The sequence below is a fragment of the Lissotriton vulgaris genome, chromosome 8 (assembly GCF_964263255.1).
Source record: "Lissotriton vulgaris chromosome 8, aLisVul1.2, whole genome shotgun sequence".
Lineage (NCBI taxonomy): Eukaryota > Metazoa > Chordata > Amphibia > Caudata > Salamandridae > Lissotriton > Lissotriton vulgaris.
This window is the reverse complement of record NC_141696.1, coordinates 1,518,939,453-1,519,083,631: the sequence shown is the minus strand read 5'-3', so window position 1 is coordinate 1,519,083,631 and position 144,179 is coordinate 1,518,939,453. Positions and strand designations below refer to the sequence as shown.

The 144,179-nt window shown below is 44.6% G+C and overlaps 1 long non-coding RNA gene across 1 annotated transcript; it reads left to right on the top strand.

Moving 5' to 3' along the window:
* Positions 1-48,220: 48,220 nt before the first annotated feature.
* LOC147699075 (uncharacterized) lies at positions 48,221-107,990 on the top strand. Its single transcript, XR_015299247.1, has 3 exons — positions 48,221-48,538; positions 102,558-102,642; positions 107,487-107,990. It is a non-coding gene; the product is annotated as an uncharacterized LOC147699075 (long non-coding RNA).
* The last annotated feature ends 36,189 nt before the right edge of the window (positions 107,991-144,179 follow it).

Here is a 144,179-nt window from a genome sequence, read left to right as displayed (position 1 = left end):
TCATACTGGTTTGAAAATTAGACATGGAATCAGGGGATGAGGATAGAGTGAATATGAGCTGGAGGTCATCCGCATAATTAAATACGGACACCTCCATTTGTTGAAGGGCAAAGATGAGAGGGGCAATGTACAGATTGAAGAGTAGTGGGGAAAGGGAGGAACCCTGGGGGACCCACCAAGGAACCTTACAGGGCTCAGCCGAGAAGTAGCCCAGCCGCACTGCTTAGGTGCGGTCCCTTAGGAAGGAGGACAGCCAGACCAGGGCTACCCCGCCGACCCCGGCCGCTCCGACACAGGAAAGTAAGATGGAGTGGTCCACCGTGTCGAATGCAGCAGAGAGGTCGAGGAGGACCAGGCCCTGGGGAAGGTTGGTGTCCATACCTTCTCTAAGGTTGTCAAGGACGGATAGCGCCACAGACTCGGTGGAATGAGCAGTGGTAAGGGCTCTGGTCACATGTCGTTCCAGTACTTTCCCTAAAAAGGGTAGTAAGGAGATGGGTCGGAAGTTGACAGGAGCAGAGGGGTTAGCACCAGGTTTTTTGAGGATGGGAAGGATTATGGCTGTTTTTAGAGTTGGAGGAACAACGCCCTGAGATAGGGAACAGTTGAGAAAATAGAGTGGGGGTAACACACAGGTCGCGAAAATGAGCCTGAGGATGTGAGCAGGATTTTGCAAACACAACAGGTGATGGACCGAATGTGGATCAATGTCACACACTCATCCCAGTCCAAAGATCTGGGGCCAAATCCATCGTTATTTTGCACTCCACACCACCCCGGGTTAGACAATGGCGATATGCAAATCAGCTCTGACCCTGTGCCACATGGGAACAGTCCAGTCCGAACTACAAAAGCCATGTCCTTCTCAGAACGGAATCAAGCATCCGAGGACCGGACCGGTTTCGAGGTAACACCTCTCATCAGCCCGGCTAGCTTGACTCCAGTGGTGTGGAGTGCCTGGGACCCACGTCTGGGCATCCCCAGCGCACTTAGGGCGGAATTTGCAAACACAACAGGTGATGGACCGAATGTGGATCAATGTCACGCACTCATCCCAGTCCAAAGATCTGGGGCCAAATCCATCGTTATTATGCACTCCACACCACCCCGGGTTAGACAATGGCGATATGCAAATCAGCTCTGACCCTGTGCCCCATGGGAACAGTCCAGTCCGAACTACATAAGCCATGTCCTTCCCAGAACGGAATCAAGCATCCGAGGACCGGACCGGTTTCGAGGTAACACCTCTCATCAGCCCGGCTAGCTTGACTCCAGTGGTGTGGAGTGCCTGGGACCCACGTCTGGGCATCCCCAGCGAACTTAGGGCGGAATTTGCAAACACAACAGGTGATGGACCGAATGTGGATCAATGTCACACACTCATCCCAGTCCAAAGATCTGGGGCCAAATCCATCGTTATTTTGCACTCCACACCACCCCGGGTTAGACAATGGCGATATGCAAATCAGCTCTGACCCTGTGCCCCATGGGAACAGTCCAGTCCGAACTACAAAAGCCATGTCCTTCCCAGAACGGAATCAAGCATCCGAGGACCGGACCGGTTTCGAGGTAACACCTCTCATCAGCCCGGCTAGCTTGACTCCAGTGGTGTGGAGTGCCTGGGACCCACGTCTGGGCATCCCCAGCGCACTTAGGGCGGAATTTGCAAACACAACAGGTAATGGACCGAATGTGGATCAATGTCACACACTCCTCCCAGTCCAAAGATCTGGGGCCAAATCCATCGTTATTTTGCACTCCACACCACCCCGGGTTAGACAATGGCGATATGCAAATCAGCTCTGACCCTGTGCCCCATGGGAACAGTCCATATGTTTGCATATTCCGCCCTAAGTGCGCTGGGGATGCCCAGACGTGGGTCCCAGGCACTCCACACCACTGGAGTCAAGCTAGCCGGGCTGATGAGGTGTTACCTCGAAACCGGTCCGGTCCTCGGATGCTTGATTCCGTTCTGGGAAGGACATGGCTTTTGTAGTTCGGACTGGACTGTTCCCATGGGGCACAGGGTCAGAGCTGATTTGCATATCGCCATTGTCTAACCCAGGGTGGTGTGGAGTGCAAAAAAACGATGGATTTGGGCCCAGATCTTTGGACTGGGGTGAGTGTGTGACATTGATCCACATTCGGTCCATCACCTGTTGTGTTTGAGGATGTGAGCAGGGCACGGGTCTAGAGGGGAACCTGATTTAACCAAGGATAGAAGGGAAAGGAAGGATTCTTCCGTTAAGGGGGGGAATGAGTCAAAGCGAGCCTTTGCAGGAGGGCTAGGGGGATTGAAGAAGGAGGAAGAGGGGGGAGAGATGTTGGCTTTGATTTTTTTCAATCTTGTCCAGGAAATAAGTGTTCAGAGAGTCACATAGAGACTGACGGAGGAGGTTTGAGGGTGGTTCTGTCGGAATAGGCAAGATTGTGGACTATAGAGAAGATTTCTTTAGGCTGGTTCTCGGCGGCTAAGACTTTGAAAGAGAAATATTCAGTTTTGGTAGTTAAGATGGTTTTCTTGTATTGCGACAGGAGGGAGGTGTACTGGGCTTTAAGGCTGGGGCAGTAATGACGTCTCCAGTCTCGTTCGGCGTGGCGAACTGAGAGTTTTAAAGCCTTAAGTTCCTCATTGAACCAGCAGTTGGAGTCGTTAGGCCGTTTAGAGGAAACTCGCCTGAGAGGGGCGATCGAGTCGCAGCCTGACTGGAGCCACGAGTTGATCGTCAGCTTGAGTTGTAAGCGGTAATCCAAGTAGATCAGGGCAGGAGGGAAGGAGTGTGGAGGCCACTAGGAATGCATCAATCCGGCCCCAAGAACGTGCCCAGATATTTTTGGAAAGTGGGAGCTTGGTGGTTAAGTCAAGAGGTGAAGAAAAGGAAATCAAAAAGTGATCAGACCAGGGACAGGGAGAGGTGGAGAGGGACATTATCGGGCAGTTGAGAGACCAGATCTGGTCGAGGGTGTGACCCAGAGTATGAGGGGGGGAGTGAACATAGGAATTGAAGTTGAGGGAACGAAGGGTGTCTGAAAATTCTTTGGAAGTAGGGCATTCTGCTGGGTCAGAGGGCCAAAAGTTAAAGTCACCTAGCACCATGATAGAGGAGTTGTTGACTGCTAGGGTGGCTACCAGCTCTTGAAACCGAGGGAGAAAGGCTTGAGAAGGTTGGGGGGGGACGATACAAGAGTAGGCAGGTAAGAGGGACTTTGAGGGAAAGAGAACGAACGACTAGGAAGTCAGAGGTGCCAATAGGGGGGAAAGTGAGAGGCTGAAAAGGAAGTTATTTTCGAGCGATCAAAGCGACACCCACGCACGCTTTATCAGCGGGTCGGTCGGCACGAAGCGCGTAATAAGTGGCAGGGAGAGCTGCTAATAAGGAAGGGAGGGAGCTATCACGAAACCAGGTCTCTGTGAGGAATAAGAGATCAGATTTGTGTAGGTCTAGTAAAACAGAGAGTTCATGATAGTGCTTAACAGCAGAGCTCGTGTTAAGACAGTAGATGGAAAGAAAAGTGGGTTTGGGTGCAGCGGGGGGCTCAGGGCAGGAGGAAGAAAGGGGGAGTGAGATGGGGGAGGGGAAAGAAGAAGGGGATATGGAGGCTGTGGGTCCCAAACTGTCGATGTAGGAGGTCACAGAGTCACTGATCAGCCAGGGGCCTTGAAGACCGTAAAGTTGGGCAGACTAGTATTGTCTCGTTGGGGTAAGGGGGGGTGGCCCTTGGTCCGGTCGGTCGCGGACGGGCGCAGACGGGCATGCCTTCGGCGCGCAAACGTCGCGCCCGCTGCGCTCGTTTGCTGCGCTTCCGGTAGGGACACATTTTATACAAGTGAAAAAGAGAGTTGGAAGGGGGCGTGGCCAGCGCAAGTGGGCGTGTCTTGCTGGTCGCGGAAATGGCGGCAAGAAGGTCAAAACACCTCACCCGCTACAGCGATAAATCCGCTGTGCGAGGTGTCTGTGCCTGAAGCGATTTGAATGCCCAGGGATAAATGGGTAAGTAGTTTTAAAAACACACTGATAATTGTCCCAATCTGCTAGAGCAGCCTCATCATCCTGGTCTGTATTGTTATGAGGGTCATCTTCATCATTATCAGGGTACTGTGGAACCGGAGACCGGGCCGATGCAACCTGAACGGGCGCCTGTATGGGAGGAGGCGGTGGAGAGGCCTGCGAAGAAAGTGGGAAATGATGATTGTAATCACCCAGCATCTATTGAAGATTTGAGATGAAAGACATTGGTAACTGAGCCATAGGAACATCATGGCCATCATCACGTGTGTCATCCGGAACTCAGATGTGTGATTCCCGCTCATCATCGTCATCCTAGTCTTGGCATTTGATATGTAGCTCTGACAGGCTACTTGCAGCACGAAATGTGTCATCTGAATCATTCTCATCTGCAGACGCAAATAGTTGAGCAGGTGGACCTGACCGATGTTGTAAAGGGCTCAAAACCAGTGGAGCTTGACGCTTAACAGTAGTAGCTGTCACCACTGTGAAGCTAGTTGCAGTCGCCAGTGAATACTGTGCAGTCGACGGTCCCGTCGACAAGCTCGGTAAAGTCGTCATCGAGGGCTTCGTCGATGATGTTGCTGGCGTCAACGAAGTTGTGATTGCCGTCGACGAAGTCGAGGTCTTAGTCGACGATTGCACTGGCGTCGACGAAGATGATGCTGTCGTCTATGAAGTTTTCAGCGTCAACGGAGTTATCGTCGACTAGGTACTGGTCATCGACGAGACCACCATCGATGGAAGAGGCTGCGTTGACAAGACGTGACGTGTCGACGAAGCCTTCATAGACGAATGACGCTTTGGAAGGTTTGTCAACGAGACTGATTTCTTCGCAGCCGATGAGATCTTTACAATGGACGAGATAGGCCGGATCTCCTGGGCCATCTTCGACGATGTAGACAGAGTGCTGGTCGTCGGCGAAGTAGGTAAAACGTCGATGGATCTGGTCGTCGTTAATGGGCGCGTCGACTGGCTCGTCGACGAGCTGGCACTAGTTTGAGGACGAGGGCACAGTGTGGGTCTGCGATGCCAGAGAACTAGGTCCCGCAGGCGTAGAGGCCAGCAGATCCTGTGGGGAGACAGACTTTGAAGCGTCCACAAGCTTCTTCTTCTTTAGAAAAGGAGAAGGAATCTCAGTCTCAATCTCAGACCCACACTTCAGAGAGGTCTTGGAATGGCGAGAAGACACAATCTCTATATCAGACACAGGGTTGTCTGAGGTCTTCAACCTTGGTAGCCACAGAAGGAGACGGGCCGCTCTATCTTTTAAGGTCTTTGAAGAAAAAGTTCAGCAAAATTTGCAACTCCTCATCAGGTTCCAGGTACAAGCAGTTGATGTATTTTTTATGAAGGTCGTCAGGGAAAAGACGAAGTTTTCCACTGGCAGAACAGGGCCTGGATAAAGACTTTTTAGTAGAAGACATGGTCTTGAAGTTCTGAAGGTTTGAAGATGAAGAAAACTGAGCAGAGCTCTGGGAGACTCCCTTTAGACGACGTGTGGTAGAAAATCTGAGGGCTTGAGCTTCTGAGGAGAAGGTTCCAGAGGGTGCTACAGCCTGATTGGCTGGAATGTGGACTATTATAATGACATGGATATATTACTAAAGTGAACTCTCTCTCTATGCTTTCTATGGGCCAATGTTGTTCTATGGTACTTTTAAGTTTTTACGTTTTATTATTTATATATATATATATAAATATATATGTATTCATAATTTGACGAGTGGATGGCAGCATAAGTGGATAAACATGCTATGTTCTTTTTGCCCACAAGTGGATAGGAAATGTTTTCTTTTACTATGTGCTGCATTCCTTGTAGTTGTCAGCCTATGGTCACATGATTATGTGTATGGACTAAAAGTCATTTGCAGATTGGTGTCTGCGTTGTGACCAATAAAGTGCTCTAGTTGCTGGCTGGCTGGTTTGCTCTACTGTTGTATGCCTGCCCTCGGGAAAAACCTATTGGTTTAGAATACAGTTCTCGATCTCCATACTGGCTGTCTTAGGAATGTCAGTGAGTTGAGTGCCACTCGTGGAAGCAGATTTTGAGCTTTGGGGGCAAATGTGTTTTTGGCAGAAGCTGGGGGAATATATTACGCAGACTCGAGCAGGAGAAATGCGCCAGTGGCCCAGGAGAGGACTCCAGGGACCAGGAGCCTCCAGGACCAGCACACCTGTGCTTGAGATGACGGCCCCGCCTCCACCTTTTTCATAACTTCTCGCAGCCCCGCTTCGCGGGAGCCGCTCGTGGAAGCAGATTTTGACCTTTGGGGGCAAGTGTGTTTTTAGCAGCAGCTGGGGGAATACATTACGCAGACTCGAGCAGGAGAAACGCGCCAGTGGCCCAGGAGAGGACTCCAGGGACGAGGAGCCTCCAGGACCAGCAAACCTGTGCTTGCGACGACTTCCCGCCCCCCTCTCCACACTTAAACAGTCACATTCCCCGCTACGCGGGACCCTGTGAAGCCCGGGCAAAGGGCGGGCCGTCTGTGGCCATCCGGGGCAGGAGGAGGCAGGGCAGGGCCATCCCCCTTGGCTGGATGCAAGGACATTGACCGCTGAAACCTCTGAACTTGCGGTAAAAATTACTAAGCTTTGGGTGTACTGTCAAAGTGACTCCTTGCCTGGAAATTTGGATCACAGTGTATAGTGATACTTTGTTTGTGGTATTAATCGTATTTTATTTAACTATTGTGGGGACTGTCAAGTCAAATGGAATAGCTTGTCAAATTAGATTGTGATTGCCCTCTGTATTGAGGAAGATGGGTAAAAATATCCCTACGCAGTCCCGTCCCAGCACTAGGCAAAAACTAGCTACAACTACTCCTCTTCAGAGTTTGACCGCTATAGACAAAATGTTGCAAAATACTATAGGGGTAGTTGCTTCAGCCATAGAAAATACAGAGAGGCGTCTCTCTCTCCCTACTGGTATGCTCCCCCCTTACAATCTGTAAATACATCTTCGGGTTTAGTAAACTCTTTTGACTAAATGCTTATGACATCGTATGTTGGACTGCCAGGTGCTCAGAATCATGAGATTCCATCTATACAGCATTATTTGCCCCCTGTTCCATCCCCCTTGCCTAGTAGACGTTCTTTAACACCATCAATGCTGCCGCTGAATGTAAGTGCTGAGCCCCCTCTTTTAATTAATCATTCTGTAGGGCAGGAGGAGAGTGATGTCCGTTTCACCCCTGGTCCTGTACTAACGGACAGGTCAAATATTGAAAGTTCACCTGTAAGAACCAGAGGGCAAAAAGCTAAAAGCAAACAAAGTCACATTATTAAAGATTTGCAATAAATATAAGGGGAAGGGTAGCCGTACCCAAAGAAAAGTAGCACCAAACTTGAACGGACGAAAGGGGAAAAAGGGTGAGGGTCAGATAGTTGATGTTGATGCCCAAATTAGCGTGGGTAGGATTGAGGTTGGTGACGAAAGTTTCTGGGGAAGAAAGGAGACTTTGTTATCTACGCTCCTGGAGACTATCTGTCTCAAAATTACCAACATTGAAACTAGGTAGGCATTATAGAGGAACAGATGACTAAAATCATCCATCTGATTGAGGCAACTTAAGCTAAGACACTAGCGCCCTCATCTGTATCCATCTTAAGTGGGGGTGTGAACAACATAAAACTAGGGGGGTTAAGGATAAACCAGTATCCACACGTTTAGGGGGTAACGCTGCAAACAGCGAAGTAGACCAAACAGCCTTAAATAATTGAATTAACGGTAATGGTAACACTAACCGTCACATAGGAAGTGATCAGGATGGCCAAAGAGCCAACTTAGCCAATTCATTACCTACCCTAAATCGGCCACCAGAAGCTACACCATACACGGTTGTGTTAGCCAAATTTCCCAGCTTTACCTCTCAATGTGTTTGAACACTGGTCGACCCTGAGGAACAAATTCCTTCATTTTCTAACTTCAAGAACAGGACTTAAAAATGCCTTGTGTTACATTGAAGATAATCACTCCAAAATTAGGTTTAAGATATTTATTCCATGGACGAGCAGGTACACAGCCTGACAGGTAGCTAGTCAGCATCAACTGAATGATACAGAATGCATATACAAAAACACAGTACTCCATGTTCCATAGAATGCTGAATACATAAATGTAAAGATATATTACATAACATAACACATCCCCTTCGGAGCACAATTAAAAAGAAAACACAAATACTTGCAAATGGCATCATCCCCTCCCTTATAACAAGAAAAACAACAAACTAAAAAAAAAAACATGAATGAATTAAAGCAACTAAATTGTTTCTACAATGGAAAACTTTCTGAAATATATTCAGCCAACCAAACAGGAGGCCTTTTTTCACGTCTAGAATTCCTGATAACATTTGACTCTTCTTGACTGGCAAGTCCTGAAACACTAGGAACAGCCATACACGACGACTCATCTTGATTAACAAGGCCAAAGACACTGGGAACAGCAATTCTGGAACCATCCAAAACTAAGTCTTGATTAATGACACTCCTATTAGGTGACTGAGGAACTGGAGCACAACAAATCAAACAAATCAGAAGATTTGCTAGAGGATTCTGGAGGTGCTGAACACTTAGCAATCCTTTTAAGGTTCCACACACGTCCATCAGTGAGGCGTACTGAATTATTCATAGTTTCCACTACTTGCATAGGCTCATAAAAATGACTATCCTCCTTCGGAGATTTACCAGGTTTTTTAACTCTTACCCATTGTCCAACTTCAATCTCCACATTCTTCACCCTATGCTTAGAATCATACTAAACCTTGCTCTTGTGATGAGAAGCCTGACTTTTTTCCTTAACTGAACTTTCAGGCCAGTTAACCACATTAGATTTAAACAACCATCCAGGTGTAAATTTGGTACGTGGATTTCTACCACGCATGAGAACAAACGGAGGATAACCTGTGGCTTCACATATAGAGGTTCTGTAAGACTAAACCATTTTCAATACCTGAGTTTCCCAATCCTTGTTACTGACAGACATTTGAATGGTGTTTTTGATAACCCGGTTGAAGCGCTCAACCATGCCGTTGCTGTTTGGGTTATACAAAGCAGTGGTTTTATTTTTAATACCCAATCTTTTAAAGTACTCTTTGGCTTTACCAGACATAAACTGGGCACCATTATCACTCCATAAAATGGAATGTCCTTTAAAGTGAATGACTTATCTAAAAATCGCAAAACTGTATCTGTATCTGCTCTATTTACAATTTTAACAAAAGGCCATCTAGAAAACAAATCCATTAACACCAAAATATATTTCTGATCATTTCCAATTGGACCCATAATGTCAATCGCTGGGTGCTCCCAAGGTGAATTAGGTCCCTCCATGGTACCCATAGGAGGTTTAAACGTCACTAAAGATTTATCAGCAGCTTGACAAGATTTACAATTTCTCACAAACATATCTATTTCAATATCCATGCCATGCCACCAAAACGAAGTTTTAACCGTGCGTTTGGAGCGGACAATGCCAAAATGTCCTTCATGGCATAAAGCAATAATGGACGAACGCAATGTTGTGGGAGGTATAACCCTTTCACCAATCCAGATATTTCCGTCCCTAACACTCAAATCAAACCTGACTTCCCAAAAAGACTTCAATGGATGTTTACTATCCACCTTTCTCGGCCAGGACTTGGAGAGATGTGATTTCTTTAAGATAATGATCATCCCACTTCTCCTTTATAATACCTGTACCCTCCAAATCCTGAACATAAGCACCCTGAAAAGAATTCCACAAATCATCCTCCCACTTTTCTAGCTGTTTGGGTATTCTAGAAAGGAAATCAGCTGTACAATTCTTTTTTCCAGGTAAATATTCCATTTTGTAACAAAAATCTTGCAACTTGATAGCGAGTCTGGCTACTCTGGCAGAAGTGTTTATAGCTCCTTCAGTAGTCAATACCCTGAGTAACGGCTTGTGATCACAGTGTAAAATAAACTTTGTACCCCAAACAAAAGCCCTGAAATGATTCAGCGCCCACACACATGCTAAAGTTTCTTTTTCAATGGTTGAGTACTTTTCCTCAGTGTGCGATAATGACGTTGAAGCATATGCTACAATTTGTTCTTTACCTTTTACACCAACCTGGGATAAAACTGAACCTAAACATTTAATGCTGGCATCAGTAGTGATAATGGTTTGCGCCTCAGGGTTAAAACTCTTTAAAGATGCAATTTTTGTGATGCAGCTTTTTATGTCCTCAAAATCTTGTTCACATTCCACTGACCAAAAAAATGTAGTTTTGTTTTTTAAAAGTTGCTTAATATTATACGTTCTGGTTGCGAAATTGGGAATATATTTTGAACAAAATTCTGCTAGACCAATGAATGACCTAACATCATCCTTCACTTTAGGAGGAGGAGCGCACTTAATTGCATCAATGAGATTAGGCTTAGGTCTGATCCCATCACAATTATTGACATGACCTAAGTAGGTAACATGATCACTGGCAAATGTACATTTTGAAAATTCTATTGTCAAACCTTTTGCCTCTAAAATACTCAACACCTTTTCCTGAGTTTTATCATGCTCAGCCTTGTGTTTCCCAAAAATGAGAATATCATCCTGAAAAAAATTGCTTTTAACAGTGGAGAACAACCTGTGCATCAAACGCTGAAAAACAGCAGCGGCAGATTCCAGGCCGAAAGGCATTCTTTTAAATTGAGAACAACCCTGCGGTGTTATAAAAGCAGTGTACTGCTTGCAGGTCTTTAAACAGTGGAATCTGGTGGCACGCGGCTGATAAGTCAATCGTGGTGAACCACCTAGCTCCATCAAGCAAAGCCAGCATCTCGTTTATTTTTGGCAAAGGAAATTGATCCACCACTATATTATCATTCAAATGGCGCAAATTCACACATAATCTCAATTTCCCGTTTGTACGTTTTACCACAACCAAGGGAGAAACCCAAGCTGATGCCTCAATTAGTTCAATTAAGTCAGAGGAGACCAATCTATCAAGCTCAGATGCAATATCTTTTCTTAAAGCATTGGGCACACTTCTGACCTTATGAATTTTGGGCACGACATTATCCTTTTAGATTATCCTATGCTCAAAATCCTTTAATTTGCCAATTTTCTTCTGGAACACAGAAGGAAACTTCTTCAAAAGTTCCTCACCAGTCTTGGTTCCTTCGTCCATCACCAGAACCTTTTCCACCGAATTAGGATCGAGAATTATATGCAATTCTCCTTGATCTTTCCATCCTAATACCGATCGTCCTTTCTTAGAGATGTATAGCTTGCCAAAAGATTTGCGATTCTTAAACTCAAGTTTTAACCAGCGAAAACCAATAATATCAATCTTTTCACCTCCATAACCCTCAGGGTCAATGTCACAAGGAGATAATTTCGAGCCAACTCGGTCAACGAAGGTCTTAAGCCAAACATCCTCATTGACAATAGTATAGGGGAAACCTGAGTCCACATATACCCTCACACGCACAGCACCTATGTGAATCCAACATTCAGGGTTATTGTCAACCAATAAACATCCATCACGAATTTTGATAAGGAGTTTCTTTTTCAAAGCCATCGTACATTCGGAAACTTGATCCCCACTACTGGTGTTGTCATCTGAATCTGTGTCCTCTTGAATACATTTGACTGTCTTAGTCTTCCTTCTACATGCTTTGGTATAATGACCGTAAAACCACATGCACCACATTTACTTTTCTTTGCTGGACAAAACTTAGCAAAAGCCAAATGCTCAGAACTCCCACACCTATAACATTTGGGAGGCTCACTGCTCATTTTAGGTTTACCCCAGTAACACACCAAAAGCACAATCATTCCCCATTTTTTTCAATTCACCCACATAGTCATCAACTGTTTCATTTTTAGACTGCTTCCTGTGAAAGAATTTGTATCGCGTGATGCCGATACAGACCTTGGGGGCAAAATACTTATCCAAATTAGACAAAGCAATAGTGAAAACATTACGGTCCCCACCACCAACTATGGGTTTGTTCATCTGATTGTAACACTTAAGACCTTGCGGACCCAAAGAATGTAAAAGAATGAGTTTCCTCTGTTCGGGTAACATTTTACCATCAGAGTCCACAGTCTTGATGTAATTTTAAAAATAGTCTTTCCTCTCCAACCATTTCAAATCCGGTTCAGAAACCTTAGACCAAAAATCTTGAGGGTTACTCAAAGAAAAGGTTTGTTGACTCATGTTGATATGAAGGTGAAATTGTTCAGAGAGAAAGTAAATTGTTAAAAAAAAATAATTACTGTCCTTTCAACACTGCCCTTTCTTCACCACCAGCTGAGTTTAAATCCAGAAAATGCCAATGAGTAGTTCCAATAGCAAGTGTTAAAACAAATTAAAATTCATGGAAAAGTACCTTAAATCACTCTTATAATGTTGAAATTGGGTTAAAATCACTCGTGTGGTTTCCCGAAATCCGACTAGGCCTGCCCAATCCAAAATGGCTGCCGCGTATCACATGACGCGCCATGTTCACGTAGAACGTTTGATGTAAGAAGAATGTGAAGAATAAACACGGACTGGCGAGCGTGCTTTCAAGAGCGGGTCTTGAGCAACACAGCGATGAGTCTCGCGTCCAGCGTCAGATTGACATCTACAAAAACGGTGAGAGCTCCTATGCCTCGAGCGTCACAACGTTTGCCAATTGTATATCTACAGCCAGACAAAAAGTATCCACGCTTAGTATTCACACATAGATTGTGCTCACCCTTGAACAAACTTGTCGTCTTTATCGATTGTCCCAAATGTGTATTCCAACACCTCCTTACGTCCTCTCTGCTCGTTAATACACATCAAACCACCTTATAAAAAAAAACCTGTGGTCTGGAGAGTGTGAAGATCCCGATCGTCGCCACTTGTTACATTACAGATAATCACTCCAACATTAGGTTTAAGATATTTATTCCATGGACGAGCAGGTACACAGCCTGACAGGTGGCTAGTCGGCATCAACTGAATGATACAGAATGCATATACAACGACAGAGTACTCCGTGTTCCATGTTAGGGTTTGGGGTTAGTCCCTTTTTAGTGACCATGCCTTGACATCACATGACAGTGGCAAGAAGGATAAAGGTTGGTCCTACCTTTAGTTCGATGCTTGATATTGCCAGTGTTCGGATTCCTGTATCTTGGTTGTAAGCTGCTGTTTGTTGATGTCTAGAGACGGTCCTGCAATTCGATACCTTTTTACTTTACCCTTTCTCACGGGCTCGTGAGAAGGGCTCATCTATTCCCTGCTGGTTTGACTGTTCCCGTTGTCCCACCCTTTTCCCTTTTAGTTAGAGAGTTGTTGGGTCGCGGGGTTTCCCTTTCCTTTCTATTCCCGTTTTTCTTGTCCCTGCGTTCTTTGCCTTACTTCTGGGTGTTCGGGGGCTCCCGTTCATTCACTGTGTTATCGGGAGCTATTACTCTCGTAAAGTGTAAGGAGGCAATGCTGAGTGTAAACGAAGCTTTGTTTTGTTTTGCGCATCTTTGCCTAGACGCCGCTCTGCTTCGTTTTGGGCGGAAGTGACGTTTTGGGTCACTCCGCGAAGGCTTCGCAGTAGAACGCTGGGTTGTTGGATATTTTCCGAGAGGTTTTTCCCTGTCCCTGTCCCCTCGGTCAAACCTACGAAAACGAAGGGGTTTTTTCAGGCAGTGGCATATTCCATAGTAAGTCCTTTTTCCCCTTGTTGTAAGGACATTTGATAAAAGACTCCCTCCACTTCCCTGCTATCGAGACTCTGCTACAGTTACCAGAGTGCCACGTTTTTGTGTTTTACTCCATACCTTTACGAAGCTGAACCTGAGCTTCACACTGGTAAGAGGGGTCATGTATGTTTGGCAAGGCATGGTCATTGGGGTTGGGATTTAACAGTATGAACCGAGATTTACGAGGGGGTTGTTTTTTCCCATTGTACATAGGTGCAGAAGCGTAAAGGAAGGAGGGAGCGGTGTCCTATCGTTACTAAGGGTGCAAGACTTGGTGTCTCCTCAACATTACCACCCTCTTTTCAGGTTCACTGGTGCGCTCATAGTGGTTGTCCTGTGAGTTGCACGGTGGGCAGGTAAAGGGGACTGGTGCATGCTACGTTCCTGCAGTGCTTGGGCTGGTAGGAATCCAACAGAATATCAAGCCCACGACAAAATAGCACTGCCCGGACTAGCATGGATGAGGACGGGAATCCGATAGGTGGGGGTACAGGTGGTCCCACAATGCAGGATATAATGGGAGCACAGGCACACGTGCAGGAGCTGCAACAAGAGAATGTAGGATTGAAACAGGAGTTGGTGGCTGTAAGAGCCAGAGAGCAGTCACAGCACAGGGGGATGGGCCCTGTTATACAGCTTGCTACGTTCCAGTATATAGGTGGGGCGGGACCAAGTACTACTGGTGGCAGCAATCGCATAGCTGTGACGGTGACAACCCCTGTTGCAGTACCCTTAGCCCCCCCTGAGAGATTTACAGGAGAGAGCGATAAGTTCGGGACGTTTATGAACCAGTGTCAGCTGCACTTCATGTGTAGAACGAATGCTTTTCCCGACGACTCTGCAAAGATTGCTTTTATACTGTCATGCCTGGCTGACAACGCGGCCCAATGGGCGATTCCATTGGTGGAAAGCAATGACCGTGTGTTGTACAATTATCAGGCATTTAAAGAATTGATGCAGGGTCTGTTTGCTAAACATGCATTTATGCAGGCTAGTGATGCGGAACTGTTAAAGCTATGGCAGGGCAGGCAGGACTTATTGTCTTATATAGCCAACTTCAATCGATTAGTAGCTGAGACACATTGGCCAACCAAGAAAAGGACGTCCCTGTTTTATCAGGGTCTTTGTGAAGAATTAAAGGACATAGTGTCTCAGGTGGTGGATCCGCCTGAGGATTGTGCGGCATTTATTGATCTAGTGGTTAAACTGAATCATCGAGTGACGGAACGGCGTGGAGAGCGTAGTCGGTTCCAGTCCTCACGAGGTAGCTATGTGAAACCAGAGGCGAAGTCAGGGGGGGAGAGTAAAACAGTACCCGAACCCATGGAAATAGGAGGGGTAAGGGGTCCCCTGACTGCGGAGGAAAAGAAGCGGAGGAGAGAGATGAATCTGTGTCTTTATTGCGGACAGGAGGGCCATTTTGCAAGAGATTGTCCAGTGAAACCATCAGGCGTGGGGTTTGGCAAAAAGGTGTCTTGTATACAGGTGGATCAGGGTTCGGGTGAGGAAAGGAAAGATCAGTATGAGGTCGTAGGGGCCTTGGATCAAGCCCCAAGACATTTTGTTATTAACGCTCAATTGTTGCTTTCAGCACAAAAACGTGTCCCTGTGTCAGTGTTACTGGATTCTGGTGCCACTAGGAACTTTATAGATATCTCGATGGCCGAGGAATTGATGGTTCCTTGTCAGCTTAAAGAAAAACCTGAGCCGGTAAGGGCTATTGATGGGACAGAGTTGACTTCTGGGTGTATCACCCGACAGACTGCTCCCCTGTGTTTGTTGTGTGAGAATGGACATGTGGAAACAGTGATTTTTGATTTGATCGATGCTCCTTCTTTTGGGTTGGTCTTGGGGGTCCCATGGCAGCAAAAACATAACCCGAGGATCGACTGGGTACAGAGATTGGTAACATTGGACTCAGTGCATTGTTTGAGGAATTGCTATATTGTGGCAGCTGAGCAGATTAATCCTCAGTCCTGTGCTATGGTTGAGACGAGAGTAGTCCCTCCACAGTACTCTGCTTATAAGGATGTGTTTGATAAGGGATGTGCCCAAGGTCTTCCACCGCATAGGTCGTATGACTGTAAGATCTATTTAGTACCAGGGGCTCCGTTGCCGTGCAGTCGGGTCTACGCATTGTCGGAGCCTGAGGAGGCACATCTGAAGACTTATATTGATGAGATGTTGCAGTTGGGTTATATTCGTCCTTCTTCCTCGCCTGTGTCATCGGCTATATTTTTCATTCCTAAGAAGGAGGGGACTTTCAGGGCATGTGTTGACTACAGAACCTTGAACAAAGCCACGGTAAAAAACAGGTACCCTCTTCCGCTCATCTCCGTGTTACTGGACCAGCTCCGCAAGGCTACGGGGTTTACCAAATTAGACTTGCGGGGCGCTTACCATCTCATAAGGGTTCGGCCAGGAGATGAGTGGAAGACGGCTTTTAAAACAAAGTACGGACTGTTCGAATATACGGTTATGCCGTTTGGCTTGTGCAATGCACCAGCGGCATTTCAGTTTTTTATCAATGAAGTCCTTAGCAAGTACCTTGATCAGACAGTCATAGTATATTTGGATGATATACTTATTTATTCGGAGAATGGGCTCGACCATACCAAGCATGTGTTACAGGTGATGCAGACTTTGCAGGATCATCATTTATATGCTAAACTGGAGAAGTGCCAATTTAGTACTCCAGAAGTAGAGTTTTTGGGATTTGTTATCTCTGCGGCAGGTATACGAATGGACCCGAAGAAGATCCAAGCCATAGAGACCTGGCCAGTACCAACGAATGTGAAGCAAATACAGGTGCTTCTAGGTTTCGCTAATTTTTATCGGCGATTTATACTGCATTTCTCTGATATAGTGGCTCTGATGACCCGCCTCTTGAGAAAGGGCGTGCCTTTTGATTGGACAAGTGAGACTCAGGATGCTTTTCGTTTGTTGCTAAGGCAGTTTATGTCTGCACCAGTATTGGTGCACCCTGACCCTGCCTTGCCGTACTTTGTAGAAACCGATGCCTCCTTGTGTGCCGTAGGCGGGTGTTGTCGCAACGGGATGAAGCCACTGGCCATATGCACCCAATTGCGTTCTTTTCTAAGACCTTGTTGCCGGCAGAACGTAATTATACTGTGGCAGAACGTGAACTGCTGGCGGTCAAATTGGCATTTGATGAATGGCGCCATTATCTATGGGGTGCCAGACATGTTATCACCATCTACACCGACCATAAAAACTTAGAGTTCTTTCGTTCTGCTAGGGCATTAACTCCTCATGAGATGGGTTTTATTCTTTAATGAGTATGACTTCATCATAACGTACAGACCTGCAGCCCAACAGGTGAAATCCGATGCTCTTTCCCGGATACATGTTGATCCAAAGGAAGAAGGTTCCTTGAGTGTGAGCAGGGCTATGATTGCGGAAGAAAGGATCATAGGGGCTTTGGTTGTGGAAGACTTCCCTGCTCTAGTGAAAGAACAACTGAGCCAATTGGATCTGGCTCCTTGGTTGTCCATGTCCCAGGTAACCGAGAAGGATGGGCTTTTGTATCGTGAGGGCAGGTTGTTTGTTCCCCCTGTGCTGAGGGAAGAGGTATTGGAGTGGTGTCATTCCTCTGCCTTGGCAGCACATCCGGGAATAAGGAAGACCAAGGAATTGTGCATGAGGTGGTTCTGGTGGGAGTCCATGACTAAGGACATTCTAGGATATGTGAGTGCTTGTCCTGTGTGTGCGATCAGCAAGCCCTCGCACTGCAAACCCTCGGGACTCTTACAGCCTTTGGAGGTACCGCCTGGTCCGTGGCATACTTTAAGTATGGATTTTGTAACAGATTTACCCTCTGTCTCTGGCTGCACCGCCATTTTGGTAGTGGTGGATTTGTTCACCAAGATGGCGCATTTCATTCCGCTTCCTAAAATCCCTACGGCAAAGGAGATGGCAGTGGTATTTATGTCTTCGGTCGTACGGTTACATGGGTTGCCTGCGGTGATAATATCGGACAGGGGGGCACAGTTCGTTTCGCATTTTTGGACTGAGCTGTGTCGGGTACTTAAGACTGAGATACGGTTATCCTCGGCTTACCATCCTCAGTCTGATGGTCAGACTGAGCGCACTAATCAGACGATGGAGCAATACCTGAGGTGTCTGATAGCATCTTTATCCTGTGATTGGGTAACCGCTTTGCCCATTGCAGCGTTTGCTTATAACAACAGTTTGCATTCCGCATTGGGTATGACTCCTTTTAATGGTCGCTTGGTTACCATCCTAGAGCGGTAGCTATCCAACCCACGGGTCGCGTGCCAGCCATTGATGACGTGTGTGGGCGGTTGAGAGACATATGGGACTTGGCCAGGGACAGCTTATTGGAGGCTAAAGAGGCTATGAAAGCACAGGCGGATAAACATAGAGTCCCTGCTCCTGCATAGAAGATTGGTGATTTGGTATGGTTGGCTTCACGCAATCTGAGATTGCAGGGATCTCGCAAATTGCAGCCCCGGTTTGTGGGTCCGTTTACCATACTACAGGTCGTTAACCCCGTAGCGATGAAGCTCAGGTTACCACAGGAATACAGGGTGCACCCCGTTTTTCATACATTGTTGCTTAAACCCTATATACCATCAGGCCAGGTGCTACCTCCTCCTCCTCCAGTGATGATTGATGGGCAGGAGGAATTTGAAGTTCAGGCTATCCTAGATTCGAAGCGGGTCAGGGGTCGCCTTTTTTACTTGGTGGACTGAAAAGGGTATACAGAGGAAGACAGGACGTGGGAACCAGCTGGGGGTGTGCATGCACCGCGGTTGGTTCGGTTATTCCATAGACAACATCCCTCAAAGCCCCGTCCAGTGGGGAGGATCATTGGGGGGGGGGGGTACTGTTAGGGTTTGGGGTTAGTCCCTTTTTAGTGACCATGCCTTGACATCACATGACAGTGGGAAGAAGGATAAAGGTTGGTCCTACCTTTAATTCGATGCTTGATATTGCCAGTGTTCGGATTCCTGTATCCTGGTTGTTGGCTGCTGTTTGTTGCTGTCTAGAGACGGTCCTGCAATTCGATACCTTTTTACTTTACCCTTTCTCACGGGCTCGTGAGAAGGGCTCATCTATTCCCTGCTGGTTTGACTGTTCCTGTTGTCCCACCCTTTTCCCTTTTAGTTAGAGAGTTGTTGGGTCCCGGGGTTTCCCTTTCCTTTCTATTCCCGTTTTTCTTGTCCCTGCGTTCTTTGCCTTACTTCTGGGTGTTCGGGGGCTCCCGTTCATTCACTGTGTTATCGGGAGCTATTACTCTCATAAAGTGTAAGGAGGCAACGCTGAGTGTAAACAAAGCTTTGTTTTGTTTTAGCGCGTCTTTGCCTAGACGCCGCTCTGCTTCGTTTTGGGCGGAAGTGACGTTTTGGGTCACTCCGCGAAGGCTCCGCAGTAGAACGCTGGGTTGTTGGATATTTTCCGAGAGGTTTTTCCCTGTCCCTGTCCCCTCAGTCAAACCTACGAAAATGAAGGGGTTTTTTCAGGCAGTGGCATATTCCATAGTAAGTCCTTTTTCCCCTTGTTGTAAGGACATTTGATAAAAGACTCCCTCCACTTCCCTGCTATCGAGACTCTGCTACAGTTACCAGAGTGCCACGTTTTTGTGTTTTACTCCATACCTTTACGAAGCTGAACCTGAGCTTCACACTGGTAAGAGGGGTCATGTATGTTTGGCAAGGCATGGTCATTGGGGTTGGGGTTGGGATTTAACAGTATGAACCGAGATTTACGAGGGGGTTGTTTTTTCCCATTGTACATAGGTGCAGAAGCGTAAAGGAAGGAGGGAGCGGTGTCCTATCGTTACTAAGGGTGGAAGACTTGGTGTCTCCTCAACATTACCACCCTCTTTTCAGGTTCACTGGTGCGCTCATAGTGGTTGTCCTGTGAGTGCCCGGTGGGCAGGTAAAGGGGACTGGTGCATGCTACGTTCCTGCAGTGCTTGGGCTGGTCGGAATCCAACATTCCATAGAATGTAGAATACATAAACTTAAAGATATATTACACAACATACCATCTTGTTTTCCGTTTTTAAAATGGTCAGAAGAGTGAGCTGGATAGGTACCTCTTCAGAATCTTTCAATGGAGACTGTGTAATCTTAACATTTAGATATACAAATTTGGTATGAAACATCATTGAGGGGGGCCTTTAGTGGGGTAGTTAATACTCAACTCATTATTATTCTACCTTTGGGTTTCTTTTATCGCCCCATGTATTCCAGAAGACTTCCAGGACCTTATTCCTTAGGGGAAAATTAATCGGGACCAACTGAAGTACGATATTGTATTCCGACTTTAAATCCTTTTGAGGCTCAAAGTGGCTTAGAGAGTAATGACTGACTGCAAAAGGTGCCTATTATTAATTCAACTGGGGGAGCAGCCAACTATACCTCTCTACTATTTCGGGAGGATATCACTAATGATCAGATACAGAACATATGTAATACTGGGACTGAGACAACCAACGAGGGTAAGGTGGCCCTGGAGGTTCATCCAGAGTTGGAACACCCAAATGGGACTGGGTCTTCGCTGGAAGGGCTCAGGCCTCTATCTCCTGCTTTGATTCCTGTTGAATTCCCGATATGCAATATTATGTCTTGGAATATCTCGGGAATTAAATAAAAAATTGATAATCCATTGTGGCAGAATTTTATCCAGCATCAAGACCTGATCTGTCTTCAGGAAACTTGGAGCAGGGAAGGGGTCCATTTGAATGGGTATAAGACCTACCATACCCCGGCTGTTGAGGTCACTCACGGGAGAGCCAAGGGAGGTTTGAGTGTATCTCTCAAATAAGCTGAATTTAAAGGAAGTCTTCGAGCCCATCAAAGACTCTTATTTTTAGTATCTGTTACTTCTATTGGACTCTGATGTTGCGATTGCCCTGGTCAATTTTTACAATAATATCCCCAGGGTGAAGTTTCAACCGTTATTAACAAATTGTTTGAAATATTGTCCTCTCAGGTTGTAAGTTACCGGAAAGACACGATGGTCCTCTGGGTAGGAGACTTTAATTGCACCTTTTGTAAGATGGTAAAAGATAATAGATGTGGTGTGGTATGGGAGGAGGGCTTGTGTATCGCATTTTACCCACTCCCCTTTGGACAATCAACTCAATAACTTATTGTGCAATTTTGACCTCGGTTTTGTAAATGAAATATGTGCACTGCCATTTTCCCTGCCTCCAACATTTAATGGTAGGGTTTTGTTGCTCCACGCTTGATTATGTTCTTACATCCAACAATCACACTTATAGAATGTATTTGTTTAAAGTCTCTGATAATGCACTAAGTGACCACTTCCCGCTCTGTCTGGCTATTCTTTTGCCTACGAAGAATATCTCTAACAGTAATTCTAGGAAAGCCAGTCTCTTAGAACCTTTATCTATTGGCAGAATGAATGGGTATTCGTTACGATGGGCTATGGCTAATCAAACAGAAATACTTAACACTGTAATTAGCAAATGTAAGCCTGAGCTAGCGATATGTTTGGCTGAAGATTCCACTCCTGACATGCTCCTCACATCCTTTTCACCATCACTAATGTAATAAGGAATTCTCTTTTGAGACAGCGGAAAATTAATAGAGATCAGGGAGGATGGTTCAACTCTGAGTGTACTAAAGCCTATGCCCTTTTAAAGAACGAATTGCATAAAAACCCTATAAGTACCGAGGAGGTGAGGAGACTTAGAAAGGAATATAAGTTAGCGGTTAAATGCCGATGCTGGTGGGGAAGTACACAAGGGCCAAGAGAGGGAACTTATTTCTGGCCTTTGTGGACCTCTCTGCCACATTTGACTGTGTGATTCATTCTAAGTTGTGGTCCTTACTGGGACAAATGGGTGTTGGTGAAAATATTATTTATTTTCTTAGGCGTTTTTATAATGACGCATCAGCTCATGTTCGTTATGGCCTGACGGGGGAAGGTACTGCCAAAATTCCAACCAGGAGTGGAGTCAGGCAGGGTTGTGTACTGGCTCCATTCCTTTTTAATTTTTACATAAATGGTTTAGAGGAAGCTTTGTGCAGAGATAGTTTAGATTCCCCATATGTAGGCAGCCGTCCAATCCCGGCCCTTTTGTATGCGGAGGATGCCGTGCTTATGTCTCGTATCCAAGTGGGTCTTCAGCACACAGTGGATACGTTTACCCTTTTTATGAAAGATCTGGGGTTAAGGGTAAACTCTTCTAAAACATTAATTATGCGCTGTGGTAAGAACATTAAGACCAAAAGGGCTATTTTTATTGAAGGACAGAAGCTCGAGGTAGCTAAGCACTTACCATATCTAGGCATTTTATTTGCTCAGAATGAGACACGGGGGCAAGCAGTAGCAGCCAAGAAATTAGCGATGGTACGTTCTACTGCGGCCCTTAAATCTTTTGCCCAAAAATTGGTTAAAAGACTACCTGTTGAGCTAATTAAGATCTTCAAAGCTATATGTTTCTATGCCGCAATGTATGGGAGTGGGGTTTTACAGACCCGACTCCTATCCAGGTAGTTGAAAACTCCTTCCTAAAATACATACTTGCTGCTCCTGGTGGTACCTCAAGTTATATCTGCCATGAAGAGCTGGGCCTTACCTTTATATCAGATTTCATTAATCTTGAGCCTGTGCTTTGATGGCACAGGTTGTGGACTAAGGATGAAGCCAAACTCAATAGGGATATCATGACAGATGATTTGAAACTTGAGGGCGCTATGAGGATCCCATGGCTGAGCTACGTGTTCAGGTTCTTCAAGGATCTTGGTAGACCTGAATACTTTGCTAATCCTGTTACCATCTCAGCCATTTCTAGAAAGGATTTGAGGAGAGAAGGCTTGACTCTGTTAGACACTGTAAGAATAACCATGGAGATCCTAAAACCAACAGTCCTGCAACACCAACTGATAGTAACGGTTTTTAATATTCAACCCTATTTGGTTTGTGTTCCTGGTAATTATGATAGATACTTATTATCTTGCTTCAGGCTGAGAATGGTCCATAGATTAGTTAGCTTCCCAACTGTAAATGATTGGTCGCGAGACTTGCAGCCCTGTCCTTGTGACAATGTGCCCCCCCAAAGCACCATGCATGTTTTCTTATTTTGTAAATTTTACGCATTCATCAGGCGTGGGATCTTACTGCCCTTTCTGAGACAGATGGGATTGCGCCAATGTTGCCCGGCCTTGCTATGTTTACAATACTTGGACAATGAACGAGGGGTTTTTATAACCACAATTTTTCAGAAAAAAGTGGTATATCATAGAAAGTCTATGATTATGTAGAGCAATTTATGAATAGTTTGGCCGCTTTTTTGGAATTTTTCCATTTCTGAAATTGTTGTATATGTTTTTATATTCCATTTATCCCCTTTTTTAACTTGATGACTTTGTAAAATCAATTGATATACGATTGTCTTTTAAAATGTATGCTTTTATGATTGCTTTTTAACAGTCGAATAAAGCTATTCTTGACTTGACTTGACAGTGAGTTGTACATTGAAGAGAGTAGTTTTGCCCAGATTAATGCATTCGCCAAGGGGCTTTTTTACTGAGCCTGTAATAATTATTTCGCCAAGTAGCAAAAACAGGAAAATCGGCAACATCTAAATTCTAGTGGTGCAACGAGAGATGGTCAGTCCCAAAAATACTGTCTATGAAACTCCGCTGAAACTCACCAATCTACCCTAAAGTGTTACCATGTTGTATGTGTTTAAAGTGTATAATAGTGTTATGTAATTGTTACAAACACAAAAAGAGACAACACTGTGCCTTTCGGCTCAATAAATTCACAACATTTTATTAATAAAAATCAAAAAACAGCCTTATCTGATGCTGTGCTCTCTTCGAGGTGTCACGAAGAAAAGGGTAGGGAACCAAGATCCTTTACTCTTCCTGGATAAGGTTCATGACTGTGTATGTAAAACAGGCACTGGTTCGACATGCCAGTATGTGAGCAGGACTGCTTTGACAGTCAAAACGCGTTCTTTTGAAATAAAATCCTGGTATTGCAAATTATCCTGAGAGCGCGACTGCTTTGTTTTGGAAAATCATTAATTGTCCAGTGTGCTTTGCTGGCATATTGTGCCACCTACCTACGGGTTGAAGGGACAGGCAGAAGCAACTCGAGGAATTAAACTATTGGAATGTTTATGGATGCCCCTAACTGATAACCGGCCACTCAAAGCATGGATTTCAGGAAATGAGACGGAGAGAAATGAAGAGTTGAAGTACTGGCACAAGGAGCAGCTGCGGGATGCAGCCTACAGCCCAGAGGTGAGTGGACAGAGTCCTGAGGACAGGGAGGTGGGGAGATTGAGATGGGTCGGAGGCCACATACAGTCCTCCTTGAAACCCACTTCACCTCACAGAGTTCATTCACAGCTCTGGCAGGGAGGTTTAATATACGGCCACACCTTGGCAGCAATGCCGAAACTCATCTAGGTTTTGACATTTATTATCTATGACATAAACATCCCCGGTACAACTTCTAGTTCCATACGCCATATATCGGCATTTTGTGCATGTACTAATTCTATCATGCCCTTGACCCCCTTAAACCTGAAAACTACCGCCCTATCTCCCTTCTCCCCTGGGACACGAAAATAGCGGACGCCCATGTGAATGCCACTCTCACAGACCATCTTGGTAGGCTTAACATTCTTGACCCTAACCAGAACGGGTTCCGTGCGGGTCATAGCACGGAGACGGCCCTTCTCTCGATGGTCGAGCATCTGCGTTCCGTGCTGGATTCCGGTCGGACGGCGGCACTATTGTTATTAGATCTCAGTGCCGCCTTCGACACGGTCTCGCACGGGATTCTGCTTCGGCGTCTTGAGGAGGTGGGCGTTTCTGGCTCCGCCTTGCACTTGTTTCGATCCTTCCTTACGGCTAGGTCATTCCAGGTGGCGATCCCGCCTGTTAAGTCGTCATCCTACCCGTTAGACCAGGGAGTCCCACAGGGGTCATCACTGAGTCCCACTCTTTTCAATCTGTATGTGAGACCGTTGGCTGCGGTCGTCAAGCGGTGGGGCCTGACCATGGTCTCTTACGCAGATGACACGCAGCTGGCGGTCACACTGAGTGGGGACTCAGATCTGGAGGCTCCCAGGTTCTGTGAGGGTCTGCGGGAAGTGGCTAACTGGATGAATTCCAACTGTCTCCAGTTCAACAACAAGAAGACGGAGATTATGGTGGTTGGTAAACAGGTGGCTTTGTGGGGTGACAAATGGTGGCCTTCAGAGTTGGGTGTGACTCCCCTCCCAGTGGCAGAGATAAAAAACCTGGGGGTGAGGCTTGATCCGTCTCTGAGTTTTATTTGTCATACCAAGAAGGTGGCGGCTTCTTGCTATGGCATCATCAGAGGACTTTGACCCATCTTCAAATTCTTTGATGCACCCACAAGACAGCTGGTGGTCCAAGCATCAGTGCTGTCCAGGCTGGACTATGCCAGCACCCTACTGGCGGGGGTTAACCAGTCAGAACTTTTGCGGCTCCAGCGGGTTCAAAGCTCTGCGGCCCGACTGGGGACAGGTCTGCCTAGGCGGTGCTTGGTGTCCAATGCCCTGCGCTCTCTACACTGGCTCCCTGTGCAGCAGAGGATTAGATTCAAGGTTCTCTGCCTTGCATTTAAAATCCTCAAGGGTACATCCCCACAAATCTTGGAGAAACTGCTGATCCCCTTTGTCCCCTCTCACACTCTTAGATCGTTAGGTCAGAACTTCGCAGTGGTCCCACGTTTTAAGTTGAGCAGAGTTGGTGGCTGCTCCTTTCGAGTCCTGGCGGCGAGCTGGTGGAATTCTCTTCCTCCACAAATCCAGGCCATCGATGAGCTCCTTCAGTTTAGACGGGCTATCAAGACCTTTTTATTTGTTTAGCTCATCTGATGTGTCTCTCCTTTCTGCCCGCTTTTAATGTTGTGTTGTATTTACCTTTTCAATGCGCCAGGACGCCCCTTTGCTGGGGCAGCTGTGCGCAGTACAAATAAAAATAACATAACATAACATAACATAACATATTCAGGAAAGTGAACATTCTGTAACTATAGTATTTATGTACATACCGGTCATCAACAGAAGTATGAAAAATCGTGAACTAGTAACACTTCAAACATTTCCATGTCGGATCCACTCTCATCATGTGTGTGAACTAGATGTACACACAGAGCACTTCAGAGTGGCAATAGGAACTCCTTATACAAGAAGGGGACTTTGCAATACCTTACCAGTCATCACCAATATCACATTGGGTTTCCCCTACACTCTCATGGTTGTGGTATTGAGATACAGGTACGGAACGCACATAAGCAACAATGGACGAGGAATCAGAAAGATGGGCGACAGCCCAGAGTCTATTTTTCACAGCACCGAACAAAAGCAAAACTTATAAAGAAACCAACACCAATGACACTACCCTACATGATAATATTAAGAAACCAGAGAAAATAAAACGCTCCGAAGTTTCCAAATGGTGGGAAGCAATATCTTTACAAGAATACTTGGATAAAGGCATGGTCCCAAGTGGGCTACGCATATACACAACTCCATCCAATGAGTCCCTCAATCCTAGGATGCTTGAGGAGTGGGTGGCAAACTTGGCCCAAATCTTCAAAAACATGCTTTTCATCTTTGTTGAGTATGCCTGTGAATACAGAGAAGAGATAAAAAAAAATCTTAAATCCTTGGAAGATGATCTGAAAGGACATAAGGAACAAGAGGTTATAAAGAAAAACCTGATAGATCACAAAGTGAGACTGAAGGCATACAAGGACGATAAAGGCTTTAAACCGATAAAACCACCAAGACTGTACTGATTAATAAAGTGGCAGAATCTTAACACATAGCCACAAATATGACCATATATATGAGAAATTACAGGCGGGAGAAGAAATGAACACTGAGGCCACAACCAGTGAGAATGGAGCAGTGACAAGTAGCAACACTAAGACCCGATCAACAGAAGGAGAAGACCAGCAATCTACAAGAAGAGTGACTAGAAAAGGTCCGACCACTTTTTTAGATGAGTATTGCCTCATGAGAATGGGGCGACAAACTCCAAGAATGACACTGGTACCAAAGACAGGCTGCAGAGGACAAGGCCAGAGAGGGAGAGGCCAGGGAAGATGACAAGATAATACAAGCGGAGAAGAAAACTAGACCTACAGAGACAACAGAAGAGGCAAATAAATAGGACCAGTGGGAAGCAAGTCCACAACAAAGAAACAATAATGGATGAAGAAACAGCACAGAAAACCATTGTGAATGTATCTAATAGACCACTCACATTACTAGAGAAAAGAATACTGTGCCTAGGGCTTTCCTTTTGTTCTTCAGGTATTTCAATTATCCAGAGGCAAGGATAGATATTTTTTTAAATGATCAGGAAGTTGAAATTAAAGAATTGCACTATCTTAAAAACTCTAGAACCCAAAGTTACATTGAGAGGGAAGGTAATGTGGAAGAGGAATCTAGAGATACTGAACTGAGGGTGAAATATCTCCCAACTCTTTTAGCACTACAAGAACTATTAGTAGAAACGGGAGCAGAAGAAGATACCCCAGTCATCAATATGGACATTAATTTAGACTATCCGGCTGCGACTAAGTTTTAACCTAAATCTATCTTCATGCCTAACACAGCCCATAACAACATGGACACTTTCCACGACACAGTCCTACATGATCTAATGCAAGTGCGACAAAAGAAAAAGAAGTCACGTACAACAACCTATCCACAGCACGGAGACAAATAATGGCCTCACTGGCTGACGATGAAGTGCTGGTCATATGCCCAGCAGACAAGGGCAGAAACGTTGTATATGGGACATAGATATGTACAGAAAAGAAGCAGAAAGACAACTTCGAGATAGAAGATTCTACCAGAGGATAGGCCTCCAAGAGTACAATGACAGTATTCTTAGTATCTGGAACAGCTTAGAACAATGGAAAGATAAAGGCATCTTATTATGGAAAGAAAGTTGTTACCTTACACAGGACTATCTGAAACTCCCCTTCTTCTATCTTCTTCCCAAAATCCACAAGTCCGTACGCCACAGGGCAGACCGATTGTATCCTCAATCGGGAGTGAATCTGAGAGAATCTTTGAATACGTAGATCACTTTCTAAGAGAGTACATCGAAACACTGCCATAATTTGTAAAGGATATTGTACAGTCTTATATAGCACTCGACTTCCCCTGGAGCATCTCGGCGCTTGCCTTGGGAACCCGTCCTGGCTTTTTCCCTGTGAGATAACCCGTACTGGGCATCCCCAAGGTGAAAGCCAGGCATCCCGCCGCGGGGGGGCCGTTGTGGAGATTAAGCAAGCTAATGCCCAGAGTTGCAGAGTGTGAACCCATGATTCGAGTGGGCACCGAAGCGAGAATTATCCGTCCGTGGACATTTGGGCTCAAGACCCTGCCGCGTCGGGAATTGAACCCTGGTCCCGGGTCTGACCTCTGCTTCTGGGTCTGCCTCCTCTAACCAGCGAGCCACACTTCTCCACAATGCAGGGTGACAAAAGAATTCTTGTCTAAACTGAATGATTGTGGGAAGAAAATTTCCTATTGATTATCATGGATGTTAATTCATTGTACACGGTCATTGATCACAATTGGGGCATAGCACATGTAGACATTACCTGGAAAACAGACCCATGAAATAGCTGGAACATACTAATGTTGTTGCGGAAATTATGAAAATTCTGCTTCAAAAATAAACATTTTATGTTTGATGGTATACTGTACAAACAAACACTAGGAACAGCGATGGGTACATGCTTCTCTCCCAGTTTCACTAATCTGTGTCTGGGAGCATGGGAGGAAGAAATCGGGAAGGATGAAACCTTCACTAACATGTTTAATCAAGTGGCAGTCTAGCTCTGTTAAATAGATTACCTTTTTGTCATCTGAAAAGGGAGCGAGGAGAGTACTAGGGAGTTAATTACCAAACTGAATGACAATAAATGCAACCTCACATTGACACACACCATAAAAAGAAGGGCTATCGAATTTCTAGATGTAATGGTAGAGGTTGATGTTAATTCCATGAGGTCACAAACTCTACCACATCGGAAAACTACAGCTGGCAACAGTCTACTCCATGTCCTCAGCAGTCACCCTGAGACTCTCAAGTGGAGGATCCCTTATGGAGAACTGCTGAGAGCAAAAATGAATTGTAGTACAGAAGATCTGTACGAGAAAGAACATAGGTGTATGATTGAAAGATTCAGTGAAAGGGGATACCACATGCGAGTCCTCAATGATGCAGTTAGGAAAGTGCAAACTATCCAGAGGGTGGAGATCCTACATGAAAATCACCAGTAATGACTGTTGGGAATTAGCCCCCCTCGGGATGCCTTAGTCAGCACAGGTTGGGGAATTACACAATGATCTTTTTACCTTGTGATTATTTTCCCTCTTTTACCTCCTTCGTATATTTGACCTGCTTGCTTGGTGGGGGCGGGATCTGTGCAGATAAAAAGCGCTGATTCCGTTCAGCCAGCGCTTGGTTTCTTCCCCGGTCCTGTGACCTGGAAGGTCTTTCACTGCTGTTGTTCCGGATGTCCCGGATCTTCCGGCTGTGTCTTGCCTGACTTCCAGTTTTTAGGATTCAGCGTTTTTCCTTGGTGAATAACTGCATCGCCAGGAATGAACATCTACTGGTCAACTCCTGTTAACCATATGGATTTGTTTTTGGGATATTTCCCTGCACATTAGGACAGTCCAGGTAGTTTGTTTGTATCTGTCCTGCAGTTTCTTAAGTCCTGTTTTTTTGTGTTATTCCAGAGAATATTTTTGCTACAGTAGGGACACTTACTGGATGGTGGCATTACTCGGGCTACGCGGCTGCAAGCCCAGTAAAAGGATAGTCTTTCCCTGTTCATGGTTTATGCCACATTGATTTATAGTGGCTAGAATTAAGTGCACTTATGCTTTCTAAGAGCCCTTGGTTGCTCTTCTCGTACGTGCTTTTAGGTCCAGCGACCTATCTCAATGCGCATGCGATATATAGCGGCTTAAACAGAGCTTACCGAGATCAGGCGATTCCCAGGCGATTTCTTGCAGTGCATGTGAAAGCGCGTGCACAATGCCACCAGCCGCTTGCCTCGCATTACCACATCAAAGGCGGCCGGGTCTCAGGCCCCTGCTGCTTCACACCCTCATGCCGCTCTCCCCACTCCACTCCCTCCCCTGCCCGCCGTGTCGCATTTCTCCTCGTACTTTCACTTTGACAGCCGCAGGCCGTCTCTCGTGTTTCTCCTTGTTTTTTTTACTTGCATGCCAGTGACATGTTGGTAGCTCTGATAACAGGCTTTTCTATTTCTCAGTTCAAATGTACGTTCTTGCAAATCTCAGGCTCTGTTCAAAAGAGCCCTGATATATTCATCAATGACCTGATTGAAAACTCTAGGAACAGCGCAGTTTTTTTAAATTTGCAGTACGATGTCATCAAAGACTTTTCTTTCATGTTGCACCAGAGGGCATGCGCCTCGGGCGTGAGCGGCTATCAATGCATCTACGCATGAGAGCGCGCAGCCGGTGACTAATGAGGAAGGGGGTCGAGTTTCCTCTCTGCCGATTGATAGACGGTCACTTTTCCTTTCCCATCCTATTTTTGGGAAGATGACTCATGTGGCGGGCCGGCTCCTCCTGGCGTCTAAGGGAGATATCCCATCGCGTATCAATCCTGTTAAAATTCCCAGCCTCTGACTCTGCCCTGGGAGGTCCCAGACCCGTCACGGTCGACAGAACAGAAGAGACCTGTTCATCCCGGCGGCAATTATACCGTCTGTGAAAGAGAGAGATGTGAAGCCTCTTAGACTCAGAGGGACATCTAGAGACGCCGTGCCACAAAGCATGCAGGTGTATGATGTCACCAGCCCCGGCGCAGACAGACTTACAGACTGGGCAGGTTTTAGATCACGTCCCAGTAAATGAAAGGCAGCCACAGGTGCAGCTGTGCGCGCGTGATTTTATCGCCATTTGCCTGTCTGCCCTACTAAACACTGCAAAAAGAACAGATGATGGACGGAAGGCAGATGGAAGCTAATGGAAACGCAGTGAGTTCAAATTACGAAACGTAGACAGGGTTCTTGGTATGGTGTTTACTTTCTGTTCTGCACTGCTTCTTGACCACTCGGGCCATGAGTATGAAGGGCAGATCTCGAGGTAAACAAACAGTAAGCCAGAGGTAACAACACCTGGTAACCCTGACGAATCTCAATTGTCGTCTATTTATGAACACAATCAGACTTTGAGATATTATTCGCATAATTCAAAGGTGCAATTTATATTTGAGGAAGGTCATGATTACGTGCCACAGGCAATACAGTGGAGAGAATGTGTATGGTGTATAGCCGTTTGAACTAAAACCGACTTCTGTGCAGGCATGTGCTTAAGAACAAGAAAGCAAAGTGGAAATGCATACTGCGAGTTAGAAGAGTGAAGAACTTACCCGTCTCATTCTCTCATTGGACATGATGTCTGCAATTCCTTTCGCTGCATCGTTTTTCTCTGCAACACAGAGGACTTTACGAATCTGAACTCTGCGAGCCTGCAACATGGCGGAGGACTGACAGAACCTACTACTACACTTAGATAAAAACCTAAACCCATAGGAGGCTAAAATCGCGGGCTGAAAGATCATCCCTTACTTAGGGGGGGCGCTGCCAACTCCCACTGACTTCATGTCATATAGTACCCCTGCTCAATCATAAATGATTCCTGATTCCTAAAACTCCCTCTTTTAGCTTATATTGCATAGTATGCTTATGGTAGCGTAGTGTACACCTCTATATCAAAATGGGATTAATTACTTTTGACCTGTCATTGCTTTCAAGTATTTAAATATTTGTGAACTGCAGCCATTCTAATTCAGTACTAACAGTCAATTCCGTCATCTTCTTGCGTCTCCATATCAGAGATGCACTGGTATTTTCACTAACACGGGCACTTGTCACCACTGCCCGCGGCTGTTACCTGCAGCACTAGATACAGAAGGGCAGCAAAGTTCAGGGCATACCCAGACACACACAACTACCCAAAATGTATTAAGGAGCGCCCCTCGTCCCAGCACACTATAACCTCAATTCTCGCAGTCACAAAAAGCGGGTAACTCTCCCTATTCCAAAACAAGGCATGCGCAACCAACCATCTACAACCCTTACATTAACATCGGTCAGTGATTGGTACAAAATAAGTACCCCTCTGTATATAATAAAAATGTCATGCCACATCCACCACCACATCCACCGCATCCACCATCACCACCACATCCACTGCATCCACCACAACCACATCCACTGCATCCACCACCACATCCACCACCACATCCACCATCACCACCACATCCACCATCACCACCACATCCACCATCACCACCACATCCACCATCACCTCCACATCCACCATCACCTCCACATCCACCATGACATCCACCGCCACATCCACCACCCCATCCACCACCACCATCACATCCACCACATCCACCACCACCACCACATCCACCGCATCCACCACCGCATCCACCATCACCTCCACATCCACCATGACATCCACCTCCACATCCACCGCCACATCCACCGCCAAATCCACCACCACATCCACCACCACACCCACCACACCCACCACCACATCCACCACCACATCCACCACATCTACCACATCCACCACCACCTCCACCACCACCACCACCATCACCTCCACCCCCCCCACATCCACCCCCACCACATCCACCCCCACCACATCCACCCCCACCACATCCACCCCCATCACCACCCCATCCACCACCACCACCATATCCCCCAGATCCACCACCACCACATCTATGTGTGTGTGTGTGTATGTGTGTGTGTGTGTGTGTGTGTGTGTGTGTGTGTGTGTGGCTGTGTGTGTGTGTGTGTGTGTGGCTGTGTGTGTGTGTAGGTGCAAATGCAATGTTCTTGAATTTTCGTCACAATAAAATACACTTAACATAATCTTCACAAAAGTTATTTACAAACGTTTAAGCTATTTCCATTATAAATTACAATAAATTTTATTTAAGTATTAATTATTTACAACATTAAAAGCCATTGTTATTTGCAATATCAATACATCTAAGTCACGTAAATACAACATACATTGCATTACAAATGCTATAGGTGTCACATTTGCGAAAGTTAAAACTATTGACATTGTAACTGACAAAGCTATTACTTTTGCTATTTTCAAAACCAACACATAAATAAAAAAGTGTCATTTACAATACCAATTGCTCAAACTTTCCTAATGCGAGACCTATTGCATTTCCAATGCTTGTTTGTTTTTTGCTGCCTTTGGTGGTTATTTTCCCCTCTTCCTTGCCCTTCCTTAATATTTTTTGAATGCTGGAGAATACGGATATTGCCTCCTGGATATTGAGTTAATAAGGATAACTGGACACTGTACATAATGAATCAAAAGAGGAACTTTGTATGGGGACTTCTAGATGATGCTTAAAAACCTATAAAGGTACAAAGGAACTGTTGGCCCCTTTTAAGAAGGGTAAGAACACATCCTGGTGTTTGTATAAGATAACCTGCCTAAATCAAGCACGTATGGATATGAATGTTCAAACTTAATCCTTTCTTTCTTTCTTTATCTTGTATGTTATAGATTTCTGGGGTCTTCAAGTCCACGAGCAATGTCCAGTGATATCCAAACATTTATGTTTTTGATTCCCCCACCATCTTCTGTTATACTGGCCTGCCATCGCTGTGTCTTTTTGATAGTGTTGGTGACTGGTCTGATAGGAGAGGAGTAGGGATAGTCTTTGCTCCTGCAGTATTGAGTGGTTGAGAGTCGAAACAGGACAATGACCTAACTGTGTAACAGAATACCATGAGGGTTGGCCTCACATACAACTTGGAATCCAGAAAAATCCAAAGAGTAGTAACGAAAAACTGGGCTATTCTAGAAAGGTAGAGGTAGGGATTTTACCAAACACCCAATGATCACTTACAAGCTAGGTAGAAACCTTCGAGACCTCCTAGTGGAGTGGACTCTGACTCCGCATTCCTCAACTTTCGTCAATGTCTGAATAACATCAGCAGCTGGATGACTACGAACCATTTAAAACTGAATGCAGACAAAACAGAGGTTCTGTTTTTTAATCAGAAAACCTCTATTCCCTCGCCCTGGTGGTGGCCGACAGCTCTCAACCCCGCCCCAACCCCGGTTCGCTCGGCGCGGAATCTGGGTTTCCAATTTGATGACTCCCTGTCATGTAAAACCCAGATTAATAAGGTTACCTCTGCCTGCTTCATGAAATTACGGATGATAAAAAAGATCCTCCCGTACCTTCCCACGGACTCCCGCCGCACAGTCACCCAGGCCCTTATCACGTCCCACCTGGACTATGCGAATAGCCTCTATGCAGGAGCCCCGCAGTACCTGGTCGGCAGGCTGCAGATTGTCCAGAATGCTGCGGCCAGGCTGATCGGTAACATCCCCTACCGTCAATCTGTTTCTGCATACCGAAGGCAACTCCACTGGCTCCCTGTGGCCAGCCGCATTCAGTTTAAGGTCCTCACCCTCACCTATCGAGCCGTCAACAACTTTGGTCCTACTTACCTGAAAAATCGGGTCTCGATATCCTGCTCCACCAGATCATTGAGATCCAATGACCTCCGCCTCCTCATCTCGCCCCGCTTCAGACTTTCCAGAACCGGTGGCAGAGGTTTCGGTGTCATTGCTGCCAGACTTTGGAACTCCCTTCCTCTTGAGCTGAGGTTTTGCCCCTCTGAAACTATCTTCCGAGCCAAGCTCAAAACCTGGCTCTTCTCCGGACTCTAACTTCCCTGCACCTTCCTTTTTTTTTCCCCGCCTCCACTCAGTAACTCCTGGATTTCAGCGCCGGGACACCCCTTCGGGGGTAGCTGCGCGCTTTACAAACTCCATAAAATAAATAAAAAATAAATAAATAAGGTGACATAAGAATAAAACAACAAGGTCCACAACACACTTGGCAGTGATTTTTCCCATGTGGACACTGCAAGGAATGCATTAATAGTCACATGAGAAAAACATATTAAACACCTAGCGGTGAGAGAAACATAAAACAATTCCTCACCTGCAGTTCCAACTTTGTTATTTACGCCCTAGAATTGCCCATGCAACCTTAAGTGTATAGGTGGCACCGCTTTCGAAGCTAAGAAAAGAACATTGGAACATCGGCAAGCTAAAAACAACAAAGATAAGCATTACCCCATAGCTAGGCACTTTAAGGAATACCATCTCTTGAATAGCTCACTCCTGAAATTCTACATATTGGAACAGGTTAAACTCAACTCGAGAGGAAGGAAGTGAAAGTTGCAATTGAGGCAACATGAATCATGGTATATAATTGACTTGCAAACCAAGAACCCCACGGGTCTTAATCAAGATGAAGAATTGGGGATCCCCCTTCATCAACACGGAGTTGTATATTACATTATCTGTGGGAGGCTGGAACATGTTAGAGGTCTACACTCATGCTTCCTAGGCGTAAATCAACCAGAGCCAAATCTCATAATTAATATCTAATCCGTCATTGCTGATCTTTCCTGGATATAGTACCATTGTAGACTGACTTATGTATAGAAGTGTCCGTTCAACTTGTACTTAACTGTAAAATGTGTTTTAATAATTTTAATCCATACTTTTGAACTTGTTTTTTATAGGACGAAAGGAAGGGACCTTATCCAGGAAGGGTAAAGGATCTTGGTTCCCTACCCTTTTCTGTGCGACTTCTCGTCATCATGAAGAGAGCACATCATCAGATAAGACTTGTTATTTGCTTTTATTAATAAAATGTTGTGAACTTGACCAGAAGGCATAGTGTCTTCTCTTTGTATTTCTAACATTTATGTAACACTATTATGCAATTTGAACACATACGATAGGGAAACACTTTAGGGTAGATTGGTAAGTTTCTCGGAGTTTCATACATAGTACTTTTAGGACAGATCATCTTTCGTTACACCACTAGAATTTAGATGTTGCTGATTTTCCCGATTTTGCCACTTGGCGAAAGAATTATACTCTTAATAAAAAGCCACTTGGCAAATGCATTAATGTGGTCAAAACTACCCTCTTCAATGTACAGCTTGCTGACATTCCTAAGACAGCCGATATGGAGATCGAGAATTATATTCCACACCAATATGTTTTTCTGGAGGGCAAGCATACGACAGTAGAGCAAGCCACCCGGCCAGCATCTAGAGCACTTTATTGGTCACAACGCAGACACCAATCTGCGAATAACTATTAGTCCGTACACAGGTCACGTGACCATAGGCGGATATCTCGTTCTGTTGCATTCCGTTACCTTAGCGGCATGATTACTTCTTTGAAGACAGAGTGACACATTGATACACAAGAGGAGAGTAAGACAACTACAGGGAATATGGCACACAGTAAAGGAAAACATTTCCTATCCATTCATGGGCGAAAAGAGCATAGTGAGTTTAATCCACTTGTGCAGCCATCCACTCGGCAAATTCACTTACATAACAGTGAGATTGTATCTGGAGTGTAATGATATGAACCAATGAAGGAGAGCATTGCTAAGTATGTATAAAATCAATACAGGTAAAGTAAGACATGACCATTACAAATGAATGCCATTGTGACATGACTTTGAATTACATGATTCAAATTGTCCTTTGTTGATTTTCATGACTGTATATGTAAAACAAGTGCTTTTCTGACATGCCAGTGTGTGAGCAAGACTGCTTTAACAGTCAAAACTCATTACTAGTAATACAATCCGTGGTATTGCAAATTATCCTAAGAGTGCTACTACTTTGTTTTCGAGAATCATTAATTGTCCAGTGGCTTTCGCTGGCATATCGCGCCACCTATCTACCGGTTGAAGGGGCAGGAAGGAGCATCTAGAGGAATAAAACTATTGGATATAAGGTGCTATTATTTTCCAATGAACTAACTAGTAATATAATTAACCTAGAGACTGGTTTTATATTAAACTACAATAACCACAATGCTTAGCAATTGAGCACAGGAAATGATGTAATATCCAAGTGAATGCCTTAAATAATGTGAAAAAAAATGCAGGCAATTGATCGTGACCAAGATGCTTGCAGCATCGAAACGCGTTGATCGACTGCTTTCATTGCTTAAATAGTTTAAAATAAATCAATTTGTGGAAAACCAAAGGGAGTGCGCCCGATATCCTTTCTAACCAAGGGAAAAGTGTGACGATAATTAACGGCGTGGTTCCGCCGTAGGTGCACGCACCCACAACGAGCACTCAATGGCCGGGGAACAGTGAACCAACGCGGGGAGATTGATTTAACCCGACCGGAGTGAACGCTGACGAGAAAAGGAGACGGCAGTATTTCGCGATACACGCACCGCTCCAGGAGGAGGTAAGAGTGTGATTCTGCTGTGAAAGAAGTTACCGTCAGAATTGTATCTCGTCTCGAACACGAGCCGGAGCGGTCAGCTCAGTGCCAGGATAGCAACACATTGTGGTTGGAAAACTTGCGACTTAACCTTACTGGAAAAGGAAACACGCGTAGAAAAACCAATTCGGTTAACGGTTGTAAAGTACGGCCTTTGGAACTCCACACAAACACAATAAAAATCGTCAAAGGAATTGTAGCAAAGGAAAGCAAAATGGAACAAAGGGCAGCAAAACGAAAGGAATTAGTAACAACAATGTTTGTAAAAGGAAGCACGGAGAAAGATAAAACAGATAAAAATACAAAAACAGACAACTAAATCAGATGTTAAAAGTAAATTAAGAACATGGGAGAAACTGAGTCGTAAGGAAATAAATAAATCATGGGAATTAATTACATTGAAAAAATATCTGGAAGTCCGCAGAGTACCCAGGGGCCTGAGGATACTACTGATGCCGAGTCACCAAGATACATCAAATGAACTGCTAGAAGATTGGGGGGGATTCATCATGAGATCCTCGTTGGGACTAGTGGAAATTCTTGTCAAACATATTGAAATTGGCCTCAATAAAATACAAGCAGAACTTAATGAAATGGAAAAAGAAGTCGCGCAATTGAAATTAAATAATGACATGACCAAATTCAAAGAGGATTTGGAAAGCCAGATTGAAAAACATGAAGAAACAGTGAGAGAACGTAAACACAAATTTATCCACGATACTGTGGACTATGAGGAAGGTCGAATATTCACCTTCTCCAAGAAATATGATTACTACAAACAACTGTCCCCAAAAAACCAAACAGGATATATGTCCGCCAGTGCCTCCTCATTATCCTCATCGGTAACATCACTAGAAGTCGGTGATGAAGAACCAGGTACATCAACTGATCCTGAAAACAAGCCTTTTTTAGAGGATATGCGCCTCGTGTTGCAGCAGCGACAGTGGGAAAAGCACCGGGGCGCCCAAAATCAACAAAGAGGAAGAGGACGAGGGCGTCAATGGACATTCCCCAAAAAAAGACAAGAAGGGGCAAAAGGAACAAGCGAAGCACCCCCAAAAGTGGGAACGGAAACACGGAGCATGTGTCAGAAGAAGGGGACATAAATAATGAATTACAAATCATAAATCTGTCGAAAAGAACAATTACAGAAACAGAGATCTCACTATTAAAAAAAGGCATAAACTTCTGCCCCAAAAAGAAAATGAACATGGCTCAAGCGCGAATAGACTTTTATCTATATATAAGAAAAATCAAGTTGGCCAAATTCTTTGAAGAGAATAAAGTGAAAAACAAAAGATCCCAACCAAGTGAGGACACGACCCTGGATATAAGAGCAAGGGATGCCACTGCATACACCCCACTAATCAATTTGGATGTTATGAATGAAGAAGAAACAACTCTAAGCCAGGTGATTACTCAAGCAGGAGCTGGCCTCAGTCAAAAGAAACCAAAATCAAAATTCTATCCCCAATTAGCCCCAGGAAATAAAGTTGATATTTTCCAAGAAGCTGTAATACAAGACCTCCAAAAAATTAAAAGGCTCAACTATAAGGATAATCTAACACCAGAGGAACGAGAAGCATTGAAAAATCTAACTAATGATGATCAAAACGAAATAAAGATGGCGGATAAAGGGGGAAATATAGTGGTGTGGGAAAAGAGCGTCTATATCATTGAAGCCCACCGTCAACTGAGGGATACTAAATACTATGAGAAACTGAAAAACAACCCGACACCAGAAGTGAAAACCAAACTTGATAACGATTTGAAACAGTGGAAACTCAAAAACCTTAAAGATGATGACTAACTAAAATATCTAACAGTGAACCACCCAATAACAGCTACGATTTATTTCCTGCCAAAGGTACATAAAGATCAAAGGAACCCTCCAGGCAGACCTATCTTATCTGCAAAAGGTTCCCTACTAGAACCAGTCTCTAACTACATTGATCCATTTTTGAAACCCTATGAGACACAATTGAGTTCTTATATCCAGGATACCAATGACATGTTGAGAAAATTGGAGGATACTCCTTGGCAAGAAAATTACCAGCTCATAACAATGGATGTCGTATCCCTATATACGAATATCAACAATGACATTGGGATAAAGGTATGTAATTATTTTCTGCAGGACAGAAACATCAAATACAAAAATCACAACCAGATGCTGCAGGAAATGATCTTATTATGTTTGTCTCAAAACATCTTTTTGTTCGGAGAAGAACTATACCGGCAAAATAATGGAACCGCTATGGTTTTTCTTTTAGCCCAAATTATGCATGCCTAACAATGGGCTATTGGGAAAAAGAAATTGCATGGGCACCAGAAAATGACAACATGACCAGCAAAATCATGTGCTGGATAAGATTTATCGATGACTTACTGATCATCTGGGATGGATCTCCAGAGGAATTTAATCAATATCACACAACCATCAATGGAAGCATGACAGGGATAAATCTAACATATGAGATCAGCAACCAAGAGATAACTTTCCTTGACACGCACATTTACATCAAGGACAACTAAATACAATCAACCCTGCACAGAAAATCTACTGCAACCAATGCCACTTTGGAAGCAATAAGTTTCCATCAAAGCTCACTAATCTCAAGCATCCCCTACTGGGAATTCCTCCGAATAAGACGAATATGCAGCGAAGAAACTGAGTGGCAAAGACATAGCGCTGAAACAAAAAGGAGATTCAAAAATCGTAAATATAACCAGGAGAATGTAGAACAATGCTGTAGGAGGGCAAATGCTAAACCCAGAGCAGAGTGCCTAAAAAAACAAATCAAAAACAAAGACGAACAAGAACCAATCAGACTAATCTCCGATTTTTCAGAAAGCAGCAAAGTATTTGTAAATATCCTGAGAAAAAATTGGAAAATATTACATTTGGATGAGACAGTTGGCAAAATAGTAGGAAAACACCCGACGGTAACCTACCGAAGAGCTCCAAACCTGAAGGACCATCTTATCCACAGACATTGTAAAACCAAAAAAGACAATAAAAAGGATTGGCTCAAAACCACTGGTTTCATAAAGTGTCATGGATGCAAAATGTGTCAAATTGCAAAACAAACCAAAGAAGTCAAGATGCCAAACAACAAGACGTGGCAAATACGTCAATTAATCACCTGTAAGACAGAATTTACTATCTATGGAATAGAGTGCCCATGTCCACTAATGTATGTGGGAAGCACGAAGGGTGAACTAAAGAAACGCATCATTGAACATGCAAGAGCAACCAGGCATAAAGATCGAGCAAACGCAGTTGCGAAACATAAGGAGCAAATACACAATGGAGACTGGCAGAAATTGAGATTCTTTGGCATAGAAACGATACCAAAACACATAGGAGGAGGTGACCGAGAAAAATCTTTAAGGCCAAAGGAGTCACGCCACATAATAAACTTCAGAACTCCGTACGGCCTTAACCAATCGGAGGAGTTATACATTCATCTCTGAAAAACAACATGATGGACACATTTTAAAGAAGTAAAAAAAAAAAATTCAAGAGGAAAAAGTAGGAATATCAAGTTACATTGGAAAATGAAAATAGTAAAAATAAAAATAAATAAAAAACAAAAGGAAATATAACAAAGAGGTTGACAAATATCCTACCGAACAAATGAACAACAAATCCCACTGGACGGATTTAAATCAGATCTGCACCAATAACAAATCCCACTGGAGGGATTTAAATGAGAACTAAAATATAAATGATGCAAAATACACGGAAATGACTTGAAAAAGACTAAAGAGATGGGAAACTGACATTGAAATCCCTACAAGACAATCAGTTGAAAATAAGGTGCTATTATTTTCCAATTAACTGACTAGTAATATAATTTACCTAGAGACTAGTTTTATATTAAACTACAATAACCACAATGCTTAGCAATTGAGCACAGGAAATGATGTAATATCCAAGTGAATGCCTTAAATGTTGTGAAAAAAATGCAGGAAATTGATTGTGACCAAGATGCTTGCAGCATCGAATTTATTTTATTTATTTATGGTATTTGTAAAGCGCTCTGCAACCCTACGGGCATCCTGGCGCTGTGTACATGTGGCTGAAAAACGCTGTTCATCAGGGGTAGAAGGATAGCATTAGATCGCGTTGATCGACTGCTTTCATTGCCTAAATAGTTTAAAAGACATCAATTTGTGGAAAACCAAAGGGAGTGCGCCCGATATCCTTTCTAACCAAGGGAAAAGTGTGACGAGATATATATATATATATATATATATATATATATATATATATATATATATATATACACGGTTTTATTTCATGTCCCTGGCCGAGAAGTTTGGGGATTCGCTGTGTAAAAAGGAAAATAAATAATATTTTGTAAGTTTAGACCAGACCAATGACAAATTAATAGGCTCATTGGCATATTAAGGTTTCTATCTTTTTTCACATGGACTAACCTTTCTGTCTTATACAAGTGCCCACCCTAAGGCAGTTACCAATTATATCTCTTATGGAGAGCTGGTTCAAGTGAGACAACTGTAGTAAGCAAGAAACATTTAGTATGAATTCAAAGACAGGAACAAAAGACTTGCTGAGAGGGCTACAGTCAAACAGTTCTTGGGAAAAAGCAGAGTAGATGCCCCTGCACTGACGATAGATGGATATGTCGTTTAAGATCTGTACAGATGAGTCACAACAGAAAGGTCTTTATTTTCTTAGACCCCCTTGATGTTGAACTAAGATCCGCAGTTGTTATTTGCTGATCCTTTGATCTTAGTCATCCTGTACTGTTCTTTTAGTTTTGTAGACAAATTGTGTGAGGCACTGATCAATAATATATATATATACATATACATATCTATATCTATATCTATATCTATATCTATACCTATATCTATATATCTATATCTATATACCCCATTGGAATAAAAGGACACTATTTTTGTTGAATCCTTGGTCGTGTGGTCTGTACCTGGCTGTGTCCGTTTGGTTTCCTCGGCGCTTCAGGATTGTGGATCTTGATCTATATATCTATATATATATATATATATATCTATATATCTATATATATATATATATATATATATATTCCAAACAATTGTTCGCACAATCTCCAAAGAACGACGTCCAGGCCAACAGCTTAGTTCAGTAACTTGTGTTTATTCACAACGCACTCGACGCGTTTCGGGAACTAAATTCCCTTGTTCACGAGTGATAGTGCTTGTTCACAATACAGTTTAAATGCATACCATGTGACATTCATTTCGATAAAAATAAAAAGCAGACGTGTCATCTGGAGCTATGAGGACAGACTCACAGTAATTAAACAGCAAGCATGGGCACAGCTAAGGCATCATAATTGATTTGCACATTTCAACAAATTACATTTCATTTGTTAAGATGTTTTTTAAATACATATATTTAATATTTACAGCTGGTGACAAAACATGATTATCGGACCCCGATCTGGTGGAAGAGTGGTCAACAAACAGTCACGAATGTTCAATGGTGATACTTAAGCTGCTAGTGAAATACGCTGGAAAAGACTGCGAAAAGTGGGCTGGGAAAATTGAAGATCTGATTGAACACATTAAATCGATCTGCAATAAAGAAGAGTTTGATACAGATATGGCCAAACTTGACAAAAAACTGGAAACGATTGAAAAAGAAATCAAAGAAAAGAAACAATGCAAATTCCTGAGAGAACATGTTGACTATGAAAAGGGGGCAGGTCCTCACGTTTCAAAGAAATCTGATCACCTGCGCTCCCAGACCTCAATCCCCAAACCTACAACAGGGCAAGCCAGACCTGAATCTGAGGCAACAGAGGGGGCAAGCAATATGCAAGATGAAGAACCAGAGGATGTGGAGAACCGGCCAGAAGAGATGAGTGCCGGCTTCTTAAGCCCAAAAGATCAAATTTTTAAAGAATTCCCTCTGATGGCAAAAGGAAGACTAAAAGTCCAGAGCAAGACAAACACAGGAGGAACAAGAGGACGAGGGAGAGGAGGCAGAGGAGGAAGCAGGCCAAACACATTGGCAGCAAATATGTCAAGCCCGGTGGGAACAAGGACAAAGGGCCAGAAGAAACTAAAATTAAAGACACAAAGACGGTGGTCAACCTCTCCAGTAGGAATCTCAATGACGCAGAAATTGAGGTACTGTCACATGGGTTATCTTTCTGTCCCTCTGCTAACTTTAACTATACCCAGAGTAGAATTGATCTATTCCTGTTCATGAGAAAACTAAGACTGAAAAAGTGGTTTGCCACTAGAATGAGCCAAGAACCTAGCAGCAACTCACTAGCACCCAGTACACTTGAGATAGGCGATGCTGAAATGCTACAAGTGTTACATGACTTAGGGGGAACCCAGATGTGATTGAGAACCCCACCCTTAACCTGATAAATGAAAACATACGGTTGGACCTAAACAGTAACAGTGGGTTCAAACCAAAATCAATCTTTTTACCAATGATCACCAATGATGCGATTGATGTTTTCGAAAAAGGAGTGGTGGCAGAATTTAAAGATCTAGCCAGGAAAACCAGTTGGGGAAGAAACAACCTCACCCAAGCACAAAGACTAGCTATCGACAGTTTAAGAAATGATACAAGTATTGTTGTAAAGATATCCGATAAGGGTGGTAATATTGTGATTATGTCCAGGGAAATGTACATTAATGAAGGTTTAAAACAGCTTAATGATGCTGATAAATATGAGAAAAGGAACAGATAAGTCTATGACACTGAAAATAATCGATACCAAGAGCGATTGAATGAATGGAGAAATAAGGGACTGATTGAGACTAATGAGTTTATCTTTTTGAGATGCAAGTTTCCAAAATTACCGGCTCTGTACTTACTGCCTTAATTGCACAAAAACCCCACGAATCCCCTGGGAAGGCCGATTGTCTCTTCCAGAAACAGCTGCCTGGAAAATACGTCTAGATATGTAGATCACTTTCTTCAGCCTTTAGTGCAGAGCCTCCCAGCATACCTTAAAGATTTGGGGGATGTTTTGCAAAAAATTGCAAATATTGAACTGAATGCAGACTGTTTACTCATGACCCTTGACGTCAACAGCCTGTATACCAATATTCCACATGAAATGGGAATAAAAGCTTGTAGACATTTTCTGAGCAGTAGGTCAGTCGCTTACCTGTTCCACACAGAAATGTTACTGGACATGATACACACCTGCCTCACCCAGAATTATTTCCTTTTTAATGGTACCATTTATCATCAATTGCTCGGTACTTCGATGGGTACCTGCTTCGCCCCCAGTTTCGCAGGATTGTACCTGGGCTGGTGGGAGGAGAAGGTAGTCAGGCCGCTTCATCAGTACCGTACCGGAGTACGTAAATGGCTCCGGTACATTGATGATATCTTCATCATTTGGGAAGGCAGCGAGGATGAAGCCACGGAGTTCGTTAAAATCCTGAATATTAATGATTTTAACCTCACCTTCACAAGTCACATCAGTAAAACAACCACTGACTTTTTAGACCTTAAATTCATAATAGAGGACAATCATCTCACTACAGCCCTGTACAGGAAAGAGACGGCTGGAAACAGCCTCCTTCACGCACAGAGCTGTCACCTACGGAATCTTATCAATTCTATCCCGTTGGGGAGCTCCTTAGAGCTAAAAGGGACTGTACAAAACCGGAAGCCTTTGAGCAAGAAAACATGGTTATGTGTGAGAGATTCAGAGTCAGAGGGTATAGCAAAAAGTGTATTTCGACAGCGGTACAAAAAGTTAATGAAAATGAGTTAACTAAAACTGATGCAAGAAAAGATGAGGACACTACGAACCTAGAAACTGTCAGGTTCATCACTGATTACAACTTACAATCCAGGGAGGTCAGGGGAGCCATTAACAAATTCTGGAATGCCTTAAAACAGACAAGGACATAAAAACGGGCATCCAGGAGTTCCCCCAGATAACATACAGAAGACCTATATCATTAAAAGACAAGGTGTGTCAGACATTAGTTGCTAATAAAAAGAAGAACAACCCCATTCAGGGATTCTATGTTTGTGGCCGCTGTAAAGCGTGTAAGTACAGCCACAATACAAGACAGGGAGGATTCTTTGTGGATTAAGCTAAGGGAGGCTGCTACAAAAGGCTAAGTAAGGCTATTTTCGTCATTTATAGGGGAGGGATGTGGTGTTAGGTCAAGGTCACTCCCAATTCCCATTGAAGAGGAAATTTGGGTGGACTACATTACAAACTTATACGCAAGTAATGAAATGGCAGTCCCCAGTAGAAGAATTAATGCGGATAGTCATGATCTGGGTCCTCCTCTGAAAATTCATTGAATTGGCTATCAAGGAAATGCGTTCCTCCGGGGCAATGGGACCAGATGAGCTTCCCATTTCGGTTTTAAAGCAAAGTAGCGTATTGTGGAGCAAAATTATGCACCCGGTGTTCAAACTGTGTTTTTTGAGTAGAACTGTTCTCCCTTCTTGGAAAGGGAGTATACTTGTTCCCCTTTTTAAGAAGGGAGACCAGACAGCCCATCAAAATTATCGCCAAATCGCCCCTTTAGATGCTATTGGAAAAGATTTTGCAAAGTGTCTGCTGAAGTTAATCCAAGACTGGGTGGAAAAGAGTAATGTACTACCCTTGGAGCAGATAGGCTTTCGCAAAGGGCATGACACTAAGGACAACTTAACGGCCCTACAAGTAATATCCGACAAATATATCAAGGTCTGAGGTGGGAGAGTTTATGCAGCCTTTATAGATTTCTCCACAGCTTTTGACAAAATTGACCATCCTTTGCTGTGGAGGAAACTATTGGACCTTAGAGGCCTATCTCAAGCCATTTTTTCTGCCAATGGACTAAAACAAGGTTGTTTATTAGCGCCTTTACTATTTTCCCTATACATATCTGATCTTCCTCAGACCTTATCTTTAAGTGAAGGTATTGCCCCTGTTTTGGGGGATAAACCAATTATATGTTTGTTGTATGCAGACAATATATTAGTATTGGACCTAACTCCAAAAGGATTAAGTAAACGTCTGCAGGCACTACATGTATATGCAGAGACTTATCATTTGAAGATAAATGTCTCAAAAAGTAAAGTCATGTGTATGACAGGAAAGAAAAAAAAGATATACGGGAATTTTATGTGGTCGGTAGGAGGACATAGGTTGGAAGTTGTAAAATCTTATGTCTTCCTAGGGAAAATAGTATCTGGTAATTTGAGTGATAAGGCCCATATAGATAATAACACTCGGAAGGCAATGGCACAAGGCAAGGGTTTAAGCGCGCTCTGTAAATCCACAGGCAAAAGATATTTTGTCTATTTATTAGAGGCCTTTCGTGCTAAAATTCCGGCCTCCTTACTGTATGGATTTAAACTACTTGACTTGGGACAATGGGGTTTTTTACATACTACTGAGGGCAGACTCCTACGGTATTTAACTACAGTTAATACTGCTTGTACTGTGGCTACCCTTATGCTAGAATTTTTGTATGCGTAGTAGCTGGGTCTAGGGACTTGCTGGGATAATTGGGACATTGCTCATTTTCTTTTTGTATGCCCGGCCCTACTGTTATTCCGACGAAAGTGGTTGAGACCAATTTGATTAAAATTAAGTATTTTGTCTGCCAGCTCTTTAATGGACGCTATTTATAATCCGCCCAACGAAATGTTTTGCTACAACATTTTTAACTTTTTTAAAAGCTTTTTAGATATATATTAGTGGATATGAAATTGCTTGTAATTGTATTTCTCTTTTATGTTATTCTTTTATGTGGATCTCATGTGAGTTCCAAAATCATAAATAAATAAATATTGAATATTGAATACAGCCACAATACAAAAGAAGTCAAACTGTCTGAATCATGTGACCCTTTTAAAATTATGAAACATGTCTCTTGTCACACAGATTACGCCGTTTATGCACTAAGGTGCCCCTGCAACAAATTTTATGTGGGAAGTACTATTAAACCAGCGAAAGAGAGAGTTCTGCAACACCAGAGGGCAATAAAAAACCTGGACAAACAATATCCAGTAGCCAGGCACTTTGCCACGCACCACCAGAGCAACAATAGTCTTCTGACATTTGTTGTACTGGATCAAGTCCCAGTAAGGGAGAGAGGTGGTAACAGACTACAAGAATTGAGACGCCTCGAATCAACGTTCATTATTTAAGTATCACACCATGCAACCCCAAGGTCACAACTGTGATGAGGCACTTGGGGTGCACCTAGGATAAATAAAAACACTTTCTGAGATAAAGCTCCCTCAATACACCTCAAGATTTTATCTGTATGAATGTGCACAATTCACGGTTGAATGTGAATTAATTCAAGTCTATATTTTGTTTTCACTGCAGGTACCAAGTTTATTAATTTTGGGAGAACGTGAGACACAGCACGTGAAAGACAGATGCTGGAGCGAGCTTTGCTTATGTTTAAGTTTATAACTGGAAAGACCCACAGGGGTTGGATGAGCTGAATGGTGAAACCACAAGGCACTACCTGAAGGAAGGTAGATGGACTAATATAATGCAATAAACGGAACGAGGTAAACGCAAGACACTGCTTGAATCAAGGCAGTACAAGTATTGATCAAAAGTAAAGAAGTGTACTGAATTCGGGTACATCAAAGTTGATTGAAAGTATAGCCCACTGGGGCGGCAACTTAATTTCTTTATCGTGTGTGTCTGGTAGTCTGGTTTACCCAGACTTTCATGCCTTACTGCCCACTGGGACGGGAAAACAAAACAAGGCTTCGGTGGAGCACCAAGCTAATGCACCAGGTACACGAGGCTTGCAATTTTGAAAACGCGAGTTCGAATACCCACTCGTGCTCAATCGATAATCATGTTTTGTCACCAGCTGTAAATATTAAATATATGTATTTAAAAAACCATCTTAACAAATTAAATGTAATTTGTTGAAATGTGCAAATCAATTATGATGCCTTAGCTGCGCCCATGCTTGCTGTTTAATTACTGTGAGTCTGTCCTCATAGCTCCAGATGACACGTAATGTTGGTAGTCTGCTTTTTATGTTTATCAAAATGAATGTCACATGGTATGCATTTAAACTGTATTGTGAACAAGCACTATCCCTCGTGAACAAGGGAATTTAGTTCCCGAAACGGGTCGAGTGCGTTGTGAATAAACACAAGTTACTGAACTAAGCTGTTAGCCTGGACATCGTTCTTTGGAGATTGTGCGAACGATTGTTTGGAATACGGGGGAGTGGCGATCCCGTCCCAGCCCCCCGCTGCCAGCGGCCATCCTTGCTTCCTTGCCGACTTTTAGTGGATTAAAATTTTGAAGCTTTGGCCTGCCCCTGCTGCCTGACATCAGGAGAGATTCCCGGAAGGACTACCCGAGAAACAGACACCCTGACAACTTCGCTCACTGTAAGGAAAGAACACGTGATACTCGAGACAATGGCCCAAGTAAGCACGTCGATCCTCCATTACCATTCTGTCCCCGGCCCACCGCTGCCAGCGGTTATCCTTGCTTCTTCGCCGACTTTTGGTGGAGATTATATATATATATATACACACATATATATATATATATATATATATATATATATATATATATATATATATATACACACATATATATATATATACATACATATATATATATATATGTCCCAATCCTGGCACCACAATCCTGTAGAAAGAACCAGAGTCGAAGCCCAAGTAAATTTTAAAGTGCTCAAAGATTTATTTTGGCCGAAAAACAACCCTACGCGTTTCGAGGTACGCCTACCTCTTGCCCGTGGGACATATTGAGGGTCTGGCGACCCTGTCGAACGCCTGCTGCACAAGCGGCGGAAGCACGCCATCCGTGTTACTTTCATATATATATATATATATATATATATATATATATATACATATACATATACACACACACACATGCACAGATTATACATTTGATTCAAACTCTTTACCGTATCTAAACAGGAGGCATTTGGTTCTTTTAATATTGACTTTTGAGTTTCCCACATTAGAAGTATGATGACTACTTTACATGTATTAGGATTCAATTGCTTAACAGAAATGGCAACTGTTTGCTTGAGCAACTGACCGTTGAGTTTTAATCTTCATTTGCAGCAACTTTTTGATGTTAGACTCAGCTATTTTTTACTCAATGTATTAAGCGAACGAAGATTGTGATTAGCTGATTGCTCATAACATTGCAGATTGATGCTCCTTGTGGTTGGAATGCCGATTATTGTGCACTGGACCATTTTACATGGTTTCAATTTTGGCAACACAGCTACATCATATTTTGACCGGAATGTCGATTGCCATTACCCTATTTATAGCAGGAGCTTGTAACTAGGCTAAGACGGTGCCGTTGTTTGGGCTAGTGACCTTTTACTATGATCTTTACTTTGTGGTAATCAACATTTTTCCCCCGGACTTTTATAGAGTGCAATCTTGATCCAAAGGTATCCGAGCACTTTACATAAGCACCAGTTGCATTACAGATGGACACATTCATTAGGTCGAGTATTCAAGGCCTCTTGTAAATACTTTAGTATATACTTTAGTATATACTTCTATGCATATGTTCTTTGTGGGCTCTTGAGATCAGTCCTAGGACGTGTCAGCTTCCAATTAGGGACTTTTTTTTTGTTCAACTGCCTCTATTTAACGGTCTTGATGGAAAACGACAAGCAGAGGTCAGTAAACTACCGTAACTGCTTTCTGCTGAGGGAATTTCTTTTTTTATTTTTTCTGGCAACTGCCTCCCTTTAACTTTGATAGAAAACAACCAGCACAGGTCAGCAGAATACCAGAATCACTTTAGCATTCTCTAGATTCCAGTCCATAGAAATTGTCTTCCGCGAGCACCCGAAGACAATAATAGTTTTTTCAAATCATGTAACCCTTATTTTATATTAAAAACAGAACTTTGGACTATACCATTTCCCACTGAAAGGAAAGATTTCTCTCCATATGTTCCAATACCGGACGTGTCAAGCAGTTTGGTGCTTACTTTCCCTCCATGTTAAAGAACCTTAGATGTTTCAGCACCCATGCTAATGTGCTGCATAGCTAAATACATATAAGGTCACGAAAGCGAGACCGATTGCATTGTAAATGTTTTTTTTTTTAGGCACAGGAGAATAAGTGATTTGGCAGAATCTCAGGATGTTCATCGTCTCTGTCGTGACGCGAACCCGGCTCCCCAGCTTTACGGTCAAACTCTCTAGCAGTTAGGCCACATCTTCTCCCCACTTAAATCCAATCGGTCGTGATATATTTCGTGGGATGATATTGGCGGCTTTGGATTAACAATATGTTGATCAACTTGGGGCTGATGTTGATTACTTACTATAAGCCAGGTAACAATAGCAATCAGGACAATACACCAAGATGGTGGCACTCTTTCTGGCTGTTGAATGGCATTTATTTTTGAAGATCATGTGGTGTGTTGAGGCAATTGTTTGGGATATATAAGGGCATAAAGGAGAGACGTCTTATACAAAGTTATCTTTAACACCTGGTGTTGGTCATGAACTCAGATAAATCATTACTCAAAGCTTCATTATCGTTATCTTGCTTCAGTTTTCAAAGTGGGCAGATTCGGAAGGGCATGGCATGTCAAACATTTTAATATTTTAAGACAGCCCATTCCCCTACTTCTTTATTTTAAAAATGCATCCCTGGACAGCAGAAATTGTCCATATCTAAAAAGTAACATGTGATCATCCAGCCCAGTGTGATGCACATCGAGGAAGACCTCTGCAGTTGCCACTACCTCCTCACCCTTCCCCTCTGTATTGTGGGGCCTGCCCAGCAACTAGGGGTGGGCGGACATTTCCGTTCCGCCCACGGAATGGGCAGAAATTAGCATTTTCCACATTCCATAATGAAGGCGGAAAAATGGGGCAAATTTCCACCCATTCTACGGCCACCCGCCCGCCACCTGCTTCCCGCCCGTCTGCCTCCTGCCTCCCGCCCGCATTATTAAATTAAATTAAAAGGCTAAATAAAAGTTTAAAGCAAACTTACCTTATTGCGCTTCATCTTCCCAATCCCGGCTTCATTTTTGTAAACTGCGCATGCACAGGACTATGAAAGTGATGCATCAGCAGTCTCAGAACAGCAGGGAGTAAAAGACAAAATTTTAAACTAGTTTGCTTTAAAGGCGCAAGGAAGGATGACTACACCCAAAAAACAAAATATCGGCCGCTACAGAGGACATGGTCGAGGAGGGAGAGGAGAAAAACAAAAACTCACCAATAGGAAGAGATGTGGACAGCACAGTAGGAAGCAGGACAAGGGGCCAACATAAATCAAAATGAAGAACAGAAGAATAGTGGTCAACCTTGCAGGTCGGGACTTGAATTTATTTGAAATTGAGGTTTTATCATTATGCCTTTCCTTTTGCCCTGCCACTGTCTTTAACTACACTCAAAGCAGAATTGATCTTTCAATTTATACGTAAACTTAAATTGAGAATTTGTTAGGCTAGTAGAATATCTGAAAATCATGATATAACATACATAACTCCAAGCTGTATTAGTATAGGAGATATAGATCTGCTACACACTATTAAAAATGACACTAACATAATAGTCAAAAGATCTGATAAAGGTGGAAATGTCATAGCAATGTCTAGAATGATCTATCTGACTGAGGGCTTACGGCAATTGAATGACAGACAACTATGAGAAGACTACTAAAAGCAAATATGAACAGGCACATAGGGAATACCAGAAACAACTTCAAGTGGAAGAATCAAGGGCTGCTGTAATGGGAGGAATTGGAATTCCTTAAATGCAAATATCCCTAACTACCAGCCTTTTACTTGCTTCCAAAATTACATAAAAGCGAAATTAATCCCCCAGGGCAACCAATTGTGTCATAAAGCGGTGATTATCTTGAAAATACTTCACGATACATTAATTTCTACTTACAACCGTATGCCCAAGAACTTCCATCTTTTATAAAAGATAAAAGTGATTTTCTCTGGACTATCGAGTTGATAGATTGGAAAGAAGAATACCTGATGTGCCTGGATGTGACAAGCCTTTATACGCGCATTCCCCACGATGCAGGAATTAAAGCTTGCCGCCAATATTTTAAGAATCGGTCTCTGTCATACTTATTTCATACTGAAATGATTTTGGATATGATGTATAAATGCCTTACCCAGAACTTCTTCATTTTTGATAAAGTCATCTATGGCCAAACACTTGAAACCGCGATGGTGACCTGCTTCACCCCCAGTTTCGCAGGTCTTTACCTGGGCTGGTGGGAGGAGCAGGTCACCAATGCAATGCCCACTTACAAAGATAACATTGTAAAGTGGGTAAGATATATAGACATTTTCTGCATATGGAAAGGCACATATGAACAGGCTACCCAATTTGTGGAAACCCTCAACAGTAATTCATACAATCTAAAATTCTCTAGTAGAATAGAGAAAGAGTCCATACAATTTTTGGACCTAAAAATAACAGTCATCGATAAACATCTAGAAAGTTCCCTTTTTAGAAAAGAGACGGCAGGCAACAGCCTCTTACATGCGGGAAGTTGCCACCCAAGTAACCTCATACGCAGTATCCCTTTGGGAGAAATACTTTGAGCTAAAAGAAATTGCAGCTCTTTGCAAGGTTATGAAAAGGAAAAAGAATACATGAAGGAAAGGTTTCTAGAAAGAGGGTACTCGCAACCAGACATTGATAAAGCTTTTAAAGAAGCAGACAAAAGGGACAGGGCAACCCTCCTAAAATCCAAGCCAATCAAGACAACCCCAGAAATAGTTGACACAAAAATTAGATTCATTACAACTTTTTCTAATCAGGCACAAGATGTGAGATGCAGCCTTAATAAATATTGGAAAGTTTTAAAAACAGACAAAGACTTATCCAAGGCTGTAGAGGATTTTCCTCAAATTACATATAGGAAGGCAGAATCATTAAAGGATATTGTGTGCTAAAGTACCGTGACTCCTGCGTCCAAACAAGTGGGGGCTATCCCAATACGTGGATTTTACACATGCAACAAATGTAAAGCATGTAAACACAGCAGAAACTGTATGGAAGTTAAACTATGCACTAACCAAAAACGATTTGTGATTATGAAACATGTTACATGCAACACAAATTATGCTGTGTATGCCCTTAGATATCCTTGTGAGAAATTTTATATCGGAAGCACCATTCATCCTGCTAACATGAGAATACTTGAACATCTGAGGGCTATAAATAAAGAAGATTAGCAATACCCCATAGCTCGACATTTTAAGGAAATACACGGTCAGACTTCTATCGTTCTGTGTACTTGACAGAGTCCCAATAAGAGAAAGAGGAGGCAATAGAATTTTAGAGCTCAGATGCCTAGAATCTAATATTGATAGTCCAATATCATACAGAGCAACCTTTGGGACATAATTTAGATGAAGAACTCTAAGTCCATCTAGGAGACTAAGCCCATACATCATCAGAAATTTACTTTTTACTGTATAAATAGTATGTATTTCAAATCCAGTAACCCCCAGGAGGTTTTCCCAATCGAAAGATCTACAAATGTTTTTTTTAGAGTGCTGTATATAAGTAAAGAATGTAAGCTGCTAATGCGTTATTGTATAGATGGTTTTTAATTCACCTTTAATGATATATCATTGCACCCGTTTTTTGTTTTTATTTCCCCAGATCAAGTATATATGAATGGTGTTCTAGAAGGAAAAATCACTAAGTTGAATCTCCTATGCAACGGATATATAAATATGAAGGAATGCTACTGGCAATACCTGTTCTGCTATTAGATGCAACTGGCTATTGCATTTAGAATACTAGTGATCACCCAATTCGATTATTTGCCCACTGGGGCTTAATTCAATTTTTACTTTGTATTGCAGTCACATATCATATGCCCACTTGGGGAGAATTGTTATTTATCACTGCACTACAATATCGCCAAGCCGATGAGATGTATTCATGCTTGGTTGATACTATATACTTCTGTTAAATTATGAGGTGATAAGCTTGTTATTTACATAAACTCCCTTTGTTGCAATGTGAAGCACAATGGCAGGTATGACTAATAAAGGTATACCCATTTTTAATTGAATTTTCAAGCGAAAGCAATGAATTTAAATTGCACTGTGAGAAATACTGAGATTAATTAGAAATACTAAATCGTGTAACACCTCAATTGTATCAGAACCTGTAAGAAAATATGCTCTTTATTGTTTAAAATGGGAAGTCTGTTTTCACTTACTATTTTTTTTCCACAAATCATGTGATGTTTATTTAAATGTGTAATGGTGACTAACTCGTTACTCGTGACCAAGGAAACTTTGTATATTAATATTTATAATTTATTGTATTAGAATGGTTGGTACAACTTTTGTATTTCAATTGTAACTGCTTATTTAAAAGCTATAGTACGATTGTCCTTATGGGTAGTCTGATTATTGTTTCCATGATAAAAATGGGGGCGGAGCAAAGACATTCAACCTGTATTTAATCTCATTGGTTTCTGGTCTCCTCATGTGATCAAGACCGGGTTGCCCCGGTCAAAACGCGTCGTGCCACCAGATATGGAGAAATAAAGCACTATCTCACTTTAACGCTGGAGTGGTCTGTACCCGATTTGTCAGGGTCAGCCAAGGCGCCTACCTAACATTAAAAAACTACAACTCCCAGAATGCCTACACAGGGGGCGTGGTCCTATATAAGCGGGGTGGACCCATTGCTTCCTGTTCCTGATTTTGTGACCTGCAGTACGTTTGCTTCATAGTGGAATTTGGTTTCTTGTCTTCTCTGGGATCTGGATCAGAGAAGTTTTGTCCGTTTGTTTTTGGATCCAGCGCGAGTGAATTCGGATTTGCGCTATTATTGCAGAGTGTTTTTTACGTCTGCCTTTGAAGCGGGAACGGTGTTTCCTGTCCCTTTGTTGGTTCTCCTGATTTTCATGCCGGCAATTGATCATCGTGGCTGAAAGGAGAGGGACGAGCCACGGAATAAGAGCGGACCGTCAGGAAGTGTCTCCAGTGCTGTAAGTTAACGCGTTGCTGGGAAATGATGACCTGTGATGCTTAGACTGTGACATAATGACTGCCTAGCATAGTATTGGAATCCTTGTTGTGTTCACACTGAGAGCGGAGTGTAGTGGGGCCAGCCTTCTGCGGACTGCCGCTACGAAGAAAGGCACTAGTGTCTCCAGATTTAATTGCCAAAGCGGAAGATAGTGGGAAATCCTACATCTTGCTGTGTTTGGAGCTTTGTCATTTACGAGACATTTGGAGTTGTTGAAAGGGAGCGGAAGACAGTAGTAGGAGGCTACATCTTGCCGTATTTCCCGAAGGAATATATTGTACTTTCTGGCATCGCAGACATGCTCGTTGGAAGAGCATAACATTTTTGATATGAGAACACTTAGTTGGTGGAAATTCACACGTTTAATTTAAAGCACAATCTTTTCAAGGAGGGGTAGGTATAGCCATGTTACAAATAATTGTACCTTTCTTCTAGGGGTGAATTAGAAATAATTGTTGCTTATATTCCATAGGAATTATTGGTGCAGCTATACACATACCCATGGTACAGGGAGGAGGTGGAGAGCGTCGATTGAAGAAAGGTGAACCCTTTATCATAATAGAGAAAGAGGAAGAGAGATAGGGGTTTCGAAGTGACCAGTTATAACCAGTACACTGTTTTTCTTGTCTTTCAGCCTTCCCTTCCCAGCTGCCCCCTTCCTTTCCCTTCCTTGGTCTCCTGTTTTTTCCCTCGCCCTATCGCTCGAACCCACTGTGTTTTTTACCAGTGTGTTGGTGAGATCGGGAGGTGGAGTTTTATGTGCATCATCCGGATCCTGCAGCGTGGAGTCTGACACGATTGCTGTGCTGGTTTGAATTTGCTTCACTTTAGGACTTTGGAGTCTTATTTCATTTTGGCGGTGTGACTGTGCAACTTTACAGACCCTCTCCTCAGAAAACTGGCTGGATATCTGCAGTTTGTATCATGCTACAATACTTTTTTTTGTCCCGGAAAGAGTTCTGTGTCCAGCCCCCCGTAACCTCGGAAGCATTTGGTGAAGCACTGCAGTGGAAATACTTCGCGGATGCCTGGAGATCGCCAGGAGTCGCAGGCTCTTGGTGAGCTTCGTGGGTGTCTTTGGAGGTGAACCATCAGCAGCGCGATAACATCGAAGGAATTTTACGGGTGAGGAGATTGAGTAAAAATGTTGTTTGGGATTCGGAGTAACGGACAAGTCTCGATCCCAAAAACGTGCTACACTGTTTGTTTCTCCATTCTGATAATTTTGCTTGTTAAGCAATGCGGCAGACGTAATCAGAGACCACGAGTTAGTGGCAGATGCCCTATTTATGGATTTACCAGAAACTGCAGTTACAGCTAACAGAGTGGAGGCTACATCTGACAAAAACGATGTTAAAGGTAAACTTAAGAAGCTGGAAAAGCCACAAAGGACTGCTCACCAAATGGTGGGAAAAGAAATCCTTAGAAAAGTATAAGGAGGTTGGCAGGGTACCGCGAGGGTTGAGGTTTCTCATTGCTCCATCTTTTGAGAACCCCAACCCTCTCATGCTGAAGGAATGGCCGAGTAATAATTTAGAGGCATCGATGAACATGGTGTGCATACTCATCAAATATGCAGAGATCGATAGACTTGACATTATGCGCCAAATTGATGCACTCAACAATGAACTTGATGTAATGGTGCAAAAAGACTTAATTGCCAAAACAAAGGAAGACATCAAGAAACGCTTAAAAAAGCATGAAAGCACCATCAAGACTCGAAGGTTTTTTTAATTTGCTAGAGATCGTGCAGATTATGAACAGGGGCGTATTTTTACTTTCGCTAAGAAGTTAGAAACTGTAAAAAGACAAGCACTAACATCAATAGCTCAGAGTACTAATGCCACCCTGCCAGCACAGGTAGTGGAACACTCTGAAAGCTCAGACACGGACGTGAGCTCCTTACTGAGCAGTATTGATTCGGATGAGATGAGTTCAACATCAGGCCACTCCTCGACATTGAGTGGCTTTACCCCATCAGAGGAATTGGGGTTTATGATAGAGGACAGGCGGCAAACATTGAGACCAAGCTTTCCACCAGTAGGGAAAAACGAAAACAGCTAAACAAATGCCGCAAAGAAAGTAGGAAACCGAGGAGGCTACGTGAACAAAAAGAAAAAAGGATGGGGAGCACCTCAAATGAATTAAACTCCACCTTTATTACAAGTACAGTGACTGATAATACTGTTATCAATCTCACCGATTAGAATTTAGATATAGCTGAAACCCAACTTCTATCACTTGGTTTATCCTTTTGCCGGAAAAATGATTTCAAATACATCCAATCTAGGATAGATGTATTCAAGTTCATACGCAAGTTGAAACTAATTAAATATTACAATTGAATAAGCATTGCAAACACTGTACTGTCTGAATCCCTTCCGAGTAAGCAGTTATTAGCTTCTGATGTCCCATTATTGAAAACTGTGCATGCAATGGTTGATTCAGATAACGAACCCCCTGTGTCCACCCAGACTGTCCTAGAATCTTTAGGGACAACTGGTAGTAGTGAGCCTTAGTCCTTTTAGTCCGCGATCCACATTTGTTCCGATGATGCCTAGGGACGCAATAGATGTGTTCAATGACCGCATGATAGAAGACTTGAAGGATTAGAATAAATCTATGCTAAAAAACATAAACGTAGAAGTTATGCTGAACTACGTTATTCATCACTCATGCGTAAGATAAATGAATAATCATCGTGAATAAGTCAGACAAAGGGGGTAATATTGTTTTATGGCCTTGTGGTATGTATATTTTGGAAGCAGAAAGACAACTGAATGATCTGTCATGTTATAGGAAAGCCTCATTTAATGAACTCAATAAGGTTAAGGAGCTAGTACAAAAACAATTAGCTCAGTGGAAACGTGATGGTCTTTTGTCTAAAAATGAGTATCTATTTTTGAAAAATGACCACCCCATTACTCCACTTTGTATCTACTACCCAAAATACACAAAGGAGTTTTCCCTATACCAGGGAGTCCTATAATTTCAGCAAAAAACAATTTACTGGAATCCATTTCAAAATATGTAGATTTCTTTCTACATGGCCATATGGAATCATTGCCATCCTATATTAGAGATACAAACCATTTTCTAAGCAAATTGAAAGAGGTTATTTGGAGACCATTGTAATGGATATTTGCTCTTTATATACCTGTATTAAACATGGAGGATGGACTACATGCTATTCAGCATTTTTTATCTAAACGTGACATCAATTTTTATGAACACAGTAAAATGTTGGTGAAAATGATTACTCTGACTTCAGAATAATTTTTTCCTCTTTAATAACGAAGTGTATCAACAAATACGGGGCGTGGCCATGGGTACATGCTTCTCCCTCAGCTACGCGTGTTTACACATGGGCTTGTGGGAGGAGTGTGTCCTGGGTCGCGCCTTGGATGTTGATGGGAGTCTAGAAATGGGAATGGTTCATCTTTGGTGTTTCATAGACTATGTGTTCATAATTTGGCAGGGGACAAAAGACAGTGCAGAACAATTTGCGAATGATATTGGCAACAATGATTTGAATTTAGAATTCACTGCCAATATCAGCAATGAGAAAGTGCAATTTTTAAATGTGGAGATATATATTTTAAACAACAATATCCAAACTCTACCCCACAGAAAAGGCACAGCTGGAACCTCTATTCTCCATGCCTCCAGTGCTCATCCTCATCATTCCATTAAAAGTATCCCCTATGGGGAATTTTTGAGGATTCAACGTATTTGTAGCAATGAACAGGATTTGGATAAATGTCTTAATGAATCTTTTCAGGGATTCTTAAAACGTGGTTACAAAGAGAGGGATTTGAATGATGCACTTAAGAAAATGATTTCCACTACTCAAAAACACCCCGTTCAAATGTTAGAGGTGGAAAGTGTCCCTTCTAACATAGAAGTGACACCATTAAAACAAGAGATGAAGGTTAGACTTATACGAGGCATGAACGCAAGATCCGTAATATTTTTAAATCTAACTGGCCAATTTTAAAAACTGATATAACTTTGGCACCTCTATTGGATGAAAATCCTGGTATCACTTTTAGGAGGGCTCCCTCCATGAGAGACATTTTAGTTAAGACTAGTCCAGAAGTAGTTTGTTCATCTAATTGGCTATCCAACCGCACAGGATTTTTTAAATGCAGTTTGTGCAGAGCTTGCAAGTTCGGATGTAACACTTGGGAATACAGAGATGCTTTCAAACAAGAGACTTAAAGGCATGTTCACGTGCAAAACAGATCATGCTGTTTATGTTTTGCAATGTTCATGCCAATTAAAGTATGTTGGAAGCACTAAGCTTCAGGTCTACAATTGCATCCTTCAACATCTTCGGGCGATTGTCATCTCTGACCCTAGTTCTTGAAAAATTGACATCCACATACTCCGGTATTCTACGTACTACCAAAAGTTCATAAAAATCCAATCCAACCGCCCAGGCGCCCCATCGTGTCTGGGTACGTTTCCCTGTTAGAACCAATTTCTAAACATGTTGACTGCTTCCTCAAACCATTTTTATCACAAGTCAAATCATATCTCCAGGACATCACCGATTTTATTTTGGGGGCAGGTTCTGAACCGGATATTGCCTGCGCCCTTCCGTCAAATTATACCATCTTAAGGAAAGACAGAATTGGGGGTAGAGGAGGAGGAGTTGCCATGATAGTGGATAAGGCCTTGGGTTGTTCCTCTTTTCCTGTGGAGAACATCGCAGGATGTGAAGCTCTAGGCTTTACAATTAGTCTCTCGGCTTCTCAGACATGCACAGGGATTCTTGTGTATAGACCACCCGGGCCAATTGGCTCCTTCATTGAAGACTTGCAGGCAGCTCTCTCCGTACCCTGCATTCGATCAGCACACTATGCTGCTGGGCGATCTAAATTTACATATGGACTCGATATCAGACGCCAATGCGTCTAAGCTGCGGGATATTACTGCACTGCTGGGGCTTGCCCACGTTAAAGGACACACGTTAGACTTAATCTTTTCTAAGGTGCCGATCGAGGTGTCCTCGCCGCTCCCAGTCCTTTGGTCTGACCATTTTTTTATAAAGTTTGTTATCTCATATGAGACTAGGACTAGTCAAAGAACACAGAAGGAGGTGACTTGTCAATCCAGAGCGTTCCATTTAGTGACAGCAGACATGCTATCGGAGGCGCTCTGTCAACACCCGTGCAAATGTACAGGGAACTTAGATACTGATCTGACTTTGGTTCAGAAATGGCTGCAAACAAGATTTGAGGAGCTAGCCCCAGTGAAGTCAACTAGAACTGCTTCCGGTCATGATTCTGCTCCTTGGTTTACCTCCACACTACGTAAAATGCGCCAAGATTGTAAAAAGGCAGAAAGACTCTGGCGTCGTAAATACGACCCAGTGGAGAAAATAAAGTACCGTGATGCCATAAAACAGTACCATAAACAAATTTCCGAAGCCAAAAAGGAATACCTTGAGCACAGGATAGATCGGGCAGACAACATGAGTAGGGAACTCTTTAGAATTGTTAAAGAGTTTGTTGATCCTGCCGCAGGTGCCCTCTCACACTCTCATACGGAAGAGTGGATTAGGCAGCTTGCTGACTTTTTTGTCACAAAAATTAAAACCATTCAGGACTCCTTTCCTCCCGTGGACTCTTCCTTAGTTGCCGATGACTTCGGCAGCAATCGGCCAGTACCATCCTTAGAGGCAGAGCCTGGACCCTTACTATCGGTCTTTCCGCAGTTGTCTTGTGCAACGTCGCTGGAGCTACTGTCTCGGCTTCAATCAGGCTCACCCCTGGATGCTTGTCCAGCAAAGTGCTTGGGCAGGGTGGCGTCTGCAGTAAACAGCTTGTTGAACCCCCTGCTCAATCTGTCTTTGAGCTCCGAAGTGGTGCCTCAGGAATGGAAACACGCACTCATTCTACCGCTGATCAAAAAACCTCTGTTAGAGCCTTTGCTGCTGGCTAACTATAGGCCGATCTCCCTTCTCCCTGCTCTGGCGAAGGTGGTTGAGAAGCATGTTCAGTATACACTTACCACCTTTATTGAGAATAACAACATTCTCCATGACTCTCCATCCCGTTTCCGTGCTAATTATAGCATGGAGACAGCCCTCGTGGAGGTGACCGACGCCATCAGGGAGACGCTCGATCTAGGGGGCATGGCTATGTTAGTCATGCTGGATTTGTCGGCGGCTTTTGACACCGTCCCTCATGCTGGTCTCCTTTTAAGACTCAGGGAGATTGGACTGCGGGGGACGGTGTTGGACGGTGTTGGATTGGTTTCAATCCTTTCTATCGGACCGCCGACAGGTGATCTGGGCTCCACCGTTCTCCGCTGAAATGCCATCGCTAGAGGCTTGGGGTTCCTCAAGGGTCCATTCTGAGCCCCACCATCTTTAACATCTATATGGCCCCTCTGGCGTTGGTAGCGGAGGCTTATGGGGCCCGGGTCATCTCATACGCTGATGACACCCAGCTCCTGTTTACATGCAGCAAATGAGAGTCGTTTGACGGCGACAGGATCAAAGACTGTCTGAGTGCAGTCTTTGCGTGGTTTCAGCGGCACAGCCTAAAATGCAACTCGGATAAGTCTGAGTTGCTCTTCTTTGGCTGTGCCCCTGATCCGGGCTGGAAGTCCTGGTGGCCCCAGGACATGTTCCCCCCTGAGAAATCATCTTCCCAAGTGAAAAATCTTGGAGTGGTATTTGATGATGACCTCTCTTTCCGCCCCCATATTATGGGGATATCAGGGAAATGCTTCGGCATCCTTAAGATGCTGAGGAAGTTTCTTCCTTTGCTCTCCCTACAGTATCGGAAGACGGTAGTCCAGGCGCTAGTAGGGTCTCGGTTAGATTACGCTAATGCGCTTTTTGCTGGTCTGCCCAAGTACCTCCTGGCTAGACTGCAAATTGTCCAAAATTCGGCAGCCAGAGCCATATTTGGCCTGCCTAGGAGAGCCAGCGCCCAACTGCTTCTAACGAGACTGCACTGGCTACCTATTTCCAAAAGAATCAGATTTAAAATCCTTTTGCTGGCCTTCAAAGCCCTTCACTCTGTCGGTCCTAATTATATCAGGAAGCGTACCGCTTTCTATGTGCCGCGGAGGACATTGCGGTCAGCCGATTTGGCTAAAATGGAGGTGCCTATCGCCAAACGAGTTCGGATGGGAGGTCGGTCCTTCCAACATGTGGCAGCTCGCCTTTGGAACGAGCTCCCTCTCTCCCTCCCCAAAGCTAAGAGTCTCCTAGCTTTCAGGAAAGAGCTGAAGACCATGCTCTTTTCCGCGTAATCACTGTGACTGTAGTGCTGCTGCCTCTGTGTTTTTAGGTTTCAGGTCTCTTTGCCAAAGCGCCGGGACACCCCTTGGGGTAGCCGTGTGCTCTAAAAGTACGGCCTTAACATAACATAACATAACATAACAAAATACAGGAGATTAAATTCACAAGAGACAAGGACCTACTGGTGACATTAGATGTTACATCGTTGTATACGCAGATCCCACAAGACGAGGCAGTTGCCGTGCTCACACAATTTTTGGAAGGAAGAGAAAGACCATTCAGAGTACCAACCCAATTTATTGCAGGTTTGGCCGCTTTCACGTTGAAAAAGAATTACTTTTCTTTTGACCGGGATTTCTTTTCCAAAGAAAAGTCGTGGCAATGGGGTATCCCTTTGCCCCAGAGCTGGCCGTGCTATTCAAGTCCATGTATGAAGAGGCATTTTTACATAAAAATAATCCATTATCAGAGTACATTACTACCTGGCTAAGATTCATCGACAACATTTTCATGGTCTGGAACGGAGGAGAGGACCAACTACAATTTTTTTACAACTGGCTGAGTTCAAGGATGCCTGACATACAATTCAGTATATCTCAATCAACCCGCAGAATTCCTTTTCTCAACGTGGAGGTATGCAGTGAAAATGGAGTTCTAGCTACAACCTTGTATAAAAAGCCCACTGACAGGAACAAGTCCCTGCTCTTCACTAGTAATCACCCAAGGAGCTTACGCGAAAACTTGCCTTATGGGCAGTTTTTAAGGATTCGCCGTAATTCGCCGTAATTGTACACATAAAGATGAATACACTGTACATTCCAACAACTTAGCGATGAAATTGAAAGAAGGAGGCTACCCAAAAAAACTTGTCAATGGGGCAATGAAACACGCCTGATGGACCCTGCGGGAGATACTGTTGGAAAGAATAAATCAGTCTTGAAAAAGCAAGTATTTGTCACGACCTTTTGTCCTGATTCGATTACTTTGAAAAAAATAGTCCCCCAAAATTGGCATCTGGTCAAAAACCTGGATGATAATTTTAAATCAATGCCGCTTTTTGCTTTCAAAAAGGAGCAGTATATCGAATTACATCGTAAGAGCGGCTGTGAAGAGTGAACCTAAAGCCACTCCAGGACAAATAATGGGATTGGCTCCAATCACGGGCCATCACAAATGTGCCACTTGCGTTTGCTGTGAAAGTACGGTTGAAGGCGCCGTGTTTAGTCACAAAGGAGTACATTGGAAACACGAGACCTTTTCCAATTGTAAAACCAAATTTGTGGATTATGGGATCACCTGCCCCTGTGGGTTGCTCTACATAGGGAAAACAAGTCAGGAGATACGCCAAAGAATAATTCAACACAAGCCACAGATTAGGAAAAAAGTAGAAACTGCCCCTCTTGTGAACGATTGGACCAGGAATTCGCATACAGAAAAAGATGTACAATGGAATGTCCATGTAACGGGGTGGAAGGGACAGAAGGAAGGGAGTCAGAGGCCTTAAGTAAGGATCTTAAAGAAGGCTTTATTTTTATATATGATTTTCTCTTCCGGCTTGTCAGTCTTTCCCTGGCTGGATCCGTCTTGATATTGGGACAGAAGCCACGGGTGGTGAATGGTTTGGTCTCTGGGAGTTCAGCTGACAGCAGGTTCTCCGCTCTGTCCGGCAACCAGAAGAGAAAGAGACAAGTTGGGATATTTAGAAGGGATACCGGGAGATTTTGAATAAGGACTGGGGGTGAAGGAAACCCAGTGGAGGAGTGCTATCTACAAACTCTACAAGTACTCAGAGTGCTCGTGAAAGGGAGGGGTTGTCAGGCAATCTGTACACGGAGTTTTACACTTTTTACACTGGTTACTGGTATCAGGCAGGCTGTTTCGCCCACCCAACCCGCCACTCTGCCCCGTACCTGTTGGAGCCACGCTCCTACCGTGGGAGCGTGGCGGGGCGCTTCGTAGTGACGTTGGCCTTCGGACTTGCTGATATCACCGCGGGGATCTTCTACCATCTCGTGCTCCTTCGTGAAGTTTCGCTCCTCTCCTCTTCTCTGCTCTCCAACGCTGCTCTTGTCCTCCGGGGAAACGCTGTCCGCCGACTTCCTGGTTCCGCTCACATTTGTTGTCAGCAGCATGGTGACGTCATTGGAAGGAGTCTCGTCATGTTCGAACCCTCCATTAAAGGACCCGTCTTTGATCATCATGCCATGGGACCAAAGGGGCTCGGTGTCCTGCTCGTACCATTCATCCTGTTGAAATTGAGGGGACTCCTGGTAAGAGGGGACATAAGCAGGTGAGAGGGGGGTAGCTAGCCACCAGTCCCTTGTTTGTTCCATGTCCCCTGTAGGGGTATCGAGTCCCGAACCGTCACGGTCCATTTACACAAGGACATGCTGTTTCAATTTTGATTAACATCGGCGATTGTTTTGCTTCAGATGGACTCATAACCATACAAGTCGTCTAAACTCCCCTTTGTGCTTCAAGAGGAGATCGAGCACGCGGCACAAGAGTGAAGAGAGTCGACCTTCACCGTCAGGTAATTGACATTGCTACAGCTTGCGCGGGGGGTTTTCAGATACTCTACACGCCCGCCACAAAACCACCCCCTCCGCCCCAAACTTAATCGTCCTTGATACGTGTCCCATTCATTTTTTCTAGACACAGCGCAACAAACGTTTGAGCCCACTTGTATCAGTCCTGACGCTCGGTCAGGTGCATCCGCGTAAGTGTTCAATCCCGCTTGGGCTTCCAGCCCTCTTGCATGTTTTCTGAACCTATAGGGAAACAACCCACACATTAACATGACTGTTTCCTTTCCTTTCCTTTCCTTTTCTGTTTATTTTTACTTCTTAGAAACCACCAAACTTGTGCCACTAGGGGGCACATGCTGTATGGACTTCACAGAGAGGTAAGAGGTCTCTGGTGTGTATACTGGCAGAACCTTTGTGTTCATACAATTAAGGTAATTTTCTGATTAGTTCTTTTCTCTTCTTCTCTTTTTCTTCCTTTTTCTAGTGAAGGCTTGGTCCTGATGAGAACCCCCAGAAACAGAGGGGTTTGAAATGCGTAGACCTTAGGATAAACCAAACCAATTTTTTGTTCATTAAGGGCTATCTTTATCTAACAGAAGGATTAGTACAAACTTGATTAAGTTCATTTGAATGATATAAATGTATATAATTGTATCTTGTAAGAAAAGGTTCCTTTGGACGTGTAATCTTCTGTTTGGTTTATATTATACATGATGAGTTATATGGTATGGGTATGAATGAAGTATGTTTGGAGAAGAATGGTGGATGTGATTGTGCTGTACTATGTGGTATTGTGTACAGTTAATTTGTGGGGGTTTGTGAAATGTTTTATGTACATAAAGAAAATTGACAAAGTTTTCTAAAAAATGAAATAAGTTGACAAAATAGAAAGCAATTCATGAGCTTGAGGATATCGTGATGAGTTCTTATATCTTCTTGGATTAAGTGTAATAAATAGTAGCAGTATTGGCAATTGTTTTTGGTTGTTGTCCTAGTTACCCTGTGGCATGCCATTTCTAGCTGGTACATGGAAATAACTTGAAAGATCTCAGTTATTTTGTCATAGATGCTGTGCCTAAATCTAAGAGGGTGACAGAGAACGCAAGCTCAGGCAATTGGAAAGCCAATATATTCTACTTCTTGACACGAAGATCCTTAATGGTCTGAACATGGGGGAGGATTTGTACAATTTCTTATGAATATTAGGTGTGGCTTTAGATATATTTATTATATTAAATTTAATATGGTAACCACAATGCTGTGTGTGTGCAAATAAGAGGGACAGCGAAGGGCACCTGCTTCGCCCCAGCTATGCAAATTTATTCGTAGGCTGGTGGGAGAAGCAGGTAGCCTGGGCAGAACCCTTCAATGAATATGGAAACTGCACTGTAGCCTGGCATCGGTATATCGATGATTTATTTATTTTATGGAAAGGCCCCAAATCACAGGCAGATTTATACCTTGAACTACTTAACAATAATTCCTTGAACCTCCACTTCAGTGGGCATATGAGTCAAACTGTCGAAGCTCAATGTTTAACTGCAAGAATAAAAGATCAATGACAACAGTAAAATAAACAATTCGCTCTTAGCATGTTTGAGTATGCAAGATTTATTGGGAACCCAATTAGAAAGTAATCACAATGTCATATACGAGCGCACGGAGACCTCAGCAAAGCTCACTGAGTGCCCAATTGGTATGACAGTGCAGAGACATTTTATAGGTATAAGCCCCCACATGATGGGCATCATAGCATACGTAATCTGGATCAGGCTATGTCCTGCTAGACCAATCAGCGAAGTGCACATATGGTGTGATACCCTTTTAAGGCTTGAAGTGTGCCTACATTACCCACGTGTCATCTACGAGAGCAGAATTGGGTTTTTCCACAAAGGTGAAATCTGCGTTTCTAGTGTACGTGGGTTTTGCACGTATTTGACCAGCTAGGGCAGGTCATGTCGACATCTTTTACTGGAGATATGAGGTTTGGCTATAGCAAGCTAAAAGCTGAAAGCTGGCATGTCATTTCTTGGAAGCCTTGCGTTTGCTCTACACGTTGCAGCTGACTGAGACTGGCTTGACACACAGAATGGAGCGTGCGACCATTCTGTGGATTTCTGCTGGCGTCTTTCTTTAGTAGTTCAAAGAAGACTATAGGCCTGAAAACATATGTATTTGGTATCATATAAATGTCTGCTTCATCAAAACCATGGTATCCTTTTTAGACCTTCAAGTCTTTATCCAAGATGACAAAATCTGAAGCTGTTTAGAAAATCGACAGCGGGTAATTCGACACTTGAAGCAAGTAGTAGTCAGACATCTTTGAAAAAAAGTATCCCATACGGGGAGCTACTTCGCATCAAAAGAAATTGTTCGAATGATAAAGATTTCGAACAAGCAGCACAAGATGCTATTGATCGTTTTAAGGTCAGGGGATACAAGAGTGGTCTACTAAATCAGACTTTGGAAAAAGTAAAGAAAATTTCACGCAATAGTCTTTTGAAAGAACGTAGACAATCTACAGAAAAAGATACAGAATTAAGTAGATTTATTACTACATTCTCTGGTGAAGCAGAGGGACTGAGAAAGATACTAAACCGGAACTGGCATATTTTGAAGTCAGATCTGGTGATCGGTAAAGATCTACCAGAGCAACCACAGATAACTTTCCGGCGTAGTAGATCGCTAAAAGACCACTTAGTGAAGAGCCATTATCAAGCCGCTCCCTTTGTTCCTAGATTAGATACCATGACAGGTTTCTTTCCATGCTCCAAAATGCAAGGCATGCAAGAACAGCACAAAGGTCCAAACCTTCCAATTGCCAGGTACAAAAGTCACCAAAAAGATAAACATTTTCTTAACCTGCACTACACCTTTTTGTGTTTACTGCTTAATTTGTCCTTGCATGAAAATTTATGTTGGCAGTACCAAACACCCTGCCAAAAAGAGAATTCTCGGGCATGCCCGAGCTATTGAAAACAGAGATCCCACCTATCCGGTGGCGAGACACTTTTCCGAAGTCCAAAACAGTGACCGATCATTGTTAAAATTTTACTGCATTGATCATATCCCAGTGAGAGACCAAGGTGGCGACAGATTACTAAGATTGCGAAGGCTTGAATCAAGGTACATTATTGATTTACATACTATCATCCCATTTGGCCTTAATTCTGAAGAAGAACTTTCTATACATCTGGGATAATAACATTTTGCTCTATAGATGTACTCAATGACATATATATACCTTTTTCTGCCAAAACTGATGTAAATATTTCCATGTTCTTGATGATTAGGAATGCTCCAATATCCATATACAAATTAGAAAATTGACTTAGTCAAGTCAAGTCAAAGAATTTATATAGCGCACTACATACCCAGAGGGTCTCATGGTGCTTAGGATTACTTGTCAAATATCCACGTTTTAAGTTGCTTTCTGAATGCTAGGTGGTAAGGCGAAGGTAAGTGGGGAGTGAGTTCCATGTTCTAGCAGCCAGGTATGAGAAGGATCTGCCTCCCATGGTGGTCTTGTTGATGCGAGGTACAGTGGCGAGGGCTTGGCTGGAAGAACGTAGTTGGCGGGAGGGGGTGTAGAAGGACAGTCGTGAGTGGAGGCATTCTGGTCCGATGTCGTAGAGTGATTTGTGTGCGTGGGTTAGCAGTCGGAAAGTGATTCTCTTATTGACGGGTAGCCAGTGGAGGTCTTTCAGGTGACCAGAGATGTGTTCGTTGCGCGGGATGTCTAATATGATCCTGGCTGAGGCGTTTTGGATTCGTTGGAGTTTCTTCTGGAGTTTAGCGGTAGTACCTGCGTAGAGGGTGTTTCCGTAGTCCAGTCGGCTCGTGACCAGAGCATGGGTGACTGTTTTCCTGGTTTCGGTGGGGATCCAGCGAAATGTTTTTTTGAGCATGCGAAGAATGTTGAAGCAGGATGAGGATACGGCGCTGACTTGTCTGTTCATTGAGAGTGAAGAATCCAGGATGACGCCTAGGTTCCGTGCGTGGTCTGTCGGGATGGGTGCTTTTCCAAGGGCTTCCGGCCACCAAGAGTCGTCCCATGCAGAGGGGGATGTACCTAAGATGAGGACTTCTGTTTTATCTGAGTTCAGTTTCAGACGGCTGTGTTTCTTCCATTCGGCAACTTCTTTCATTCCTTCGAGTAGGTTAGTTTTGGCGGTGCTGGGGTCATTGGTGAGAGACAGGATTAGTTGAGTGTCATCCGCGTAAGAGATGATTTTGAGGTTGTGTTGGCGGGCGATGGCCGCGAGGGGGCTCATGTATACGTTGAAGAGGGTGGGGCTGAGTGAGGATCCTTGTGGTACGCCACAGATGACTTTAGTGGCTTCTGACTTGAATGGTGGAAGGCGGACTCTCTGGGTTCTTCCGGTGAGGAACGAGGTGATCCATTCAAGTGCTTTTCCTTGTATTCCGATGTTTCTGAGACGTTGTAAAAGGGTGCTGTGGCATACTGTGTCGAAGGCTGCAGAGAGGTCGAGGAGGATGAGTGCGACTGTGTCTCCATTGTCCAGTAGAGTTCGAATGTCGTCTGTTGCTGCGATGAGGGCGGTCTCAGTGCTGTGTTTTGCTCGGAAGCCAGATTGTGAGGAGTCGAGGAATTTGTTGGCTTCGAGGAAAGCGGCGAGCTGGTTGTTGACAGCTTTCTCGATTACTTTGGCCGGGAATGGAAGGAGCGAAATGGGGCGGTAATTTTTGAGTTCGGTGGGGTCCGCTGTGGGTTTTTTCAGAAGGGCGGTGAGTTCAGCGTGTTTCCAGTTTTCCGGGAAGGTGGCGGAGTTGAAGGAGCAGTTGATGACGTCTCGGAGGTGCGGTGCTATGACGGAGTCTGCTTTGTTGAAGATGTGGTGAGGACATGGGTCTGTGGGGGATCCTGAGTGGATGGAGTTCATCAGGCGGATGGTGTCCTCAGTGGAGATTGGGTTCCAGTCGTTAAGGGTGTTCACGGGGGGAGAGTGTTCAGCATATGGTTGGATGGGTTGGTCTCCGGGTTGGTTGTCGAAGCTGTTGTGGATGTCAGCAATCTTGTTGTGGAAGAATGAGGCTAGGGAGTCGCAGAGGGCTTGAGAGGGGGTGATGTCGTTGGAGTTGGCCGAGGGATTGGAAAATTCCTTGACGATGTTGAAAAGTTCCTTGCTGTTGTGGGCGTTGTTGTCAAGTCGATCCTTGAATGCTGTTTTCTTGGCCTTTCGGATTAGTTGGTGGTGAGTGCAAGTGGCGTTTTTGAAGGCGACCTTGGTGCTGGTGGTTGGGTCTTTTTTCCAGGCCTTTTCAAGGGAGCGGCAGAGTTTCTTGGACTTCTTAAGATCATCGTTGAACCATGAGGCCTTCTTGTTGCCAGGTTTGCTTTGACATTTTTTCAGTGGAGCTAAGGTGTCGGCGGTGTTGGATAACCATAGGGTGAAGTTGGCGGCGGCTTGGTCTGGGTTAGAAGAGTGGGCTGGGGTGTTTAGATGGAGCGATGAGGAGATCTGGTCGATGGTGATTTTGTTCCAGTTTCTTTGCAGAGTTGGTTGGAGGTGGTTGATGGGTTTTGGCTTGTTGTAGGTGAAGTGAACGCAGCTGTGGTCAGTCCAGAGGAGATCCGTAGTGTGGCTGAAGGAGACATGATTGCTGGAGGTGAAGATGGGGTCGAGTGTGTGACCTGCGATGTGGGTGGGGGAAGTGACCAGTTGTTTAAGTCCGAGGTTGGCGAGGTTGTCCAAGAGGGTGGTGGTGTTGCGGTCGTTGATCTTTTCAAGATGAAAGTGGAGGTCTCCCAGAAGGATGTAGTCTTTGGAGGGGAGCGCGTGGGGAGTGATGAAGTCCGTGATGTCTTCACTAAATTTTGCGCGGGGTCCTGGTGGTCTGTAGAGGAGGGTGCCTCTGAGTGTGGTCTTGGGGTCGATGTGGATCTGGAAGTGAAGGTGTTCGGAGTTGGCGAGGTTGGCGTCAGAGCTGGTTGAGATGCGGATTGGTTTCTAATGGACGATAGCGATTCCTCCTCCTGTGTGGCCGGTACGGTCCTTGCAAGTGATCTTATAGTCTTCAGGGATGGCAATGGTGATGTCTGGGGCGGAGGAAGCGTTCATCCATGTTTCTGTTAGGAAGGCGACGTCCGGAGAGATGGTGTCTAGTAGATTCCATAGGTCAATGGCGTGTCTGTGGACCGAGCGGGTGTTGAGAAGGATGCATTGTAGGTGGTTGGGGTCGGGAATCTGTGGTGTGGTCGTAGCGGAGATGTTGTCGGTGCCGCAGAATTTGCAGGAGTAGCAGGAGAAAGGTCCATGGGTGTGTCCAGGAGCGGCTTGGACGCAGTTGGGGGCACGACCGGGGTTGAGGGCTAGGAGGGTGGCGGCATCGTAGGTAATGCGGGAGGGCTGGGCAGCGCGAGGGGCAGGGGGTCTGGCGCTGGGCGCGGTCCAGGCGCGGACGGGCGTAGACGGGCTTACCTTTGGCGCACACTCGGCGCAGATTGGGCGCGGTCGCTGCGCGTGAACGCTGCGCGCGGGAACTACTGTCATATATGGATAGTGGAGGGGGAGGGGCGAGGGCGGTTCAGTTGGGAGGCGGGGCGGGCTAAGGAGGAGGTCAATAACAACAAAATGGAGGCGGAGGGGTCAGGACGGCAAGAGCGCTTGGGGGAAAACACAAATGCTGTAACAGAATCACGCTAGCAAATAAAAATGCTAATGAGCAAAGCGGCGAATTGAGCACAAGCACAAAAACTATGCAAATGGGCAAAAGCGTCAGTCAAAGCACGCAGCGGCAATCAGAGCACAAAGCAGGCTATAGTTCTTAATCAGACTCCAAATCAGATCATATGCGCTGTACAACGATACCGCAGCAGCAGGGGAGCGACCACTCAGCTCGAATGTATTACTCACATCATGATTATGCCCATACAGGGCTCAATTTTGTGGTAACTTTATGAATTCAGTGTCATTGCCCATACAGGGCTTAATTGTTTATTTAATTTTTCATGAATGACATGTAATAGGACTTTAAAGCATGGCGGGATAATAATTTACAATTGATATAATGGTTCTCTATATACATTTTTTTGAGTATTAAGTAAACCACTCCAAAATGGCCGCCAAAGTCATAATGATACCTTCACAGAAAGAAAAAAATGTGTAATCATTTGTTTGTTAACTTTAAATGGCGGCAACTCTTGTAGATCAGGTTGACACAGAGGAAAAAGGCACGTCTGCCGAAACGCGTCCTGCTTGTGCAATACATTTCTTTTGAAAATCTTCACGAGAGTGCGGCCGCTTCCTTCCCTGGCGGGGGACTTTTGGAGATGAATATATATATATATATATATATATATATATATCCACCGCTTGGCTCCCTTCCTCTTCGCTAGGCGCTACTTTCCCTTGGTCGCGTTGCTCCTGCGGTTGAGCCAACCGCTAACAATTACAACTTGTGAGCTCCATTCACTAAACTGACCGTGACCAAGACAGCGGACGCTGTCGAAACGCGTTGGTTGTTTTTTTTTGACCCCCCCAATGGATTTGTTAAATAAACACGAAAAGTAACTGAAACAAGCGATTGATCACCGTTTTTGTCTGCGACTCCACCCATCCCCGGGACCGGGGAAACCTGTTGTAAATATATATATATATATATATATATATATATATATATAGATTCCAACCGGAGGTTGCGGCACTTCCACAACAAACCCAGTGCGCAGACACAAATGTATAAATCCACAGCCAGACTTCAAGGTATTTTCTTCGTCCTTTATTTCATCAAAGTGCAGAGGTGCAACACACTGCCAAACAGACGCGTTTCGGGCGCGAACGCCCTTGCTCACTGTCAGCGGGTAGGCGGTATTTACAAGGTTTATATACATTGGTTGATTGTTTTAAAACGCGCCAAAATGCCTTAATCAGTTACATAGAACTAAAAGAAGGACTAAAGCTGCAACCTTTTGTACGATGAATACAATCAATGGTTCAGCCATGTTGTAACGGGACCAAATCCAAAGTAGTTGTGCACATACTTTTGAAATTATATACAGTAGAGAATCAACCCATATTTACAACAACTGCAGTGTAGCTTATTACAACTGATGCAAGGAGTACAATTAAGTAAATATTTACCATGTGCAAATACGCAAGAATATTTTGTTGTGCAAATACGCCACTTAATAGCTGTACAAATACAGTAGTATATACATTTAAATAAAAAATGTATGTACATAATAAAGTGCAAATGCTTAGCTGCCTGATCTGTTGCAAACAATTCACGTGCAAATACGCAAAATCATTAAAACATACAAATACTTAATAACAGATTTATGCATTTCATATATATACAACAAAGAAATTGAAATCAAATCCTTGCATGTGTATATCTCCTACCGCAGCAATAATCACAATTTGTGGGCGATTCTCTGTTAAATAGACGTGTTAGAATTGGTTACCCCCAGGTAAGTTGGCTAATCAGAATGTTGGCGCAGAATAATATCACCAATACAACCAAAGAATTACTCTACCGCCTAAAAAAGCTACAAAAAATATAATTGAATGGTGAGGGAGTGCTGGGATGTCCTGCATATATCACAGAGCGGACAACCACATGTGAAGGGAATAAAAAATTCCAAAAAAACTGTTTCAGTGAATTAAAATATGCAGATGCATATAGGTACTCATATGTCCACAACGTCAGGCAAAGCGACAGCTTATGTGATAGTTATACAGCACACCTGAGGGGACCAAGGAACGTGAGCAAAAAGAAGAATGACAGGCAGAAAATATATTGCAGAAAGTGTATTACAGGAAAGTACTCAGATCTTCCCCCATGTTCAAACCTCCCGGGGTCTTAGTGTTGAGGCGAACTATATAGAGGGACTCCAACTGCCTTAAACGTTTTTCATAATCTCCCCCTTTCTTGCTGGTCTTCACTGCATCAATTACAAAATAACTCAAATGGGAAAGGTTACGACTATGAAATTGGTCAAAATGGCGAGCTACTGGATAGCTTTTATCACAGTTCACTATAGCTCTCAAGTGCTGAAGGATACGTTGGTGCACGGGTAATTTCGTGCTCCCGACGTACCTCAAATTACACGTACAAGTGAGAACATAAATAGCTAGCTCTGTTTTACAATTGAAATAGGCTCTTAAATTAATCGGTTTGTCATCAAAGGGGGTCATATAGGATTTGGTGTTTACTCCAAATTTACACGCCCTACAGGATATGCAACGGAAGAAACCCTTCCGTGATGACAGCCAATCTGCCTTGCTAGCAGTCTCAGGGGAACTAGAGACCAAAGCATTCCTCATACTGTACGCTCGCCTATAGGTAATTTCAGGCTTGTTGGGCATGATCTGTTTCAAAACTGGGTTGACCCCCCCAATGGATTTGTTAAATAAACACGAAAAGTAACTGAAACAAGCGATTGATCACCGTTTTTGTCTGCGACTCCACCCATCCCCGGGACCGGGGAAACCTGTTGTAAATATATATATATATATATATATATATATATATATATATATATATATATATATATATATATATATTCACTGAAAAAACCATAGGTTATAGTCGATATATAGTTAGGAATTTGCATTTACAAAACCTTGAAAATTCAATGAAAAAACCATTGGTTTTAGGCCATATATAGTTAGGGATTTGCATTTACAAAACCTTATTTTACTCGCATAAAACCATTGAAATTCCATATATAGTTAGATGCGCTAACTATATATCGCGCACCCGCAATCCACTGCTGATGATGTCACATATTACATCATTCATGACATGGTCAGTGACATCACTGATGACATCACTGATGACATCTCAAATGACATCACTGATGACATCACTGATGACATATCAAATGACATCACTGATGACATCTCAAATGACATCACTGATGACATCACTGATGACAACTCAAATGACATCACTGATGACATCTCAAATGACATCACTGATGACAACTCAAATGACATCACTGACAACATCACAGATGACATCATTCATGTGTTAATACGATGAACCTCTACAGACTCTGATATATCCTTAGATACACTCAGTGAAAACAGACACTCACAGATTGTCACTCATCCATGGAGTTACTCACACACCTAGACAGTCAAGCAAAGAATCAAACACACCTCCAATTCCTCAACTATACAGTTATACACACCTTACTTATTGAAACATATTCTAACACACATTTACTCTCTTATATAATCCCTAATAAAAGTTCACAATGATCCATACAGCCACTCACACATTCACTGGCTCTAATGCACAGTTATTTATATATGTTAACTCTCACATGTACTGTGTTTTACATATGTACTTACTTTGACATGTAGCACTGAGATATCCATTCACTCACCAATACACTCATGCACACAGTCAACCGCCCATACAGCTGTTTCCACATGCACTTTTGAAACCATACATCTAGTGAATCAACTGCTCACACATCTATGCACAGAGTCACACACCTCCCAGCCACTCACACACATACTCAGTCTCCCATACAAATACTTGAGCAACCAATCAATAACCCATATAGTTATTCATATAGCTACTGATCCACACATGCAGCAGTTTACAGAACAACAGATATAATGATGCACAAATTAATACAGTTTAATCACTAACCCATGCACTCAGTGAGACACATTTAATCACTCCCTCATACAATCAGTCATGCACCTACTAAATCCTTCATCCAGACATTTATACATCCACTCATTCTTCAATATGTAAGACATATTTTAACTTTACAGAAACATACAGTCACTGGATGTTGTGATCAGTGATGTCATCAGTGATGTCACTGACCATGTCATGAATGATGTAATATGTGACATCATCAGCAGTGGATTGCGGGTGCGCGATATATAGTTAGTGCAACTAACTATATATGGAATTTCAATGGTTTTATGCGAGTAAAATAAGGTTTTGTAAATGCAAATCCCTAACTATATATGGCCTAAAACCAATGGTTTTTTCATTGAATTTTCAAGGTTTTGTAAATGCAAATTCCTAACTATATATCGACTATAACCTATGGTTTTTTCAGTGAATTTCAATGGTTTTTTAATAGCAAATATGAAAAGCTTTAAAATGTCAAGTACGTGATAGATAAAAACATTTTCGTATTTATGCACGCTGATGTGCTTTGAACGCTGCACCCCCCTTCCCCTCTCTTTTCTCTTAGGAGTACTCTCTCTTTGTAGATAGTGAAGGGTAGTTAACGCAGGCCTTTGCCCCGTTGTAATCCGTCGTGCCTGCTTCTCTCTCCATTTGATTGATTGTTATCCAAGCATTTACTGTTTTAGAATTGGTTCTCTTTGGTTCATTCTCTATTTACAAACAAGCACAGAGTCGCAATACTCTGTTTAGTCTTTGCAGATAGTGAAAAATCGTTTAAAAAAACAAATGGAATCGAGCAAAATCAGTAGGCCACTAATGGGATCTCTTTTTGACCTCGCTAAAATAGAAACATTAACCACAACCCCTCATGAGAAATATGAAACTAGTGAGATGAACTGAGCTCCACACCATGAGGGCTGCAAGACAGCTCGGCTCCGTCACCCATCCCGCCCAAAATAACGACAAACCCTATGCAAATATTAAAAATATAGACAACACACCAGCAAAGAAACAGGGTAAAACATTTTATTAAATAACTATTTACATAACGTTGGTTTATAAGATGATGTCAGTAGTGGACCGATGTGTGAATAGGTCGGAAGCAGCACAAGGCGCCAAGATCCGGATGGCAAGTCCTGGATGTTGGGTGCCATAGTTCAGAGTTCTGAGTTTGAGCCTTTTTCAATGCCTGTGCTTTGTTGTTTCCCCTCCATCAAAAACAAAAAAAAATATATAAAACTGTGCAAAAATACAAAAAAAATCAAAAAATGTTTACAAAAGCAGTGCTTGTAAGACTGTCTGAAGCTTATTTCCACCTACTGCAGCTTCACTATTCTCAAAGTAAGTGAGGGTCGTTTGTGGACCTGACTGCATTTGAAAACAATGTTATATGGTACCTCCCTAAACCGCTTGACGGAGGCCCCCGAGGGGCGGTGTGATGGCACGGACTCGGAGAAGACGCTTGGCTCCGACCCCCTCCCCATGTCGTATAGCACTGGTGTAGCCTGAGATCGCCCCCGACATAGGCGGCCGGCTCCCGGGGTCCGGCGGAACTTTTTGCCTTTTGATGACTCTTCTATTCTGGACTTTGTCCCACAATCCGTTTGACCTGAAGACACGCTGTAGTGGCGCGCCCCTTTACCGTTTTAGTTGCCATTCCGCCCGCTTTTGCTACACTGTGCCTCTTCCGCCATTCAGCTGTTTACCGCCCGCTCTTGCGACTACAGCGTCTCGCTCACCATGTAGTTAAGTTGCTCCCGCTCTTGCGGTGCAGCGATAGGCGGCTGCCACAGGACTCTCAAAATGGCGGCCGGCTCTTCGGTTTTGGGCCTGGTCCACTAAAATGGCCCTGGGACACCTTGGAACTCGGACGCTTCCCTGATAGGGCTTGGGTCCCATTCTCGAAAGCGTCCCCTCAGCCGTGAAGATTCTACAAAAGTCTTGGGGGCCCCCAACTCCCGCAGGCTTCTGGTGGGGAGCGGCTGCCATGTCTGCTCGTGGAATGGCCACGACGGAGCTACGAGATGGTAGTGCTCTCATGCTGACGCCAGCTTTAGTCTGAAACATCCAGAAACACTGTAGACTACCAATTCGATCAGTTCCGGTAGCGCCCCAACATGACCCGGAAGAGAAGAACTTGCCCTCCCCTCTTTGACTGATGGTTCTAGTTGCCTGTCCCCCCTGTTGTCATTTAACAGAACTTTTTGGACTGCTGAAAGGGGTTGTGTTCCGAACGCTGGTTGGTGGAGACATTTTGACTATATTCTTGACCTACGTTGTCGCGTAATGCGTTATATGACACGCCGCGTTAGCGCACCCGGAAGTGATCCGGGGCGCGGCGCGCAGCGCGTAACGTAAGCATAACAGGTCATGTGACTTGTTAATAAAACTTTTCATTGGTTCATTTTACTTTTGTTATTTTAATGATGAAAAGCTTGGTCATATGACCTAAAAATTACGCTTTTTATTGTTTTCGAACATTATTTTTTTTTAAACATATATGTTATAATATTCCAGGCTAATGTACTTTCCCGGAACATTTACAACTGTCCTGCAAGTAAAATATATTCCTTTTTCGAGAAAAAGGGCGTTTCTTCGTTCCATGACTGAGCCGTTGAGTAAAAGAGACTCGGCCTGCTGTCTTAGTCGCCGATACGCTTGATTATCAGATTCTTATCGATCACTTTATGTTGCAGGAGTGGAAAACACAACTGCCCTTGACCATTTATCTTTACTGCGTTCCTACATATTATACTTTTTATCCGTCATGTAATTGGACTGCTTTATTTCACTTGCCTTTTACTGATTCGAAAACAGTGACTAAAAGTAAAAACTTTACCAATGTAAATACTACTACCGTGTTTTGTTTTAAAAACCTTTATTGTGAAAATGTCGGTATACAAATACGGGCCTATAACCACGTGGGCCGGCCACGGAGCAAACTGAAATCGTATATGATGAGGAGACATTTACACTGTAGAGGAACGTAACGAGCGGGCCATTAGGTGACAAGAACAAAGGTGTCTAACAGTTGCGGAATCGGTGGACGTACATTTTGTAATTAAAATAAGACAGGGCCACTTACAATAAAATTTTCTAGATATACATTTGTGGGCAAGGAGTTACGAGTCCCATTTATACCGGCGCCATTTTGGGTGAGGCCGGGCAGGTCCAAGATATAGTCAAAATGTCTCCACCAACAATCGGCCAGACCAGAACCCCTTTCGGCCCTTAATGCTACAAGATGGTGTCTTCCATTCAGAAAATATTGTTGGCAGCATTTTGAAAGGAAAGATAAACAGCCGTTCTCCTAGTGAGTCTCACATTGTTACATTTAGGAAGAATGTTGAAGAGTAATATGTGGAAAATCTGAAGCCATTTTTCTACAAACTCTCAATCAGCCTTGGATGGAAAAAAAAATCCTGAAGAATGTACAAACTGAAAACCAATTTTTGTCTGTATAGCATCAACAGCAACGCTTGAGTCAGCTTTGTGTCAAGCCGCCATTTTCATTCAATCAATAGCGTCCCCCTGCACACATTCAGGAACCTGGTCGTGTCTTCAGGTGAAACGGATTGTGGGACAAGCAGAAAGGAAAAGGAAAAAATTTCCGCCGGACCTTGGGAGCCGGCCGCCTATGTCATGGCCGATCTTTGGCCACACCAGGGCAATAGTGAAGCTGCAGCAGGTGCAAAAGAGCTTCAGACAGTCTTACAAGCACTGCTTTTCTAAACATTTTTTTGTATTTTTGCACAGTTTTATATTTTTTTTTGTTTTTGATGGAGGGGAAACAACAAAAAACAGGCATTGAAAAAAGCTCAACAGTGCAGGGTGCCTTGTGCTGGTTCCGACCTATTCACACATCGGTCCACTACTGACATCACCTCATAAGCCAACGGGGCACCCCACACTGACTTTCGGCGCAGCATTGCAGGATGGCCACACCAGTGCGGCAACTTGCTGGACACCACCTCGGTGCCATCCGGATCTCGGCGCGTTTGAGTCACTGTACCGCAAGAGTGACCGGAACTCAGCTGAACACGCCGTCTTTCGGCGCAGCATTGTAGGATGGCCACACCAGTGCAGCAATTTGCTGGACACCCCCTTGGGCAATAGTGAAGCTGCAGCAGGTGCAAATAAGCTTCAGATAGTCTTACAGGCACTGCTCAGAACTCTCAACTATGGCACTCAACATCCAGGACTTGCCATTCGGATCTTGGCGCCTTGTGCTGGTTCCGACCTATTCACACATCGGTCCACTACTGACATCACCTCATAAGCCAACGGGGCACCCCACGCCGACTTTCGGCACAGCATTGTAGGATGGCCACACCAGTGCGGCAACTTGCTGGACACAACCTCGGTGCCATCCGGATCTCGGCGCGTTCGAGTCACTGTACCGCAAGAGTGACTGGAACTCAGCTGGACACGCCGTCTTTCGGCGCAGCATTGTAGGATGGCCACACCAGTGCGGCAATTTGCTGGACACCACCTCGGTGCCATCCGGATCTCGGCGCGTTGTGCTGCCTTCGGCCTATTCGCACATCGGTCCGCTACTGACGCCCCCTCACGTGCCAACGGATTTTTTACGCTTTTTGTAGCCCTATGCCGCATAACAGGTCATGTGACTTGTTTATAAAACTTTTCATTGGTTCATTTTACTTTTGGTTTCCTAAAGATGGAAGGCTTGGTCATATGACCTAAAAATAACACTTTTCATTGGTTTAGAACATTTTTTTTTCCCAAACGATGAAAGCCCCACCTTGTTTCTGGATGATTCAGACTGAAGCTGGCGTCAGCATGAGAGCACCACCATCTCGTGGCTCAGTCGTGGTCATTCCGCGAGCAATCATGGCAGCCGCTCCCCACCGGAAGCCTGCAGGAGTCGAGGGCCCCCAAGACTTTTGTAGAATCTTCACGGCTGAGGGGACGCTTTTCGAGAATGGAGCCCAAGCCCTAGCAGGCAAGCGTCCGAGTTCCAAGGTGTCCCAGGGCCATTTTAGTGGACCAGGCCCAAAACCGAAGAGCCGTCCGCCATTTTAAGAGTCATGTGGCAGCCGCTTATCGCTGCACTGCAAGAGTGGGAGCAACTCAACAACATGGTGAGCGAGACGCTGTAGCCGCAAGAGCGGGCGCAACTCAGCTGGATGGCCGCCACCTGGGGAGGCCCGTTCACGCCGCCTCCCCCACGCCCCCCCCCCGGGCCGCCCCACGCCAATTTTCGGAGCAGCATTGTAGGATACCAAAACCAGTGCGGCAGTTTACTGGACATCACCTGGGTGCCATCAACATCTCAGCGCGTTCTGCTGCCTTGGGACTATTCGCACAACAGACCGCTACTGACGAGGCCTCCCTCCGCAACACCCTGGACTCCCAACGCTGTTTTTCTTTGCTGCATTGTAGGATCCCAAAAACCAGTGCGGCACCCAGATGACATCACCTGGGTGCCGTCCAGAACTCAGCACGTTGTGCTGCCTTGGGACTATTCGCACAAAAGACAGCTTCTGACCATTGTTGCTTTTTTTTGTGAAAAATGTTTAAATGTTTTTACAGTTTTTGTTCCGTTCGTTATATTTAAAAGTTAATAAAGTTTTATAATCCCACTTTGTTGGAGTGCTATATATTTTTAAAAAATCGGGTGAATGGGGCCTTGAATCGGGTTATTGTCATGTGTGGGCTTTGCAAGTGTACTGCTACAGGATCGGACATTTCAAACTCAAATGCACGTTCTTTTTCTTACCTTTCCGAAGCATGGAGCGCAATAGCAGGCAGAGAAAGGGTGATGCAACTATTGAACACTGCCTGGCCTGGAAGTTGCTGGCAGTGCCCCCCCCCCGCCCGCTCCTGAAAGAGGACACACACACACACCGCCGCCCCGAGTACTTCACAGATCTTTAAAAGACCATGCGCTTGTTCATGAGGCTTAAATGGTTTATCACCCCTTCTAGAACCCCTGCATCGACCCTCTGACGTTTCCTGGAAGAATTACCACGTAACACAATACCAAGCCTTGTCAACTGAAACCCCCGAGGAATCGTGGGGCATATTATCACGGGGGTTTATCTCCGCTTTTTTGGCTTTAAAAGCCAAGAAAGCGGAGATAAAATTATCTCCCTATTACCAAGCTGTCGCTAACACCAGTTAGTGACAGCTAAAAGGAGATAGCGACCATCTTGGGCCCCGCTTTGCATGTCAGTGATATTTATCACTAATGACATGCAAAGTGGGCGTGCCAAGATGTTAGCGACTGGAAACAGTCCCTAACATCGCTATCTCCTATTACCAACTTTTGGAGATATTCGCGCTAAGCGCGAATATCTCCAAAAGCTAACACCTGACCTGAGCAGTTCTTAGCCATGTTATCCAATGGGAGGTGGATAACATGGCTAAGAGCATTTGCTCGATAATACATGAATATCGCTGACTTTTCTGCGATATTCATGCATTGCGGCCGTTTTTTATCGCATTTGCGATAAACCTTGCTAATAGCAAGGTTTATCTGCGATAAAAATCGCCGATGTGCGGCGATAATTTTTGTCTCTAAACAAGTTAGAGACAAAAATTATCGCTAGTTGTTGGTAATATGCCCCCGGGTTTTTGCTTGCAGAAATCGGGAGGCGGGAGACTAGCACTGAAATCAGTAGTCTCACGCCTGAATCGGGAGGGTTGGCATGTCTGGATTCTCTACAGCTGGGGCCATAAACTACATCCGCAGGGGTAGGTGATAGCCTGGGACCAGCCTGGCATCTAAAATGGCTGCCGTGCACTACAAAATTGTGGCATTGGAAAAAAGGCAAGATGGCGCAGACAATGTTTATCAATAAGGATTCATTTATAACAAAATATTTTATCGCAGTGACAAATTGGCAGTCAACACTTCCTGATTTCCATCGAATCGAACGTTAACAGACGTCACGCAGCAAAAAAAAAAAAAGCTCACGCACAGCCGCTGGAAGAGATGTATCAACATATATGAGCCTCCTCAGCCACCCTCAGGAAACATAGGGGATTAGGATACGTCTCCCGCACCCCCTTATACCTAGTAATTTAATTAAAACGAAGCACAAAATGGCGAATTCCCGTTTCGCTACCAGTTTGCGGCCCAGTTCGCGGCCCGTGAAGCGCTTCTACCGTGAAAAATCTTTTTTTTTATTTTCCCCACGGGACCCTTTAATAACCCCAACAACATTCCTAGGGGGTCAAGAGGGGTATACCTTGCCCCCTTTCATTAAATTCCCCCTTCGTTTTTCACCTCTTCTTCTCTCTCAATCCTACCGAGAGATAAGATGGCGGCCGCTCCGGACTGTTTAGAATGTTGACAGACACCGGAGAGCCAATCAGCTTTCTGCGCGCAAAGTTCCGTTTCGCGAAAAGTAAGCGAACCGGAGCGCAGCCCGGAGCGCTGTTACAGATATATATCTTGTTTTGAACGTTAATTTCTCAAAAACTACTGGAGCACATCGGGCTAACAGTCCCTACAATTTTGCCAAGTTTCGTGCAAATCCATTCAGCCGTTCGAGCTAAAAGTGAGTCCAACCGCCCTATGGAAATTAACATGGGAAAAACGCGTTTTGGGACCCCCCTTTTTTCTCGGCCCCCCCTCGACAAAACCCCCCCAAATTTTCAAGGGCTGCTCCGAAACAAAATGTGCCATTTTCCTGAAAATTTCAGCCGATTCCGTCCACAAACGCCAAAGTTATTAGACATAGAATTTTCAAAAATCCCATAGGGAAGAAATCCTAACTATATATACCTACTGGCGATAGCCAGTAGGTAATATATATATATATATATATATATATATATATATATATATATATATATATATATATATCACAGGAATAACGGCGTTCAGACGAGCACTCGGTAAAGAACAGCTGGAGTCAGGTATAGTGCACCAGAGCACAGGTATCACCTTTCTGTAGTGAAATACAAAGATACAGAGCAAAATGAGCAAATATAACTTGTATGTACAAAATGTTCGTAGATTACCATTGCAAGATGGCGGACACTGTTAGTCCTATTTCGATGTCCTCCAACACGGAAGTGTTTGCGTCCATAAAGCAAGAAAGAATTGTTACAGACTTTGTGTGAACAAGCGCTTTTCAAGCACGAAACGCAATGCAAGGTTTATGACGGAATTTTTCTCCAAAACTGTCCATTTGAAGGACGTGGGTGTATGATTCTGCGTGATGAAATGATTAGTGAGTTTGGTGGCCTGTCTCCTGCAATTAATAGTACTTCTGGAGAAACCATTCATTCCATCCCATATTACCAATGTGAGCGATTTCTTACACAAGAAAGAACAGAAATGGGTACTAAGGTTGGGGACCGACCGAACGGGGCTGAATGATGATATCCCCTGGTCCTCGTTTTGAGTCATCCCATTGTTATGTATTTGACTCAGCATAGTGATCAGACTTTGTCAAATATGCCCTTATGGCCAGTATATACAACTCTAGGCCAGTGGACCATTTATTTGAGGCTAATATGATACCTGTCTCATCCCACAGATATAACCCCGGGGTGACTGCGCCTCAATTTTTAAACTTCTCCTTTTGCCTGCTATGCCGTTTATGGTGCGAACTCTGATATTGTCATGATCCTCTTTAGAATCCAATTTAGATCAAGGTCCTCGCTACTGTGGATATCCTTGTAATCTAGTTATGTTAAATGCTGCGCTCCATTTTGAGCTATTTAACTTACTTCCAGTACCGAGGGATTAAGCTCAATGTTATTGTTGTCCCCGACTAGGTTCGCTATTGGTTACCTAGCCGGGACGCTGCCCCTATCAGGTGCTCCGTTTCATCACGGACGCGTGACGCTCTGTTTGGCGCGTCACGTGAGCGCAATGGACCAATGAGGGCACGCGCTATATAATCACTTTGTAAACACACCGCCGGTACCTCCCCAGACGGCACAGATGCCCGAGAGCCGCTCGGAAAGGCACACCAAGACTATCATAGACTGCACCTCCAGCAGTGCTAAGTTGGACTGTTTCCCTTCTCCATCTTTTGAGGAATTTTGCTCCTTGGCCAATAGTGTTTCGTCGGGATCACCTCTAGACCCAATACCGCATAAATATTGGAAGCTCTTCCGGGATGAACTCTTCCTTCCGCTGTTTACCATCTGCGATCAGTCCCTGGTTTCGGCACGGGTACCAGATTGCTGGAAACTTGCTGTGGTATCCCCTCTACTCAAAAAGCCCACCCTGGACCCGGCTAATCCTGCAAATTATCGACCCATCTCCCTGCTCCCGTTTCCAATAAAGATTCTGGAAAAATGGGTTACAAAACATCTATCAAAACATCTGGAGACTGGGTCCTGTTTGGATGAAGTCCAATTTGGATTTAGACCGGCCCATGGGACGGAATCAGCGCTGGTGACTGTACTTGACGATCTTAGAACGCGAGCCGATCATGGAAGAGCAGCCTTCTTAGTACTGCTCGACATGTTGGCCGCGTTCGATACTGTCAGCCACGCAATTCTGATTCACAGACTAGAGGAAGTAGGGGTAACTGGCCTCGCACTACAGTGGTTGACATCTTATCTTGGAAATCGCCACCAGGTAGTGGCATTGCCACCGTTTCAATCTAACATCAAAAAAGTGGCGCAAGGTGTTCCACAAGGGTCGGCCATCAGCCCTATCCTCTTCAACCTGTACCTGCGGCCCCTAGTTGCGCTGATTAGATCCTTTGGCATAGCGGTGACGAACTACGCAGACGACACCCAACTTGTCTTCTCACTTGAGGGCAAGGAAGCAGTGACTCTTGACACCTTCCACCGCTGTATGCTCGCAACCGCGGACTGGCTAAATCAGAATTCGCTGCAGTTTAACAGCTCCAAAACTGAGGTCCTACACTGCACCACTGATCGCATCCCTAGACCTCTTCCACCGGATTTTTGGCCACCCTCCTTCCAAAGTACGATTGGGCCTACCACCTTGGTCCGCAATTTGGGAGTGATGTTTGGGTCCAATCTCCAATTGGATGCAGCTGTTAACAAAACAGTGAGTACTTGCATGGGACTGCTTCGCATGTTGAGGAAGGTCCTCCCGATGCTTCCTAAGGACAGCAGGCCAGAAGTGGTGAGGAGCATTATCGTAAGCCGTCTGGATTACTGCAATGCCCTATTTCTTGGAGCACCAGCCACCTTGATAGGAAAATTGCAACGGGTGCAAAATCTTGCAGCCAAACTGGCGCTTGCTCGCCGCCGCTATGACTCCTCATCCCAGGCATTAAGAGACCTTCATTGGCTACCGATCCTTCAACGGATCGATTTTAAATCTGTATGTATTGTATTCAAGGCCCTCCACGGACTTGGCCCAGTACCACTTCAGAACATGTTTCACTGGTACACTCCGCCGAGATCCCTTCGCTCGGCTTCCGCTCATCTTGCTGTGGTGCCTAAAGTCTTGAGAGCTCGGCTGGGCGGACGATCTTTCAGCTTTACGGCAGCCAGATTATGGAATACTCTTCCGTTAGGATTGAGAAGTACGCAAGACTTTCTCTCTTTCAAGAAACTCCTAAAAACACATCTTTTTCCTAGGACTGCATCTTCTTAATCCCAAATTCTAGTAGGATGTATGGCAGGATTTTCATCAGTCAAAGCGCCAGGATACCCGTGGGGTGACAGATACGCGCTATAAAAGACTATAAATACATACATACATACATACAGATGCCGCTAGGAAGTACCGACGGACAGGTGAGTGCGCGGAACGCTTCCTGGGCAACAGCGTGCATTTTTAGAGCCTCAGCACGCAGTTTTGTAAAAAGGCATGCCATTACTAACGGGTTCTTTGGGTCCTCGTTTTCCCACGCCTCTACAGTCATTTTGTCCACGGGGCACGCAGTGTTGCTCGTAGAAGTATGGACTTCTGAGGGTCCCACGTTCTGACACGAGCGCATTTGGCAATTGAGTCTTAATACCTAGGATAACATTTAATACACTCTGTGTTCAAGCTGTCATTCCAACCCTACTACCTGGCATAGCACACTTGGTAATTGGGTCTTGCAACTACAGATAATATGCAACATTGGATGCATTCCATGTAAAAACGGTTATGACATCTCTACCACTACACATTACTTGCTAACATTGAGCTATGACTAGTGCTCACATTGATCAATTCCAGGCACGACACGGTGAATGATTTTTGAATTTATTCACCCCTTTTTTAGAGCGGTGCTTCACCAGTCCTAAGCCGCAGCCAGGCGAGGTGAGGTGTATACTTCTTACTAATCAGGTAAGGGGTACCCTGTGAGACTTGAAATGCTTCAATTTTCACGTTTTTACTAAAACTTGGTCAGTGTGCCTGTTCAGAGTCCAAGTTATGGACTACACCTATGTGGATAAATTGCACGAGGTATATTAGACAGGTTTGTTGAAGACAGGTATGGGGGGGATTAGCTCACGCCATGCTTTCTATTTCAGCCCACCGCTGAGTGTATGAAGAGGTCTGGAACAGACACAACCTGGAGGTTCAGGTGACTTTTCTGTGTCGTTCCTACACTACATTTTACCTTTTACTTATTTATCACGTTGGGTTTCTTTGTTTGCAGTAGCTGTAATTAATAGGTCCTGAAGAAAGCAAGGCTAATAGCCGTGTTTGCTGAAACATGTCGACCACGTCACACCACTAGACAGGTTATAAATTCACCCTGTCTGAACTATTTTTTAATATTGGTGCTAGGAGTTATACCTCATTAAATTAATTTCTGCTCCTTAAACCAATTTTATTCACCCTCATTCTTTTTCTGGTTTTTTCTTGCACTGCACATTAGACTTCTCTCCAACCCTATCAGTTACTTCACCAACACATATGGTTTCAACCATAACACCAACACTTACAGACTAACAGGAAGATCACTTCTTTCTGTTAATATACCAAGATCTGGTACAGTGTTGGTCCTCGGGGCCCCAAATGATGAAGGGCGGTTCCGAGTGGTGACTGATGGGAGCCAGAGACCAGATACTGATCTTGATCTGGCATATTTTATAGCATTTGCCCCGTAGTCATATGGCCAGTGGGAGCGCTACACCTGTTCTGTCTTTTACAACTAGCCTGTCTCACTACTGACCCTCGGATACTCTGTTGTGAATACTGTTAGTTGGGCTTGTATTCGGAGCTGGTCATTAAACTGCCCATGGGTCCCCTTTACTGTATGTGTTTTGGATACATTAAAACATTGACATATAACATGTGCAATATCTTTTGTTCCATAAAACAGTACTGTGGCTTGAGGACTCCATATGGGAATTATCATCATATATATATATTTTTTAGCCAAAGGATGAAGTAGATTTTGCCATCTTATTTATTTCCTAAATGTACAATGAATTTTAACAATTGTAAATAGAAAAAATATACATATATATGATTTCAAGGCTTATTAGATACATAATCCTAACAGAAATATTCCTTCTGTATATTCATATATAGACTGGTTATAATCGATGTATATTGGCAATATGGTGGGCCATACAAGATAGTATTAAGGGCCTGTTATATATATTTTGTCTCTTCAACAGTACGGTTTGTGAACGCAGATGATATTTTGATGGACATCTGAAGAATAATGGATGCCTAAAAACTGTTTGTTATGAATAGGATGAACCTCCGCTACAACATTAGATGCATATTATATGAACTATACAAATGATTCTAAGTATATTTTGCGTTCGCATTTGGTGTAAGGCGTATTCATGGATGGATATATATGGTACTCTCCTGGCATGGCCACACCCAAAGGACTTTAAATGTATGGATTGTATATATTTTAATATGCACTTATGCCACTTTGATATTACTATATTCCTATTAATGGATCGCTTGGATAATCACCAGGTACAATAATGTTATTGGGCCGAACCGTGTGTACCTTACCAACTGGGCTCAGTTGATGTAGTAAGGATAAGGCAACAAGATGTTATATGTGTTTTACATATGAAATCTTTGAAGAACTATGCACTTTTTTTCTTGAATCACGAATGAGCACTTTTTTTTAATTGTAAACACCAAAATGAGTTGGGCTCTATGTTTGTTATAGATTCAATATAGTTGGATCAGTCTAATGATATCACATATGATCTGAATTGTATATAAATAATGTATTTTACAGTTATTTTTAAAAGAATCTCTATATATGAAATTTGATAAAACATTTTATCATTTGAGATGTATAAAATATCGGATGATATCAGGAATGTATTTTACAGATCAATATTTGTGTTCTTTACGTATGGAAATTGTCATCAGTATGTATATGACTATGATCCCTTCATGAGTCTGTTTTTCAGCTCTATACCTAGAGCCCAATCAGAATCTAGCACTAGCACTTTAAAGCATGAATGAAAGATATGAATGAATTTTTATTCCTTCGGAATCCGGAACCCATCATCCCTACTTTTTATCAATTACCTAAGGTGCACAAAGATCGTCAACATCCACCAGGAAGACCCATTGTCTCCTCCAAGGGGGGGACTTACTGAGAACTTGTCGATCTACATTGACTCTTTTCTTTCCAGTTTTGTGGTTTATTTAAAATCATACGTGAAAGACACTAAAGACTTTATTGGACAAATCAAATATATTGTATGGGACCCAACTTATGTGCTTATTACTCTAGATATTGCTAGCCTCTATACAAGCATACAACACACCCATGGGATAGCGGCAGTAAAATATTTTCTAGATAAAAGACCAGCTAAATACATGGAACATGGCCTGATGTTGATAGAATGTTTAAACTTTTGCCTCAGAAATAACATCTTCCTGTTTCAGAATTACTTCTTTAAACAAATCAGTGGAACTGCGATGGGAACCTGCTTCGCCCCCAGCTATGCGAACCTTTTCGTCGGCTGTTGGGAGGAGCAGGTAGCCCTTGCAGGTGAGAACCACAAATGGTCTGAGCACATTGTAGTTTGGCGTCGATATATTGACAACCTCTTCTTAGTGTGGAGGGGCTCCATCACACAAGCAGAGGACTTCATTAAAGCACTTAATGACAATCAGATAAATCTTCAATTTACATCTGACATCAGTAAAAGTGAGGTACACTATCTTGAGCTCAAAGTCTTTGTCAACAAGAGAGTTTTAGAAACCGCCCTGTATAGAAAACCTACAGCTGGCAATAGCATCTTACATGCTGATAGCAGACATCCTCCCAGCTTGATTCGCAGCATTCCGTATGGCGAACTGCTAAGACTGAAACGTAACAGTTCCTTAGAAGAAGACTTTATCTCAGCAGCTGAAGAATGCATTTCTAGATTTCTCGTTAGGGGCTATGACCAAGTACTGTTGGACAATACACTAAAAAAAGTCCTAAGAATCCCGAGAAAATATCTCCTTAAACAAACTCCTAAACAGAGTGAACATTCCGAGTTAACGAATACATTTCGCATGATTACCACCTATTCAGATGAGGTGAATAAACTTAGGGGGATGCTTACGAAAAACTGGCATATATTACGCACATATCCCATTATAGGCAATGATGTTCCTCCTAAACCATTACTTACATTTAGGAAGTTAAAATCCATTGAAGATAATCTTGTTCAGAGCCATCTAATGCCGATTCATGCTAAGACCAGTGGCACTCAGAGAGATGAGGGGGTTCTTCCCATGCGGTAAATGCAGTGCATGTGAAAATAGTAAACGCACACTAATGTACAATATCCCAGGACTGGGTAAATCTAAAATCATTGTAGCCATTAAGTAATGTTGTTTTGGATATATGCTTTGTTTACAAAAAATTGGAAATGCATAAAAAGTAATTTTCTGTTTCTTTTTAGAACTTGGTCCTGAAGAAGGTTGTTAATTGTTAGCCTGTAACCGAAACGCCGCGTCGACCCCTGTTCTTATGAACTTTTAAACATATGTTTGTTTTGTCTATTCTTTGTGACCTTTTATGCTTTTAATGAAATGTTCAATATACCTCATGTATATTTTTTAATGATTTGCTATGATTGTGACAAACTGTTAATATTTGAATAAATACACAAAGTATATATATTTTTCCAAAAAACAACTTTTCTGTTTTTTTTAATATCTTGACCTGAATTTAAGTAATGTGTGCCATAGCGGTTTATATTTTTTCGGTGGTTGAATAAGTATACTGGTTGGCCTATGTCAAGTTAGCCTCTTGTTATATTTACTGCTGTGTGATTGGTATTGCTAAATAACGAAAATTAACCTGGTGCCATTAGTCCACAGCGTACCAACTTAGTGGCAAATGTGTGGGACAATTTTGCTTTAGGTGGAGTAAACCTCCTTATATTACACAATATATGCTGGGGTCATGCATTGGGTGCTCCCATCTAGTGTTTACTCCACCTACCGGTAGCGGATATTGGGCTATTCCGATATACATCGCTCGCCCCCATATATTCCGTACAATACAGCTGACTGGACGAACTGGCCCACGTGCCTGCACAGGGTTACTATCACCACAACTATCAGTAATCCACGCCCCTATGTAGGTAGGCAGGCACGCGACCACACCCCGTAGGTCGACTCCTCCCCAGTTCCAAGCCAGCACTAATCCAGCTACATGTCCACATCTAGACTTACATTTAGACTGTCCATTTACGCCATCAGTACTTTCTACATGTGACTATCAGGATCATTATAGACTGTATACAAACTATATATTTCAATGTTTTAGTCTGTTGATACTTCTCGTTCAACCCATGACGTGTGTGAGTTGTATCATAACACTGTATACGAGCAAATGTAGTTTATACAAACTAAGGAATAGAATGAGAGTATATTCTAACATTCCAAGATGGCGCTACATTGAACAGTCTTGTGTGTAAGTCCGTCATTTATGTTATTACGGAAACAGTTAATACGGCTAACTTTGTTAACTCCGTTGTGTGAACAAGCACTCATGGAGTGCGTGTCACGACTAACCTTGAGATCCGGTACAGCAGGAGCGATGTTGTAGCTAAGTTTTCTCCTCCCTAGATACGGTGCCACAGACGAGTATAAGGCAAACACTCGCCTATGAGGACCCCACCCAGGGAAGGGGAAAAGTGGATAAATAAAACAAAACGGAGTGGTAGCCAGAAACCATCTACAGTGTTCGACAACAGGAGAACGACCAGTGTGGATCTGTATGTAGATACCTGCACAGAGACACAAAAACATAGGAGTCACACTCTCTTTCTAGGTACCCTACCACTTCCAAATTATGGAATAAAAGGACCTCCACTTACATCATATGGCTCCCACAGTCATCCTGATAGAAAAGGGCAAAAATAGAAAAAATAAAGTAAAGTAAAGAAAAGAAAAACAGGGAACTGCCCAGGATCCCTACTTGCAGAGAAAAGGCCAGAAGCGTCTCTAGCTGTAAGTATAGTCCAAGTGAGCTTGCTTCAACTCAAGTGATGAGAATACTAGTTCTCTATATATATCTTATCCAAGACAAAAAGGATAACAGTTCTTTAATCCGAGCCTCTCAACGGCTCCCCAGAAACAAAAATGTTCGGCAACTCCAAAGTGCCAAAAAATATCCACAAAGGCAAGGCTGAACCAAAATAGGAGGAGTACAACAAGAACCTCTTCCTTTGCTAGCACTCCGCTAGCCAAGTCAAATGAGGAAACTAGAATTGAGCTTTAAGGGCTAACCTGGTAACATTTGCTTTGCGCCCCGTGTACCTTGATGTTTGAGTCCAAGCGCGGCTCTCCCCACCGCAGTTACCGCGGTTCTCAGCGCGACTCTGTTGCAATGTCAACACGGCTCCCAGCACGATACACCTTTCAGTTTCCAGCGCGGCTCTCCAAACAGCAGTTACCGCGGGTCTCAGCGCGGCTCTCCAAACAGCAGTTACCGCGGGTTTCAGCGCGGCTCCCCAAACAGCAGGAAACTCAGAACTTGCACAGCTACCACGCTGAGTATCCACGAACAGAGAACGCCGAATGAAATGCGGCTAAGACAGAATGAATCCCCGAGGTCCTATGGTGATAAGACGTAACCTCAAATGAATCAGCAGGAATCAGGATAGTTTGGCTTCACGTATAGACAAGCGGCAAGAATACAGGTGACAAGCACCGCGTAAGGCATTCAGAGGACTGATATAGAGTAGTGAGGAAAAGGTAGTAGACAGTGAAGAGGGACTACCAACTAGCATTCTGGGACCTGTAGTCACCCTCTCTGTGGCTGAATCGTGACAGAACCCCCTCTCAATGACCGACGTCCCGGCGGTCCTCCAGGTTTCGACGGGTATCTAGCATGGAAACGCCTTAACAACCCAGGACAATGCAGATTCCTGTGAGGTTCCCAGGAACGTTCCTCAGGGCCATACCCCTTCCAGTCTATCAGATACTGTAAAACCCCTCTCACCCTTCTGGAGTCTAGCACCGCTCGTACTTCATACTCTACATCCCCCTTCTATTTCCAAATGCTGGGGTTTTGCTACAACTCTGGTTCCCTGCAGATACGGTTTCAGTAAGGAGACATGGAATACGGGATGAATGTGCCAGGAGGAAGGCAACTTCAATTTCATGGCAACTGGATTAATCACAGCCAAAATGGGATAGGGGCCCACGAACTTGGGTTGCAATCGTGTGTTACCCTTCAACTTTAGATGTTTGGTGCTCAACCATACCCTGTCACCCACTGAATAGACTGGTTCAGGAGTTCTCTTCCTGTCGGCCTGTGTCTTGTCATGGTTTCTGGCTGACTCCAGATGCTCTTTGGCATCATGTAATACAGACTGGAGATGTGCATGATGTTGTTGTATGGTAGGATGAGAGGAGGGGCTTAGCTGGTCAAATGGCAAAGAATTGGGGTGATACCCAGTAAGACAAAAGAATGGTGAGCATCCTAGCGAAGAATGTGTTGTGTTATTGTAAGCGAATTCAGCCAACCATAACAACGTCCTCCATTCCTCTTCATGCTGAAGAGTAAAGCATCTCAAATACTGCTCCAACGTCTGATTGAGTCTTTCCGTCTTACCATCCGTCTGCGGATGATAACTCGTTGAGAGCCGAGCATCTATCCTCATCACCTCACAGAGGGCCTTCCAGAATTTGGAAGTGAACTGGGTTCCTCTGTCGGTGATGAGAACAGAAGGAATCCCATGCAATCGTACCACATTCTGTAAAAAGACCATAGCCAATTCTCCTGACGTGGGCAACTTAGTTAGTGCAATGAAATGACCCATTTTGGTGAGATGATCTATCACCACCAAAATAGTGTTGTTGCCGAAACTGAGAGGCATCTCAACTATAAAGTCCATCGATACTGTATGCCACGGAGAGGGAGGTATGGGTATGGGACGTAGCAGTCCACTGCTTCTCTGATGCTGGGCTTTAGCTTGAATACATATAGGACATTTGGCCACATATTCTTCAATGTCTTTCCTCATTCTTTCCCACCAAAAGTGCCTGGAGGTAGTCTGTAGAGTCTTGAGCATTCCTGGATGTCCACTCAAAGAGGAATCATGGGTCCATTGAAGAACCGAGCTCTGAACTTCATGGTCTGGAAGGTACAACTGGTTATTTCTGAAAAGGAGTTTGCCTTTCTTCTTTCTAAGCATCGGTTCTTTAGCTAACCAAGTTTGCATGTCTACTTGAGTGCTCTTTTCCTCCACTTGTTTCATGAAATCTGCAGGACAAGTGATGACTGAAACAGACTGCTCAAACATTGCTTCGTGAAGTATTAAGGGGGGGATTCTCGGTTTCATTTTGTTCTTTCAATGCCGATTCAGGTCTTGATAAGGCGTCTGCTTTGCCGTTCTGGGGACCTGGACGGTATTTGATTACAAAGTCGAAATCCGAGAAAAACAATGACCATCGTAACTGACGAGGTGTTAACGCCTTCGCACTCTTCAAAAAGAGGAGATTTCGATGGTCCGTAAAGATTTCGACGGTGTGTCTAGCCCCCAGAAGATGATGTCTCCATTCTTCGCAGGCTCGCTTAATGGCCAACAACTCCTTGTCTGATATGCTGTAATTAATCTCACTGGAGGACAGCTTTCTGGAGAAGTAGGCTACTGGGTGAAGTTGACCTGTATCCGGATTCCTTTGTGATAGAACGCCTCCTATGGCAAAATGAGAGGCATCAGTCTCTAGTACGAATGGCTGACTGGCATCTGGATGGCGTAAAATAGGTGCAGTAACGAAACAGGTTTTTAAGGCTTGAAAAGCCTTCTCCGCATCGTCCGTCCACCTGAAGGTAGTTCCTTTCTTCAAGAGACCTGTTAAAGGCTGGATGATTCTCGAGAATCCTTGTATAAAGCGGCGATAAAAGTTTGCAAAGCCTATGAAACTCTGCAACGCCTTTATACTAGCTGGTGATTCCCATTGTGTTATAGCTTGAATTTTCTTGTGGTCCATCTGTAATCCATTCGGACCTATAACATATCCAAGGAACTCCACTTCTGTGGTATGGAAGAGGCATTTCTCCAGCTTGGCATATAGTTCGTGTTGTTGCAGCCGTTCCAGTACTTCCATCACATGCTTAACATGCTCTTCTTGCGTAGCAGAGTAGATGAGAATATCGTCTATATAGACTATACATGACACATCCAATAATCCTCTTAACACCTCGTCCATAAAAAATTGAAATGCCGCCGGGGCGTTACACAGGCCAAAAGGCATGACTTGATACTCGTAAAGCCCATATTTAGTGCGGAAAGCAGTCTTCCATTCGTCTCCGCGACGAACCCTCACCAAATGATACGCCCCTCTTAAATCAAGTTTAGTGAATATTGTTGCGTCTTTCAACTGATCCAGAAGCACTGGTATTAAGGGTAGCGGGTACCGGTTCTTTCGGGTTACTCTATTGATGGCGCGGTAGTCAATACAGGTTCGCAAACCTCCTTCCTTTTTCGGGATGAAGAACAGAGGAGACGAGGCCGGAGACGTAGAGGGACGTATGAATCCCGAAGCTAGGAGCTTCTCCAAATACTCCTGAAGGTAGATGTTTTCTGCCTCTGTGAGGGCGTATATCCTGCTACAGGGAATGCTGGCCCCAGGTTCTAGTTCTATCACACAGTCATACTCCCTGTGTGGGGGCAACTTGCTGGCTTCTTTCTCATTGAAGACATCTTGGTATTTACTATACACCTCAGGAAGGGTGGAGATGGCGTTCACTTCCAGGAGATTTCCTACTTGTGCCAATGAGCCTGCTGGGGTTTCCATCCGTATAGTCTCATGGAGGCAAGGAAGGGTACAATGTTCAGCGCAGTACTTTGAGCTTAAAGTGATGGTACGAGCAGCCCATTGTACTACAGGATCATGTAGCGTTAACCAAGGCATTCCCAATATGAGTTTAAACTGAGGAGCGTCTATTAAGTCAAATGATATGTATTCGTGATGATTTTGACCAACTTGCATAACCAACTGGCTAGTATGAAAGCACACAGGTCCAGAGGTTAAATCAGATCCATCCACCGCCTTTACCGCTTCAGGGGTTTCTTTCTGAATACACGGGACTCCCAATCTTTTGGCGTATTGCAGATCTATGAAATTTCCCGTTGCTCCACTATCCATCATTGCATGTACCATCACAGGTTGTTCCCCTGGCCATTGTATGGTAACGCATAAGTTCATGTGGGGCACAGCAGGCTGCATTGTATTAGCTACAGCATGGTAGACCTCTTTTTCTGACTCTGGGCTCAAGCGAGGGGTCTGGGACTCGCTTGAGCGTTCTCGTTTCCCGAGACATGGAGAGGATAATCCACAGCAGACAGAGTTCGAGTGCCCTTGGTTTTTGCTCGGCAATCTCTGATGAAATGTCCGGATTTACCGCAATACATGCAGAGTTTCTGATTGCGTCGTCGGGTTCGCTCCTCTGGAGTTAAGGGACCCCTTATCGCTCCTATTTGCATAGGTTCAGTGGTGTCGGGGGTAGCTGCACTTTCTGCTGCTTTAGATTTGGATGTGGGAAACCGAAGTTCATACCAGTGTTTATCTCCTCTTCGCTCTTGCAATCTATGATCCAGCTGCACAGTAAGGTCTATTAATTCTTCACACGTGGTAGGCAAGGTCACCACTTGAGCCAGCACATCCTTCAACTCTCCCCTTAATCCTTGATAAAACAAGGAAATTCTCTTTTTGGACGGCCAATCAGTTTCAACAACAAGACGATTGAAATTGGTTATGTAAGACAACAGGTCTTGTGTTCCTTGTTTCAATGTAATCAGTTCCCTGTCTAATGATAACATGTGTGCCTTGCGATCAAAGAGTTTACGCATTTCCTCACAAAACCCCTCAAAGTCATCCAATACGGGATCCTTTCTTTCAATGAGCGGAAACGACCAACTAGCGGCGTTCCCCCCTAAATAAGACAACATAAAAGCGGTTTTGGAATGATCGTCAGGAAAGACAGTAGGCTTGCACATAAAATGTAATCTGCACTGACCCAGGAATGTACTAAATTTCTTAGGATCCCCCAAGAACCTTTCTGGAGGGGCCAATGGTAACTGGATTGGCTGCACTACCTGAATAGTAGAAGGACCTGGCCCTCCCTGAGTAATGGGGGACTGAGTCTGCATTGGAGGAGGCAATGTAGCTTCCCTGATATAATGGGCTCCCCTAGAACCAGTGGGACTGGATCGTGCTATTCCCGCTACTTCTTGTCGTAGAGTACCCATTTCCTTCCTCATCTCATGATTTTCCCCTCTAACGGCATCTACTTCAACTCGCAAAGCGTTAAGGGCTTCTAACATAGAAGACAGGATATTCTCGGTCTCCATCGCTCAGGCTGTAGTTGACCGTAGGCTTGTCACTCTGTCACGACTAACCTTGAGATCCGGTACAGCAGGAGCGATGTTGTAGCTAAGTTTTCTCCTCCCTAGATACGGTGCCACAGACGAGTATAAGGCAAACACTCGCCTATGAGGACCCCACCCAGGGAAGGGGAAAAGTGGATAAATAAAACAAAACGGAGTGGTAGCCAGAAACCATCTACAGTGTTCGACAACAGGAGAACGACCAGTGTGGATCTGTATGTAGATACCTGCACAGAGACACAAAAACATAGGAGTCACACTCTCTTTCTAGGTACCCTACCACTTCCAAATTATGGAATAAAAGGACCTCCACTTACATCATATGGCTCCCACAGTCATCCTGATAGAAAAGGGCAAAAATAGAAAAAATAAAGTAAAGTAAAGAAAAGAAAAACAGGGAACTGCCCAGGATCCCTACTTGCAGAGAAAAGGCCAGAAGCGTCTCTAGCTGTAAGTATAGTCCAAGTGAGCTTGCTTCAACTCAAGTGATGAGAATACTAGTTCTCTATATATATCTTATCCAAGACAAAAAGGATAACCGTTCTTTAATCCGAGCCTCTCAACGGCTCCCCAGAAACAAAAATGTTCGGCAACTCCAAAGTGCCAAAAAATATCCACAAAGGCAAGGCTGAACCAAAATAGGAGGAGTACAACAAGAACCTCTTCCTTTGCTAGCACTCCGCTAGCCAAGTCAAATGAGGAAACTAGAATTGAGCTTTAAGGGCTAACATGGTAACATTTGCTTTGCGCCCCGTGTACCTTGATGTTTGAGTCCAAGCGCGGCTCTCCCCACCGCAGTTACCGCGGTTCTCAGCGCGACTCTGTTGCAATGTCAACACGGCTCCCAGCGCGATACACCTTTCAGTTTCCAGCGCGGCTCTCCAAACAGCAGTTACCGCGGGTCTCAGCGCGTCTCTCCAAACAGCAGTTACCGCGGGTTTCAGCGCGGCTCCCCAAACAGCAGGAAACTCAGAACTTGCACAGCTACCACGCTGAGTATCCACGAACAGAGAACGCCGAATGAAATGCGGCTAAGACAGAATGAATCCCCGAGGTCCTATGGTGATAAGACGTAACCTCAAATGAATCAGCAGGAATCAGGATAGTTTGGCTTCACGTATAGACAAGCGGCAAGAATACAGGTGACAAGCACCGCGTAAGGCATTCAGAGGACTGATATAGAGTAGTGAGGAAAAGAAGGTAGTAGACAGTGAAGAGGGACTACCAACTAGCATTCTGGGACCTGTAGTCACCCTCTCTGTGGCTGAATCGTGACAGTGCGAAACGCGTCACGTAGGGCTTATGGCGTGAATAAACCCTACCTTTGCTGACAGACCTACGGTGTGAGCGTGGATTATTTGCAACTGAGAGCACGCTTGGAACGCCGCTTTGTATGGTATATGATTGCCTGGTGCTTCACCGGCAGCACGCCACCCCCATCAGACGAGGGATACTCCAGAGAAGCGATCTTTGGATTGATATTACTGAGGGTATCTACGCAGTCATCACAGCCGCAACGGAACTGTTTGTGTTGAATCTATAACACGAGAAGTAAAACTTCGGGACCGAGTGATTTGAAACTCCATTAGTCCTGACCGAGGGTTCCAGACGCGGCAACTAGGATTTCACGCTACTCGAGGTAGCCTGTACTTGCAGCTCTGCAAGTAGAGAGACTGTAGCGAAATCTCTAACAAACATTGATGACAAGGGGGAACTCCTAATACCCACGGAGTGTTGCGACGTCCACGCCGACAGTGCGGTGTCTGTCAAGGGATTGAGTGTTCAATCCCAGGTTCCGGAATGGAGGAAGAAAAAGAAAGAAGAGAAGCTGCACTCTTTGTTCGCCAGGGCACCAGGCAAAGGCGTAACAACAGCAAAGCCCGTAAGTGCGAACAAACGGATTATGGAGCTTTTGAGGAAATACGAGAATCTCCACAAACATGAGGTTTCAAAGTGGTGGGAAGCGACATCTCTCGAGGACTACCTGGAGAAAAACATGGTTCCGAGAGGCCTACGGATCTACATCACTTCCTCCTATGAATCCCGTGATCCCCAAATGATGGAGGATTGGGCGGCAAACTCTGCCCAAAGTTCGAAAGTCATGATGCAGATCCTGGTGAAGTATGCTTGGGCAGACAGAGTAAAAATTAAAAAAGAGATCGAAGACATCGCAGAAGAGCTAAACAAGCATCAAGACCAAGAAGTTATTGTCGACTACATTGGCGAGATGAAACTAAGACTCAAAGCGTTGGAAGATGATATCAAAAAAAGAAAACAATACAAACTCCACAGGGATTGTGGTGATTATGAGTCAGGGAGAATACTGACTCATGCCAAGAAATATGATCATCTTTACAAGGAGATTCAACAAAAAGGCAATAACATCGGAGCCGACAATGAGGATGTGAATGATGATGATGAATACACCAGCACATCTCTCAGTGACAATTCGGAGTCCACCAACAGTACTTGCAGTGGAATGGCTGCAGAAGATACAACACAAAAAGCAAAACCCAATTTATTAGAGATGTACCGGCTCATGAATCAGAGCCGGCAAGCGACCAGGGCTTCTGCACGACTACAGGCCAAGAACCAACAGACTCCCTCACCCGTAAGAGCAAGGCCAAGAGGTACTGGGATAAGAAGAGGAAGAAATACAAACAAAGGAGGAAACCGAACACGAGGTCAAGTGGGAAACAAGAAAGGCCAAAACAAGAAGTACTAATGATGGATGAAAACCAGGTAAATCGTTCTATTATTAACCTTTCTACAAGAGACATTGATATTAAAGACAAACTTACTCTCTGCCTAGGTCTTTCCTTTTGCCCTGCGGTTCCAATGAATTATGTTGATGATAAGATCGATCTTTTTAAATTCTGTCGCAAACTAAAACTTAGAAAATGGCACACATTGAAACCGGCCAGGAGCAGGAATGAATATTCTGTTAATCCCAGAGAGTTAGAGGAAAATCTTATCATTGGGGATATGGACAATTTAATGGCGCTTGATAAAATAAGTAATGAAATAGACTATCATGAAATAAGTATGGAAGCCAAACGTATTCTAGAGGCACTAGAAATACAACATGACAGCAGTACCAGGAATAGATTCAAACCACGATCCACCTTTACCCCCAAATTGTACCATGACAATATTGACACCTTTCACGAAATGGTGGGCAAGGAACTCCTCCAATTCAGGAGTCAGAATTGGCCCAAGAAAATGAAAGGTTTCAAGCATAATCTAACTTCAACAGAGAAACTAGCTATGAAAGAACTAGCAGAAGATGACAGCATTGTCATCCGCCCGGTAGACAAGGGTGGCAACATTGTCATTCTACCCAAAGCTATGTACATAAAGGAAGCACTTAGACAATTAGATGATGCCAAAACCTATAAAAGAAGCAATAGATCAGAATACAATTTGAGTATCACCACCATCTGGGATAAACTCACAGATTGGAAAGACAAAGGATGGATTGAGTGGGAAGAATACTGTTATCTCAAATGGGATTGCCCCGTTCTTCCCATTTTATATTTACTTCCGAAAGTGCACAAATGTAAACTTAATCCCCCCGGCAGACCCATTATCTCGTCTAGAGGGAGCGTTCCGGAAAATATTTCCAGATACGTGGATTATTTTCTGCAAGAATATGTGAAGAATCTACCCACATACGTACGGGACACGAAAGACTTCCTGAACAAGATCAAGGATGTCAAGTGGGAAAGCAATCAGCTCCTCATTACCCTTGATGTGAGCTCATTATATACCTCAATAGAGCCCACACAAGGGATTGAGGCATGTGCCAGATTCTTAAAAAACCGGAACATCAAATATCTGGGGCATACCACTATGATATTGGACATGATCAGACACTGTCTAATGAATAACTTTTTCCTGTTCAATGATAACATTTACATCCAAACGCATGGCACAGTGATGGGCACATGTTTTGCCCCGAGCTTTGCCAACCTGTTCATGGGAGAATGGGAGGCAGACACCAGACAAAGACCAGATCTGAAAGAAGACTTCCAAAAAGTCACTATGTGGCTACGATACATAGACAATATTTTTCTTATTTGGAATGGAAATTAAACAGCCACAGAATTCATTTCTAAATTAAACATCAACAACAGTAATATTACCCTTACGAGTAATATGAGCAAATTTGAGATTGAATATCTTGACACCAAAGTGCAAGTGCAGAACAAGAAACTCAAAACCGTACTCTTCCACAAAACCACAGCAGGAAATACTCTTCTGCACGCTCTGAGCAGTCACCCTGAACCGTTAAAGTGGAGTATTCCCTACGGTGAATTGCTCAGGGCAAAAAGAAACTGTAGCACCATAGAAGACTACCGGATGGAAGAAACACTCATGGTGGAAAGATTCACAACTAGAGGATACCCCAAATGGGTTATCAAACAAGCCATCAATAGAGTAAAGAAAGTAGAACGTAAAGACCTACTCGACAACATCAAGAAAGATGATGACAAAATGGAGGATGAGAATGTAACCCGCATCATCCTCAATTACAATGGCAACCACAAACAAATCAAAAAAAGTATCACCAGAAATTGGGAAATTCTTAAAAACAATCCTGTTATAGGAAACAGTGTCCCTTCCAGACCTAGTATCACCTATCGCAGGGGCCGCAACTTGAGTGACCTCTTGGTGCACAACATTATCAGTGAGGGTGCACCCAGAGGGGTCGATCTCCCCGGAGTTTTCCCTTGCAGTCACTGCAAAGCTTGTGCTAATAGCCAAATGGTTAAGGAACACTGGAATCCCAGCACAAGCAAAATGGAAGTGATCAAGCAATTTTTAACTTGTACTACTATGTTTGTGGTCTAGGTATTGGTTTGTCCGTGTGACTTGAAGTACATAGGGAGCACAACAAAAATGGCAAAACAACGAATACTCGAACATACGAGAGCCATAACTAACAAGGATAAACAATATCCAATTGCACGCCATTTTGAGAGTCACTATTTTTCTAATGCCAAATTGTTAAAATACTATATCATTGAACAGGTGATCCTCTCTGCTAGAGGTAGAAACCGCGCTTTGAAACTGAGACAACGGGAATCGAGACATATCATAGGGCTCTGTACCCGTTTTCCTAAAGGACATAATCTTGATGAAGAATATAATGTACATTTACATGACTGTTGATTACTTGAAAATAGATGATATTATTGTGCATTTACATTCTCTCTTTGTACTCTCTCCAACAGGTTGAAAGGGAGGGACTCTGACTCAGGCTTGCGACAACTGCACCCTAATCCTTTCAACGTTGGCTTTCTCCATTCTTCGCTCCAAGTATGTTCCTATATTTGTTATTTTGGACTGATCACTATGTGCACTTTATGTTCGGTGTTTTCTTTTGCCAGATACGGTACATTGGAGTACGGGGTTTTTTGTGGCCTATTCAAAAAAAAAAATTATGGAGTATTCAGAGTTTAGCCTCCTTAGTTTAACATGCAATTTGACATAATGTATATCGTTTTGCCATATACAACTGTACTTTTCGTGCTGGACTTCTATGTGTACACCCACTATCCAGGGTTATTTATTAACGCAACTGGCAATTCCTATTCCATCCACCAGTCAAACTGTATAGATGTACCTACCCACTATCCAGGGTCATATACTCTCACCTCACCTCCTTATATTACACAATATATGCTGGGGTCATGCATTGGGTGCTCCCATCTAGTGTTTACTCCACCTACCGGTGGCGGATATTGGGCTATTCCGATATACATCGCTCGCCCCCATATATTCCGTACAATACAGCTGACTGGACGAACTGGCCTACGTGCCTGCACAGGGTTACTATCACCACAACTATCAGTAATCCACGCCCCTATGTAGGTAGGCAGGCACGCGACCACACCCCGTAGGTCGACTCCTCCCCAGTTCCAAGCCAGCACTAATCCAGCTACATGTCCACATCTAGACTTACATTTAGACTGTCCATTTACGCCATCAGTACTTTCTACATGTGACTATCAGGATCATTATAGACTGTATACAAACTATATATTTCAATGTTTTAGTCTGTTGATATTTCTCGTTCAACCCATGACGTGTGTGAGTTGTATCATAACACTGTATACGAGCAAATGTAGTTTATACAAACTAAGTAATAGAATGAGAGTATATTCTAACATTCCAAGATGGCGCTACATTGAACAGTCTTGTGTGTAAGTCCGTCATTTATGTTGTTATTACGGAAACAGTTAATACGGCTAACTTTGTTAACTCCGTTATGTGAACAAGCACTCATGGAGTGCGAAACGCGTCACGTAGGGCTTATGGCGTGAATAAACCCTACCTTTGCTGACAGACCTACGGTGTGAGCGTGGATTATTTGCAACTGAGAGCACGCTTGGAACGCCGCTTTGTATGAATATATATATATGTACTTCCTACCTCTGTTTCTGTGAAAATAAATTTATGTTATATTTTTTTAACCATTAGGTAACACGGGCACTTTATTTGTATTTTTTAATAAGTTATAATTCACAGCTGCCAGCAAGGGTCCTACACATTAATGTAAGCACAGTGTTCATCGTAAACTTTCTGCGACACATATCGGTATAGGGGCCTCTAATTACTTTTGCACTCTTATCCAAAATCAATTGCTTTTTGAATTTTAAGTCTAGGTCATTACATGCATTTGAAGTTTCCTCAATGAGATACATATATGACCAGAACTTAATGTATATATGTAGATATCAATTCAGTGTATATAGACAGATGGATTGGAAAAGTATATATTTTTGTAGTACATTATTTGTATATTAAATTGTATATATGTAGCAGAGATTAGATGTGTATATATATGTATTTTTGATATTAGAATTGGTCACAATGAATTTTCTTTAGATATTGAGTGTTTGGATTGACGTATCATATTATGCACCGAGGCTACGGAAATGCACTTTATACCGTTGTACATAAATGAAATTTTGGAATTGAATAAGTCGGGCACTTGCCCTCAATTATGTATCTTTAAATGTGCATGTCACTTTAAGTGCAATGACGCTTTTACTTTTTTGGTGTATATAAGACCCTTGTCTGTTTCAACTAACGTCATGTGATCAAGCCTCGTTTGGGAGGTGAAACGCGTTATGGCGGATGGCTGGTGTGATTACTAAATAAATCACCGAGAAATTGGCACTAATTTTGGGCTCACTCTCGTTATTCTTCGGACAAACCGTGGAGAAAGAATGGCGTTATATATATATATATATATATATATAAATAAAAAACAGCCAGGACTGCAACCTGGCCCAAAGGACCAGAACAGATGACCAGACGAATCCTCAGTAAGGCAAAATGTAGTTTTATTCAAGGCAAACTGAGCAGCTAAACGGACGCGTTTCGGGGAGTTGCCCTTGCTCACAGTCAAATGTTTACCCACAATGCCTGTACTTTCCAAATGCTTGTGCAAGTCAAGTGATACATCATGTGACAAACGAAAAAAGAAGAGGTACTGTTTTCATATATATAGAGCAAATATACAACGAGGGAAAATATACTATTTCCATTGAAATGTCAACGTTGTAACACGCTGGTAAATATAGCTGAATTAATTCAATATTTAGATAACATAATATCTGCATAAATGCATAAATTTGATAAGTACCGTTCATAGATCATTAAAATTGTGTTCTGTGCAAAATACCGCAAATCTGTAACCATGATATGAGTAATACAGTTTCAGTTTAAAAGCATATGTTAAATACTTAAAAACAGTTTGAATACAAAAATAAATTGTTATTCTTAAAAACTGCTTAGGACATATTGTGCAAACTTACGTGATATGTTATGTTATGTTATGTTAATTGAATTTTTGAGCACACAGCTGCCCCAGCGAAGGGGCGTCCCGGCGCTGTATCTGAAAAGGTAACATAACTAACAAGACAGAAAAAAGGGGTAATTAATAAGACAAAGGGAAAAAATAAGTTTTAACAGCTTTCATGAAGGCAAAGAGGTCTTCTAAAGAGCGAATGTGGACAGGAAGTGCGTTCCACAATTTGGAGGCCAGCACCATGAACGATCGGCCACCTAGTCTGCATTTTTGGAAACGAGGAACAAGTGCCAGATTTTGGCCGGCAGAACGAAGGCTGCGCGAAGGGGTGTACGAAGTCAGGAGGTGCTGGAGGATGGCGGGAGTGTCAGTTTTCAGAATTTTAAACGCAAAACAAAGGGTCTTAAACTCTATGCGTCTAATTACTGGTAGCCAATGCAATTTGAAGATTGTACTGCGGGCTGAGCAGAAACGCGGCAGGCCCACCAGGGCCCTGGCTGCCGCATTCTGCACCCGTTGGAGTCGCAGGACTTCCGCCTGGTTGGCGCCCAAAAACAGTGAGCTAGCGTAATCGAGCCTCGATAATACGCTAGCTTGAATCACCATCTGGCGAGTGGGGGCATCAAAAAATTTGAGGATAGGCCTCAAACCACGTAAAATGCCGAAGCACATAGATGCCACCTTCTTAGTATGGAACGAGAAGGTTAGTTTAGAATCCAACCAGACGCCAAGATTTTTAAGTTCAGAAACAGGTTTTGGAGGAGGTCCCAGCTCCTTGGGCCACCAGCTAGCACCCCACAGATCAGGATGTTTCCCCAGTACCATCACCTCGGTTTTGAGGGCGTTGAGCTGTAAACAGTTGGCCGTAAGCCAACTAGTAACAGCCCTCAAACCATCCGCAAAGTTCGATGCCAGTTGGTCAGAATCCTTGTTAAGGGCCACCGCCAACTGGGTATCATCGGCGTATGATACCATTGTGAGACCCCAACTCTTCGCAACCTCCGCCAGCAGTTGAACGTAAAGGTTGAAGAGAGTGGGGCTCAACGCCGAGCCCTGCGGGACTCCTTGGGTGATGGCATGAGGCTTAGATCTAAACGGTGGCACTACCACCTGCAAGGATCGTTCCGAAAGGAACGACTGAAACCAGTCCAACGCCCTGCCTGAAATGCCTGCCTCACCAAGCCTCCGGATAAGAATGGTGTGGGATACAGTGTCAAAGGCGGCTTCTGTTGTTTTTGCAGTTTCAAGATTTGCATTCCTCCGAATTAGTAGTACGGAAGAAGATTTCAGGAATGAAAGTATATGCATGAGGAAGCGCTTTGTTGAAAGGGGATATCAATCCTGAATCATAGATGCTGCTTTAAATAAGGCCAGTGAAGTCAGCCACCGATCCCTGCTAACTACCAATGCAAATTTTGAAACTGCAAAAACAACAGAAGTGGTAAGGCATATCTCTACTTATCATTCCAAATCATGGCAAGTATTTAAGACTTTCAAATGCCACTGGAATGTTCTTAGAACGGAACCCACTCTGATTGAAGTCCTAGGTGAGAATCCCAGTATGACCTACAGAAAAGCACATTCCCTCAAGGACAAATTGAGCAAAAATGAGGTAAGCATGAACACAACCAAACCAAGTGACATCAAGGGCTTCTATACCTGCATGAAATGCAAAGCTTGCAGGTATAGTCAAAACATCAAGAAAGTCTTTTTTCCTGTAGAAGCAGTTGAAAAACCTATTAACAAACACCTAACATGCTTATCTGAATATTGCATGTATGTTTTGACATGCCCGTGTTCAAGGAAATACGTAGGGAGCACAATGTTCCCTGCTAAGAAACGTGTCCTTGAACACATGAGATCCATTGAAAACAAGGATCAAACTTCGCCCATCGCACGTCATTTCGAGGAACAACACAAGAGCAACAGAAATTTGCTCAAGTTCTTCGTTATTGACAAGCTCCCTGCCATGAGGAGAGGTGGGGACAAGATTCGCAAATTAAGGCAAATGGAGAACAGGTACATCATTGAGCTCGATACCCTGATGCCTAGGGGTCTAAATTCGGAGGAAGAAATGAAATGGCATCTAGGGGATTAATGTGAACTGCTGTCTGTATGGTTACCTAGGTATTTCCCTTGGATGTGACTAGAAATGTAAATGAGTCTTAGCCCTTAGTCTACTTCGCGCCTTCTGCTGTTTTTAAATATATTCTGTAATTTTAATTTTGTTTCATCACTTTCACTCACTCAGTATAAAACTCATAGCTTAAGTTATTAGTCTCTGGTTATGCATGATATAGATTCTGACTGGCACCTTCTCTTTTCTTTTGTGTCTCACTTATAGGTACTGACTATGTTATGATGCACAGGGAGTGACATCCGCCTAAGCCTATATATACTTGGATTGATACGAATGACTGCCTTATATACTATATCTCACTTGGGATTCCACATGTAGCATGCAATGCACTAAACGTAGTGGGCACCTTTCTGTCAAGTCAACTCACAGAAGTTGGATAGTGAAATTTTCCACAGAATTAACAGTCAAATAGAGACAAAGAATGTATGTTGGTTAACCCTTAAAAATTAATACGACAGAATGCAAAACCTCACTGGGGGTCTAAACATGCGAGGCTACCTCAAAAAATTGATGCTTCGGGGCAATTTTATTTGAAGTCTGAATCTAAATGAGAACACAGAAACCGGTTGTTTTCTAAGTTATGATGTCAATTGAACTTTGAAATGTGCATATAACGTTTCTTAATTATTCCCTTTGCTTGTTGTGACACATATGTGGCAATATTGGACTTATTCATGCCAAATGTTTTTTGATTTATGATTAGGTGCCTTGAACCATACATTTATTCATTTGAACTGTGTGACTAATATATGTGTACTCCATTCAAAGATGGCCACCATATATACAAGCTATGAGTCCTTTGTTTATGTTGCACTTATCACGTGAAACTTTATTTAAATGTTTATCCATTGGATCTGTAACTACCCGTGATCAAGGCGAGTTTCCTCGCTGAAACGCGTTGGGTTTTGTGATTCCATGACTTATCACGATGCTGCACTTTAAATAAATATGGATTTTGGGAAAAGCGCACTTTGCTGAGAACTCTTTGATTCCTGATATTTCAAGGGGAGTGCATTTCACGTAGCTGCGCTACGTATTGTGGACCTGCATATATATAACGCTGGCTACGAGCGGTGGGAGAATGAGCACGCACCTATGCAGTAAAGGTGTCTGCGCACAGCGGGAACAGCAACCACACAGCGGAGCAGGGACTGGGTGACAGGACACCTAGATTACAGGACATTTTGACCAGGGTTAAGTGCACGCACGAACTACATCTCCCAGGAGGCCCGAAGGCCACACCCACGAGGGCGGGAAGACAATCAAATGTATAAAAGGTGTTTGGTGCCTGATGGATGCTTTCCCCTTGCCACTCCACCAAGCCATTGATGAAGAGGTTTATTACTCGAAACGCGTTTGGCTGTGACAGATGGTGCATTTGTTTCTCTTGTCCCTGGAGTCCCAGCGAGCAGGCTGTTCAATAAATTCATCTGCTGCCAATGATTTGGTCTCCACTTGTCCTTCCTGCATTTGGGAACTGCAAGTTTTGTGTGTGTATATATATATATATATATATATATATATATATATATATATATACACATACACACACACACACACACACACCACCAATCCAGCCTCTTTGCCAAGAAACGGGTCAGACACAAGCGTGTGGACAGGTCAGGTAATGTTTTATTTGCCACCATCCAGATAGATAAAGGTTTAAAACACCTGGCAAATGCGTTTCGGCAGTAGGTGCAAGGCATGCACCTACCAAGGCAATATTCCTAGTACATTTATATATATATGCTTGTTTTTGTGTGTGTGAATCTGGAATAATACAAATCGAATGAAAAGTACCCTATTTTGCAAAAATGCATTTTCATGGTCACTGGGGTGTGTGTGGGGGAAGTTGGTGTGGTGGCGGTCTGTGGTAAGCTATTCATCTGTACCCCTAGTAGCTCCTGCATAGTTCTAAACTGTGCCGCTGTATCATAGGTTGCACAAAATTGTACTAATCCCACCACTGTTCCCTCCCTCCTGCCACACAGCTGCACTCATTGTTCCCCTGAGTTAAGCAGGCCTCTTATGTGCCACAATTTATAACAGTGAATCAATAAAGGGATGTCCCCATCACATCCCTTGGACAAGTTCCTATACTGCCCTAGTTTGCCACCCTTCGTGGTCATAGTCTGCAAAATGTGTCACAGTAGGACATGTATGTAAATATGCTGAACTGGCTTTTTACTCAAAGCAGCGGCGATGCTGGTGGTATTCCACATAGCGACATAATCCCTTATTTGACTTTCCTATTGCTGTCACAAACTCCACAAGTTGCTCCACTATCTCATTTCTTACGTACTGTAGAGTGTCACTTGTTATGGCACTCAAAGATTGCTAAGTGCACCCTTGAATCTAATTGTAGAGTGGTCTAATTCGCATACCTGGGACAAGGGAAGTTTGTGAACAAAGTCCTGATGTGCTGATCAAGGAGGCTAAATACTCAAGTCAAGTCAAAGATAGCTTCATTCGATAGCAGGTATCTTAAAAGCAATAACATTCATACAATCAACAATAAAAATAAGAGTTATCAAATAAGCGACAGTTAAAAATATGCAAATCCATAAACACAATAGATTCTCATTTCCAAAGGATAGTAAGGACAAGCCTTTGCAGATAAAAACTTGATACAACAATGAAATTAATTCAGTTCCAACTTGTGTGCCTGATATTATATAAAGTGACAGTGATATATACATAAGCAGATCATTTGGGCTCGGGATAAAAATAATATAAAAACGATCATTAATTGGGATGTCCCACGTAAGAATTGAAACCTTACTATCCAAACACGGACAAGGTACTTGGCCGCGCCACAGGCAAAGAGGGTCCCTGCATCCGACTTCAGAATGCGCAAAGCAACACTATGTTCATGGGTGCCCAATTGGCTGCAGATGGACTAAGCCATCTTGTTCTAGCTCTCTTACAGGTGGGGCAAGCAAACATAAGGTGGGCCACACTCTCAGTCGGAGCCTTACAGGAGGGGCATCCCGCTGTTGTCTGGTATGGGGCACTCCACTTTACAGTTAGCTCTCGTACCAGGAGTGAACCTACCCTAAACTGTATGTAAAGTGCCCTACCCCGTGGCATCTTGATAAAATCTAAATATGGTTCTAAAAGTATTCGCTGCTTGTGGAGATAAAATGCTTCTGTGAGTCTTCCCAGTCTTGAATTGCTACGCTCTTGGGCATCAACCCATGCCTAGTATCGCCTCTTGAGCTCAGCCTTACTAGGTGAGGTTTGGGTGTCCCACGCCTACTTGAAACCAAGCGCAAGAATTGTTATCTTGATGTTAGGCAACTAACTAATTCTTTGATTTCCATCTAAGACCATCAATACTGCGAGTGCGGAGGCATAGCTGGCAACCTCAGGAGTCCATCACAGGCTGACCCAGAATAACAAGGGTCACAGCCTGGCTAGGTCTTGAAAAGAACGCCTGCCCATGTCACTCTTCAGGGGTTTCAGTAGTACATTGCAGGGGAGCATCTCTAGATCTCTTAGGAACTTATATTCAGATCTGCTGATTCCATCTACATTGTTGAAGACCCATAGTTCAGCACCATGGAGGGCTGAACTAGCTGCTTTAGCTGTGTAGATCGTAAGAGCAGGAGCCACAGGTCTGCTCTGCGAGGAGCGATGTTCCCTAGCTAGTATTCCTGCTGCACGTTTGTGGCTCAAAAGCATTTTGTCGAAGTATAGGGCCTGTATGGATTAAACACCATGAGCTTGGTTTTGGAGGTATTGACAATCGACCCCCTAGACTAGAAAAAAGATTAAATCTGTCTAGGAGTTTTTGGAGCCCAACCGGAGTATTAGATAGAAGTGTCTCATCTGTGAAGAGCAGTTTAGGAACTCTGGCTCCTGTCAGTGCAGGGGCATCAGATGGAAATTCTTGAAGAAATCTCATCACCCCATTCATATATAGGGAGAACAGGGTGGGTGCCATGACACAACCCTGGCGTACTCCTCTGTTTACAGGGATCCTATCTGTCTTTTTTTCTTAGGACCCCCCCACCTGACTTGGGCGTAATTCCCCTCATGAAGACGAATCAACAGATTCAGAACCATTGGTGGGATCCCCATATCATCTAGTAGATGCCACAACCACTCACTGGGACCAGGTCAAATGTTCGATCCACCGTCCCTGTACAGGCCCTTAATACCGCTTGGTACTGGGAGAGAATATTCTCATCATCCACCCAGTGATTAATTCTCTGCAGCAACACCCTGACAACTACATTCTGCATAGCATCAATAAAGCTGAATGGGCGGTAGTTGTATGTTATGATCACTATCAGTAGAAGGAACCACTTCCATATCTAATATGGTTCTCCAAAGTCGAACATCAACTAATATGTAGTTAATTTGAGAGGGACAAGTCACTCGGTTATATTTGTTAGCCCCTGCAGAGTCAAAGGGAGTTCTACCATTTACAGCCCTTAAATCTAGTTTCTAAAATGAGTGCACTAATCTGAATTGCTTGTTGGGACTATTTCTTAACCACTTGGCTGCTAGGCGTTTTCCCCCCCTGTGCTGGAAAATGCCATTTTAGTGGCACCATGACGAGCTCAGCTCGTCATCAGCACATGACACCCGTGGGTGATGACGAGCTGAGCTCGTCATCAGCATCGAAGGGGTTAATGGGGGGTATAGTTAGCAATGGGACACCCCACTTGGTATCATCTTCCTCTATTCCCAGCAAATCTTCAGAGCTTAATGGCTCAAAAATGCAATTAAAATCCCCAGCGATCATAACTTATGAATCTGACGGGCAGTTGGATAGCTCCTGTTCATGTTACAAGACAACATTTGATGCTTTACCCATGGTGTCCCCCTTATATAAACATTAAACAACTCAAGGGTTTCCCCTCCTCTTATTCCCTTGATCTAGAGCCACAGAATATCTGGGCTCGCACATTGGTGTTCAGTGATTTTGCAGCCCATATCAATCTTAGCCCAAACAATAAGACCTCCAGAGGACCCCACCCCTCTCCACATGAACGGCGGAAGTAAAAACACAAGAATAACCAGACTTATATAGTGAAACTAGGAATCCGGTTTCTTGGAATATACAGATGTGATATTCCTCAATCAACTCATTCCAATCAGATAACCGCATTTTACTATGGAGACCTGCCACATTCCAAAAAAGGATTTTAAGATGGGAAGCTGGAATTCCATTACATGGTGGAATTTGTTGGGCCAAGGGGATTAGGACAGAGGGTGGAATAGAAGTGTTGGCAAATGTTACAACCCCCTGATCCCTCGAGGTGCAACCAGGATGGCAACTGTGACTGTTAAGAATTAACGAGTTTGGAAATTGTTCAAGAACGGTACATGGTTGGGTGATGTTAGGGGCGTTTTGGATGTATGTGGTTGGGGCGGGTTCCGATTCCTGCCGAGGCTTGGAATCATGATCAACTGCCTCGAGTGACTTCTCAAATCCTCTTTATTTCATTAAAGATTCTGACATGCAGACTGAAACATGCGTGGAGAAGCGTGGCTCAATGGTTAGAGCGGCAGATCCTGATGCAGAGGTCTGGCCCGGGACCAGGGTTCAATCCCCGCCTCTGCGGCTCTTGGATTTAATCTCCCCGGATCTGATAATTCTCGCCTCGGTGCCTAGTCTAATCATGGTTCCCACTCTGTGACTCTAGGCAATAGCTTGCTTAATCTCCACAATGGCCCCAGCAGCGCTTGGATGCCTGGCTTCACCTTGGGGGTGCCCAGGAGTGGACATAACAGGAAAGCCAGGAAGGGTTCCACAGCGGTATGAATACAGCGCTACGAGACCTCTGGGTAGAAGGCGCTATATAAATACAAACACATTTGCAAACACATTTACATGCATTTTCAATACCAGCAGCAGACTTCCCTGGTGAGCAGTAACTTTACTACAGTGATCTAATAAGCAACTAGAGTGCTAAGATTCTGAATTTATGGCAAATGTCTGACACATCTGAATGCCTTCTTGATGGAATCAAAGTACAAAACTGAAAGTATTTCCTACTGAGGAGACTGTAGTAAATGAGGAAATTAGGAAACTTCATAACAAATAAGTCTCCCAAGATGGCCACCAGACACAAAAGAGCCCAAATGCAGCACAAATATCACCCAGATGTAGTCCAAGCATAGCCCAATGACAGAATGTCCCAGAGTGTTCTAAAGAACAACTAGAGCGCTAATAGTCTTTCTTATGACAAAAGTATGGCACACCTGAAGCCATCTCGATTGGAATAAAGTGTAACACTTAAAACAATTAATTTGCAAAGGAACAAAATGAGGAGGTTCATTTTACCATAGAAATTATGATTAGAGCTGCAGAAAGAAAAATTAGGGCACATTTTGACATCTCAAATCCTCTATTTCATAAAAAAATTCTGACATGCAGACTGAGACATGCACTTTGAATACCCGCAGCAGACTTCCCTGATGAGCAGTAGCTTTACTACAGTGATCTAATGAGCAACTAGAGTGCTAACTTTCAGAATGTATGGCAAATATGTGACACAGCCGAATGACTTCTTGATGGAAGCAAAGTAAACAAGCATTGAAAATGAAATAGGTCTCGCCCTCGTTCAAATTAAAGTAATTCTGTTTGTTATTAGGTGGCTTTTTAGCTTTGTTTCTATTAGTGTTTTCAAACTTTCATGTACAAAACATGCATATTTATGCATATGCATATATGTATATGTATACATGCATTTATATTTGTATTTATGGAGATATGCATTTTATATATATGTTTATGTATGTATGTATACATATACACACATATATAAATGCATATATATATGCATATATGTGCTTGTAGAGAGGTAGAAGTGTAGATGTAGGGTTAGAGGTATAGAGGGGTAGAGGTATAGAGGTATAGAGGGGTAGAGGTATAGAGGGGTAGAGGTATAGAGGGGTAGAGGTATAGAGGGGTAGAGGTATAGAGGGGTAGAGGTATAGAGGGGTAGAGGTGAAGAGGGGTAGAGGCAGAGGTGTAGAGGTCGAGAGTAGTAGAGGCAGACAGGTATAGAGGCAGACAGGTATAGAGGCAGAGAGTAGTAGAGGCAGAGAGTAGTAGAGGCAGAGAGTAGTAGAGGCAGAGAGTAGTAGAGGCAGAGAGTAGTAGAGGCAGAGAGTAGTAGAGGCAGAGAGTAGTAGAGGCAGAGAGTAGTAGAGGCAGAGAGTAGTAGAGGCAGAGAGTAGTAGAGGCAGAGAGTGGTAGAGGCAGAGAGTGGTAGAGCGAGGTAGAGCGAGAGTAAGTAGTAGAGTGAGTAGAGAGTGAGTAGTAGAGAGTGAGTAGTAGAGAGAGTAGTAAAGAGAGAGTAGTAAAGAGAGAGTAGTAGAGAGAGAGTAGTAGAGAGAGAGTAGTAGAGAGAGAGTAGTAGAGAGAGAGTAGTAGAGAGAGAGTAGTAGAGAGAGAGTAGTAGAGCATAGTAGAGCATAGTAGAGCATAGTAGAGCATAGTAGAGAGTAGTAGAGATTAGTAGTAGAGTGAGCAGTAGAGTGTGAGTAGTAGAAAGTAGTAGAGTGAGTAGTGGAGAGTGAGTAGTAAAGAGTAGTAAGGAGCGTGTAGTAGAGAGCGGGTAGTAGAGAGCAGTAGAGCGAGCAGTGGAGAGCGAGTATTGGAGAGCGAGTATTGGAGAGCGAGTATTGGAGAGCGAGTATTGGAGAGCGAGTATTGGAGAGCGTAGTGGAGAGAGTAGTGGAGAGAGTAGTGGAGAGAGAGTAGTGGAGAGAGAGTAGTGGAGAGAGAGTAGTGGAGAGAGAGTATTCGAGAGTAGTAGAGAGTAGTAGAGAGCAGTAGAGAGCAGTAGAGAGCAGTAGAGAGAGTAGTAGAGAGTAGAGGTAGAGAGTAGAAGTAGAGAGTAGAAGTAGAGAGTAGTAGAGAGCGAGTAGCAGAGAGCCGGTAGCAGAGAGTGAGTAGCAGAGAGTGAATAGCAGAGAGTGAGTAGCAGAGAGTGAGTAGCAGAGAGTGAGTAGCAGAGACAGTAGTAGAAAGTAGTACAGAGTGAGTCGTAGAAAGTAGTACAAAGTGAGTAGTAGAAAGTAGTAGACTGAGTAGTAGAGAGCAGTAGAGAGTGAGTAGTAGAGAGCAGTAGAGAGTGAGTAGAGAGTAGTAGAGAGAGGGTAGTAGAGTGAGGGTAGTAGAGTGAGGGTAGTAGAGAGAGGGTAGTAGAGAGAGGGTAGTAGAGAGAGGGTAGTAGAGAGAGGGTAGTCAGTCGGGTAGTCAGTCAGGCAGTGTCAGTCAGGCAGTGTCAGTCAGGCAGTCAGTGTCAGGCAGTCAGTGTCAGGCAGTCAGTGTCAGGCAGTCAGTGTCAGGCAGTCAGTGTCAGGCAGTCAGTGTCAGGCAGTCAGTGTCAGGCAGTCAGTCAGTGTCAGGCAGTCAGTGTCAGGCAGGCAGTGTCAGGCAGGCAGTCAGTGTCAGGCAGTCAGTGTCAGTCAGTCAGTCAGTGTCAGCTAGAGCAGCTCTGCTGACCTGGTTCTCTGGCTTTAAAGCAGCTCTGCTGACCTGGTTCTCTGGCTCTAAAGCAGCTCTGCTGACCTGGTTCTCTCCCTCTAAAGCAGCTCTGCTGACCTGGTTTCTCTGGCTCTAGAGCAGCTCGGCTGACCGGGTTTCTCTGGGTCTAGAGCAGCTCTGCTGATCTGGTTATTTGGCTCTACAACAGCTCTGCTGAACTGGTTCTCTGGTTCTAAAGCAGCTCTGCTGACCCGGTTCCATGGCTCTAAAGCAGTTCTGCTGCCTTGGTTCTCTGGCTCTAGAGCAGCTCAGCTGACCTGGTTCTTTCCCTTTAGAGTAGGTCTGCTGACCTGGTTGTCCCCCTCTAAAGCAGCTCAACTGACCTGGTTTCTCTGGCTCTACAGCAGCTCTGCTGACCTGGCTCTCTGGCTCTAGAGCAGCTCTGCTGACCTGGTTCTCTGGCTCTAAAGCAGCACTGCTGACCTGGTTCTCTGGCTCTAAAGCAGCGCGGCTGACCTGGTTCTATGGCTCTAAATCAGCGCTGCTGACCTGTTTCTCTGGCTCTAAAGCAGCCCTGCTGACCTGGTTCTATGGCTTTAAAGCAGCCCTGCTGACCTGGTTCTATGGATCTAAAGCAGCTCTGCTGACCTGGTTCTATGGATCTAAAGCAGCTCTGCTGACTTGGTGCTCTGGCACTAGAGCAGCTCTGCTGACCTGGTTCTCTGGCTTTAAAGCAGCTCTGCTGACCTGGTTCTCTGGCTCTAAAGCAGCTCTGCTGACCTGGTTTCTCTGGCTCTAGAGCAGCTCGGCTGACCGGGTTTCTCTTGGTCTAGAGCAGCTCTGCTGATCTGGTTATCTGGCTCTACAACAGCTCTGCTGAACTGGTTCTCTGGTTCTAAAGCAGCTCTGCTGACCCGGTTCCATGGCTCTAAAGCAGTTCTGCTGCCTTGGTTCTCTGGCTCTAGAGCAGCTCAGCTGACCTGGTTCTTTCCCTTTAGAGTAGGTCTGCTGACCTGGTTGTCTCCCTCTAAAGCAGCTCAACTGACCTGGTTTCTCTGGCTCTACAGCAGCTCTGCTGACCTGGCTCTCTGGCTCTAGAGCAGCTCTGCTGACCTGGTTCTCTGGCTCTAAAGCAGCACTGCTGACCTGGTTCTATGGCTCTAAAGCAGCGCGGCTGACCTGGTTCTATGGCTCTAAATCAGCGCTGCTGACCTGTTTCTCTGGCTCTAAAGCAGCCCTGCTGACCTGGTTCTATGGCTTTAAAGCAGCCCTGCTGACCTGGTTCTATGGATCTAAAGCAGCTCTGCTGACCTGGTGCTCTGGCACTAGAGCAGCTCTGCTGACATGGTTCTCTGGCTCTAAAGCAGCTCTGCTGGCCTGGTTCTCTGGCTCTAAGCAGCTATGCTGACCTGGTTCTCTCCCTCTAAAGCAGCTCTGCTGGTCTGATTTCACTGGCTCTAGAGCAGCTCTGCTGACCTAGTTCTTAGGTTCCAGAGCAGCTCTGCTGACCTGGTTCTATGGCTCTAAAGCAGCTCTGCTGACATGGTTCTCTGGCTCTAGAGCAGCTCTGCTGACCTGGTTCTCTGGCTCTAAAGCAGCTTTGCTGACCTGGTTCTCGGCCTCTTGAACAGCTCTGCTGAACTGGGTCACTGGCGCTAGAGCAGCTCTGCTGACCTGGGTCCCTGGAGCTAGAGCAACTCTGCTGACCTGCTTCTTAGGCACTTTACTGGCACTCTGCTGACCTGGTTCTCTGGCTCTACAACGGCTCTGCTGACCTGGTTTCTTTGGCTCTACAGCAGCTCTGCTGACCTGGTTCTCTGCGCTCACGATGCCTGCACCCGACTTCACTAAAATATATGTTAAAATAATATACATTTATTATAAGTCCAAAAATATTATTTTTATGATTATCTTAGATGATCTCCTGCCCTAATATGTATATTAAAGACACCTGAGGAGTCTGCTCATCCAGCCTGTCATCCATAGGCCCGCCGCTTGGCTTACTTGGTCTTTCTGCCGGTCCGAGGGGGGCTTTGTGCCAGAGTCTCGTCTGGGGATACACTGTATCCAGCATCACCCGCCTCAAGGTTTCCTGGAGCTTCTGCTGTTACCATGGGGAAAGACTCTTACAAGGTAGGCTGTTGGAGCGTATTCTCCTTAGTTCTTGTGCCTCCATTTTGCAGATTCCTAGTGCCTTACCGGGTGGCGGCTGTAGTCTTACTCTCCACTAGTGCATTGTAAATGTGTGTGTAAATGTGTTTCGATTTATATAGCGCAACACTTTAACCCAGGGGTCTCAAGGCGCTTGCTTAGGGAACCCGTCCTGGTATTCCCCTGTGAGATACCCCGGCCGGGTATCCACAAGGTGAATGCCAGGCATCCCGCCGCGAGGGTCTGTAGTGGAGATTAAGCAAGCTATTGCCCAGAGTCGCAGAGTGTGACCCCGTGAATCGAGTAGGCACCGGAGCGAGAATTGTCGGCTCCGTGGAATTTTGAGCCCGAGACCCACTGAGGCGGGGAATCGAACCCTGGTCCACAGCCGATCTCAGCTTCCGGGTGTGCCGCCTCTAACCACTGAGCCACGCATTCACTGCTTGCGTCTTCAGGAGCCTCTGTGTTCTTGGCGGCCAACCTTTGTGCCTGAGCTGTGCCTTGTAGGTTAGGAGCCGGAGCAGGAGTCAGTGCCGCTGCTTCTTTTGACGGTTCCTTGAGGACCGAGGATTCTTCTGCTTTTTCGGGGCCTTGGGCCCTCTCGGCGTCATTCTGTTCTCAAGGCTACCTAAGCTCCGGTGAAAGCGAGCCTTCAGAGATTTTGCCACGAAAGAGAGGACTCGCTGAGGGAACCTGTCCTGTCGGATTTCCAACCCCGGCGACCAGTCAAATAAGTGCTCCAACCGGATAACAATGCTTAGCATGATACAGCATCCTTGTGTCTTAGGGAGGGAAGAAGAGTGTGGCTACACCCTACAGTCGGTCAGCAGCCATCTTGCCACACAGCCATTTGCCAGCCACATCTCAGTTGTACCAAGGAGACAGGGTGCAAATTCACAACAGCACTCTTCTAGTCCATCGCAAATCCCTACCATGGACTTATCAATCAATCAATCACAGCATTTGTATAGCGCGCTACTCACCCGGAAGGGTCTCAAGGCGCTTGGGGGAAGGGGTCTGCTTCTGCTCGAACAGCCAGGTCTTGAGTTGTCTCCTGAAGGCGAGGTGGTCCTGGGTCAGCCGGAGGTGGATGGGGAGGGAGTTCCATGTCTTGGCCGCCAGGTAGGAGAAGGATCTGCCTCCGGCGGTGGCTCTTCGGATGCTTGGTACGGATGCGAGGGCGAGGCTGGTAGACCGTAGCTGGCGGGTGGGTGTGTAGAAGGTCAGGCGGTCGTTGAGGTACTTGGGGCCCAGGTCGTGGAGAGACTTGTGTGCGTGGGTGAGAAGCCTGAACGTGATCCTCTTGTCAACGGGGAGCCAGTTCAGGTCCCTCAGGTGGCCGGAGATGTGGCTGCATCGGGGGATGTCCAGAATGAGTCGGGCGGAGGCGTTCTAGATGTGTTGGAGTCTTTTCTGTATCTTGGCTGTGGTTTTGGCGTAGAGGGTGTTTCCGTAGTCCGAGAGCGCCGGGCTCACCAGACAAGGGCCTTTTCCCCTCATCAGAAAATTATGGATTGAGGCAAGATGGCGACCGCTTAGGACGGCCGAGAAGCGGTACGACTGAGGAGATGCCATAGGAGCAGTATGACGCTGTAGAACCACGCCACGCCACGGAGCCGCAGAGCTACAGAGTCACAGAGCCACGGAATCACTGAGCCTTCAGAAAGGCAGGGAGACGAAAGGAGCTGAGTGAAAGCCTGAAGGCTGAAGACCCGGCAGAAGAAACTGAAACTGACACTGCCGAATGATACTTTGTTGCCGGTGGCCGCTTAAGCGGCTGATTTTGGAGTTGCTGCAGGAGGAGGCTCTCGCTGAGAGGCGGGTCAGGTGTGGGATGGCTCACAGAGCTTGCGGAGGTAGCGGAATTCTAAAAAAAAAAATGGCGCGGAGCTCACAGTGGACGGAGCTTGCATCGGAGGAGACAGCCCTGGCTAGGAGAACCTCGGCATACGAATCTACACTCAGGACAGCAAACGTGTTTACACCGAGGGACCGGGAGAAGACTACGGAGCGCCCTGGAAATCACTGCAGACTCAGAAGAGAGCAAGTGGGCAGCACAATAGACGGTAAGTAGCAGTTTGGGCTCAAGGTGAGGAGGAGGGAAATCATGGCTCCCAAGACTAGTGCAAGCGCTAAAGCTGCCGCGAGAAGGAAGGCTGCAGCTGAACAGGCGGAATTAATGGCAGATAGGGAGCTAGATAACAAAAAGAATGGCGCAACAACAAGGAGCTAGTAAGGGCATCCAAGGCAACCAGGGCACCACCCCGATATCAGACATTTTTCAAAAAATCATAAAAGAAAAGGATACTAATAATGAGACCACTGAAGGGCTGACAGTTGAGAGCCCCAAGGATACAGGGAGGATACTCCAATGTACAACAGATTTATCTGCCCAGCCTGATATGTCCAGAATTACAGAGGAGGACAGTAAAGGGGAAACCGATCTAGCAAGAGAAGCTGAGGATAATACCACAATGATACCCCTGGCGCTCAAAGCAGTATTAGAGGAAGAGGCCGGCGAAGACACAAGCGATAAAAAAGAAGCCCCAAGTGAAGCTTTCTTTTCAGTTTCAGAAGGAGGGGAATGGTCGGAGGAAGATGATGATAGCCTGGAACAAGAGGCCAGTGGGTCAGTTACAGACAGTGAATTGGAGCAGGACGATTTTAGTCCCCAGATAACTGCAGTGAAATCCATGGCAGGAGCAAAAATACATTGCCAAAAGGGGGACCACCCGACGACCAACCCTAGGCTGGAAAGCCCAGGTGGGGAATCAGCACAAATGTCTCTCCTGGAGGTGATACACCAGGAAATAATTGCACATGGGGAAGAAGCACGCCAGGAAAGCCGCAAATCACAGGCGGCAGTTAGAAAAATGCAAGGAGTAGTGAGGAAGCTGACTAAGGTGTGTGTTAATCTGGGAGAACGGGTAACCAATTTGGAAGAAAGAGTGGTGTCAACGGAAGCTGAGGCCTCCAGTAAGGTAGATTCACAGGGAGAGCAACTAATAGATGTGCAATGGAAACTGGAGGCGCTTAAGAACAGATCGACAGAACAACCTGCGCATTTTGGGAATTCCCGAAGGATCAGAAGATACAGACATGAAAGCCTTTGTGGTTAAACTATTTGAACATGCCTTTACAGAACTGAAGGGATGGGATTGGGCTAAGGAGATTCAGAGGGCACATCGCATCCCCTTTAAAATCAACAAGAATGCCAAGGAGGGAGATAAGCCCAGAGCAATTTTAATTTTTTTGGGTAACTTCAACTTGAGGCAGGCAATATCAGAGAGGGCGAGACCGGACAAAAAAAAGAATATAGATGGCTACTCTTTCTTTGTTCGCCCTGACTTTTGTCATGTCACGGTGGAGAGACGCTGGAGACTTAGACAGATGATAAAACCTTTCCAGGACAAGGGTATGCAGGCATACTTGATAAACCCAGCACAGCTGAAAATAATTAAAGATGGAAGAACATTATACTTTTCCTCCGAAGTGAAGGCTTAAGAATATCTGATCTCACAAGGGGTTTAGAAAATGTTTTGTATAAGTAGATGAGTTTAATCAATAGTCTAATGTGATATTTTGTCATACTCGGGTTTAAAAAAGGAAAAAAAAAATAATTAGTAACACAGTGCGGGTTGGTGTTTATAGTGTAAGGTGGTGGGCACTACAGGGTCATAGGTAATAAAGATGGGTTAAATGGGAAATCTCCTCAATCAGTACCGCGAACCATCACGTGCACAGACCTTGGGTCTGAGCGCCTCTGAAAAAGGGGGGTGGGAGGGGAGGAGCCCATCACCCGAATGGGGTGAGGGGAGGGAGAGTGGGCAGGAGCAGGGGGAGGGGGTGGAAGGGGGAAGGGGGGGCAAACGCATGGAAGAAAAAAGAGAAAAACCTTGAGATGGAAATGGGTGCGATTTTGGTTAGTAGTGGATTCATGGACAACAGACATTGTAGGAGAAGTAACTTTATCAATAATGTCAGACATTAAGATCTGTACAATCAATGTAGGGGGATTAAATGACTGGAAGAAACAACAGAGACTGAGTCACTTTGCTAAATGCAATAATATAGATATACTATGTATACAGGAAACCCATTTACCCTGGGCTAAAAGGAAGTTGTTGAATATGCATGGCTATACTATGCTAGGATGTTCATCGCAATCATCTATGATTAGAGGAGTGGCTATTTTAGCTAAATGTAATTTGGGGGGGGGGTGAAACGTACTAAAACCGATGGGTCCGGCAGATGGGTCCTGGTAGAACTAAATCTAGGGATTACACTTGGTGTGATCTATGGCCCAAATGAGGAGGACCCTATGGCATATGATAAAATAGAAGAGCTGGCTAATTGGGGTACCCCCATGATAGTATGTGGGGACATGAATATTTCGGCTGATTGGAGACAGGGAGGGAAATACACAGGACGCAAACACAAGATATATAGAGCTCTTGGTTCTTTAATACAGTTGCATGGTCTGGTAGATGTATGGGGGGAAAAAGTGCCTGGTGACCCAGGGTTTACATATTTCTCACATCCGGCGCAGAAATATTCTAAACTGGATTATTTTTTCGTGTCAAGGGAGGAACTCAGTAAAATTAGAATTCCTAAACTTCCAAGAATAGTCTCGGATCATAACCCTTTGATATTGACATATAAGGTCCCTAATACTCTGAGGAAAACAACAAGATGGACATTTGAAAGGAAACTTCTAAATGATGAAAGGTTTGTAAAACATATTAAACAGTGGACGAAAGAATTTTTCGAGATGAATAGATATAGTACATCCAGGAATGGAGTATGGGAATCCTTTAAGGCATCATTAAGGGGGGAGACGATCAGCTGTGCCGCTAAGTTAAGGAAAGATGATAGAAGTAAAGTGGAAAAACTCACCTCAGAACCAGCAGAGTCAGAGAAACGACACATAGAGGAAATAGTCTCAGGCAAGGATGGCAGTGAAACTGCTAGAAGTATGGCTATGATTAAGGGAGATATCTTAAAAATGATCACGCAAAAGGAGATTGGAGAATATCAAGTATATCGTGCAAGGCGGTATGAGACAGGCGAACAAGCTGGAAGAGCATTAGCGCTACGCATTAGGCAAGAGGCCAACAAAAATAAAATATATAAGATTAAGTATAATGGGCTAGAACATACGGATCCGAAAATGATAATGGATGTGTTCCAGAAATGTTATCAGAAATTGTATGATCAGGAGTCCGGGGACTTACCAACTAGTCAAGAGCACGGGCCACCATGCCCAATGTTAGAGGAGGAGGATAGGGAGCAGCTAGACTTGGATATTACAGCAGAGGAGATAAAGACCGCATTACAAGAACTAGCTGCTGGTAAAGCTGCAGGCCCAGACGGCATACCTATAGAAGTCTACAGGGTTTTAGGGGAGGAAATTCTTCCCTTGCTCAAAGACTTATTTAATGGTATAATCTGCTCTGGGAAGATCCCTGATACTTGGAAACAAACTAACATCATAATATTTCATAAAAAGGGAAAACCAGAGGAGGATCCCGGTTCATATCGGCCAATCTCGCTGATAAATTCGGATGCCAAACTTTATTCGAAAGTATGGGCTAAGAGGTTAGGGAGAATTATTGGCCAACTTGTCTCACCGTGGCAGCATGGGTTTGTCCCAGGAAGAGGCACCACGGAACACACGGCACGGACGATTTCGCTATTTGACGCGCTGGCTGCCACGGGGGGAGATATGGCCATGATTCTCTTAGACGCCGAAAAAGCGTTAGACCGTGTGGTCTGGGATTTTATGTGGGATGTCTTGGCCAGAAGGGGCTTTGGAGAGAAATGCAGGAAAGCAATAAAGTCTATGTATATGGATCTGTAGCCAGAATTACTACGATGGGTATGCAGTCGGAAGAGGTGGTTATCAGAAGAGGTACCCGTCAGGGCTGCCCCTGCTCCCCGATACTTTTCGCACTCTATATTGATCCCTTAATTAGGAGAATCCTTGCCTCTGATAAAATATCTCCTGTTATAACTAATGGGTATACCACCAAATTATTGGCGTATGCGGATGATTTGGCAATAGTCACTACTAATCCACAATTGGCAATGCTGGAACTGAGACAATTGGCACACGCGTTGGGATCATGCTCTGAGTATAAGCTCAATGAGGAAAAAACAATAATAATTGGTACAAATAACATTCATAAAGCTGACCAAAGGTATGTGGATTCTGCAGTATATCTTGGGGTTAGAATTAACGCAAATGTGGGGAAAATCATACAGGAAAATTATCTACCCTTGATTACCTCGATAGATAAAGAATTGAGAAGAATAGATGTTTTACACCTATCCCTGATTGGTAGGGTAAATGTATTGAAAATGTCAATGTTTCCGAAAATATTGTATTTATTTCGTGCCATTCCTTTACAAGTTGAAGAGGGTTTGTTGAAAAAAATGGAAGCTGTTTTTTCGCAATTTGTGTGGCAATATGGTAAAATTCAAAGATCATTGACCCGACTCTCTGCATCATTGGAGGGAGGGGGTTTATCTGCACCAAATCTGAGGTTATATCACTGGGTTTGTCTAATGATGCAAATGAATCACCTTTTGAGATATGATGATATAGAGGTGCCGACTGGTTCATATAGAATCCCCACAATCTATGAATTAATAGTGGGAGAAAGGGCTCTGGGGCTTCTAACACGAGAAATAAATTCTAGATATTTCAAAAGGAGCAAAAGCAAAGTAATGTTAAGTGCGTGGGGAACATGGAAGGCTATATTGAAATTTCTGAAGGTCCCGAAGATTAATAGTACAGTAGATCTTTGGAGCTCAAACCCTTTTACACATCTCGGACAGAACAGAAACAGCAGTACCTGGAAAGTGTCCGGTATTAGATGTCTGGGGGATGTCATGTGTGAGGATGAATTATTGGATTTTGGCTTACTTCAACAAAAGTTTGGTATACCTACTAACCAATGGTTCCTATATCGACAACTAGAGCAAACAGTGAAGTCATTTAGACCAAGGATTTCAATTCAGGAGCTAAACCCGATTGTGAATTACGTAAGGAATGGGGGCAAGAAGATTAAAATTGGGTATAGCCATCTCTTACAGGGTGTGAGAGACGATATAGGACAAACGGAATCTGCTTGGGCGCAAAGGATTGGGGATCCAAATATAGATATTGATTATGCTCTTGCACTGAACAAGAAAATACTAAGAGCAACAAACTTAAAAGCACAGCATTATAAGATGATGTTTAATTTGTACTATACCCCTGCCAAGCTGTTTAAATGGGGTAAAAGAGAAAATGATAGATGCCCTAGGTGCGACCAAGGCCCCGCAGATTTATCTCATATGTTTTGCACCTGTCAAAATCTTACGCCAGTTTTGATAGAAATTGAAAGGTTTTTAACGGGGCTGCTAGAGCATCAGATTTCTCTATCCCCTACTACTGTATTGATTGGCAGGGATGAAAATCTTAAACTTGAACAAGAGGCTGAAGCATTTATCTTCTTATCCATGGCTATTTTTAGAATTTTAATTGCGGCGGCCTGGAAAGACTCTGCAGCCCCCACCTTTCAGATGTGGTTAACTAGGCTGCTGGGAATTCATAATATAGAGGAATGCCTATACAGCTTTAAAGGAAAGAGGTCGAAAGACTTTGGTGAGAAGATTTGGGCTCCTCTTAGAAATTGGAGAGAAAGCAGATGAATAACAGTAAGTAGATCTAGAGCCATTGTTGATTGATTCTCCTACATAATACTGTGTGTAATGAAGTTGGTTTTATGCTATGTATTAATTAATTGTGAAGATTGTGAAGATTTATAAGATGTATATTGTTTATACAGTAATTCCAATGTCTGATTTTATCCTGTTGATCTATGTACTTTTTTTTTGATACTCAGATCCATCTCAATAAAAAAAAAAAAATAAAAAAAAAAAAAAGAGGGTGTTTCCGTAGTCCAGTCGCCTGGTGACGAGGGCCTAGGTGACCGTCTTCCTGGTTTCGGTCGGGATCCATCGGAAGATCTTGCGAAGCAAGCGAAGGGTGTGAAAGCATGATGAGGATACGGCGTTGACTTGTCTGGTCATCGAGAGGGAGGAGTCCAGGATGAAGCCCAGGTTGCGTGCGTGGTCTGTTGGCTTGGGGGCGGTGCCCAGGGCTGGGGGAAACTAGGGGTTGTTCCAGGCGGAGGGTGAGGGATCCAGGATGAGGACTTTCGTCTTGTCTGAGTTCAGTTTCAGGCGACTGTTCCTCATCCATTCATGGATTCATGTAGATGTTGAAGAGGGTGGGGCTGAGTGATGATCCTTGCGGGACTCCACAGATGACTTCGGTGGCCTCGGATCGAAATGGGGGAGGCGGACTCTGTGTTCTTCCGGCGAGGGATGAGATGATCCACTTCAGTGCCTTCTCTTGGATGCCGGTGTTGTCGAGGCGTTGCACTAGGGTGCGGTGGCAGACAGTGTTGAATGCTGCGGAGAGGTCCAGGAGGATGAGTACAGCTGTTTCCCCATTGTTGAGCAGGGCTCGGATGTCATCGGTGGCTGCGATGAGGGCAGTCTCGGTGCTGTGGTTGGCTATGAAACCGGACTGCGAGGGGTCGAGGGATCCGTTCTTCTCGATGAAGGCGGCAAGCTGTTTGTTGACGATCTTCTCGATGACTTTGGTGGGAAAAGGGAGGAGCGAGATGGGTCGGAAGTTTTTGAGGTCGGTGGGGTCCGCTGTTGGTTTCTTCAGGAGGGCGCTGAGCTCGGCATGCTTCCAGCTCTCCGGGAAGGTGGCGGTGTCAAAGGAGGTGTTGATGATGTCCCGGAGTTGGGGTGCGATGGAGTCGGCCTTGTTGAAGACGTGGTGGGGGCAGGGGTCGGTTGGAGAGCCGGAGTGGATGTTGTTCATCGTGCGGGCTGTGTCTTCAGTGGTCACTGTGGTCCAGGTGCGGAGGGTGGCAGTGGGGTTCGTTGGTTCGGTGGTTGGGTGCGTGGATGGTGCGCTGAAACTGTTGTGGATGTCGGCAATCTTGCGGTGGAAGAACGAGGCGAGGAAGTCGCAGAGATCTTGTGAAGGGGTGATGTCGTTGTTGCCAGTGCTGGGGTTGGAGAACTACTTGACTATGCAGAAGAGTTCCTTGCTGTCGTGGGCGTTGTTGTCCAGTCGCTCCTTCAGTGATTTCTTCTTGGTGGTGCGGATGAGCTGGTGGCGCTTGCTGGTGGAGTGTTTGAGGGCGGTCATGTCAGTGGTCCGGTCGTGGAGCCAGGCTTTCTCGAGGGTGCGGCAGGTCTTCTTGGAGTCTTTGAGTTCGTCGGTGAACCAGGGGGCTTTCTTGCTTCTGGGTCTGCTGGGAGGGTTCTTCAATGGTGCGAGGTCATCGGTGCAGGCGGTCAGCCACTGCGTGAAGTTGCGGGCTGCTTCGTTGGCGTCTGATGTGCTGGCGGGTGGGTTCTGTCTGAGGGAGGTGGTGAGCTGGTCGGCGGTGATCTTGCTCCAGCTTCTGTGAGGAACCTGTTGCGGGTGGTGGTGGGTTGTGGTTTTACTGAATCTGAAGTGGACGCAGCTGTGGTCGGTCCAGTGGAGTTTGGTGGAGTGGCTGAAGCTGATGTGCTTGCTGAATGAGAAGACGGGATCAAGCGTGTGGCCGGTGTAGTGGGTGGGGGTGTTGACCAGTTGCTTGAGGCCGAGGTTGGCGAGGTTGTCCAGCAGGGTGGCGGTATTGCGGTCCTTGTTGTTTTCCAGGTGGAAGTTGAGGTCCCCTAGGAGGATGTAGTCGGCGGAGGGGAGGGCGTGAGGGCTGATGAAGTCTGTGATGTCTTCACTGAATTAGGTGTGTGGTCCCGGGGGGTCGGTAGACGAGGGTGCCTCTGAGAGTCGTCTTTGGGTCGGTGTGAATCTGGAAGGGGAGGTGTTCGGCGGTGGCGAGGGTGTCGTCGGCGTCGTTCGTGATGCGGATGGTGTTCTTGTGGACGATGGCGATGCCTCCTCCGGTCTGGTTGACGCGGTCCCTCCTGATGATCTTGTATCCATCCGGGATGGCGATGGCGATGTCGGGGGCTGAGGAGGCGTTCATCCATGTTTCAGTGAGGAAGGCGATGTCTGGTGATGTTGTGTCGAGGAGGTTCCAGAGTTCTACGGCGTGTCTGTGGACGGAGCGGGTGTTGAGCAGGATGCACTTGAGGTCGCTGCAGGAGTTTAGCTTGGCGGGCGTGTGCAGGTTCGGAGACAGGAGAACTTGCAGGTTGCGCAGGTAAAGGGTCCGTGAGTGCGTCTTGGGGCGGCACTACAGCAGGTGGGGTTTCGGCCGGCATTGAGTGCGTTGAGGGCCGCGGCGTCGTAGGTCTGTCGGGTCATCTTGCATCGCTGAGGACCAGGGGTCCTGGTGCTGGGCACGGTCCAGGCGCGGACGGGCGCACAATCGGCGTGCCCGCTGCACGTGACCGCTGCACGTACGCACGGTCCCCATTTATGGCAAAGTGGGAGGGAGGGAGGAGCAGCTAGGAGGTGGGAGCGGGGAGGGCACAAAACGAAAAGGGGGCGTGGCCGCTTGGACGGCGGCGGGAAGCGGGGAGCAGGGCGGGCACAGGGGGACTGAAACAACAATGAAGCCTAGCAGCGACAGTATACAGAAAGGAGAAAAACAATTATAAAAGGAAAAAAAGGTTAAACACAGAATAAGCACAAACACATGCACGCAAAATACGGCGGAGGGTCAGGGAACAGAGAGGCAGTCACAACGAGGCTGCGGGCAGCAGCGAGGTGAGGGGCACACACACAGCTGGTGGCCGTGCGGCGCAGGGGTGTCCTGAGAACAGGTCACTTATTATACACTACCTTGAAGCAAATGCAGGGGGAGGCAAGGGCAGAGAGCCGAAGGGCCAAACAGGTAACTAAAAAAATACAGGGGTCATTATGGAAAATTAATAAACTGTATGCTGACATTTCAGGCAGAATTACTCAGGTGGAGGAAAGGACACGGAAACTCGAGGACGATGTCAGCAAATAGCAGGCATTCAAGGAAGTACAAGAGAAAGCTGTGGAGGACGTACAGTGCTCGAAGATTTCAAGAAACATCAAAGACGGACAATATCAGACTGCTTGGACAGGCCGAAGGGACTGAGGGGCAGGATGTCCGGATATTGGTCATTGCCTTGCTGAGGGGGGCTTTCCCGGAAATGTCATCATGGAATTGGGAGAGCGAGGTGCAGCAGGCACATCAGTTCCTCCTGACTCAGAGGAAAGGATATGTGGCATCCCAGTCCGATAGGCCCAGAGCTATTCTTGTCTTTGTGGGGGATTACCTTCTTAGACAGGAGGTTAGGGACAAGGCACAACCCGAGGCCAGGCGTTCATTGTAAGGTACAACATTCTTTGCCCGCCCAGACTTCTGTCACGCCACTGTGGAGAGGAGATGGCTGTTAAGACAGCTGATTCCTGCTTTCCAGAACTTGGGCTGCGAGGCTTTCTTTCTATTTCTATTGCGTCTCAAAGTGTTGGTAAATGGCCAAGTCAGGATGTTCTTCTCTGAAATTAAGGCCCAAGAATTTCTGACAGAACTAAGAGAAAAGAAGGACAAAAAGGGCACCATTGGGAAATTAATAGAGGTAGTACTTCCTCAGGAATCTCTTGGGTCGCCTTCAAGGCAGGTATTCGGGTTGAGACATTGAGCTTAAGTTTGCCTAGAAAAAGGCAGGAGCGATTAAGAGTTATAGAACTGTCCAAGAAACATTCAGATGCAGAGGAGTACTTGGCTTTGCTCTCCGCACTAGGTGAACCCCAGGATCAGGCACTTATTAAAGTTGCTTGGGCAAAAGTTGAGGCAGAGGGGAATATATCCAGTAAGGTGGCTGCCTTACTGGATATATTCTACGAATTAAGCAAGCGTGTGTGTCACACTTTAGCAGTTTGTGCAAGGCAAAAAGCAGCTCTAGGCGAAGTTAAAGGGATAACTGATGGTTCTGGGGGATTATTTACAGATTCGGATGGAATCCGAGAGGTGTTCTGAAAGTTTTATGCAACACTATATGATGAGGAACAACAAAAAAAAACTCTGGAATTTGATCATATATTAGCAATATTTCTGCCCCACACCTTTCTCAGGAGAATAGAGAAGCCCTAGACGCGCCCCTGGGGGCGGAAGAGATTCTTGCCGATCTGGCGAGCCTACCAACAGGAAAGGCAGCAGGGCCCAACCTGATTTCGATCGAATTTTATCAAATTTTCGAGGATGTAATCTCCCCTGATTTGATTGCTACAGTACAACAGGCTCAGCTAGGTATATCTGTTCCAAACACCTGGGCAGGAGCTGATATTGTAGTTATTTTAAAAAAGGGGAAGCCATCCACATAACCAGGGTCTTATAGACCAATAATGCTGATGAACTCGATGCAAAAATCTTCTCCAAGGCTTTGGCAGCTAGGCTATCAAAGGTTATAGATACACTGATTTGTTCTGGGAAGAGGCACTACGTAGCATATTCGCAGAGTCATTACCTTATTTGATACCACAAAGGTTCCAGGAGACCCAATGGCTGTTAGGTTACTTGACGCAGAAAAGGCATTTGATCAGGTCTCCTGGGACTACCTTTGGTCAACTCTAAGATGGTTTGGCTTTGGGAGAAATTAATCAATGCTATTCAGGCTTTATATTTAGCTCCTACAGCTTGAGGCCGAGTGAATGGCAGATATACGATGCCCCTTCAGATTAAACGGGGCACGAGACAGGGTGGCCCATGTTCGCCACTGCTTTTTGTGTTGTATATAGATCCTTTACTTCGCAATTTGGAGGTGAATGATAGGATTCCCCCTATGTGACAGAGCGTAGCGGGATGACGCCTTGTCATGATACACCCCAGGGACATATAAACAATACATTCTCCCCTCTTTCTATGCAGCAAATGGAGAACTGGAAATTGACAGATACAGATATGGCCTTACCGGAACTGTGACAGAAGGAGGACCATTGTTTCTTTAACTGGGCTGAGCTTGAGCAAAAACACGCACCCAGGAGTGACGTGATTGAGGAAGTAAATACCGGAAACAACAACATACCGGTGTGTTAATCACCCGGAGGAAGGGAAGATGTGAGGAGAAGCGAGGACGAGAGTGAAGGAGGAGGGTTCTAGGACTGCGTGGAAAAGGAGACGAGTGGAGAAGATCTGAAACGGATCGTCACACAGTGAAGCCAGGAGGCCGACGTCAAGGCGCTTCGCCCAGCCACGCTTCAAGGGAAGCGTGGCTCCCGCAGGTATGTTCCCGTATTGCGGGCTGGATGGGAAGCAAGGGATTTAAACCCCCTGAACCCTCACACGAACGTCCCCTGCACTTCCCTGTTCCTCACAACACCGACACTTCGTATAGTACTTCTTTTGAGCTGGAGATCTTGTGCAGGGCAACAACGGCCGAGCCAGCAACTACATCTCCCAGAAGCACTCGGGTGTAGAGAAGAACCAGATTGGAACATTGAAAAGAGCGACTCTCCCCCACTGGGATAGACACTGAGCCTCCTCTTTCATATTACCGCAGCGTGATACGACGTCGTTGGTTGCTAAAACCAATAAAACCGGCGTTACCTTCACCCCTTGTGTCAGTGAGTCCTTTCGCCCGGCAACAAGTGGTGGAGAATGCGGGCAAAGATATAACCATCTGGAATACGAAGATGGAAGAGTTGTTGCAGCACCTAGTCAAGGGACAGGAACAATTGGGATGGGCCGTGGAGCAACAGTTAGTCTCCGCCCAAGCCGATAGGGAAACCTTTAAGAACACCATAGCCGCCCAAATAGAGGGGTTACAAAAAGGTGATAGCCGATCCCACCAGCCCTGCTGTAAGGGAAGTCAAAACCCTGCACCCAACTCCATCGGGTGTCTCCCTCCAAAAGTATATGTCTGGGGAAGACCCCGACGCCTTCTTTGTCAATTTTGAGAGAGTGGCGTTGGCCTGCGGTTGGGCTCTTGAAAAATTGCCGTCCTTTTAAGCGCCGCTTCTAACAGGCGAGGCACAAGAGGCGTACCAGGTGGCCAATGCAAATGGACAGGCTCCATATAACCAGATCAAAACCATAAATTTGGACCACTTGGGACCGGACGCAGAAGCTTATAGGGTGGGTTTCAGAAAAGAGAGAGGAACGCAAGGAGAGAACCCGAAGACTCTCTTCTTCAGATTGAAGATGGCCACGGATAAGTGGTTATCCCCCAACATAAGCTCTAAAGAAGAAATAATGGATAAAATCTATTTAGAACAATACCATGAAGCCTTGCATTATGGGACCCAAAGGTGGCTGAGGCAACATTCCAATATAACCACAGTACAAGCCATAGAGATGGCATCCACCTTTGCCCGAACTCAACCCCGGTTACATCCCTGGGAACCGGACAAACCTACTAAACCCCCTCCCCGACTGGAACAGAAACCCCGCCAGCCATTGGACTTTCCAGTGCCACGCCCAGTCCGAGATCCCGGTGTTTATAAGCCCTCAGAGTTTTGAGTGCGGCGTGTGGGGGCATATAGCACGATTATGCCCCCAGAGAAGAAACACAGAAGAACCCATGAAAGCTGGATACCTACACAAAGCAATCATGTACACTGCCGAGCTTGGAGGAGCATATCATGTGAGTGTATAGGTGAATGGTGTAAAAATTAAGGCCCTTCTAGACTCAGGATGTAGGTAGTCTGTCGTGCAAGGGGTTTTTGTGCAGTCCCATCAGGTGATGCCGAACACTGTAGTATACATCAAATGTGTTCATGGAGACGTAAAGAGCTATCCAGTAGTTTATGCACCCCTAGAGCTAACAGAGGGAAGAACCCTGGTAGTTAAAGTTGGGGTGTTGGACTCTCTCCTCAAAGAGATAATCATAGAGACTGACAATCCATACTTCCTTGACTTATTTTCCTAGACACTACAGATACCAAACCCGACTGACCGCTCTCCTGTCCCTGCTTTGACCTCCCCGGACCCATGGACAACAGACCACAGTTTTAGGTTTGCACAGTCCAATGACGCTACCCTGTTTAATGCATGGGAACAAGCACACTATAACTTGAATAACCCTACCTCAAATACCCACAATTCGTGATTAAAGATGATCTCCTCTACAGGCAAGGAAACCCCGAGGATCCCCTCCAACTCCTGTTCCCCTCTGCCTTCAGGGAACAAATAATGTTCTATTCCCACACACACCTCTTGGCAGGCCATACTGGGAGTGAGAAAACCACCCAGATGGTCTTAGGTTCTTTTTACTGACCTGGGGTATATAAAGACATCAAAATCCATTGTCAGGCCTGTGACGTCTGCCAAAGGAAAAACACACCCGCCGTTTCCCTGCAACCCCTTACAATAATAGGAACACCATTTGAAAGAGTAGCCATGGATCTGATCGGACCCCTTCCTAAAAGCCGGCGAGGGAATCAGTGCGCTTTAGTCATAGTGGACTACGCCACAAGATTTCCAGAGGCATTTCCCCTACGAGCCCCAACATCCAAGGTTATAGCAGAAAAATTCCTGGAACTGTTCTCGAGGGTAGGGTTTCCAAAGGAAGTCTTAACAGACCAAGGCACCCCCTTTATGTCTAGTTTGATGCGGGAAGTGGGTCAACTCTTGGACCTTAGCCAGATCCGGACCTCCGTATACCATCCTCAAACAGACGGACTGGTGGAGAGGTATAACGGAACACTTAAGTCAACTCTTAGGAAATGCGGTCAGTGAACGGGAATGAGTGGGATCTTCTCCTCCCCCTAGCCCTGCATGTAATCAGAGAACAAAAGCAGAGCTGCCTGGGATGCTCTTCATTCACAATGCTTTATGGACGCCAACCCAGAATTCTCTTGGAGAGGACTAAAGAGGTTTGGGAGTCGGAACAACAAGGGGAAACAAAACTCCTACTGGAGTACAGTCCAAATCTAAAAAACAAACTGGGAAAAATAAGAGATCTCGCCTACTCCCACCTCAAAACCAGCCAGATAAAACAAAAAGTATGCTATTATAAGGGGAAGACGCCTTGAAGTGCCTGACTGGGCTCTCGTGTTGCCATCCTCTACAAAAAAAATTCTAACTGAATGGCAAGGGCCCTTTCAAGTAATCAATGCTGTTGGTTAAACCACCTACAAACTCCAGCTCTCTTCCAGAAAAACCCAGATCTTCCACATCAACGTGTTGAAAAAATGGTTCAGGTCCCCACCTACAACCCACCACCTGACCATTCCAATGGGGTACAAACCCGAATCCACCCTAGATGAACTTGTAATCAACAAAGACTTGCACCAAGCTGAACAAGAGGGTTTACAAAAAGTTCTCGTTCCTTTCTACCCGTTGTTTTCGAACCTACCGGGGAAAACTACCATGATTGAGCACCGCATAGAAACACCGGAGGGGGTTATAATCAAGCAACGACCTTACCGAAAACCTGCAGCTAAGAGGCCGGCCATAAAAAAGGAAGTCCAGGAAATGTTACGACGGGGTAATCCAACCATCCCGGAGTGAGTGGTCTTCACCAGTTGTGATGGTGCTCAAGCCGGATTGGAGTACCAGATTTTGCATGGACTTCCACGCCCTGAATGCAGTATATTACTTCGACGCATACCCGATACCCCGAATCGACGAGTTGATTGAGAAATTGGGAGACGCTCAATAGACCTGACGAAGGGGTATTGGCGGGTACCCTTGAAGGAGTAGGATGGGGAGAAAACCGCCTTCGCCACCCCAGATGGCCTTTATGAATTCAACGTTCTCCCCTTTGGGTTGCATGGGGCTCCCCCAACATTTCAACGATTAATGAATGAGATCCTGAAAGAGCACCAGGCCTTTAGTTCAGCCTACCTGGATGATATTATAATCCTCAGTCCGTCCTGGGAAATTCATCTGCTCCATATACAGACCATTTTGAAACAACTACACGAAGCCGGATTACATGTGAACTAAAAAAAATCCCGTATAGGATACCAAAAAGTAAAATACCTGGGCTACATGTTGGGACATGGGATAAAAGAGCCCCAAATAGAGAAGATAAGGGCTATGTCTGATACCCCCTTGCCCAGAAACCCAAAAAAATATGAGGGCGTTTTTGGGGTTAATAGGTTATTACCGCCGATTCATTCCATCCTTCTCAGAAATCGCAGCTCCCCTCACAGACGCACTGAGATGTGGTGGGCGTTCAACACCCTCAAGAAAATCATCACCACTAGCCATGTACTATTTTCCCCAGATTTCTCCGGACCATTCATCCTCCACACAGGCGCTTCTGACTACGGGATAGGGGCAGTGTTATCCCAAATGACAGCAGACGGGATCGAGCACCCCGTCCTCTATATCAGCCGGAAGCTTCTTCCCAGGGAGATAAAATACCCTACTATAGAAAAGGAGTGCCTCGCCATCAAGTGGGCCGTAGATAAGTTGTGCTACTATCTGGAGGGTCACCCATTCACCCTATACACCGACCATGCTTCCCTACAGTGGATGAGTCGTAACATCTCTAATAATCCCAGTGTGTTACGTTGGTTTTTAACACTCCAGCCGTTCTCTTTCAAAGTCGGTCATCGAAAGGGCACGGATAATGGGAGTGCCGACTACCTTTCTCGTTTTCCCCGATCGGGAGATTCCAGGGGGTGTGGTGGGTGACAGGACGGAGCAGGATGACCCCTTATGTCATGATACACCCCAGGGACATTATAACAAAACATTCTCCACTTTTTCTATGCAGCAAATGGAGAACTGGAAATTGACAGCTACAGATATGGCCTTACCAGAACTGGGACAGAAGGAGGACCACTTTAATTAGGCTGAGCTCGCGAAAAACACGCCCCCAGGAGTGACATGATCGAGGAACTAAATACCAGAAACAACACCATACCTGTGTGTTCATCACCCGGAGGAAGGGAAGGCGTGAGGAGAAGCGAGGACGAGAGCGAAGGAGGAGGGTTCGAGGACTGTGTGGAAAAGGAGACGAGTGGAGAAGACCGGAGAGCGGAGGCAGATCATCACACAGTGAAGCCAGGAGGCCAACGTCAAGGCGCTTCGCCCAGCCACACTTCAAGGGAAGCGTGGCTCTCCCAGGTACCTTCCCGTATTGCAGGCTGGGCGGGAAGCAAGGGATTTGAACCCCCCTGAACCCTCACACGAACGTCCCCTGCACTTCGCTGTTCCTCACAACACCGGCACATCTTACAGCACTTCTTTTCAGCTAAAGAACTTGTGCACGCGTGTGAACCTTACCCCCTTTCCCGAATCACTGTATATAAAAGTGCACCCGACTGAAGCAAGTCTACCTTTTTTTCCTTTTCTCTTGAAACTACGGTGGTGGCAACGACGGCTGAGCCAGCAAGTACATCTCCCAGAAGCACTCGGTGTGGAGAAGAACTGGATTGGAACATTGGAAAGAGCGACTCTCCCCCACCGGGATAGACACTGAGCCTCCTCTTCCATATTACCGCAGTGTGATATGACGTCGTCAGTTGCTAAAACCAATAAAACCAGCATTACCTTCACCCCTTGTGTCCGTGAGTCCTTTTGCCCCGCAATACCCTATAAAGACCCAAAGTGATGAATGTAAAATTTTGGCATATGCCGACGATGTGGCTATTCTCACCCCAGGATCTACGGAGGCCATAGGTGAGGTCGAGCTGGAAGCCTTAGGCTTTGGCCGAGTCCATGGATATGCTCTGAATGGACCGAAGACCCAGATAATCAAGAATAAGAAGACAGAATACTCTGACGCTCGAGTAGTGGAATCTGGAGTTTATCTGGGGGTTAATATCTCGGCAGATTTGGATAAAGTGGTGGATAGGAACATGGAATAATAAATAAAGCAAAAAAAGATCTGTATAGACTGCATAATCTTCACCTTTCTATAGTAGGGCATACTAATATTATCAAAATGACCCTGTTGCCAAAGTACCTGTATCTCTTTAGGGCAAGCCCACTCATATTCGAGGCAAAATGATTTGCTATAATAGAGCAGGTGATAAATAGATTTATATGGGCGCATGGCAAGACTAGAAGGGCTCTAGGATATATGGCACTCCCCAGGGACAGTGGAGGCTGGGCTGTTCCCGATTTTAAAATGTACTACTGGGCAGCAGCCTTGCAATACATGTCTGGGCTCTTAGGGGTGGTGCGCCCGAACCAGAGGATACTCTAGGTTTTATCGCTATATACTCACTATTGCTTGGAGGGGAGGCAGAGGATGCCTTTTTGAAATATACAGATCCCAGCTATTTTAACCCTTTCGGTGCTGATGACTAGCTCAGCTTGTCATCACCCACGGGTGTCGTGTGCTGATGACGAGCTGAGCTCGTCATGGTGCCACTAAAATGGCATTTTCCAGCACATGGGGGGGGGGGAAACGCCCAGCAGCCATGTGGTTAAAAAAACATAGTTTAAGATGCTGATTGCTGCACACAAGATATGGACATCATTTAGGAAAAGATGTGGTTTAGGGAGGTTCAAAGCATTTACCCAATTGTACAAGAATTATACCCTTCCAGGAGAAATATTCTGTCTTTGCAGACTGGGGCTGGCGCGGGGTAACGAAGGTGGGGGACTTGATGGCCTCAAATGGAATGTGTCAGTTTTCAGATATCCAGATGGCCTATGGGGTTGAGACAAGATTTTTTTTTTAAAGTATTTACAAATCAGGAGCTTTCTAGTAACCAAAAAGGGCAGGCCTGCTGGGGTTGGGAAAAACACAATTATGGAAGGTACTGAGAGAAGGGCCAGCTGCATGATTAAAATACTTTATGCTAAACTGATTGCGATTACATGGAATAACCTTGGGAAATATGAAAGCAAGTGGGGGCGAGAAAATTGGGATAGGACACAAGTGCTTCCATCTCTCATTAGAGCTAGGGCGAAATATTCTATGCTCTGCCGTACTTCAGCCCCAGCTCTATAAAACAATGTATTTGTTATATTACACACCTTCTAGGATTGTCCAGTGAGAAGGTAGCAAGAATCACCTGCCCTCATTGTGATAGCTCAGATGCTGAGATAGTGCATGTTTTTGCCACTTGTTCACACTTGCTGCCACTCCATAGAGCCATAGAATCTTTCTCTAGGGAGATCATTGGGAATGGAGATCACCCCAATGCCATCAAGAATCCTGCTTGGCTTAGATGGGATGGCACAGATGATCCTGCATGTCATTTTATGTTCTTGGCTATGGCAGTTTTATGAACTTGTATCGCTTTGGCATGGCTTGACCAAACTCCACTTACCTTCCATCAATGGTTGGCTTGATTGCCTTCTGTTTAAAATTTTGAAAAAGGGATATATGCAAGAAAGGGTAAAAGGGGAAGAAGATTAGGGCTTCGAATATGGGAGCCTATTAATAATTGGAAGGAAAGACAGGAAACACGTGTTTAGATACTTTACCTCTCGGTCTCACTTCATTTATTTATAGTGTATTGTTCATGTACTGTCTTATTACTGATACTTGTCTATCTAGCATAATTCTGTGTGTTATTGGCTTTGTTTTCATTTTAACATGTGCTTCTGGATTTATGTTTTTGTATGTTGTAGTTTCTAGTATAATGATGTGCTCTGTAAAAAAGGGGAAAAATAAAAACAATATATATAAAAAAAATGAAATTAACCGAAAAAAAACCATAGGTTTCAGAGACGTTCTAGTTAGAAATTAGCATTTAAAAAAGCTTAGAAATTCACAGAAAAAAACATAGGTTTCAGGGGTGTTCTAGTTCGCTGGCCATTTCACTCATACAAAACCATAGAAATTCCTCTGTTATAGTTAGTTCTGCTAACTATAACTCACGCGCCCGCAATGCACTACTGATGAGGTCACATATTGCATCATTCATGACATGGTCAGTGACATCACTGATGACATCTCACATGACATCACTGATGACATCATACACGTGGAAATCTGATACACCTCATCATACACTAGTATAACCTTTCTTACTCACTCTAAAATACAGAGTATTAGTAGGGAACTCTTTTTCAAACAGAACTGACCCGGATTACAGCCCTTACCTAAGCGGAGTCACTGCACCAGAGGACGGCACGGCGAAAAGCGAGTAAAATCTCGCCGGACCCGCTTCGCGGGTCCCGCAGCGCTTTGTCTGCCAGCAGCTGGTTTGGTGTGGGAGTGAGGAGGTGCGGGCAGGTGAGAGCGTCGGCGGGGCTGCGAGCGCATAGGCAGGGACTCCAGTGTCCAGGAGCCCCTGTGTGCCCATTCAACACCTCTGGGCTGCTCTCCCCGCTGGCCACGCCCCCGCCTAACGGATTGAAAAGTAGCTTCCTGCACCTATTCCTTGGAACTCTTTTTCAAACAGAACTGACCCCGGATTACAGCCCTTACCTAAGCGGAGTCACTGCACCAGAGGACGCCACGGCGAAAAGCGAGTAAAATCTCGCCGGACCCGCTTCGCGGGTCCCGCAGCGCTTTGTCTGCCAGCGGCTGGTTTGGTGTGGGAGTGAGGAGGTGCGGGCAGGTGAGAGCGTCGGCAGGGCTGCGAGCGCATAGGCAGGGACTCCAGTGTCCAGGAGCCCCTGCGCCCCCATTCAACACACCTGGGCTGCTCTCCCCGCTGGCCACGCCCCCCGCCTAACTGATTGAGAAGTAGCTTCCTGCACCTATTCCTTGGAACTCTTTTTCAAACAGAACTGACCCCAGATTACAGCCCTTACCTAAGCGGAGTCACTGCACCAGAGGACGCCACGGCGAAAAGCGAGTAAAATCTCGCCAGACCCGCTTTGCGGGTCCCGCAGCGCTTTGTCTGCCAGCGGCTGGTTTGGTGTGGGAGTGAGGAGGTGCGGGCAGGTGAGAGCGTCGGCGGGGTGGGAGTGCATAGGCAGGGACTCCAGTGTCCAGGAGCCCCTGCGCGCCCATTCAACACACCTGGGCTGCTCTCCCCGCTGGCCACACCCCCCTGCCCTTCATCCTATTAGCTAGCTGCATTTGAGTATAAAGGTGACCACTACTTCCGCTTTGCGGGAGCGCGCCCGGGAGCGCGCCCGGGACAAGGGCGGGACCGTCTGTGGCCGTCAGGGGCCGAAGGAGGCCGGGCTGGGCCACCCCACTGACATGTACTGAACTGGTATTTTATTTCTTATTTTATTTCTACACACCAAAGAGAAACCTCCGGTCCCAGACAGCAGCCTGGTTCTGTATACCAAGGTTCAAACGTGCAAGATCAGGGGGCAGATCCTTTGCCTATCTTGGACCGTCCCTGTGGAACTCGCTTCCTCCAAACATTCGGAAGGAAGATAACCACCATAGCTTCAGAAAGCTTGTAAAGACCTGGCTGTATGAACAGTAACCACTCAAATCCCCCCTCCGTTTTTTGTCTTTTCGTTCTAGCTGTGTCTAGGCGCCGGGAAACCCTTCTTGGGTAGCTGTCGCGCCCTACAAATTGACAAAATAAATAAAATAATAATTTCTGTCATTTGTGGTAGTGTTAGTGACCTAACCTGCTTTTAATTTATTGAGGTGGTAAAAGGGTCGCTAATATGGCTTGTTCCACAAACACCCCTACCTTGCTGCCCTCTTTGAATGAGTCAGGGGCTGCTATTATGGGCCCCCTAGATACCTATTTTAAACGGCTGCCTCAGGATATTGATAGGGAAATTGCCCTGGCAGAAAGACGTGCGGGACGCAGGTTGTCCATTGAGCTTCTAAAAACCCCTGTTGACAAACGCCCAAGCCAAAGTTTTCCATCATTGGTCACGCCTTTATCATCCATCACGCTGCCTGTTGCACAGGAAATTCCACACCTTTCTCCTCCAACAATTGAGCCATTGGCTACTTTTCCTTTGGAAACAGTAACCTCTACTTTGCCTGCAACCCCTCCTAGTGTTCCTACTAACCCATTCACTGGGCAACAGCCTACAACTCAACCCAGTGTTCTAACACATGTTGCAAAACCCAAACCCTGTTCCAAAAGGAAAAGGAGTGTAGTTATAAATAAATGTCATGCTCCAAAACCTCCAAAAAAATACAGGAAATTAGGGATATGTACACAACCTCGTGATACTACTGGGAATAACCTTACTGGGCCATCAATGGGCGAGGGAGAAGCTGTTCCATCAGGCTCAGATCCCATAGTAATAGCATCCCCTGGGACACCACTACCATCAGGCTCAGATCCCAAAGTTATCAGGCTCAGATCCCATAGTTATAGCATCCCCTGGGACACCACCATCTGAGCCGCAACTCTTCTTGGAGTTGGAAAAATTAATACGGTCCCTTCTGAACCCCTTTGAAGACAGACTTAAAAAGCTAGCTGACCAGCTAGACCACCTAGAGCAGGCTAGTCTAGATAATTTCTTTTCAACTAAATCTTTAATTAAGTCCTGTCTTAAAACGGGCGAGAATATGATTCACCGGCAATTAGCTGAGCGAGATGGAGGTGCCCCCTTGGTCGAATTACATCCTCCCGTTGCTAGTATTGCAACTGGCCAACGGGGAAAGGGACAAAGTAGTAAGACTACTACCGAATCGCCAACCATCCTAAGCAAAAGCAATTGCGGGAAAACCAAGCCCCATAGTACGGTGGCCAAAGGTAGCAAGGAATGCCCAAAAAATGTCACCCCTGTTAGTAATGTTACCCAACCCCTACCAAGTACCCTGATAACTTGCCAGGGTCCTTTGGTTAGCAATGATAGAAATTCCTGCAAAAACAGTGTTGGAACAAATAAGTCCCATGTTCCACAAGTTCAAAACAGGGGTGGTTCTGTAAGTGGTGGTAACGATATTTCTGGGAAAAATAAGGCTTCCTTGGTATCAAAGAATGCTCCCCTTCCACACCCTGTTGTCCCAGAACAAAGCCGACCAACACCCTGTGTGACAAAACCTCCAACTAGGATACCCCCAATAAATCTTACTCCGGATTCCTATCCCTATGTGGCTATTCTTACCAATGTTCCACCTCTATTGGTAGGGCAAAGAGAAACCTACCAGATGTTAAAAAATAAGGTTATGCACTGGTTAAGGGTTAATAGACCATTGCCCGGGGAAGTGGATGCTTTGATTATCGGGGTAAGAAGGGTTAACTGGATAGGATGTACCCCGAAAAACCTGGGGGGTGAATGTATTATAATTAACTTTCAAGATCCAAGGGTGGTAGGATTAATCACGAGGCCAGGCTGGAGCACTAGCAGTGGTGGGATTGGTATTGTGGATCTCACTTTTTTCTATCCAAGACCAGTTGGCGCCCATCTTGGTGGGAATAACGAGCTAGGGAGATTCAGCTTCCCTCCACAGACAGAGACCATCCCCTTTAACGTTCCTTTTCCACGACCAAATGTTTGTTATGATCAAGTTTATAACTCATGATGGGATGAATAATTTGAGGTGGGGATGTTGACGAAAATCGGGTGATTTCATTGAAATTGGGGGCAACATGGCTAGGGAGGACATACCGGAGAAATCTGTGGCATCAATTAGGGATGTAATAGCAAGTCCAAATGAAGTGATTATTAACGGGAAGAATGAGAATTGGAGGGGGGACAGTAGGGTGTGCATGGAAAGTTTGGGGGGTGAAATAAGACCCATATTAAATACTGCTGTTATCCAGGGAACTGATGTTAACTGTGTGGATATTGTTGTAGAAGAGGAAGGTAATTGTGAGAGTCTGGCTAACCTTCCACCTATGCCCGTCCTTGATGTGGGAACTTGTAATGGCACTAGCCCGGGGAGGCTTTTTTCGTGGAATATTGCGGGCTAGGTACTAGACTACTGTCACAAAATTGGATTGACTTTGTCAACGAGTTCGAAATGTGTCTATTTCAGGAGACATGGGCTTGCGACCCGATCTTCCTCCCAGGCTTTTTAAACTTTTGTATCCCAGCGAGTAGAGGCCCTAGGGGTAGACCTATGGGAGGTTTACCAGTTTGGATCAAGCAAAGTCTACAAGTTAAAATAAAAGTGCTTGACCTGGGTTGCAAGGATATACAATTGTTAAGAATATCACCAGATAAGGGGGGTGGATAGACATATATAACATTTATGCTAGGGGTACCAATGCTGGGAATTCCCCCACCCTAGAGGCTCTATCCACCTTCCTTGAATCACAGTCCCTGGGAAATAGAGTGGTTGTGGCTGGCGATCTCAATAGGACCTTCGAACCATTGGAAAATACGGAAAATCCGATAGGGCAAGAGGAAGACGTCCAATGGGGTGTCCCGAACCTAAATCTTGCACCAGTCAAACGGTGGACAAAAGTCATATTGCTATTAAATGCGCTATGTTTGGAATATGGGTTGAGGGCCCTTAATGGAAGGACAAAGAGCGACCAGGGAGGCAACTGTACATTTGACAATTGTCATAGTAAAAGTAGAATAGATTGTCATTTGTAGCCTTAATTTATGGTATGGGATAGGCGATATGGAAATAAAGGGTAGATTAGAAAGTGATCATAATCCCCTCTGTGTCACCCACACTTGGTGGACGGCCACGCCGGATAATCTAGAGTCGCGTAGTGAAGTAGTACCTGTTATGGCCAATGATATGCGCAGAGTCAAATGGCCAATTGTGCTGGCAAATGTAGCGTCCATGGACTACATAAGTTCCGAGGTGGACACTGCAATTACCGCCATGGAGATAGCAAATCCTGTAATACCTGGGTCCGCTTCAACGACAGCCATACACGATAAGTTCTTTTCCCTTTTAAAACCACATTTTATGAGATTGACTAATGCAAATAGAAAAGCCCCACTTAAAATGGCTAGGTGGTTTAATAAGCAGTGCAGGTTAGCTAGATTGGAATTGGGTAGGGCAATCAGAAGTAGGGACAAGGTTTTGATTAGTGCAGCCAGGAAACACTACAATGTTAGTATTCGCCAGGCCAAGAAAAAGTGGGATGAAGAATATTGGGATGAGTTGCTGGAAGCCTCCGGGGCAAGGGACTCCAGACTTTTCTGGAAAATCGTGAAGTGGGGCCGAGGTGGCACCCCTAACAACCCAGATAACAATGTCGATGAGGCATCATGGGTTGAGTATTTTAAACCCCAGTACGCAGAGAACAGGGAGATTGTGGCCATAGAACCAATTTCAGTTGTATTTTGCAAGGAAAACTTGTTTTCAAACAAAGAAGTAGAATTGGTAATTTCATCTTTACAAGGGGGAAAAGCACCGGGTTTAGATGGGATACCCTCTGATATATTTAAGAATGACAAGGTACGGTGGGCTAGGTATGTGACCTTACTGGGAAACGCCTTAGCTAAAGGGGCTGTAATCCCAGAAATATGGAAGGGGGCAATAATCATACCCATCTATAAGAAAGGTGATCGGTCACTCCCGGCCAATTACAGGCCGATAAGTTTGATTGCCACTGTCCAAAAAGTGGTGGGGAAGATGGTGGTTAA